Source organism: Falco biarmicus, unplaced genomic scaffold (genome assembly GCF_023638135.1).
Source record: "Falco biarmicus isolate bFalBia1 unplaced genomic scaffold, bFalBia1.pri scaffold_36, whole genome shotgun sequence".
In the NCBI taxonomy this organism is placed as follows: domain Eukaryota; kingdom Metazoa; phylum Chordata; class Aves; order Falconiformes; family Falconidae; genus Falco; species Falco biarmicus.
In genome coordinates this window covers 297,476-441,654 of record NW_026611914.1, presented here as the reverse complement: position 1 = coordinate 441,654, position 144,179 = coordinate 297,476, and the positions used below count along the sequence as shown (strand labels likewise).

The window sequence follows — 144,179 nt, the reverse complement described above, 5'->3', positions numbered from 1 at the left end:
CGAGTAATGCCTTTTTACAGTCTATGTCCCGAACGCTCCGCTTTTGTAAAAAGCATATGAGCGAAACATACGTCGCTTTTCTCTCCATACCTTCGTCAGCGCTGTTGCAGCCTTTGCGAGACTTCGGCGACGCGTGGCCGGCGGGACCCTCTGTAGGTGCTCCCGGGCGCGGGGACTGTGCCCTTCCGCCTCCTGCGCTGCTTTCAGGACCGGTACCCGAATCTCCGTCGAACCGTGGCTCGCAGGTTCAGCCCTCTCTAGGGTCCCTGTTCGGGCGCCATTTGTCGCGACGGAGGGAAGACACAGTCACTCAATATGAGTGATCAGCAGACTTCGTTTATTGAACCTTACAGTCACCTTTTATGCCTTGTTATAATTAGCTCATACACATTACAAAAGTTAAGCTCATTATTGGTTAGTTGCCTAAATACCAAGCCCACCCCTAGTTTCTCTTCTGTAGTTTTCTGTTCCCACCTGCAACATTCTTTTCCCACCCAAATCTTCCTGTTATTGTGTAACAAGGACAGCCAAAGACAGTGTATTTTGCTTTACTTCAGATAGGCTGAGAGTGATGTGCATTTTTGTTCAGCCAGCTGGACTATGTCTATGTGACCCTTTTCAGCTAGCCAGTTATCCACAGGGGGGGTAAGCTAGCATTTGAAAAATAGAAACTTTTTTTACATTTCATATTTATTACTTTGCAATACCCCCCCACCATGTTCTGATCCATCCAGTGGAAAGTTCTTCAAAGACCAATAATTCCTATTGTTGTTAGTCAGTTCTCTAGTATTACAGATTAATGTGGAATAATTTTTTCTGACTCCTGTTTGTGGCCTTGCCCATATGATTTCCTTCACAATATTTTGGGATGTGTCATTTAATCATTCAAGGTCATCACAGACATTTTGCCTCCTGCAGCAGTGAATCCCACAGTTTACTTACACATGTTAAATATATTTCCCAATAATTGTAAAACACGCTGCATCTTTCCTTTTCTTTCCCTCCATTCACACTGCTAAATATTACAGTAAAAGGACCTCTAAAGTTTATTTTTCCTGCTACCATTTCAGCTAGTCCCTTTGTCTTAAAATCTTTGCTTTAGCAAATAATTTCAAATACAACAGTAGCATTGAAGAATATAAAGATGTCATATGTTTGATTTTGCTCTGCTCATTTAAAAAATACGTTATCTGTATTGTTAACTTCTGGTGGAGTCTGGGCAGAAATTGATATTGCTATTTATGTTGCTCCTATGGAAAGGTTCTGCCTACTCAGAGCACAGTAGTTGTGCTCAGTAATTGAAGTATGGGATTATTTTAGGCTAATGTGTGTTTGCTTACTCCAAGTTAAATTTCATCACTGCTACTTCTATTTCCCTCTGAAATATTTCTTAATCCTCCATAATTTTTCACCACCTCTGCTGAAGCACTCTTCTCCAATAGGATTACTGACTGCCCTGTTTGTCTTCTTCCTTCCGCACATCAAATGTCTGGGACTTTTTGGTGTTATATTAGAAGTTTAATTTGTATCTAATGCAGATTTGGACCATTATATCAGATACTGAGCCAGAGTCGTGTGGCTTTTGTGATGAGCAGTCCTGTCTCACCAACCTGCAGGTTCTAGGAGTTGACAAGCATATTGATACGGGCTTGACTGCTGGTTTTCCAGAAGGCTTTTGGCAAGGTCCTTCACCAAATGCTCTTAAGGAAATTCAGACATTATAAGGAGGAAGGCAGTTGCATGGTTAAATAACTGGGTAAAAGACAGGGAACAGAAGATAAGGGTAAACGTTCAGTAAATGGTCAGAAGGCCGTTTTTCGCCTTCACAAGCAACTTAGGAGTAGGTATCAATGACAGATGAGGTATCAATCTTTACAAATAATATGAAGTTATTCAGGATGGAGCAACTGTCAAGAACTGCAGAAGCTGCTAACAAAACTGAGAAACTGTTTAGATGTATTTTGCACCCAGTTATTAAATGTGTTGCTTTATTTGCCTCATCTCATAAAGACAGAGTGGGAAAAAGCTCATAGGAGAACAGCAAAGATCACGGGTATGGAGTATCTTCCATGTGAAGGAAGACTGTGCAGACCAGGACTCTTCAGCCCAGAAAAGCTCCAATATGTGACAGAGGCATATAAAAGCATAAATAGCCAGAGAAGCTTATCGTTTATTTTCTTTCCCTGTGGGACAATTAGGGTTCAGCCAATGAAGCTCGCAGGAGGCAAGTTCACACTGAACAAAACAGGGTGAATCTTTATACAATATGTAGTTAAACTGGTGGAAAGCCTTGCTGTAGGATGCTATGAATGATGGCCATTTACACGATCTCAAGAGGACACTGTGTAAAAGCCTGGACAGGAAATCCTGTTGAGCTATTAAATGCAAAGATTTACCTGAATCCCTCTGGGGAGGTCATGTCTCAGACATGATAAGAATATCTTAAGGGCAAGGGGTAGAGGGGCAGAATGTCTTACTCTCTTCCCTCCCTCTCCCAGCAGACAGCAACATCATTCTTGCTACAGATGTGTTACCAAATCAACTGTGTTACCTTGACACACATTTTCCATTATGGTTAAGACGCTATGCATATGCGCCATTTTATAATATCTCTGTATAACTTACATTCTACAAGCTTAGTGAAAAGTGACAAAAGGAACCCTTGTTTTTTGCATCATCCCACTTTTCATCCAGCCATCATAAAAACTTTTAAGCATTTTGTCCTTGAAGTATCTTCAAAAGCTTAAATGTCCTGATAAATTCACGTGATAGGCGTTTGGCAAATAGGCAAAGAAAACAGAAACACAGAGGCAACTGATGAAAATGCATCAAAAAATAATTGTCTTATATTTTAGGCCAGTACATCCTAGACCTAAATTCTTTTCTTCTCCAAAAGAATAAAGATTGCATTGATATTCAGATACTAAGTTAGAACAGATACGTATTGCCATTTTAGACTTCTAAAGAGTGTGGAGATCTGTGGCTAAATGAATCTCCCCACTAGCAGAACAGTAGCAAAGATGCTGACTATGTGCTATTCATTATATAAACTAATACATTTGACAGCTGAACTGAGACTCTCGCTGTTACCTTCAAACTTGAACTTCGACTTGACCTAATCCCATATCAAATGATAACAGTTTGCCATCTATCCTTGGTCAGCCCAATGGAAGACTTCAAAGGATAGATTTAGTAGCATATAGTTTGGCCTTGACATGCAGACAGTATCTGTTCTTACTTAAAGAACAATAAACCCTTCTATTTCATTTCTCTTTTTTTTCTTGTTTTTTAACAGATGGAGGGCTGGTGTCTTATTCCATTCTGTCTCCCCACCTGGATGCCTTAAATGTGATAATAAGGGAAGCACGGGGTGAGCCCACCAAAAGCTCAGTTCAAGTTGGGATACAGTGAGAAAGGAAAGGAAATAGACTGATACCTGTCTTGTGTCATGGCAAATTAAAGCCTTAAATAGGCTGCCATAGGAGAACGTGAAGCAGAAATCAGCACTGACTTCTGAATTAACGGTGGCAGAACATAACAATGCAGGACTGGAGTGCACTGCACCCTCTCAAAGAAGTACAGATGCTCCATCAGTGACACCTAATTGAAAATAAACATTTTTGTCAGTCAGTTTATGTGGCATATTTCAAACCAGCAAACTGCAAGTCTAAACATCACCGGAATCACTTTCTGGTTACTATTCCTCCTGAGATCTCACCTGGCTGAGTTTACCACAGGAAAACCTTCTTTGGGAAATTCAAAGAACGTGTTTCACTCTCACTGCAAAATTAACTATTTTGCTCTTTTCTGAATGAGCTTTTCATGATAATCCAGAGTTCAAAAGTTCTTTTGTGAAACACCTTAATACAGCCATGGCATTTTTTGTAACTCGGAGTAGTAGATTTGGTTAACATTTTTCAAAGGATGAAGGATTACTAAAACCACTTAGTCTGAGCTACTATCTGTTTAACACAGGGCAAAGGGTTGAATCCCGTCATTCCAAAAGGAGAATATATTTTCATTACTCTGAAAATGTAGTGGAGTAGTAGTATGATTATAATAAGGATCGTACCAGTGCATGCTGACTTCTTTGTCTGCAAATGCTCTGCAGAGACAACTAAGGATGAGGTCTTCTCGTTTCACATCTCTGAAGTAACAAACATATTCAGTAGTGCTATAAAATAATAAATAGCAAACAGGTTTATTTTTAGTGGTCATTCAGAGTTTACTTAGGTCATTTACATATGTGGACTTCAAAGTCCCCTTGAATTGCAGAACAGTGAAGCAAAACCTTATCGATGGTGCTTTTGTGTTAAGGTGATGCAAGAGCTTCAGTCCCCAGTTACCTTTAACTTAAGACTTTCATCCTAGTGAGTCCTGACATTAAGAAACTTGGGGAAAGACATGATGGATGGCAGGATGACACAAAAGCAAAAGATTCATGCATATTAGTAATTTATCCCCATCCCTTCCTGGTGTTTGTACCCCTCAGTAGATATGAAAAAGCAATGTAATTCTCTTCCATCCTAGCAAAGGATGTTGGATGAGTCACCATGGACAAAAATGCATCATAATGTTGTCATGTCAATCAAAGCTTTGACAGACAATTCCAAGTCAATTGAGCAAAGATTTATGAAATTATGAACCAGTTTCTGCTCAATGAATCTCTGCATAACTCCTCTAATCATATTTGAGAATATTATTTACCAGGTGAACCAAAACAAAAGAATAAATAGACAAAAATCAAATGCATCCGAACCAAATATATTTTTGTGTTTTCTGTAGCAAAGATAAAATCACTGCATTTTGTTTGGACTGAAATGAATCATTATGGTAACTTCCCCCCACCCCCTTAAAAAAAAAAAAAAAAAAAAAGAGAGCAGAGAAAATGAAAGTCTAAATTGTTACAAAAGTGCTGATGCCAACCTGCCCCATTGTCACCTCTGACTTCTATTCACAAATTGCAGTGCTTGGGTAGATCACTTGGAATGGAACAGCCCTGTTTTCAGTCTCCCAGGACAGCACCCCAGCCCTGAAGCAATAAGGCTATTTGAGGTATGAATCTCTCCTAGGGACATTGTTCCACTTTGGGAAATAAGCATTTCCTAGACCAAAGGCTGAAACTTGAGTGAGTATCTTAAACACAAGACCGCATAATTATTTTATATAAAACATATCTAGCTTGAAAGCTGCAATGTAATCTCAGCTTCAAAATGCACTCTGGATAGGGAGTTACGTACTCTTCCGACACACAGGAAGGGCTTGATTTAAATCCCTGTCGTTGGTTCCTCTGTAAGAGACTGCACGACAACGCTTCCTTCAAGAGCAGCTCTGAGAAGCCAGTTTTTCAGGAAATAGTGAGTGAGTGTGCATCTGCGTGTGTGCTGCCACTTCTGAGCAGTCAAGAACTGGGAAAGGAGGATCTGAATGTGAAAACATCTGTCCTCTACCAGTACCTTGGGCACTCAGCTTGAGGCAAGCCAGCCAGCACCTAAACGCCCAAATCCCCAACACTCACCTGAACCATGAGGGAATGGCACCTGCCAGTATTGCAAAGTGGAAATCTTCAGAAAAGTGTTTGTTCATGGTAAGGGATGTTTCTACCTCCTTTTCTCTTATGGACATCTCTCCTATTCACTAGCACGCTTTTACTGGTGTTCTTGTGGAAGTAAGCCCGTCTGCTTTGAGATAAAACCTGCAATGACGCTGGGATCAGCACCAAACGGGGGGAAAGGAAGCATCCAAAAGCCCTTTACCGAAGATCTCAGCTGATCTAAAAGACTCAGTCTGCAGCTCTTCCAAAGCAGATCTGTTTTCTTAACGATCTGTCCTTTTTCGTCTGCAGAGAGAAAGTCAAGTGTGTCCTCGTACCCTGTTTTAGTAAAATGGATGTGCAGTACTCACTTCATTATAACCACTGTGAGGATTAAAAGTAACTTGAGCGAATGGCCTTAACTCCTTGTAATTATCTTTTGAAGGCATTTGAAGACAAAAGAAAAAAAACCCCCAAACCCCCCAAACTAGCTCCAGAACAGCAGTGCTTGCCAAGGGACCAGTGAGCAGCTGGCAGGGGCTGTGGGCGCAGCAGTCCCCCCATGAGCCTGGCTCTCCCACACGGTGTCCAGGGCCGATGGCAGGGTGGCGGGACCCATGGCACAGGGAGGGTGCAGAGGGCCTCAGAGAAGGAGCTCTTCCATGGATGTGTGCGGGGTAAGGCTGAAAGGCCTCTGATGCTGCCCGCCTATGGCGTCGCTCAGCCCACGGGCTTCTGCGCTGACACCCCTCAGTCTCCAGTGCTTCAACAGGTCCCTAGCGCCACTGAAAAGGCAAAAGGAGGGGGTACGGGATGAGCAGTCGGTTATTCTTTCTGGCCTGGGGCCTCTGAACCATACTCCCAGATGAGTGACCCAGCTGGCAGAGCCCCACCTCTGCCCAGGCCCTCCTGGGGGGCACAGCCCTTCCCAGCCCTGGGGCCCCCTTCCCTCTGAAGTCTCTCAGCTGTGTAGCTCCTTCCCCTGTTAACCCTTTCAGAGGTAACGCAACAGAGAAGCAAGAAGCTGAGAAGGTTAATTGCGAGCGCAAATATTCTTTCAAAAACACACCTTCAAACCACGACAGGTCCGGGCCTGCAAGAAGCTCCTGACTGCAGCTGTGTGCCCCCTTACTGCGCCGTGCCAGGGGGGCGCAGCCCGGCCTGAGGCCTTGGGCCAACCCGGTACCGAGCCCTCTTCCTTCTGGCGGAAGACTAAGACCTCTTGCTTAAAGCTTGCTTTTCTTTTGAAAACAGTTTGTAGCTCCTTTCTTACCTACTTGCTAGCAAAATTCCTCTTCTTCGTTGCCACAAACTGGCTGCAAGTGGAGTTCTCTGCAGACCCTACTCGTGGCACATCTCTACAGCTTTATGTAGGCTCCCGTCAGTACAACCACTCGGCCCTGACCCCCGCTCTGGGCTCTTCTCAGCTTACTGAAAGGTCTTTCCACTACACCACTGGTCCCCACCGGAGTCAGTCGAGGCCTGTGGTTTATTGGCGGGACCTGGCTTTAAGTCCTGAATACACGTGAAGATTTATTAAATAAGCACACTGCTTTTCTGCAATGTGGCACAGAAGACTACAAGGTCAGCGAGTAGTCCAGCAATGACAGAAATTTCTTTATGCAGGCAAAGGCCCACAGCTACATTTTTGTAAATGCTCCTTGTGGAGAAGGAGGCTCAGACTGCGTACATCTCAAGCTATTTTTACTAGCATTACAAAACACCTTTCATTTAAATCAGACTTGTAAAAACAACGGAAGACCTTTATTGCTTTTTAACCTTATGCTGAGCATTGTTATTTCCCTTTTTGAGAAAACATCCTCTATAAATATATATTTAGAATTCTTCCCACAAACTTATGAACCTATTGCAATCATAGAATTACTAGAAAACTGACAAATTTTAAACAAATATTTCGAAAGGTAAACATACCTGATCTTTTATTAATGATGTACTAGCAGCTTCCTATAAAATAACAGCTATCATTTTGAAAAGACTAGATCCTCAAAATGCCAAGAAAATATATACCAGCTCAATGTCCATACTCATACAAAGAGGAAGGTTTCAAGAATGTAATGAGAGAGATTGCACTTATTGTTGCAAATAATTAAAGAATCAGAATTTGCTTTTGCACTATAAAGTACAAAGTTATTGGAAACAGACTATTGAGTTTTCCCTGTTTCTTAAAGAGAGTTGAGAAAAGCTCCAAACCAAATCCAGTCTCAGCAACAGAGGCAGACACTGAAACCAGCACCATGCTGACTCCCAGCACCCTGCTGTAAGCATTAGGAAGTTCCCTCAGATAAAGAGGCAGAAATGTGCTGATTTCTGCCCTTCATAACGCTAGCGGAGTCCTAGAATTACAGTTAAGGTGATGATACAACCTAGTCAGTCAATCATCTCATGTCTGCCCAGGTAATTATATTTTAACTGTTAAAGGGCTTTTGTAAAGGGAAATTGTCAGCCACGTGAATGCTTGGTTGATGCAGCACATGCATTTACTATCTTAAGGTGATTAATGTCATTCCCAGCCCAGGGGAGGCCACATGATGAGTTCAATGCAACCCCTGGCATTTAAGAGCAACTGACCAAGAGAAATAATGCAGGACATACCCACACTGCTCTTCATTCGTGGCAGATAAAGGAGTTTAGAGAAGAACCTGTATAACTTCCACTACAGATAGCTCCTTAGCTTTGACTGAACAGACTGAGGCTGTTTTACTCCACAAGGCCTCCACAGGGCACTAACTTTGCTCCTAAATAATTTAGCTGGTCAGTGAACAAGGAACAAATGCTTTTCAGGACTTGTATGAAGGACCAGGAGATGAAGTGGCACGTGCTGGGTGGGGATTTCATATGCAGTTTACCACTTGACTTAGCATGTAGTGCTGCGCAATATGAACAGTGTTGCTGGTCCCGTTTCCCTGCCTTTAAAAGGAAGAGGGTACCTGGGACCTAGATATGAGTTCCTCCTCCTAAGGCCATAAGGCTCAATGTTTGAAAAATAGCTTAGGAACGTTGGAAGAAAGGTGTACGAAATCATTATTGATCCCAAATGTTTTGTATACTCTGTTGCTGCACTCAATAAAACACTCAAATATAGAACATGTTTCTGCAAAGCCAGCATGCAGAAAATTCTCTATTGTCTCCTTCTACTCTATCAAGCAGTCCATGGAAATCTTTAGAGTCCCCGGTCAATACTATTTAAAACATCAAGACTGATTTTACACTCCACATTCTTTGTAATTTCTCTTTCTCTCCAACAGGTAGTACACTTGTGGGAAGAATGCCTTCCCTTCATAACTATAACACACAAAGCTTCAGGCATGCACATTTGAGGTGAAGGCCTAAAATTCTGAAGGATCTCATTATCCTTCCAACACAAAAAGACTTTCCTGGGGACCACTGCTTTTCTGTGAAGGGATGTGTATTTTGTTTCCTTTCAATGTTACTGTAAAAGATAATGTCATGACCACCTCATAGACTTACTGGTAATCCATTTCATGAAAAATCAAATCCACCCACTGTATAAGCATACATTTATTATAATACAAGAACCCATACAGGGTAGCCAGGAAGCAAACTGGTTCCAATTTGTCCCTCCCAATCATTCAGCTTCCACTGCATGTCTCTAGGAGTCATGGGGCAAGCCAAGTGCATCTTGACAGCCCTGGAAATTTTTCTAAACCAGTTCATCATATTCCCCAACACTTCTGATTACAAAGTTAATAGCTTGAAATGGACATTCTGGAGTTAACCCTGTGACCTGCTTAGCAGAAGAGCAGCAAAGTGTGGTGCGAGTGCCATGCTGAGAGTGACAACACCTAGTGATGCTTGAGGCTCCAGTACTACAAGCAATGCCAGAAAATGGAGGTAATTGAGGGGATTTCATTTCTTCTTTCGGCCTGCCTAAGTTTGCTTTCCATAATTGACTTTCACATGCAACTTATGATGTGTATTTCTCAATAGGAAAATACCAGTGATGAGGGGCAATGATGCAGCTTGATCAGGTATTTGGCTAATTCTCTACTGTCTGAAGGCAGAAGGGAATTTCTCAGAGAGTGTAGGGCTCTTAGGACAGAACATGTATTCAGAGCTGCCCAACAACTACTTTTGGCCAGTACCAGAATGGTTCACGTCCAGTCCAGTAACAGATGACATTAAAGTATTACGGGCCAGGGAAAAATATTTATTTCTTAGATAAAAAGGGCCTTTAAAATTTCCTTCTGAAAACAAACACCACCACCACCCTGACCCCTGTTTAAAAAAAGGGATGTACACTCAGCAGGTTTAGCCAGCTCACCACAGGCTCGAATGAGCAACACTGGCACGGTAAAGGGGGCAGGAACACGTAACTAGGGAGCAGCAGAAGGAAGCAGGACTGTGCTACTGACCCCATGAACCCATTAGATTAACTTTGTTGTAAAGCAAATCTGCTCTCTGACTGGTATCCAGGCTATCTATAGAAACATGTGAGACAGGAATCAACTGAATGAGTCTCATTCTCCAAGTGTAAGACTTGACAGGTCTGAATGTGGGTTTCAAATGCCTGAACAAGGAAGAAAAGAGATTCTGGTGATGAAAACTTTCTGCAGAACAAAAAGATTCCAACCTGAATCCACACTGTGTAAAGCATTAAGGACACCTTTTTATCTTTGGAAATTATTTTACAGTTAACTGAATAACAACTCTGAAAACAAAGCCTCTTTTTATTCTCTCTCCTTGCATTTGCAATGGGAAGGATTTAAAGAACTGTATTTGATCCACTAGGTTGAGGAACTCACAGCACTGTACATTGGTTTAGTGTACTAAATTTAGTTGACTTCTGTCTCTTTCAATTACCCCTCTAAAAAGGACAGGTGAAAAATGTCTCCCTTTATATCATTTTGTTTGCTGTTAATTCTTCCCTTCTGGTGCTTGCTTGTTTTTTAGGGTAGGCAGAACAGAGCAGCTTAAGGGGGAAAATAGCCCTATAAAAAGCTCTTTTGCTGCATTTGAGCTTGTAGAGTCTTCCATTTCATATTTATATCTCATCAGTAAAGTGTCAGGATTGCTGATAAGAACAGAAAAGTCAGACGGAGAATGGACTGAATCTTAACTTTGGTAAAATAGGCTAACTGTAAGACATCCTGAATGTAAAAATAAATTCCCATGCATGCTATCCTCATCACATTAATGGGAAGCAAAACTAAATACAAGTTTTACATAATTAATCCACTGACTTGTCCATTTCTTCCACAGCAAAGAACTGTAGAGGAAGAGCATGCCCTAATTCTCAGAACTGTGCTCCGCATCAGAGGTGCTCTTAGACATTTCAGAAACAGTTCACATTCCTTTTGGTATCACTTCTGTGTATGCCCTCTGTAGGCTATGTGCTACTCTTAACACCCCTCGACCTCTCAAAAGGAGCTAGAAAGTAGGCATGAATGCTGGGGCAGGTCTTGAACTCTACTTTTTCTTTGCAAACGATACAACAGTGAGAGGCAAAAGGTTTCTGACTGTGAAGTCCTCCAACCATCAAATGGTAATCAAATACTTTGATGAGGAGGAAGCAAAAATATTAATGTATTTTAGTGATCTGTTTAAATTTCCAGAACAGTAATCGTTGAATTTGACTGCTCTCAAAAACCTTGTTCTGAAAACAGAAAGATGCAGCAATGATTTGTTCCGAGTTTCTTCAGAGTCTGAATGATCAAAGACATATCGAAGTTTAATTCCTCCACCTTTTTTCCCCAGTACCTGTGCAGGACTCTTACTTCTGGTCCCAGGGCTCTGAACACTGCAAGCACGGCTCTGATTAGACATCAGTTGTATGATCACAAGTGCATCAACTAGCAGTTAACATTGTCTGCACTTAAAGGGGGAAGAAATCAGATTGAATAGAACTGACAGAGATGAAGGGAAGACCCAAGGTGGATGGCTCTGTCTTGTTTTGTGGTGAAGAGGAAGCAACAAGGCAACCATTGCTGTGGGAAAGGCCCACACCTTGGAACTTCAACCCTAGGCAAGAATCAGAGAGCCTGTCCAGGAAAGCAATTCCATTTCCTCAGCTCTAAGCACAACGCTCTGGTGTGCCCTGGCCTGTTTCAATGCCTGCCAGTGCCTCAGGTCTGCTATGGCTCCTCTCATTTTCAGTGCTCTTCAGGGCAATGCCAATTTCAATAAAGCTAATAATTAGCTTAATGAGGCTAAATAATTAGTCTAATAAAGCTAAACTACTGGTTGGAATAACCAAAAAATTCTCTTGGAAGGCAGAAGGAAGAAGTATATTGACATGAAGTAAGCAAAATACCTGATAAAAGAAAATTCACTTCACCATCAGCACTCAACATCTCACATTCTAGTACCCGAGGTACTATGCACATGGGTAAGAAGACAACCACCTCTTGAAAGAGCTTAAAACAAAGCCGACAGGCAAAAACTGTGAAGAACACAGCACAAACATGACACATTTCAATACATGTGTTTCTCATGCCTGTGGTTCCTCATTGCCTTGCTCACAGTACCTTTAATTTTGGAATGTCAAGTTCAAGCACAAGTTCTGTGGGTTAGCTTAAGAGTTACAGTCTTGCAGCCTGCAATTTCATTAACAAATTGCTCATTCTTTGTTAGGGCCTCTCTTGCAATTTTGCTTCTATCACTGCTCTTAAAGATACATCAGCAGTGTGCTAAACAGCCAAAAATATCATCATCTTTCTTGCAGGCAAGGGGTGTATTTTTAGAGGAACATAAACCTGATTTTCAGTGATACCGGAGAACTGCAGCTCTTACTGGCTTCAAATGATATCTTGGGCGCTACCACCTCAGAAAACTCAAGCTTTCCATAGAAACAATGGAATTCATCCCCAAAACAGAATAGTTTCCACACAGAGAAAAAAGTATTCTGGTCAGATTTCGAGAAAACCTTGTGTTGCACTTACACCAGAAATGGATGACAAGTTTCAAAGCTGTTTTTAGGAGGGCTTGGACTTGAGGAAAGGAAATAAGCAATCAGTGAGGTAACTCACTGCCACACATGGAACCAGCTAATGTATGAAGATAACAGAGGCAAAAAATGTCGTCAGTCTCTAAAGTGGTGTATCAAATAACATTTGGTCTGGGTAAGAGAGAGTTTTAAATTCCACCTCATCCCAGGTTTGACAACACTGATTAAAAAAGCCCCAAATCCTACAAATTACTGATCATCAGCTCCATCGGTGACAAAAGGAACTAGCTGTTAGACCATGTCCAGATATTTTCAGCACCATATTGTCTTCTGAACGTGGTGCCGTTTACTCTATACCTTTCTCTATGGCTATCACCAAGCATTATTAGAAGTGAGTCAGGGACTGCACATGTGCTAGTGCAGATCCACCTTCACCATTCCAAAGGAAACATTTCCATAACGACAGATTAGTGAGAATGCAGGAATAAAGGCATTTTTATAGATATATCTGTTTTCAGAAAGGAATTCAGTTTATTAGTAAGACTATTTTTGTTGAAGTTTAGCAGCAGATAGATAAAATTAGCTGGAGGGTTACTTACTTTCAAGTAGATCCAGTGTTCCACTCCTCTCCTGGCAGAAAAGAAAAGTACCTTCAGGTTTTCAAGGCACAGATTGTGTATTTCTTGTGGTATGAACTAATTTCTTTTAACATTCAGCTGTGCAACTCACCAGTTCCAAGGACTGTGTGTTATACTTTGCATTCTAACAAAGCTAAGTACCTTCCCTTCCAGGGCTCTTTTGTCTTCTAAATGCATCCTCCTTGGTTGTATTTCATGTTACTGTGTTCTCACTGCTTCTCTATAAATGAACATATTAATCCTTAATTTTCTAGGTTTCTTGCTCCATTTGCCAAAGAAGCATTTTCCTTCTCTCAGGAGCTGCAGATGCAGATTACCACTGTGCCAGCTTCTTCCTGTCTGGCGTGGTTCGGCAAAAGGAATTAGTTCCGGAAAGTTCATAAACGTCTATTTTCTTTTCACTTCTACTACACTTCACAGCTGTCTCACTGTGCTCTTGTCACTTTTCTTTCGAGTATACTTATGAAAACCCATCACAGCAGCTAAGGTCTGCAGGGTTGGAAAGCTGACCTGCCAACACAAGGGGCAGAAATACGGGAGGCAATCTTTCTCCCATCAAATAACAGTTCCTCCACAACCCTTTTACTGTTTGGGATATCCCTGAGAAAATGCAAAGCCTCAATTTTGGCTTGTTGCAGCATTCACAATGATGGAGAAAAAGCTGTCAGGATTCACTTGTCAGCAGCTTAGGCAGTTGTGGAACTTGAGGTCCATTTGAAAATGCTTCAGTTATTTGTATGCAGTAGACCTAGATGCAAGGGCATTAAAATCTGGCATGAAAGCCTATATGAGCAGGATATGCTCTAGTCTGAAAGAAGACAGGTTTTGATTGAGATAAGATGAAACACAGACAACTAGAAAGAAGTACAAGTGCAATACAGCTGGTTGACTTCACGTTTAAAAACATGGCACATCAGTGCAGAGAAAAACTAGTCTGTAGCATCCAATTAGAGCTGCTGCATTTTTCTAAGCTGTCCGGCTTACTCTGCATCCAGGCAAAACAGTTCACAGAAATAGTATATTCCCTTTTTTATGTATCGCTTCAGGAGAAAAGGAAAAAAAAAAAAAAACAGACAACAAGACACACAAACCCCCAAAACTGTTGCTATAGAGGTATCATCTACAGAGATAAAGAAGGCCTAAAATGAAGCAAGAATTCATAGAATCACCTTTCTAAATCTTCAGTTGCTCAGTCTTGAAAATATGGGGGAAGAAAACTGAAATGCATGTGAGTTAGCATGCGGTTGCATAAAGCTATCCATGAGATCAACTAGGACTCTAGGAATTTCCAGAGAAGTTGATCCCACCACATCTGCTTTCTCCCTACCTGTGAGAAAGGACATCATGAAAATCAACCGTCAGACAGATGAGATTCCTTCTCCCTTTGAGTACTGCACCACCACAGAGAGCCCAGCACCCCCAGAACAGCAAGAGAGATGAAGGAACCGGCACTTACTGCCACAGAGCATTTCCAGTCGGTTTGATACTGCAGGTCAGCTACAAGCAACAGGATCCAACTCACGTTCAAAGAGCTCCAGCTCTACGTCTTATTGAACAATGGAAGTGGTGCACTCTGGAAACTCTAATTTAGATGTCCCACTATATATGCTGGTAAAAGCATATATATATATATACACACACATATATATACACACACACACACTGATTATTCAGACATAATCTGGGGTTTGCCTCACACCTCCTGCAATGAAGCCACTGATACTTACCTATCGTCACACATACAGGGCATTGCAAACCAAACCATCCTTGAAACAACTCATCAGCAACTAGTAGACTCTGTATTAAAACTGTAGCAGTATTAATATTTGATGTCTTCACAGCAGTAAAGATTTATTTATTTTTTTAAAAGCAGAAAAGTCTGAGAAAGCCATTATTTGTCACGGGATGATCCAAAGGCTGTTAATCTCCTGTCTACACCTTAAAGAAAGAAAAGAGGAGAAAAATCTAATTTAAACAAGTGTTATTAGGGATAAAAAATTCAGACTGATGTTACGTTAAATTATTTGGGAGGCTGAGGTATCCAGCCATGGTCTTCAGTATAAAAGAAAATTATAGGGTCTATCAACTAGAGAAGCGGTGCTCTGAGCCTATGTGCTGGCATGCTTACAGGTTTTTTTAATGTCTGGCAGGTTGTTTTACAAACTAAACTCAGCAAGACGACAATTCCACCAGAAGGTGCTTCAGATGGTTTTGCTAATAATTTTGATCAGCTGAAATGGAGAAAAACATAACTTCGTTTATTTGGCTTTTCCAGAACCTGTCAAGTCTGAGCAGAACCATTAATTTCCCCCTTCTGCATCTCCCCCACCTTCTTCCAGAAATGACGCACTTCAATTTTATTTTTTTTCTACAAGTATTCTGCATAATCAGCCTTTTTTCCCAAAACAAACTTTGGTCATTCTTTGTTCACTTCCTTTGCTAGAAGGAAGTGCCATTTCTTGAGAATGTTCATTGGAGGCTGGTACTGCTACTGCTGCAAACATGGGAGTGCTAACCACATCTATTGGCTTTTGTTTTAAGAGCCTTTGAACCAACTTTGTTAATGGACTGAATGCAATTTAGATAGGGAACTTGGCTAAAACGTAGCTTCAATTGGCTATTAAAATTTAAGAGCCAACTAAGACAGCTAATTGCAAAAAAAGCTCCAGTGATAATGCTAAGCAGAATTAGTAATAGCAAATGACAGTCTGTCTAGTCTTATTCCCAAAGGGAAAGAAACTCTTAACTAAGAAGTCAACCAGACAACGTGCGGAAAACCTAATTGCATTACTGTTATTATGGCATCCCAAATCTGGCAGCTCACCAGGATAAAACAGTGAGTAAAGTCTGTCAAACTACTCAGGAAAGCAACTGACCCCCTTCTTAATGCTAGCTGTAACAGACATAGGGAATTACATTATCATTTTAGATTAACTTATTGGGAAATATTCCTGTAAAAATTAGCAAAGCAGCACCATCTAAAAAATATCTTATACCCATCCTGAATTTGATTCTCTCGCCAGATATTTTAGATTAAGGAAAAAAAATATAGAAACAATGTCTGCAAAGCGTTCAAGCACTGAAAGAAGCATTCCGTGCTTCATTATCAATAGCCTCATTACACCATCAGCTGAAGTGCCGACTAGCTCTCCTGTGAAGATTTATCATGTATAGTGGCCACTCTGAAACATAGGTAGCGGAGTCTTTTACATTCCCTGCTCAAGAGTCTCCCTGCTGTGCTGGAAATGTCAGTCCGTTTTTTTCACGGCTGCGCGCACAGATTGGAAACAGCAGGAGAGCTTGGGAGCATGACTGCAATACCAGTAAGGACACTTGTCTTCACGGCACTGCTCACGTGGCTCTGGGAATGCAGGACCCTGCTGTTCTCTAATATTTACACACACCTGGAGCCATCAGGAGCAGCAGATGCAGTCTAAAGGCAGCTTGCTTCTTTTGTGTTGGGGGCTTCACTTTCAAACAGGGATGGCAACAAAATCCTACTGTTTCCCTATCCCTGTTCTGCAAAACAACACACACGTGTGCAAGCACATACAGCACGCGGTATGTACAGTAGCACTACAGGGATTATCACAGCCTTCCGCTTCGCTTATCCTGACCATCCCACGCTTTAAAACATCATTGCAGTTCACAGTGAGCCAAAGACGTTCTTGCTTGCCAAGACTGTAGTTTTGCAGTCTCTTGTGAGCAACGGCAAGCCCTGAAACAACATTCACCTCGGATGGAAAGCACCCTTTTTCTTTGCAGAACACTTGCCAGTACAAACTTTTTCCAGGACTTTTTTGGGGTGGGAAGAGGCAGGGATGGCTTACGAAATCTGCACCTCAGAACATACATTTCAAATATATGGAAATATCTGTGTTTCCTGCATTTGGCTTTGGCAGTCTCAAAAGAAAACACACTGCTTGTAACCTTCAAAATAAAGAGAAAGTTTACTGGTAAGTAAGTTTCTAAAACAATTAAAATGTCAAACAACTAAAGTACAAAAGGATGACATTAACTTTGAGTATGCAAGACAGCAAGAGAATACCATATGCTTTCCTGACAACAGTTCTTCGGAAGAGTGTAACATACTTTTTGAACAAAATGATTAAACGAAGTCATTAAAATGATAGTTTGGTTTGAGGAGTTTTAAATATGAGAGAGGCTTTAGCAGTCCTGTTTTTGCATCTGAAATGAAAAGAATGCTATGCTTAAAGTCACCAGCCACACTTTGCTGATTGAGTCTGTATAGCAGTCAGAGTAGAAACGAACTTTTAAATATGTTATTCCAGTTTTATTTAGAAAAAATGGATTCCCTTGTTTTCAAAACATAACCTCAGCATTCATTCAACATTTTATGCTACAACATATTTATTTCAGTAACGATTCAGACATAAAATCAAGCTAGCAGAGCACTGGACATCCAGACAAATACACCACCCACTGGCTCACATGCATTCATTTTGGTTTGCCGAACTTCATAAAGCACTCTCCCTGATAAGAATAATGTTCATGCCCTAACTTTTTTTTTTTTTTTTTTGCAGTATCTAAATGTAAAGTAGTGGTATTTCACACCAAAATTAAACACTGCATTTTTTTACTTCCAACTCTGAAAACGACTCAAAGCCAGGCAAGGAAGTACTTTTAAGAAAGTTTTTGGAAGGTTACATGCTTCTCAACTATGAAAAAAAGGTAAACCATAATTTTGTTATGAGAAGCACATGTGAGTCAAGCTTCCACTGGAACTAGACACTTTACAAAATTATTAATAATTACAGCTTTTCACTAACATAAAAAGAAAACCTGAGGGGGCAGTTGAGAATGGACCTTGGGTTTTGGTTTGTACTTTTCTTTGCCCTGGGCCCTATGTCTGAAATGCTGGTCTCCTCCTTTCCAGAGAAAATCTGAGTAATTAGAAAAGTGACACAAACACAAATACTATGAAAAAAATAACTAACATTCCCTACCTGTTCTCCAAATAATTGTTTAAACATATTTTGTAACAAACTGGAATGCAAGGACGTGACTTTTGTCTTACATTCTCTTTTTTTAATTCAAACGCTTGAAAAATATTTAAAAGGTGTCTCTACCATTTCAGACTTCCTCTTGGTGTACATCTAAGTGGCCCTCAATAGGACTCACTCAAAATTAGAAGAAATCAGATGCAACACCACTGTTCTTTATAAAGTACCCACAACAAAAGTAAATAAAGCTTTATTTCTACATTATAAAGCAGAAAAAAGCACTTTAGTTTGCCTTTAAGACATGAATTTGTGTATATAAAGAAAACACATCCTCACTTCAAAGTTGGCAAAACTTTGCATTCGTATTGAAGTATTCATAAATCATGCAAATATTTTAATAAAACAGCTATTTAATAAACATGTATTTTAATAAAACATGTATTCTTCAAAACAGGTACAAACAACATTTCAGGATTCATCACTTTAAAAGGAAAGAAATAGATTCCAGTGCTACAGTAACTGAAAAAAAAAGACAACCCAGAGGTAAGGCAAAGAGCAACTTAATTTGTTGTTCCATCTATAATTTACTTCTGGACTCCCCTTCAGGATGCTGTGCCTTTCTTGGCTTTTGGTGAGGTCATCTTCCGCCTTCTGGTAGCTACTGCATCAGCAATTCAAACAACAACAACAAAAAAAGACAAGACTTTCTAAAAAATAACAGAAACAGATCAGAAGAAAATACGTATAGTCTTAAAGAGGACAGATCGACTCAGATCATGCATTTAGTTTTGACGGGGGGGCAGGCGGACACATGACAGGGACTCAGAAGAATTTACCACAACTTCTGGGCACAACATTTTTTCCTGAAAAACATGTTGTACAATTCAGCTTCTCAAACGGTAGCATTACATACCTTGGAGCCAACTTAATAGCTCAGGTCCACTAAAGAATGAAGAATCAGATCCTCTTCAAAACCTAAACTCCTCCTTCGTCCCCATGCACCAACTTTTAGTTCCGCATTAAGCCATTTTTGGTGCTCTTTAGCCCTTGTGCTAAGCTGATCCAGCTCTACAATCTGGCAAAGAACTTTTCTTTTGTCTAATAGTTTAGTGAGCTGCAGCGTCTTAGAGCATTCTGAACGAAGCTTATACAAGGGGAGGTGGAAGGCACACCGGCAGAAAAGAGGAAGATTTTTGTTTGGCACTGTTGAGCTGTTAAATCAGCTCAGCTATCAGTGCAACTTCACCTACACATTTCAAGCTACTATTTGGCAATATTCTAACAAGTGTAGCAAACAGTGCCATCTAAGTAAGATTCCTAACAAACTTGGCAGGCAGGTTGTTCAAAAAGACCATACTCAAGTGCAGCAATAAAAAACTCCCTGCACTTTGATTCTTTCCTGCCCACTAACAGGGAAAAGGGGAAAAAACCCAACAAAACACCACAGCTCATTTCTGTAAATCACATTCAACTGTAGTCACTTTGAGAAAAAAATATTACTTACCATAAAAATTGCTACCATTTTCGCAAATGCAGTAACAGCAATATGTTTTTCATCTCTTAGCCACAGTATTATTTGGTTTACATTTTTTTTTATCCTGACTTCCCCCTTGCAGTCAGTATGCCTAACTATTTAAGTTCTTGCTTGTAAAGCTATATGTAACTCTACAGTTCCTGTTAACCTTTTAATCTGGAGTACTGACAAAGAAAAAAAGATAAAATTGAGTTTCATGGAAGTCTGTAAGAAAGAAGCTGCTTGCGTAAGACAACAGCCTTTGAGCAGTAGGAGTCACGGATTGTTCAAGCTCAATGAGTATGTCTGGGGGAAAGTAAGAGGTAGAGAACAATACAAAGCAAACCCAAAGAGTTTTGAGGCTGCCCAAAGCCAAAACCACACCAAGAAAAGCAGCAAACTACTGCAAACAGTTTTGCTTTCCCGTTTGCTTAATTTTACACAACTTAATTTGCTCTGAAAATGTTGATTTGAAACTAAAAATACCAAAATTAGCTTTGAAGAATTCTAGTCTTGAAAATAAAATGGAGAATGAAAAAATATTCTTGTTCCTTTTTTGTCCAAAAGCACTTGCTGCAGCCAACACATAACTATAAAAAATTGCCAGACAATACATCTTTGATTAATAAATCACTTTAAAAAACCCAACACAACGGACAGCTCTGGTGATAGTCTCTCATTGAGCAGAGCAGCTTTACCAATGAAAAATATGTTCTGGCAAAACACACCGCTGCCTCCCCCCCGGCTGCTATGTAAAAGTCAAACCCATTCTGGTACCCTTACGTAGCTAAAAGATACACAAGCAGGTATCATAAACGGGAGTAGTAAATTAACTGTGTAAATCTTTCCTTCTCTCAGCTAAAATCTGGTTTATGTTCAAGAATTATTTTATAATTTTCAAAGTCACAGAAGTATTTCAGCTACTATAACTGAGAATTCTAGCAATAGACGGTTCTCCTGAGTTTTCCAATGGAGTATTCAGTGGTATGTAGGTCAAGCTGTCCTACCAGCTGCATGAGCTCAAAGTTTTCCTCTCTCCACCCCTCCCGAGATTTTTTTTTTCGTGGAATCTTTGTATTGCAACAGAAAGCAGAGAACGACCCAAGGTTTCTCTTCAAGAAAATACAATAACCTGATCTTTTCCCCTTTCATTAATCCCCACTGGTTATGACTGAGGTAACCGTGATTTTTCTTCTCATCCAATCATAAGACTGTGTGATCAGACACGGCAAAGACAGGTCAAGTTCATGGTTCTGCTATCACAAAGATGGCCAATATGAAAATGATGAACTTCAGCAGGAAGGTGTCGGTTTATAGAGAAAAAAAGAAATGAGTTACCAGATTTTCACGTTTGTATTTCAAGAATGTAGTGTTTCATGGCTGTCACAGACAATACAAGCAGCTGCAGCTCACCCATCCCTCATTCAGCAAGGGCTTACCCATTTCTAGTGCCTGTGCTGGAACATCAAAAAGGAGAAGACAGCTGCCCTGTCTCCGATTTGTCCTTTATGTTTATTGCATTAATGAATTGTTTTCAAGGCTTTTCTAAACTGTTCCCTCTGCAGAGCATCAGTGGAACGGAGTGGCAGCGATCAGCAATGAATCATAAGCAAATGCCTGGATGTTTCAGGAGTCAGGCCTTGCTGGGTAGACATACTAGTGCTGCAGCAGCACTACTCAACCACTGCTCTGCCAATGAGAAACTGAAAAACTAATGTTTTGTAGCCACAATTCAACGTGGTATTTTGAAGACAGCAAAACCTGGGAAACTCCTGACACATTTGCTCATGAGGAAAAAGCAACTGGCATAATAAGGTTTTCTGAAACAGAGTTGTTTATTCCATACAACTGACTGCAAAGATCTGCAACCTGCTTGCAGCTACTGACCCCAAAGGGTTTCTAATGTACCTGAGCAAAGAAATCAAGAAACACGCTTGCTTTCTCCTTTGGAAAGAGATCAGGAAGTTCCTGAACCTGAACTTGACTGTTAGGGCACAAGCCAGAGAAAGCCTTGCTAAAGCCAAGGTAAGCAGCACGCACTGCTCTTCCTCTGTCCACTCAGTTACTCACACATCGCTAGAAAGGTACCAGGTTAGTGCGGCATGATTTCACCCTGTGCAAACCCATGCTGGCTCCTCCCTACCAACTTCTTGTCCCCAATCTTTGGAAACGGCTTCCAGAGTACGTGCTCCGCCACCTTCCCAGGCAGCACGGTGAGGCTGCAGTTCCCAGCTCCTCGGGCTTGCCCTTCTTGAAGATGGGACAGACATTCCCTGTCTTCCAGGCCTCAGAGCCTCCCCTAAGTGCCATGCCCTCTCCTGCTTCATCAGGAGTGTCCCCACAGTGACACTGGGGATGGACTTTCGAGCGCAGGAATTGCCTGGCCTTCTCTGTACCGCCCTCACGCCTCATCATAACTGCCATCAATGCCGGTTATGGCAGATGCCAACACCGAATTTCTGCTCTGCTGCTCCACCAGCCAAGAGCTCTCCCCTCTCACTAAGAGCTGGCAGCAGAGAGCGGTGAAGAAACTTGAGCACAGGCCACGTCTGAGTTTATCACAGTGACTGACAACACAACGTGAATGTCAAGATGTTCTGTCCCTGCTTCCTCTGTGGAGAGACACTAGAAAGCAGCAAAAGCTGAACTTCTCTTTGACCACTCTGGTGCAGGCTGGAGAAGTTTCTTTACACCTTTTTCCTTTGCAGGGGATCAAAACCTGTGCGATTTCCCAGCGTTTCACGGCCACCAGAAGCTCACCTGCTACCTTCTGCCCAAACCACAAGGAGGACTGCTCTAAAATACAGGGAAAGTCTGGGAACTGATCACGAGTACCCCAACACCAGCCTGTGGTCTTAACACAGTTGTGGAAAAGGACATACACACATGCTGGCCTTTTGCCTGGCCTCCAGGACAGGCTGAAGGTGCAGCGGCGAACAGAGCTGAAAGGAGCAGAGCGCTCTGGAGAGCTGTACGGTTAGGGAAAGGGGTAGAAAGCGATGTCAAGAAGGGGAACGATAAAACAAAGACATATATTAGATGACAAAGTTTATTAAATTTCAAGCTGAAACAGAATACCTGGAATTAAATACAGTATATTAACTTCACAAATATGTATTCATATAAAGAGGAACAGCGTCACAGCAACATTCATTGCTTTCCTCACTGCCTGTTAACTCAGGTCCTTGAATTAGTGGGTAAAACCCCCAGATTTTTCCAGTCTTAATTGATCTCGGGACAACCATTCTTCCTTTCCCAGAACTGGGACTTTGTTCTGTCATCTTCTGATCACTACTGACTTCTGTGCACAGGAAATGACAACGCAGATCTTCAGTAACAGGTAACTCCCTGAAATAAGTAAACCTGCTTCTTTTATTGACACAAATGTCCCAGAACACTGGCTACCATCTGGGCTACCGCCACCGTATCGTCAGCTGCTAGCAGCAACAAAAAGATTGGCTGCCCTATCATACAAGGTTTGGAAAGTACTGAGGAGACTGGAAGTTAGTATTTTAACATTCATTTTTCCCGCACATGAAGTGTTTCAGGTACAGCGCAGCTGCCGATGTAGTAACTGGGAACGTCTACAGCTGCAGCGGCCTTTAACACAAACCCCAAGATGAATACCGTGAGGGGCCACGGGCACAAACGGAAACACAGAGGGTTGGGGCTGAACGTCAGGAATTGCCTCTTTCTGATCAGGGTGGCTGGGCACTGGCACAGGCTGCCCATGGAGGCTCCATCCTGGGAGATACTCAAAAGCCAGCATGGTCCTGGGCAACCAGCTCTGGGCGGCCTTCCCTGAGCAGGGGAGCTAGAACGGATGACCTCCAGAGGTCCCTTCCAACCTCACCCGTTCCGTGGTCCTGTGATCCAAAACAAACATACCAAACCCACCACATAGCTCTCTCTGCACTGCTACACACTCACAGTAATGTTAAACCTACGGCGCATAAGGTGACAGCAACGTAAAGTGCCCCGTCCTCCAGCATGACCACTGGTAAAGATTTCACTTTATCGGCAGAAGCAGTCACGGCATCTGGACTGAAGCAGCAGGCTCAAATCACATCAAATGATGTCCTAAGCATTAAAGTAACACTGGAAACATTAAAAACACATAGGGTGAAAGGATTAAGCAGAACAAAGGGAATGCTTTTGTTAAAACACAGAACATCAGTGGAGAAAAAATAATGCTTCTACGTTAACAAGAAACATTTTGACAATTCTGTCACGCTCAAGAATCAAGGTGAGTCATTCTGCTAGTCCGACAAAAATAGGTGTGCTTCTTGTGGCGAGTGCAAAATAAAACACCTATGCATCAATAAACCAACAGGCAAGTGCAATGTGCTTGACATCCATTTAATAGACTTAGAATTCACATTCGGACTGCAATAAACACATTTTCCCATCTGAACTGTGGGATGAGAAACTATAGACGCACTATGTAAACAAAATGATTTCCAGAGCTTTTTTCCCAGCATTTTGTTCAAATCAGGTAATTTTTGGTTAAAACATCGCGGTGCTCCTGTACTGCCCTGCAAAGGGGATCCTGTCAACGTGGATACTTTCTGAAGATCCGTCAGAAGATACCATGGGAGAAGCTCCAGCAGATCCAGCTTCAAGTTCAGCAGTGGCTAGGGAGAAGAGAAACAACATTCCGGTGTTGCTTTTACACTAGACAGGGCCAAATCAGTCACTATGAAAACATCATGGATAACTGGAGAGACTACAGTCCAGAAAGAGATTTAAAAACTTCCAAGGGGACATAACAATCAAAGGGCTAGGCACAAAGGAAGAAACAATCTTTTTCCACATTTGCCTACCAGCCAACAGTATTTCTAAAGCCAGTGACAGAAATTCTATAGGCTACACACTGAACATCTTCAGGGAATCCACAAATGACTCCTGCTTGCACCAGTGCTAAACTGAGCCCCCCTGCAGACCTCACGAACCTCCAGTATCTGTTTTCCTTGAATGTTCAAAGCAGTGATTTATTGGAACTCTGCTCCTAAAAACCAGCTTCTGCCTTCTCTGTGACAAACTTAAAAAGAATCCGCCGGTGAAAACGCAAACACCTTTGCAATGCAGTCAGGCCAGGACAAGTCTCCTAGCCTGGCACTTTCTTTGAGGGGCGTCTTTGTAACTCACCCTGGCAAAACCCTCTTTCCTCCACAAAAACACATACTCAACGAAAGCAAGCCCACCTTTCCTGTTCTTCTCCAGCCACATTTTTCCGACAAGGTCCTGAAACCAAACGCACTCTATGACACCTAGCAGATGCACAGTCAGGTTCAAAATGCACACGGATGAAATGCAACGGCTTTGTGTCCATTCGGACACACGGAACGAGCTGTGAAGCTACAGCTGAACACTCTCTGTATTACCAAAAGCATGCAGGAACAGAAGGAAATTCTCGCAGGGGCTACCTGCTTTGAAATAGCACCAGTCACTGCAAAGCAAAGCAGTGACTCTGGAGGAACGACTACCCTGAAACAGGTGGAATTCCTCTTTCGACACCTGGCCTCATATTATAGAGCATGTTTCATGCTATGTGTTAAAAGCATTCAACTCATCTGATGTTTGCCTAAGTGCTACTAAATGATCTTTTCCCAAAGAAAGGGTATCTTTCATCACTGATTATATTTTTCTTGCTTATTCAAAAAAGACTGCAACATATAAGCTACAAATACAAGCAATGGACAAGAAACAGCAAAAATCCAGACCCAACAGCAGAGAATGGGCGCGGTATGATGTAGTGCGGAATGCAACCGACGCACATGGAAGAAGCAGCGATGGCTGAAGTCTATAAACGTCTTCTCTCAGGGCTTCTTTTACGTTTGATGTTTGTGCTCAAGGATTCACTCTAGAAAAACGTGACTTCAGCTTAAGCCAAGTGCACCCGTGTAGAGGAAGCGGGTTAGTTTTCTCTGCACTTGTCTTTTTCAGGCAACTGCATAACATTCTACACAATCTTTTGGTAAGCAGGAAATTTTCACATTCAAGTCTAAACTGGAAAGCTAGCAGAAAAACCTCCCTGTGCTTAGCACAGGAACTTGACAGCTTTCAAGCCATTACATTCAGGAGTTAGGAACACTCCTCTTTTTCCTTAAAAATGCCCCTAACAGTGACACATTACCTTGTTTAAGTTCTTTAGCGATTCTTTCATCTAGTTCCTGCCGTACCTAGAATTATACAGAAAATATAGTTAATACTTTAACAGTCACATTTTTCTAATATTAAACTTCTAAAACATTCTTAAAATCCACACATAATGAGAGAAAACCTAAAAATATAATTCCAAGTAGACACACCTTGGTTTGGGGTTTGATTTTTCTCGAAGAGAAACTTTTGGTCAGTCGGGCTGCAGCTGCCTCATTGCTCAGCAACGTTAACAAAACAATTTGTAACTCGCCAGCTGGATTTTTACTGGGCATTTAACAAAATACACAGGAAGAAAGCAAGAAAGCCTAGCGCAGTTATAGCAGTGAAGGTACGGCTGAAGTTTGTCATCAAACACACAAACAGGATGTCAGCTACATGCCGAGATATGTACAAATGCCACCCACAGGGACAAATCAGCCAGTTGAGGCTGGCTTCTGCAACTTCACAGAGAGAAGAGCTGCACCAGCAGCTGCTGCAGGATTGACATACACCATTTGTACAGAAAAAAGCGTGTGCCAATATTCTTCTTTTCTCCACCTTAAGATGGGAAATTGAAAGAGCTCCTACAGATGACGCCAAAACTTCTTTATTGTTATTGCAAATACCACAACACACATTTATAAAAATATAAAAGCACACACAATTTTTTCTTGCAAACTGTGTACTAAGAAAAACAACCGCAGCTACAGCTTCTACGCAGCGAGTGCTGTGGGGTTTATTATGTAGCTGGAATCAGCCTGGATCACTGCAAAGGAGCACTTACGCCTCTTCTCCCCTAGAAAGTGGGTATTGTTACCAATTAAGTTATTCTCACTTATGATTCTGCCTTCAGAAGCCTTCACAAGAAGGAATCACATCTCCTAATTTAAGAGTCACAGTCCAAGCGCTATATGCTGTTGTTTACGTTTGATGGTACTTGCTACTCCTACATTTTTTCCATCAAATTTGTGACACACAGAAGTGAATTTCCAAACACATATCATACAGCTTCCAGGGCTACGATGGCCATGAAGATGCTGCAGGGCTTGGACCTTGTGAGCTATATGCAGAGGCTGAGAGCTGCAACTGTTTCTTTGCTGGAGAACAGGAAAGCTCAGGGGGACCTTATCTATGTGTATAAGTACCTGGTGGGGGGAGTACAGAAGATGGAGCCAGACTCTTCTCAGCGGTGCCAAGCAAAAGAACAAGAGGAATAGGCACAAATCCAGATAGAGGAAACTTTAACACAAGGATTTTTATAATTATTATTTTTTAAAAAATTGTAAGCATGGACAGCCACTGGAACAAGTTGCTCAGAAAAGGTTGTGGAGTGTCCATCCTTGGAGATGTACAACACCTGGCTGGACAGAACAGTGAGAAACCTGCTACGGCTGACCCTGCTTTGAGCAGGGGTGAGGTCGGACTAGATCATCTCTAGAGGCCCCTTTCCACCCTCACTCCTTCTGTGACTCTCTTGATTTTAGTACTGAATTCCTGGGGGAAGGAGCATTTATTTTATGAAATGAGCAGACCCACCTAGCAGCATAACAACAACAACAAGAACGGAAACACTGCACAGGGTACTCAACAGGACAGAGAGAGCAAGAGCCTCAGGAAGGAAACCACTCTGCTTACCCTCACAAGAGCAGCAGTAACAGGCAGTAACTGCAAGGGTCAGAGGAGCGGGGCTGTAAACCAGCGAAGCGGAGGGAAGGGCTCTCTCTCCAGGAACACAGGGAAAGCTGGGACCAAATTCACCGGATCCTGCAGGAGAAGCACCACTCTGTGATACTTCATTGAAATACTCTGTGCCAACAGAGCTGCATGAACAATGGAAAAGGACCCCCCAAATCTGTAATTGTTTTCAAGCAGGTACGAGCAGAAGCAAAATTCCGGGGAGAAAGGACCCCCTAACTCCTGAGACGAGACACAGGTAACAGAGAAAAGCAGGAAAACTAATGCCTAGACCAAAATACGGCCCAAACCCAGGACCAAGCCCAAGCAAAGTCGTAGTACTTAGTGGTGTTAGAAGAAACCACTTTCCCTGGTTTCCTGAGTCTTCACAATGACTAGAAGGTCCACAGGACCCTCCGCAACATGTACAAATCAATCAAGAGAAGAAAAAGGTCTTGTTTTCCTCTTATTCATTCCATCAACGTCTTTGTGATTCTCATCCATGTCTGAGGGAAGAGAAATAGGTGGAAATAAAGCCAACACACTGATTTCTGAAAAGGGAATGAATGAAGAGCCAGGCAAAATACACCTCCGAGGACCTTAACTTGCCTCCACTTTTCTCCTTCCCCCCAAACCCCTGGGAAAGGCATCACAGCTGAGTGTCCCAAACCTCCTGAGCAGGTACTTCTCACCTCACTGCACATCTCTTCAGGCGGTAACACACCAGGTGTTCATTTGCAGCAGGCACCTTCTCAACAGTTCTTTTTCAGAAAGTGGTGTTGACTTACTACTTATCCACACAGGCTGCTTTAGCACAGAGTAAGCTGGATCCTGTAAGACTCCGTGAAATGATGCTCCGAGTCTGGAGTACCAGTACTGTTCTGAAGTTGAGTTCCTAGACACAACTGCTGCGACCACCAAGAACTTTTTGTATATCAGAAGTGGCAAGGAGGGTAAACCAGCCTACTCCTAGAGCTCAAAGTTCCATTATAACAGATTAAATCCATAGACTATCATCTCACAGACGGTTAACTACCACCGAAGCCCTTGCGCTACACCTCACAGACGGTTAACTACCACCGAAGCCCTTGCGCTACACCTCACAGACGGTTAACTACCACCGAAGCCCTTGCGCTACAAATACATAAAGCAGAGAAGTCCCCTGCAGCAGTCATTCTTTCACTTGGACAAACTAAAGTTCAAAATATGCGCAGTGTTAGGAAAATGTGAATACATCAGTAAGTTTTAATCAAAACCTAACAGCGTAAACAGACAACATTTCCAGTATAAAATACCATCCCAACATTAAACAATGCTGGCTGCAAACCTTGCCATGTATCTGGCTGCAGAGAAGAGAGAGGGACAGATTTTTGATGAAGGAGCTGAAGAAGAAAGAAAAATGGCCTTATGTTCACAGGTCTTCAGTGAGAAACAAGAACGTGGCCTACATGTAAATGAAGCAAGTAAAAAAGCTAACAACAAAGACTGCTACAAGAGTGCAGAAAGCCAAATCAGAAATGGAACAGAAATTGAAAGATGAAGAGGAAGCAGACATTTCCCTTCCCACATTAAACTGGTTTCATTTATCCACTGATTCACCCTGGTTGCAGAGTTCACTGTTCTTGTCTGTCAAGACACGCACGTTCATTTTCACCAGCCTTTGGCACAGCTGTTAGGATTTAAGCTTGACATTTGTTAAACCTAACAGCAGGACTCCAGTCCCAAAACCTCCTTGCAGCACTTGCAGGAGACATTCCTTGCCTTAGTCTATGGACTAAGGGAGCAGGTCTGAAATGCTGAATTGCTAGTTGCTACAGTCACTGTCTAATGACATGCACAGAATTTGTCAAGTACTTGTAATTTATTCCACATCACTGAAGCTCTAATACAAATAAAAAACACCAAAAAAACCCGAAGACATTTGCATGGGATTGGGATTCTACTGGTTAATAAGCTTGTGCCAATATGAACTTTTTTCTATTTTTAAAGATCCTTTTGCACTTCAAGGTTATTCATTTCTGTAGCGTATATATTTGATAAAGGGGAAGGGGCTATACTGGAATGGAACACATTTCTTTATGCTCTTTTAAGAATAACACGCTCATTTTTTGCTGAACTTGTGATATTACCATCTTCAACATGTACGGCTCTATGTGTAATCACTGATAGTCATGCCTCATGTTTAGGAAAACGGTGCAATCTTTCAAGCCTTTAAACACCAAATTCCTTAGTTAAGTCTAAAGAAGAAACTGTGTCCACTTGCTAGTGGAGCACTCCTTCCTCTTGTCAGCATCATTTACCAGTGTTTTTTCCAACAGCTGCAGGACCAATGATCACCATCATTTTGAATAAGAGCAGTGTGAACTATTTTCACCTCTTTGCCCCTGAAGCTATTTCAAAGCTTGTGCGCAAACGAAATTTACACAAACATCTTCCTCTTCAGAATGGCTGGCATGTTCCCTACTTCCAATAGCCCTTCTCACCTTGAGGAAGCTACTACAAGGAACACCAAATCTGCAGAGAGCTTTGACTAAAAAAAGTAGTGCAAAAGGACTGCCTGAGGCACACTGCAATTTCAGCTTCTTAACTCCCTGTCATTTAGAGCTTCAGTGGCAGAAACATTTGTCATCTCCAGCCAAGGCAGCACTGCGCATCCTGAATTTAAAGGCAAGGCAAATTCTGTAGAAGGGAACCAGGTTAGTGGGAAAACAAAGCTGAGGCATAACTGAAGTAAACAGTGAAGTGAAGAAAAGGCTTAGAGTCAGAGAAATTCTTCTGCTTTGAAACAGTCTGGTGAACAGACAGAATACCAGGCAGCACAACCAGCAAAGCATTTCAAAATAGACTAACACTATAATCTCTGATTTCTTCCCTCATGCTCCAACTTGCCTCCTGAATGGCACGGGACTCCTGCGGAAATGACAGCACAGACTGTGCATCTGGTGATTTTGCATTTGGAAACTGATTGAGATTTGCCACCCATTATTGTATGCAGAGGGATACATGCAGTTTTTCCCTTTTGTTACTTCCTGACTTCAAAGTCTTACGTTGCAATTCAATCCTCTTTTCTCAGATGCATGTTATGCACATGACATACTGCACCCGACTGAGAACAATTAAGCCCGCAGTTCTAAGCGAAATACTCGCCTAGTCCTCTAGCAACTACTGCACCTCTGAGAACTCAGTTCCTTTCTTCTGAAGGACTCCAGAGAAGATCAGGTTTTAAGACTTCCCTGAATACACTGAACGTCAGGTGACTCGAGGCTACAAGCAGTGACACTACAATTAGTCTCAGTCGTTCCCTAACTGGTGATTACAGGAAGAAATACCATAAAAAGATGTGCAGCTGGATTTAGTAACAGGGAGGTTATTTTTTTTTCCTGTTTCTTCTTCAAAAAAAGAAACCACAACTGTTAAACCCTTTTCTTTTAAACTAGGACAGCTTTTTTCCTAGAAGTGGGATGGTTTCCTCCTTTGCCTTTTTCTTCTTGTAACATCTCGCTCCCATCTCTCTCTCTTTTTTCCCTGCCCTCACTTGCTCCCTGCTCCCTGTCCCTCTTGTTCCCTTGTCCTGGCTTTCTTCTTACTTCAGTTTTGCAGTGGATCCCTGAATTTCGCCTCCTTTCTGCTGCTTGCGTGCAGAATAATCCCTGCAGGTGGTACAGTACTAATTGCCTCCCACGTTCTTTAGGTAGTGTTATGTCCACCCCTCTGACACAAAAACCACATTCACAACGACACAGAAAAGTTCATCTCTTAACTGCCGCTGCTATGCACTACCTACACACTGCTTTGTCTATTTTTGTTTTGTTGTTTGGTTTGGTTTTTTCTTTTTCTTAAACCAGGTGCAGTATGTAGACACGTTATTTTAAATGGATTCTTTCCAGTGTAGGTGGGACCACTGAACCAGGGTAAGGCTTAAAGGTGACCAAATGCTTCTCACATCCATTCAACAACAGAATGTGCGAGGGACAGACACTGACTGAACAGGCAAGCTTGCCCATGCCTCAGTCCTATGCTAGGTGGGAAACCGATTACAACTACTGACATCTGTTTCCAAGTCTCATGATATCACGTTTACCATTCTGTGAGGGATGTGCTATCATGCTGACTGCTAATTACAGGGCATATTTTGACCAGAGGTATTGCAGAGGTTGCAGCTTTTTACCAAATTAGAAAGCTCTGTAGACTTCCTGAGGAGCAGTTACATATAACACCACATAGCAGGACCCACAAAATCAAATGCCTCCGAGGCACAGCATTCGTCCCGCACTCAAGTGAGAAGTAACGTGCCCTGTTCATACCATCCTAGTTTTGAAGCATCCCTTTGTTGGTATTGTACTAAAACCAGTTCCGGTGAAGAAACTGCTAGCATGAACATCAGTGAAGGGGGAAAAGGTGTCTCAAACAAAGAAGTCTGATGGGATTTTGCACTCATCATAAAGATAGCTGTTTTAAAAAAGGTCATCCACAGAATGGCTTGGGTTGGAAGGGACCTTAAAGATCATCCAGTTCCAGCCCCCCTGCCATGGGCAGGGACACCTTCCACTAGACCGGGTTGCTCCAAGCCCCACCCAGCCTGGCCTTGAGCACTGCCAGGGATGGGGCATCCGCATTAAATTTTACTGAAGAGCTTATTTGGGAGCTTCCTATGCCACAGTATTCTTCACCACAGTTTCTCTTGCAAAAGAGAACTTGCAAAAAAAACCTGTTGCGCAGTTCATCATTTAGAACTCAGTATTTTTTGGTCTTTGAGCGCTTCTGGAAATTTTATAACCCTAATGACCAGAAGTCTTCATTTCTACCACCTAGTTGTATACTGGTTTGATGAGCAATTTGGTTTAGCATATTAGAGCATATGGTTTGGAACTAGAAATGGATTCTAACTTTAGACTGAAAAGCACAACCTTGCTTACAGATACTCTTCAACACTAGTTGAGAACAGTATTTAAAAACGCTTACCTTAGCCACATAGGCTTCAACTCTGTTTCTTGATGGTAACGTATTCACGGTCGGGGTTAGGAAGCTTCCTCCTAGATTTAGACTTCTATTCAGTGCCGGATTGTTGCTAATATGTCCCAGTTCAGTTGAATACAGAACTGGACCACTGACAGCGCTGCTTGCAATTAAAGGTTTGCTTCTATGGCACTCCTGAAGGAGCTTAGCGTTGGCTTCTGCTCATCTCTCATTAGCTCTGAAACATTCAGAAGCATACAAAGAATTATCTTTGGTAATAACACTTCCGCAAAGTTACCCTCCAGGTCTTTGACTATTATCTGACTTCGGAAAGTGGAAGGGATTAAGAGAGTTCAAAAAAAAATGTCCATAATTTGATCTGAGGTTTTTTGAAGAGCTTATTTCTAGGTAGCCACACTACCTGCAGGAAGCAGCAAGAGTTAACCAATTCTTTGGACTTCTCAGCATTAAGGCCTCAAAGCAGTCTGTGCACACCGTGTGTTTACATAGCTCTTCCTGAAAGGTACATCACCGGCGTAAGAACTCTGGGCTTCCCTTCCTTTCCCAAAGCAAGCTGAAACCTATGACATGCGGCTAAAATGGAAGCCAAAAGATTTTTGTTGTTCTTCTTCATAGCACCAAATGCCGTTCTCTGAAGGGCCTATCCTTATTCAAGCAGTAAAGGACATGACATTCTCTTTTCTGCCGTACTTAGAATAAGAAGAGGAGATTAGAGACTGGCAAAAAGGCTGCCTGTTAAAACAAACTCAACTTCAAAAATATCCTATTAATGCCCATGATCGGTGGTGTTACTGCTGGAACACTGAAGAGAAACGAAGATAGTTCCAATGAACAGGGGGGAGCCTTAAGGTACTTTCATCACAAATATGCTCTCTTATGCATAATGCTGACCAGATGTAGAAAAGGTATTTAACGAAGAAAACTGCTTGAGGAAAAAGTAGTATCTTATTATCACCCCAAAAATGCATGGACTTACCCTTCCAGTTTATTTCCTAGGCACCTTCCATTTTTAACTTCCTCCAGATACAGGTCTTTGTACTTTTCCGCTTCTGCCTGTACAGATTCTTTTTGAAAAATACTGTCTCGTTGGGTATTTTTTATCCTGTCCAATTCACGTTCGAGGTCTCCAATTCTGTGTTCTAGCTGGCTTGTCAGCAAAGCATGACGACTGGCCCTGATTTGTTCTAATCTGTCCTGGGAGGCTGCCTGCATCTGAAGTAGATACACACTTTCAACCACCGCAAAGAAAAAGAGAACTCCCCTCGCCAGTCAATTGCACGTACCCAATTTCAAGGGCCCAGCTCTATTCAGCGAGGCAACTGTGCCTCCTCACTGCCATCAGCGACCAGGGCAGAACCCTGGAACTACCACACTAAATGATTCTTTTCATTCAGAAAGAACCCCCATCTTAGCACTATTCTTCATCAAAGCTACTGATGGAAGAACACAATCTCTGTAGGACAGGGCATAGCATTCCTCAAAGAAATTATGGAGATGCCGCACCCCCAGCCCCCACCCTGCAGCTTTGGTGACTTCTTTTCTGAGCGTTGCCCCTTGTGCAATGACTAAGGAAGATGTGTATGCCTGGCTGTGACAACTCTAAGTTGCAATACCCATTCAAGGATAAACAATGAGAACAAGACCAGTGGACAGTGACACCCCTCCAAGAACTGCAAAATGAAATTCTACCTTGGCAAGTTTTTGATTCAGGGCCTGCAGGCACACTGCACGCACATGAAAGCGTCTTGCCCAACCATATTCCCTTCTCCCACTGCCCTTCAGGAAAAACAGAAGTACAGCGTAACACATGGAATCAGGCACCACCCCCCGCCCCTAAAAATGACAACCAAAACAGAAGTCTATAACAGACACACATAAGAAATGAACTTACCTGCAAAATCAGATTGACTTCTTGCCGTTTTTGTCTTATTTCTTGTTCAGCTCACTCTTCCACCTCTCTTTTGGATTGTTCTATTTGGCTGCGATCCACCATGTTAGTCTCCATATGGTGTTTGAGATTAGCCACCTCTTCTTTCAGCTGGCTTTTGCTCTTCTCCAGTTTTTCATGGTTCCCACGCATGGTGGACAACTCCTCTCGCAAATCATGATTTTGTGCTTCTAGCTGCATGCCTTTTTTAGGCTCTATCTCCAGCTGCTGGGAAAGTTCATCAACCTGTAGACAGGAAAGGGGAAAAAAACAGGGAACTCAGAGGGATCTAAAATTAGTCAAATCTGTGAAAATTGGTAAAGGAGTTGGCCATCAAGACTATTTATCACAAAAGTGAAACCAGGCTCTTCTTTTAAAACAAGAACAGCTTTCACATAATTTCTGACAGCATTCCTCAGGTTCCCATCCTTCCTCAGTTCTGCAGTGGGTCACGGACCGAGAGGTACCAAACCAGCGGCATGACACCCGCAGGGCTAGGCTGAAAAGCACTAGGGCTATTCTTCTGCGAGATGTTCATACGATCATAGGAAATCAAACACACCCATACCCAGTTACATCACAGCCACATTCTGGTTTCATCAGAAAAAGAACCATGTGTCATGCTTCAGAGGAACTGTCACATGCTGTCACACGGTCAAAGCTTTGTCACAGAACTGACAAGGCAAGAAACGGGTACCCTTCTCTTCCATTACGCTAAAAGATCTGGAAGTAGCAGTTCAGAACACCGCTTTTGCAGCAGTGGTGGCAGAAGACAGTCTCTTTAGGTCAAAGCTGCAGTTTGTTTTCAAAAGATTTCCAGGAAATATCAGACTTCCCATAGGTCCCAATGGTCAACTACAGCTCTATCCCCTTCTTTCCCCCTCCAGAAGCATCCATCGTCTATACCTATTAACCATAAAACATGATATCCCATCATCTTTTATTTTTAAAAAAGTGGGGGAAACCAGCAGAGTCAACACTTGAAAGTCTCTAAAATACGTAGAAACTTTACACTTATTTAAAATTGCCCAAACGTAATTCCATTCCCTGTCATTCAAAATAACTCTTCCAACAGGAACACAAATATGCTGCTAACCTGTGAACTAAAAATGAGCCACTGTCAAGGCAGTTGACTCGTTCTACAATAATATCTTCTAAAAAGGAGCATAACTTTGAAACACAGCTATCTCAGTAATGAGCGGAGAAGCAGCTAAAAGGTCACATGCTACCGAACGGCCAGAGCAATGCAGGAGCGGGCTGGAAACTAGGACCACGCGCGGCAATCGGTTAGCTGAGGGGAATGTGCTCGAGCTTGTCTAGACAACAATTAACATGATGAGGCATGTTTGCAGAGCACAGGGGAGTGGGAGACGGATGGCGCCAAGGAAAGGTAACACCTTGCTGTTAATTGCTGGTAGTTAACCACCAATCAGGGATTGCCTAGTATGCAAGGCTTAGCTTCAAGAACCAATTAGTTTGAAACGCGCAGCTTCTGAAAGTGTATAAAAACGTGTGCTTCTGTACAATAAATTGACATTTGCTTGCATCAAGCTGCGTCCCGTCTCTTCATTCGCCGCAGAGCAACCTCAAAACCATTTGTGGGTCTCTAAGACCAGGAAAGACGGACTGAGTCAGCTACTAGTAAGCAACAAGTTACAGGGTTTCTTCCGCACCACCTCACACTGCATTGTGCCCTGGGAAGCAAAGACACCATTCCGAAAAGCAAACCCCCACCTGCCTCCTGCTCAACTCGTGCCCGAGACAGGCTTCAGGGGGTGACCTTGGGCAAGGCCAACTGCACAGAGCTGTTCCGAGTGATGGTGGCGTTACTCCCCTCTCTTCCGAGAGGGAATGCATCCGTCGGAGCCCGACGATGCTGCCACGGCCTCAAGCTGCAGCCAGGCCTGTGCTGGGCCTTCACTGCTCTCAGCCCTGACCCTCACCCATGGACGTGACGGCCCAGTAGGACTGCAGACCTGCCCATCCCTATGGACCGGCCTGGTGATCTGCACTCTTGGCGCACTCTGCTTACTGTCCCCAGAACTCTTCTGCTCTTCTTGGTGAGGGCCTGTGGGGCTGATCCCTGGCCTGTGTGGTCACAGACCCTGCCAGCCTTGCTGTGGCTCTTGCTTTGCCCTTCCTCTGCAGGACAGCCTACCCCTGATGTGCCCTCGCAGATACTGCTGTGTACGTAACACTTCCGTCTTTACCCCTAAGAGCTACATCAGTATTACAGTCGCCTACTACTGTGACCATAGAAGGAACATCAAAAAACAGCCAAATAATTTCAGAAATACAGCCAAGAAAAAAAGTCAACAATATGAAAAGAAGTATAAAGAAAGAACAAAGGTTTCACAAGAAAAAACACCACAATAACCCAAACAAAGCAAAGCTCACCTTTGTTCTTAATCTGCCAATTTCATTGACCACTTCAGAATACCTGTTCTTCACTTCTCCCTGCAAATTAAGCTGGGACAGTCCCCCTCTCTCCTCATACACCCTTAGTTCCTTCGTAGCTCTGCTCAGCAGCCTCTTCAACCTGCACAGCAAACTAGTCATGAAAACAATGAAGCAAAGGAACAAAACTGGACTTTTTCACATACTCTCATGTAAACAGCACAGACACAGCTTGCTTCATCTTTAACGTGCTTGACACACCAGGAATTACCAGGAAAAACCAGTATTCCTGTGCCACATACACTTGGAGAGTCCAGATTTCACCTGAAAAGAGGAATGAAAGACTCCCTTTTTCCCAGGAGAACTGCAGGGCAACCTGCACCTGCAGTTGTTTTGGCAGCTAGTGAAAACTAGGGGCTGGTGTACAGAAGTACCTTGCAAGAACTAACACGAGGCCGGCATCTGCTCACAGTTAGGTACACCTATTTTTACACTAAAGTTTAATAAAACATGACTTCTACGCAGGGATACCTCTTCACCACGCTAAAAAGCCGTCCCTCTTACAGTCTTTCTGCAGATCGAGGTTTCTTTTCATTTCTTGGGCCAGACGTAGTTCAGCTGGGCGTTTCAACTCTACCAGCTTCTTCACTTCCTTTCTTTCACTCTCACATCTTTCTTTTCTCTTTTGAAAGTGTATCACACAAACAGAGCACAGGAAAAATACCTACGTACAGTCTGTGCATCTAGCGCTCTCCACAGAGAAGCTGCCGGACGTCTCTATCCGTTAGCCACGTTCCACAGAATGCCACGGGACGGAATTCCTGAGGATATTCCATCCCTTCAGGTTTCACATCAAACAGACCAATACGTAACTACAGAAACAGATGCCCTCGCTGAAGCAAAGGCCATCCTCTTCTAGACATAACAGGTGGAAAAGATGCTGGAGAACACTTTTGGCAGTGCCTCTGCTCATAGTAGGGATTACGTAGGTATGCACTTCATGGGAGAACATGGATCCATCCAAAGCTTTCATGGGATCTTCCAGCAACCAGCAGGCAGGGGCTTGTGGAGGAATCTGATCTTTTGGAGTTCTTCAACATTTTATTCCCCTCGGCCATTACCTCCACCTCTTCTGTGTGGGCATTTACTTAGCCACATGCTGGTTTTCCTCCTCTTGGTGTTTTCTCAGCCACACCAGAGGAGAGCTGGCAGCTGTTTTGACTTTGTACTTCCATTTTCCCTCTACAGAAAAGGAGAAAAGGGGAAGGCTGTCCCTTGGCAACTGGCAAGCGCTGCTTGTTTCCCAAGCACTCGTTCATTTACCCAGCATTCCTTCAGTATGTTTTTCGGCAAGGCTTTTAAGCTCCCGCTACGCTGAAAACATACAGCAGCTCCTCCACACACGCACTGGAAACATCAAGCATTTTAAACCTGCCCAGAAACCAAGGGGTCAGAAGATGACCACACAAAATCCAAGGAAGAACTGGGAACTGTGGCCTTGCTCGATGTGCTCAACTGATAGCAAACCACACTGGGAACTCTTCCCAACAGAGCCACTCCAGAACTTACACAAGGATACCCATCTAGCTTTTATTTGCTTCCTCCATGACCCCCAAACGATAAGGTACTCGCAGCCTGAATGGCAGGGATAACAGAAAACAATGATATGTAAGAACCTGACCAGAAGGTGCATGTGGTTCTCCTGGGTATTGGCTCGGTGCCTGGAGAATTTTCTGGGCTCACCTGTTGCAACAGTTCAGCCTTCTCCTCGTCCAGCTGAGCAACGCGCTCTTCAAGGTGGGATCTTGACTTCAAGTGCTCCTCCCACGTGCTGTGCAAGTCCTTGGATGTCAGAGCCAGCATGTTCTGCTTCTGCGTCTGTGAAAGCAACAGTGGCAGAAGAAAAAGTAAGGTGGCCGGAAAAGACAAGAGCGCAGGAGAATGCAGTAACTTACACAGAAACAGGCCTAAGCTCTCCTCCACCCATCCAAGACCTATGGCCAAGGTTGGCGTGGAGTGTAAAACACACCTTAGGAACCATAACCAAGAACAGCAGCTGGAGCTGGTGGGAAGAAGGAATACTCTAGAAGCGACAGGATGAGGTTACAACTTTGGGGGATAAGATGACATGCACACACACACAGAATCACCCTACAGCTTTCCTGCAAAGCTCCTCTGGTTCCCTCTATACTTCAGTTTTCGTAAGAACACTGCAAAAGGTGGTGCAAAAGGACAACATTCGCTCCTGCTTTCAACAGCTACGCTCAGATTTATTCATATAGTTACAGACATTAACTACCTTAGTTTTCACCTTTTTTTCCAACTCCTTTTGCAAGCGCAGCTTGTCTCTCTCCAGGTCACTGTGGTAGCGCGTAGTAACTTCAAGTGAAGCTTCTGGCATAGATTGCTTTTTAAGTGCAGCAGCAAGCTCCTGCTGCAGTTGTCCAAACATGCCCTAACGAAACAGTTAAATTAGCATGAAGAAAGTTCTAAGAACACGAAGTATGCCTTTAACTTATTTTGTTATACGGTTAGACCTGTCTAGATTGAACCCAAAAGTATGAAATTTTGCCTGCCACCAGCAGGCATCTGCACAGATGATGACCTCTCGTCATCTTTCTCAGCTGAGCACCTTTGACTATCAGCAGCTGTTCATGAGGATTTCTGTTTCCTAACACATAAAAAAGGCTCAGGTATTGTTCTTCCTTGAACAATCAGGTATTGTTCTTCCTTGAACAATACACAGGAACACACTGCAATCGGGTATTTTTTGCCTAACAAAACCCAAAGAAATCTGTTGTGATCTAAGAGCCACAGTATGACTGCAAATATTACTCCGGTGACTGAAGGCAGGACTTTGTGTTAGATTGTTCTTTCTTCTGTTTCTTCACTATACAAATACAATTAAATGAATACAAATATCTGAAAGCTCCTTTGAGATACACTTTAAGGGTATGTTGAATCACATCCTCTTGTAGTCTTCTTACTCAGCTCGTTTTAGAAATACTGATAGATTAGGTTTACAAAAATCTGGATAGCTCATTATATATATATAGCTATATACATATAACACACACACACTCTCTCACATGATCTTCAAAAGGAACCCATTATTTTGGTAGTAAGAATACAAAGCAAGTCACAGTTTACAATGATTGACAGTACTGCTGGAGTGTGGCTACACATCATAGAAGAGAAAGCTTAAGGTCACCGTCTGACATGAACTTTGAGGAACAGGCAGGCCCCTCAGAACCCTCAAAACACATACAGAAATCAACAGCTGGACATTACTAATACTCTTCAATCTTGACAGCAGCTTACAGAGAACCTCTTTTTTCCCCTCTATAGAAGCTTCATATAAATCTAGCCCCAACCACTTCACTTCTCTGTATCTTCATTTCTCAGCCCTCGTGTATTGGATGGTTCCTCCTTTTATACCACTCTCATTCAGGTCATCTGTGCAATACTTACATCAAAACCATCAAATACTTTAGACTATTCTATAGGGCATAACATGGACTAAGGAAAATAGATGGAAAAAAGTTCTAGAGAAGAATCACCTTTCTTGATCAAAGCTTAGACTTGGATACCTTTTTTCTGTTCTCTGCTTAGATCTGAGGACTAATATCCCCGTTGCCAAAACCTTCCGCAATTCCGAGGGAAACATAACAAACCAGAACAAATGAGTATTCTTTGGTCCCATGCATGTAACTTACACCGGATACATTGGAGGAACAAACTAATTTCAAGAACGGACAAACTTTAAATTGTTCTTTCTACGCACATACTTTACCTGTCTTTCTACTACGTCAGTCTCGTATTTAAAGACTTGTTCCCTTAAATCAGTATGCTTGGCATTTAAATCCTTGTTTCGCTCTTCTATTAGATAAACTTGCTTTTCTGTATCAGCTCTAAGTTTGTTGAAAATGTCATTAAACCGGTCCTGCCCATAATCCACTATTTTTTCTTTCATGATCCTCTTGTTCTGCATCTCTTCCCATTGCTGATGGAGTAAGAAGGTTTTCACTCTGGAGCTGGGCCAATCGCTCCTGCAGGGACTCCTGTTTTATTACAAGTTTGCTTACTGGATCTTTCTCAAGTTGTCGAGCATGATCACATTCCTTTGCCCGACACTGGCCTTGACTTAATTCTTTTTTGTCATTTCTAAAAGCAAAGCTTTTTCTCCGAGCATTTGCTTCAACTGGTGAAGCTCATTTTCTAGCCTATTAGCTTTGCTTTTAGCTTTACACAGCTGCAGAGACAAGCTCTTGTTGGTTTCTTGCACGTCAGAGAGGTCACGATGGAGCTCGACTTGCAAGCAAAGGCATTCATCACGTTCTCTGGGAAATCTTCGTTCAGCATTGCTTTTTGATGACAAATGAAGTTTAAGTTCTTGAACTGCAGCGTTCAGGGAGGAACGCAATGATTCAATTTCTGTCTCTAGTCTGTCTTTGCTTTTGTTTGTCTGCTCAAGTTTGGAAGTCAGCACTGCAGATTCTCTCTTTACTAAGTCCAGCTCCGCGTTGAACTGAAAAAACATTTGTCTTAATGCTTCCTTGTGCAGTTTAAGTTCCTTTTTGAGAGCTTCATTTTTTTCTTTCAAGGTCTCATTTTCCTTTAAATATTTTCCTTGTTCCTCCTGGTGCCTAAGTCTTACTTGAGTGAGTTCTAGCCTTAGCATAGCAATCTCATCTTGTAGTAACTGATTCTTGTACAACAGATCCTGTTCTCTATCAGTGCGGGATTCCTGAATGACAGGGAAAATGAATAAAGAGCCAATTGGGAAATGAATCTACAAAAAACCTGCAGCAATAAACTGCATTTTAACATTTCTAGTACCGAAGCATGACTTCAAAGATGAAGTTTCAGGCAATAAGCTACTCTGTGAACCCATGCACATGTACAACGTACGTACCCAACGGAAGTGCAACATAGCCTTAAAACCTAAATGAACATCCCAAATATACAGTTACGGTTTTTTCCCCCCTTAAACCAGCAACCAAAGCTTTTAAAATGACAGCGCTTTCTTGTATGTGCATGCCTTTATAATACTGCCTTTAAGGTTGAATTAGTTGTGCTACAGATCTGGTAAAAACAAGGCCAGAAAGGGTATTTTCCTTCTCAAATGTCTTCTGAACACTTATCCTTTTGTATTACTGAAAGTTAGCTATAAGACTCAATCACCCCCGGAATGCAATAGTCCTGTATATTTCCTCTTTATTGTATGTATAACTTTTTCCCACTTAAACACATTCACCCTACATTTATTGGGCAGCACAGCCAAGAACAAAAAGGCTTCAAGGCACTGCACATTCTTTAGGAAATTCAGTAAACTCTTTTCAAGATCTTTTTTAATACAGTGTTTATGATTGCTTTTTCTCCTCCAGTTACTCTAACTCTTACAGAGAGTTGAATTCATTGCTGAGAGTTGATCATAAAATTTTAGTTATGTGGAGGTGGCAAAGAAAGGCATACTTGAAGTAAGTTCAATAAGGGAATAACTAATTAAAAAATAAAAGCAATGGAAACACAAACACTGTCAAACAACTTTCTTCCTGGTCAACCTTGCCATAGGTAGCTAGGTGTTTCACTGCTAGAAAGCCTAAAAAGCGATGACAAAATGTCTATGAAATGGAAAATAACAGATAGGTTAAGAAATGGGGTAAATAGTGTCTTCTATTAGCTTCCGACTTGCACAAGTAATTCAGGTACATACAGGAGTGATGCTGCTTTCCAGAACTTTTAGACATAGGAGAAAACAAGAAAGGTATTTACCCAGATAAGTTACACTGGTAAACAGTAAATAAACATCAAGAAACAGAAAAAGTTATGTAAGATTTATTATGACTTTAAAACAAACATGGTGAAATGTAATTTATTAGAAAAAAAATCTGCTTACCTCTGATTTTTTTCCGATAGATCTTCTTGTCTCTTCTTCTAGTTCCTTTTGTCTCCCAAGGTGGTTGTTCAAAATTCCTTCTTGAAGGGCTCTGGCCCTCTTTTCCTGAGAGCGCTGTCTCTGTGTTTCATCACGTTCCTCTTCAACCTGCAGTAATACAATAAAACTGCTTGCATCTTAAGAAAAAACAGAGCTAGCAATACATCTTCCCATTCTCCCTTGCATACTTGAAAACATTTTTGATTCCCCACCGTTATGATAATCCACCTATAAATAAATAAATTTAAATTTTCTTATGAAAATTTAAGAAGGCGAAATACAGGATGTTTTGTAGTAATTCAAAAAAAGGTCAGGCTTTGCCTGAAATACAAATGAAACCTAAATTTTGAAAAAGGAAAAAGGGAATAATAAACTGCAAAGCAAAAAAAAAAAAAAACAACCACCCAATTGTGAACCAACTGTACTCTACTGTTCTCAAAATTTGACAACTGTTATCCAACGCCTCTTCCGTGAACAAAGCGCCTCCTTCTCTAGGCATACTGGAATACAATTGAAAAGAAGCAGAAAATAAGACAAAGAGTTTAATTCATTATTTAATAGACCTGTTTCAAGAGCCTTCTCAGTGTTCTTAACTCCATTTCTAAATTCCTAGACTGTAACTCAAGTTTCTGTTTCTCCTCCATCTCTTTACAACATTGATCTTCTTTCCTTCGGAGGTCTTCTCTCCTTTTCTCACACAGCACTTCTACTCTGAGCCTCTTTTCTTCTTCTTGTTTCAAAGAAGATCTGGGATTTAACGGAGTATTTGAGAAACAAAAGCACTGATATAAAAGTAGATATTCCACATGATGAACTTGCAGAGACAACTCAAACCATAAAAAATGTTAAACGTTTTCAGAGTTCATATTTTTACTGTACTTTTCAACTTTTTAAAGAATTCTAACTTCATGCCATTGTGCATGGTATCAGTTGTACAAGATACAGAAAAAAAAACTTTGAGTGATTTATCAGTTATTTGTAAGTTTGTATAGGGAAACACACACCAGTGTGCACACTTCTATAATAAAATTTAAAAAATCCATCTTCATATTACAGCCATTTTGCTGAAAAAGGAGTTTGTTGTCTCATCAGATCAAAGCATCGTAAACTTTTACTATGGTTAGTATACATTTTCTTAGTATACTGAGCATTGCCTACACATTACGGATTCAGTGACCAGAAGCAATACTGGTGAATCAGCACGCCACTTACCTATGGCAGACCCAACAATTTTTCAGCAAGCCTTCTGTAAGTCTAAAACAACTGCTGACCACAGGCAGAACAAGCAGCTTCTGTTTACTCCAGAAGGATGTCAGTGTTCAAAACCAGATTCAGAAATGCATGGGGTTTAAGCTGAATACGATTAAAAACAGTTTTAAACCCCAGTCGGATCTACCTCTGGGAGAAACTACAGCAATTTCATTTTGAAGCTGACTTACAAGGAAAGCCTTATGGAAGGTCAGCTTCTTTACCAACTGAAACAATCAGCAATAAGCACTGACATGGTAAAAAACGGTCCATGGTGTGCCCACGGTACCCAAACAAGCAAGCAGCTTTGTGTTTGATCATTATTTTGACTATTTTTTCCCATATACTCGCAACAGTGAACAAAAAAAAAAAATTTAAAAAATCAAGTGTCAGCGTAAGGGAAGAACTGCCAATTGAAAGCCTGCTTTAGAAATTCTGCAAAACAAGAATCAACCACCACTAAAATTACTTGAAAGACTGACAAACGTTTGTATTTGAATGGCGTATATTGCAAGGAAAAAGCTTTACATATAACTTCTAGTGTAATTTCATAAAAAGTGTAACTTTCGAAAGTATAAATTTAACGCTGCTTGGAGAATTCACTTAGAATGAAAATACTACTTCTTTATACTTGACAGATGCTTGAGGATTTTGAACACCTGCTGAAGTCAAACCCAGGCCAAGCTGGGACCGGCCTCGTCTTCCTCGTACTCCCCTCCCCCGCGCTGGGAGGCCCAACTCCCCCAGGCCCAGCTCCCGCAGCCTCCCCTCACAGGGCTGGTGCTCCTGCCCCCGCGCCAGCCCGGCATCTCCCTGCCGACCTCACACGGGCTGGGCAAGATCTCCTGGGCTGGGCGGCCAAAAACCGGACCCCGGGCTCGAGACACAGCTCAGCAAGCCCTGAGGAGGGGTGGGCACTCACTGCCCCCAGTGCCCTGGCACTGCTGCCCCCCAGACAGCCCAGGCCGCTGCGGGCCGCCCCAGCTGCCAGCTCACGGTGGCTCCTGCTGAGCTCGCTCTCTGCCTGGGCCGCCTGGCCCTGCTGGGCCAGCTCCCCAGCCACGCCATCCCACCGGGGATCACCACGAGGAGATCTCCCCTCCCAGGCCAGGGCTCTGCAGTTGTCCTTGCTCAACTGCCTACGGTGCCTGCTGGCCACCCCTGTCGGACGTGATGTCAACAGCGATGAGAAACCTCACACCTCCGGGTCTAGCTCAGGAGTGTGGGGAAAGGGGCAATCCCAAACTTGACCTTTCCAACAAACAAACAGGTAAGCAAACAAATGCTCTAAGCTCTGGTTTGACTTGCACTGGGTGGAGTTACCAGAAATCCTAGTATTATAGGCCAACTGAAGCTGCGAGGACAAAACGAAAAAAAAACCCACACCCAACCATCTCTCAGATCTCTCTTATAAATCTGATTTCCCCGTACACACTCTCTTGCTCTTTTCTTGCTAGAAAACAAAGTTAGAACAACATCCAGAAGACTGTACATGGAGCTGGTATCCGGACGTTTTTCCCCTCTCACATTATGTACTTCATAGCATAACTGGCCCACGGGATTCAAAAAACCCAAACCCAAAAGACTGGAAACTTCTCATCCTGTTGCCTGCACCATCAGTGTCTTTCGGAACAAAACCACTGACAAGATAATACATTATCAGACCACAATTTACATACTTAAGGCTCTGGATACCCCTTTTCCATTCCGCTTCTTGGTGAGCCAACACGGATTTCAAATCTTGAGTCTTCTCCGCTCTGAACTGTGACTCCTCCCTTTCATCTTCCAATTTCCTCACTTCTCTTGAGAGCGCTTTATTCCGATTTTTCTGACGTTCTATTCTCTGTTCATATTCAAGAAGCATGTTTTGCATTTTCAACAAAGTAGCAGAACCTGTTTTGAGACAGAAAAGACACAAAGCTGCACAAATACTGCCCAATGTATAAGCTGTTCAGTGCTTTGCTGTATTAGGTGCAGGTGGCAGGTTAGTGGGAAGGTCCCTGTGAGAAGAAGCCAGGGGTCGCCCCGTGCTGGCCATGGACGGTTTCAATGGACCCACCGCAGGGCACAGCTGAGCCTCTCAGCCGTGCTGGCAGCTCCTCAGGAAAAACAAACGTAGGAAAGGGCGAAACCACCACACGGGCAGAGAAGGGGAAAAGCATGTGAAAACCAGCCCCGCAAACGAACACCCAGGTCAGCGAAGGAGGAGGGAGAGGTGCTGCTCCAGGTGCCAGAGCAGAGATTCCCCTGCAGCCCCGGAGAGAACCATGCTGGAGCAGATACCCACAGCGCAGTGCTGCGGAGGACCCCGTGCCAGAGCAGGCGGATCCTTCCCGAAGGACCTGCGACCCATGGAGGGCCCAGGCTGGAGGAGATTTTCCCCAAAGGACTGCAGCCTGGGGGAGGACTCACACTGGAGCAGGGAAAAGGGACGAGGAAGGAGCAGCAGAGAAACTGCTACGTCCCGACTGCCGACCGCAGCCTCCCCGCGCTGCCTGGGGAGGTGGCAGGGAAGGAGCGCAGCAGAGCTTGAGCAGGGGGGGTGCCGACGTGTCCTTCTCAGGTTTGGGGTCTTTGTTTCTCACTATCCAAATGTATTTTAATCGGTGGAGTCTGTTTTGCCAGTGACAGTCACTGGGAAGTGACAGCCCTGCCTTCACACTGACCCACAAGCTTTTTCGCCCCGTTTTGTCAAGGAGGGGCAGTGGCAGCACTGGGGGGGGAGTTTGGCCTTCGGCCAAGGTTAACACTTGCCTAATGAAATTTTAGCATAGTTTAAGAGCCCTAGTAAGTGATGCTTATGTTTATATAATGCCTTGTGCACATATGCAAGCATCTTATGACAGTTGAAATTTGTTATATATATGTACTTATTATTTTTAAGCAAAGCCATTATTTTGCTGTACTCTTTGTCATTAGCTGTTGAGGCGTGTGCTGGTTGTGGCTGGGATAGTGTTAATTTTCTTCGCAGTCGCTGGTACGGGGCCATGTTTTACAGTTGTGCCGCAAACAGGGTTGGTAGCACGGGGATGTGTTCGTTATGGCCCAGCAGCGCCCACACAGAGCCAAGGCCTTTTCTGCTCCTCACCCCACCCCACCAGCGAGCAGGCTGGGGGTACGCAAGGAGCTGGGCCGGGACACGGCTGGGACAGCTGACCCCAGCTGACCCAAGGGATGTGCCATGCCACGCGGCATCATGCTCAGCATATAAAGCTGGGGGAGGACGAAGGAAGGGAGGGACATCCAGAGTGACGGCACTTTGTCTTCCCAGGTATTTGTTATGCGTGACGGAGCCCTGCTGTCCTGGAGATGGCTGAACACCCGCCTGCCCATGGGACGTGCTGGATGAATTCCTTGCTTTGCTTTGCTTGCGTGCGTGGCTTTTGCTATTAAACTGTTTTCGTGCCGACCCATGAGTTTTCTCACTTTTCCCTTTCCGATGCTCTCCCCCACCCCACTGGGGTGGAACAAGTGAGTGGCTGTGTGGTGCTTAGGTGTTTAGGTGTGGCTGGGCTTAAACCACATCAAGGGGATATAAAGAAGAAAAAGCTCTTGCTGACTTTTGATGACCGCATTAGAAGGAGCTGAACTGTACTTTGCAAGAAACTGCTTCTCCAGCTCTGACTAGACAGAGAACCAATGATAACGTAAGGCACATCGGCTGGTAATGCAGGCAACATCTCAGGTTAGGTGACAGTTTCACAGCTTTTGAGGGGGATCTCTAGTCACAAAGAGATACTATATCAAAATATGAAATTAAAATACTTAGGAGTGCCTACAAAGAAATCATGTTTTAAGGGGAACTTGTAACAGCTGAAGACAGAGACTTGAAAACATACCCGTATGAACCACGCTAAGCTCTTCCAACAGCAGCATAGTCTCCTTGTAGGCTGAAGCTTCTAACCGGACATCCTCTGAAGTTGGGTCAGATGAGTGAGTTAAACCAGGGCCATCAGTTACTTCCATTGGTATGCTGACCTACAAAAAATACAGTACTTTCTGTAATTCCACTGTCTAGTATTACAGACCATTACAAATGCAGGAATGATTCATTCTCTCCTTCACAGCCCACAGATTTGTCTCAAATACAATAAAGCTGCGTACCAGCAGCAATTTGTACATCTGGTTGATCACTACATAAACACTGCTCCCATCGAAGTGATTAAAAGCTGATAGAGACTGTTTACCAAGAAACTAGTTTTACAGTACCTCGTTCCTTTCACTCCTGGTTGTTGCTGCAGGTCTAGAAAACAGAAATATATTTCAGTACTGAAATGCTTACTTTGCATTATGAATAATACCTACCGTAGCTTTGAAAACTTAATTGCAGAACTGAATTAAACTAAAATCTGGTATAGTAACTTTGCTAGATATAGTTCAAGACTGAAACAATTATTGTGTGCTATTAATGTCTACTGGAAGGCTAATTTTTCTGCAAGATATTAAGCAAACAGTTGAAATAACTGTTCCCTAAACTTCACGCAAAGTGACAGAAATCTTACAGCTACAGACATGGAGCTATACGGTTACGTGCATTCCCTGTTTAATACCAGGGGTTCAGCTCCCTTCAGTACTGAGAATCCTTCTCCTACAGGTCAAAGAACTGTAATTTTGGATTCTCTGGTGTCCTGGGTCTGGCTGGGATGCAGTTTATTTTCTTCACAGCAGCCCACACAGGGCTGTGCGTTAGATTTCTGACCAAAACAGTGTTGCTAACACACCAGATTTTTAGCTAGGGCTGAACAGTGTCAACAACTTCTCTTTCGCACTTTGCCACAACCCACACAAGTAAGTTCAGGGTGGGCAAGAAGTCAGGAGGGTACACAGCTGCAAGAGAAAAGGTGGAGCGGGGAGCAGGGCAAAAAAATCCTGAGGTACCTGCAGTGAAAAAAACTGAGATACCTCACCCTTTTTAAACACATGAAATACTTCTATGCCTGTGCACACACTCATGTAATTAATCAGAATTTGTGCACGTGACCTCATTGTTGACTTGGCCAGCATGTTCAAAAGCACTCTAAACAAAAGTGAAGTGTTTGTCAACACAAAGCGCATCAGGTAGTCACAGGAAAGAACAAGAAAGAACAAGAAAGAACATCAGGTGGTCACATGAAAGAACAAGAATCTTCATAGGTGTCAGGTTTACAAAAAACCTAAACACACAACAAAAACCCAAACTAGCCTCTAGCTCTCAGGCCAATTTTTATCATTAAGTAAGTTTTATTTTCAACATTCCTTATAGGCATACCTTCCTTCATCCTCAGATGTTTCACTGGAAGTGCTCTCATCCGGTACTTGACCATGATTGCCACTGGAAGAGCTCATCTGCTGATGAGCCTTCTGCTTTGAAGGCTGTCTTTTACTTTTCTTTGCACCTTTGGCATTCAGGGCAATTTTACTGCATTACACAGAAAGAAAGAAAAAAAATCACCAAGTGAATAGGTTTATAAAAAATATTTCTGTGAAACAGACATACTTAAGATGATGTCCAGAAACAACCGAGACAAAAAATATCTATGATAAAATCACAGACTTGACTGTAAAGATCGTGGAATATGCCCAAGTATTTAAAACCCTTCCCCTAGGAGTGAGGGGGACACGTGGAATCTGAGCTAGATCCAGGTTAAGCTGGACTATATCCAATAGCCACGGTACAGAAAGCACCTAGAGCAGAGATTCCTTTGAAGGACAGACAGAAAAAGCTCCTGCTTAGGTCTGCATAAAAATACGTGTGCCTTCTTTAGACTTTTGAGATTGGTTTGGTAATATCATCTTTTCCCCTCTCCTGACAAAGGGCATATTAACTTAATGAAAAGGAAAACACCAACTGCACGGAGATCACTAAAATCACCTAGAAAAGGGAGGAGTAGCAAACCCCAAGTTCCTACTTTTCTTTTCTAGGTGGCCTTTTCCTACAAAAACAACTGCTTTTTCCAGTCTTCAGTTCTGGTTTTGAAGATGCATTTTACCTCAGTGTTGACATGGAAATCACAGGAATTTAGGTGGGGGTTTTCTTTTGGTTTCCCCTTTTCTTTTTTTAGAGCAGGCAATAAATTTGAACCTCCATCGTGCGCTTCATTTTGTCAAAAAAGAATTTTTCTTCATTTTTTGAGAAGCAGTGGACTACTCACTATGGCTTTCACCACTGAGGAAACTACTTCAACTACCACAGTATCAGAAAACCTAAGACACTTACATAGCACTACAAATAAGAGCTAGAGATTATTTCCTTAGCTTACCCTTTCATTGGCACTTTAATCAAGTTTGAGCTCTCCCCAGATGAAAAACTCCTTTTGTCTTTTTCTTCTATCGTGTTTTCATTCTCCATTTTCAAACAGTCATTCTTCCTTACAGTAATCTTTTGTTTCATTTGCCAATTAGTGATGTTATTTAATTTATCCACACACTCCTGTTTTGCCACCGCCTGCACTTTTGAACATCTTTGTTTGCTTTTTTCCTTCTTAACCTATAAAAACAAAGTTAAGCTTCACGTATTTCTAGAAGACAGAAACACCACATCCAAGATTGATTAATTCAGGGTTTACCCCTGAAATAATATAAAATGATTTTTTGTAATTCATACAGAAGCATTTTCACAAAATTACACTACAAAGTGTATTATGCCATTGAAAGTACTTTGAATTCACTCATCATGCAAGACATAACAAAAATACAGCCCTTAGAAAGAAAACAATAGTGTCTCTTAAAACAGGAACAAGAAAAAAGTGAAAACATTACTGATGGACAAAGCGTTAGGAGGACTGCACAATGTTCGTTGTAACACCACCAGAAAAAAATCAAGTGGATCTGCGAACAAGGAGAGGAAAGAAAAAAAGATCCCAAACCCACGAACACAACTGGTTTCACAGGAAAGAGGAATTTTAGTGAAAGGCAATGAAGACACACCACGCAGATAGCACAGCACATGAATTAGTAGTCAGGACCCTGTTTAGAAGCTATTTTCATTCTTTGATTCAGAATCAGAACTGATGTAATTGTATGGATTTCTTTTTATGGCAATGAAGAGATAACTACTTGCACTGGAACCAAGTGCCTGGAACAATAATGCATTCCGTTTTCCAAAAATGGGGGAAAAGACAACTCTCCACTGCCCTCTTTATTCACCAGTCACCAATTTAATTAGAACAAACCCCAATTTGTAGGAAGCATCTCCCCTTCGTGACGAATAGCTAAAGTGAGCAGCACCGTTGATCCGGAGCGAGATTAAAGAGTAGCAGGTGAACCACCTCTTCTGGCAGCTGTACCTTCTCTTTCTCCAAAGCCAGGAATACTATTTGCAGCATTCCTACCTTACCCTTAAATCTTCCCGTATCTTGGTTTAGTTCTTCATCAAGATTCCTTTTCAGCATGACACATGATTGCTGAGCACTTGCAAAAAGACTTTCCATTTCTGTTTCTCCTATTTTGTTGTCGATAAAGCAGTCCCTGGGAACATCATCACTAAATCCAGAGTCTTTTCCAAGTTCCCTCTCTGTTACAAGAAGTGCATTTTCACCACGTGTAGGAACTGTCTTATTTTAGGAATAATATTAGAAATGTCATCCAAAAGACTTGTTTTAAAGCTGTATCTCGGGGAGTATTCAGGACCCCTGCATTTCTACTACTTCCATTTTCATTCTCTTCCGTTTCCATAGAAGGCATTTTTTTCTCTCTCTCCTTTTGCTAGAGGCATCTTTGTATCACTGATATTGGTTGTGCAATCTTCTTCATCTGTACTCCAGGTATCTTCCATGTTTGCATTTCAGTTATCTTGATCAGAAAGGACACCAAGACTCGGATTACAGTTTCCATTTTGGGTACTTTTCCACCTAGCATAAGTTTAGTATCTCCAAATTCACCTTTACTTTCTAAGTTGTTAATTGATTCTGTTGCATGAGACAAAACAACATGAGAACTCTTCAGCTCAGCACTGAAGCCATCTTCTGACATTTCTTCCACAAGGGAAGGAGTTTTCCCAGTTTCATGAATTTCACCAAGCAGCTGCTTTAGCTCTGCTGTAACATTTTTACAATTTGTTTTCAATTCCCTTTTCTCATTTTCAACTCACATTCTTGCATATCTTTCTTCCCAAGGTTTTGGACTTAACTGCTTGTCAGCACTGTGCAATTCCTCATTTTCTGCTGTGAAATTTCTGATGTAAAATTTCTGCCTTATCAGTGTGATTTTCATGTGCTGGTTTTTCTATCAAGTTGGTAGTTTCTAAAATATATTTATCCTTAAGTAAACAGGTACAGACAGAAAGATTATCAAGAAAAAATATTACAGTTAATCTATGCAATTTCTGTTGCAAACTCATCCTATAATAGAAATAAGGCATTTTGAAAGCCATTTTCACTACAAAAATCAAGGGACACTAAATGAAAGGTTCACTGCACACCATCTTCTTAACAAGAGAAGGACTCAGAGTCAGCAGTTTCTTGGGTTAGGTTTGCCTAGGCATTAGGGTTGCTTTTACCTTTTAGCCTGCTTGCTTTCTGTAACCGCCGGCATTTGTCACAGAGCATGTTTATTTTTCACGGTTTATTGCTTTAATACCATTTTTCATTAAACTGCCAACATTTTCCTCACCCACCCTCCTCCCTCCATCGCGCTCTACCGTCTGGCATTGCACAGTCCCCGGCCACCTAAGCTAACCCAAGGGGAATGAACATGACAAGCTTTTTACCGTTCACCACACAGAGAACTGGCTAAGGGAGGATTATTTCTTCACCCAAGCTTCAGAAATAATAAATTCCACTCCAAGGTGCAAAGGAAAGGATTTATTAGGGAAACCTGCCTGCTCCTGCCCTCATCCCAGGAATCAGGAACCCAAGCTCGCAGGAAAACCGCACCACGCCTTAACCCTACCCAGCCCCCTCAAGCCCCTGTCCCCACGCTCTGTTTCTCAACAGCTCCGACTGCTTCTGCCCCGTGTCACAGTCCTGCCCACACGCCTCCTCGGCTCGTGGTGCCTTCTGAACAGGGCCTGCAGCCTTGGTGTCCCAGCGGGCTGAGACCCTCACGCTCCTCGCGCTCCTCTCGTCAGCCAGGCCCTGTTCCCCCGCGGCAAAGACCCCTCCGCTCACAAGAGGGAAGGAGCACCTCAGCCAGACACCACCTGTCTCACCCTCCCCCTTCCCAAGCTCACTGGCCAACTACTACCGCCTTGCAACAGCCTTAAGTCCTGCGCTTTGCCTGCTAGAATTAGGCACGTCCCTCTCTCGTGATGCCCGGCTGTGGGGTGGAAATCATTTGCTACGCTGTCCCTTCGGGTGTTCCAGAGGACGCCAGACCCCGCTGTGCAGCCCTGCCCCGCACGCCCAACACAAGCAGGACGCCTGCCTTATTCCCCTCTAGGATACCCTCTGAGAAACCCTTTTCAAACACTTCGCGTGGCCAAACAAGAGCGTATTTTGCAGAGGCTGGGGAAGCCTCAGAAAGGTCACCACATCTCAAGGTGTTCTCTTTGATCCTTGTCTTACAAAGAGGAAGACCGGCATGTTTCATCAAACAGATCAGCCTATTACAGACAAATCTCCCTCTTCACTTGAACGTGCATTTTGCACAGGCAATAAAACCCGCATTTGGCTGCACTGTTTCTCAGCAGTGCACAAGAGGAAAAACACCCCTCAAAATTTAAGCAAACCAACTGAAAAAAAATCAGTGTAACAGCAAGCATCCGACATAGTGACAAGGATTTTACCCCACCATAAGAAGACTGTATCCAGCTTTCCTTCAGACTGTAACGCAGCCTTCACCTACAGGACGTCCCATAAGCATTATTCACTGACTGGTAAGTTTTCTTTACCTTAGTGTATAATACAGCCTACTGAATCAGACTGCAATCCAAAATATTTGGGTTTACATACCTGCACACCATAATATTCAATGCCATCCTTCATGTCTTCTTTTTCACCTGATGATGACATATGAAAGGTAGATCCTGAGTTCTCACCTGCAGTGAAAAACCACACATTTTTATAAACAGCATGACTTCATATTACTTACTTACACCTAAAGTGCATCTTGAATCACCCTACTTGTGACAACAATCTTAACACAAAATAAGAAAAAAACTACATGCAGGACTGACCATTTAGTAAAGGAGAAATCCTTCAGATGAGAGTTCTACGCCAACAGCAAAACTTCCCTGCCATTCTACACTCCAGATGCTCAAGAGACAGCGGCACAAACTACAGGCAGAAGCCCTTCACAACAAACCCTGAACTTTCAGTCACATTTTAGCTCCTAGGCAAAGCATAACAGCAAGGTATCAAAAATTAAGACGGGGGGAAAGTGCTTGGCCAGATCATAGCTTTCTCCTGCTACGTTATCATCCAAGAACGTTCAGGTGTTCAGACAGGTCAGCCCTAAACCACATACACTTTCAGCACTATGCCACAAGAACCCGAACCCAAGGAGATACAAACACATCCAAAGGACACACGCAACGCAAACAAGGTAACTTCCCTTACAACTTGCCAGCAAGCGCCGTGAGAGCTGGTGTTAATTAACAAATACTAAGCACTTCACTGCTATAGCGCGCACCCACACCGTAAGCGCATTCCTAAGGCAGACATCGATAAAAGCTCACTTCAGCCTATACGTGTTTACAGACAAACATTTAGTCCACCACGAAGTTACCAGTGTGGCGCTCCCCTGAAACAATCCGCGAGCGTGCTCCGTGTCTGTCTGCAGCTGGAAGCAACACACCAGGTGATCCTTCTTCCGGACTTTCAGAATCCGTCTGTAGAGCATAACACACGGGCGTGAGCATCGGTACAAATTCTCAACTCATTTCTACGCAAAATGTTCCTGCTAAGCCAACTTGCACAGCATGGAATCACAAAAGCCTTTGATCAGCCCCTTGGAAAGGGCATGTCAAGACACAGTATATTGGAAAATCACAGCAGACTTGTGTGTTTTCAGATCTTGGGCAAAAACCTCACAACTCATCTAAACTAGTCTGTCACGCTGGCAAACTGCACAGCCGCAAGAGAGAATTAACACGGTAACTCGAGCTGTGGGTTGCGAACCCGTAACCGCAGGTCTGGGGGGGGCCCAACTTTCGACTGAACTCGTACCCGATACTCAAATTTGTGCTGATGTTCCCCAGGCACACGTCCTGCAGTGGGGAGCGAACACATTGCTACTCCCGGTTGCAAGGGCTGAACAAAGACAAGCAAGACAAAGCTTACAGAAACCAAGGCTCTACAAAAAAAAAAAAAAAAAAAAACCAAAACAACCCAGCAGCATTTGAGCCTTGTATTTTTAAGAAGCGGGTGGGGAAGAGTTCCTTCTTCCTCACAAGAAAAGTCAGAGGGCGTAAGCTACAGACTCTGCTCGCTTTCTTCTAACCCATTACCACAGACAGGAAGAACTAAAAGGGCAAACACAGCCAGCACGTGCGGTATCTCTGTTGAACATTACTCTCAAAAAGGGCCAAAACGGTAGAAAGGCTCTTTCCCAAAGCAGCTCATCGTCTAGGCTGCAGACCCTAAGGGCAACCACTGAACACGTCAGCGGAACAGAGTTGTGTGGTGAAAAAGCAACAATCCCGCCAGCCCCGCTGAGAAGCTCAGACTATTTTAAGCAGCAAGAAACTTCACTGCCGCAATACTGTACTAGAAACCCAACTGCAAGGGCCAGTTGCCACGAGACCCAAATCATTAGCTCGACCTACCTTCACCCCAAGCCTCGCTGAGCAGCTAGCACACAGCACAAGTATTTCAAGGGCCCCCAGTTACAAACATACAGCAGAACCAGGAGAAGGGGAAATAAGCCTCAGCCGCGGCAGGGCCCAAGCTCCGAGTGCTTCTGGATCTCGCTCCCCACCCCCGCCCCACTGGGAACCCCGGTGTCCTTCACAGGGAATACCTCAGAATCCCAGGGAGATTCAGCATCTTCCTCTTCCTCTGCTCCCACTGCAGTCAGGGCACCTACAAATGCAGGAAGAGGGGAGACACTGAGCCCTTCTATTTCACTCTGCTTTTCCCCATCACCCCTGCGCCCAAAAGGTGCACAGCGGTTCTGTTGCTGAGGACAAACTAAGGAGCGAGTGTTGAATTCGAGGGCTTCTTCACACCCAGCACACAACATACCACGGTATTTCCTTTGGATCGCCACCTCTTGCCTCCTCTCCAGCAGGAGATGGCTATGCACAAAGCTTTGCTGCTAGAGAGGGACGCAACATTCTTCGCACAAGAAAAGCGAGCAAGACAGGAAGAAAATCCAGAAGATCATAAAAATACAAAAGGGTCTACTATTGATGAATCACAGGGCCAACCTCGCTTTTGGCATTTTCTCCTGTAGGTGACTCCTTTCACAAACTTTCATTGTCTATGTGCTACTCCTAGAAGCCTCTCCACCCAAGTACAGCAGCGGGTGGTCAGTCGGTCAGACAGATGGGGCTGCTCCTACTCTGCTTCCATGAAGGTACGCTTACCAGACTTCTTCTGTCACTTCACCAGTGTTCACTCAGGTCACAAACAGAAAAATGCAGGCAGCTTCCTACCATACAACTTGATATGCGCCATCACTCCCATCATGTAACATGGGCACCACAATTTTGCTTAGAAGATAGACTTAGATATTTTGTGGATGCAGGAGAGCTGTGACACCTCCCCTGTGCACAGCACAGGCTGAATGACCAGCTTTTCTGGTCAACCGTATCTGCCTGAAAGCTGGATAAAAGCAGACCTGCGAGCACCCAGGGTTTTCTTTTGTACGGGCCTTCTAAGGATGCAAGTCACATTCTCTGTTCAGAGTACGTAGGTGTCTTCGTCTTTCGGATTCTGTTTCAGAGTGCAGTCACTTCAAAATTAGGCGCCATGCTGCTAGAATGAAAAGCAACCCTTAACTCCTCTTCAGCCTTGCCCATCACGGTCAACGGGAAAGTTTTCAGCAGCAGCTATCTGAGCCTGAAGTCTCCCTTTTTCGGTAAGATTTTAACAACGTTGGAGCCCCTAAGAACCCTTTTCCATAGGGTTTAATCAATCTTGACATTTCTGTATGATGGGTACAGAACAAGGAAGAAGCAGGAAAGGTGAAAGGCTACAGTGTTCTTCTACCTGCAAAATTCCAGTTCTCATCGTGTCAGTAACTCCAGTCCGTAATTATTTTCTCCAACCACTGGAAAAATAACTCAAAAACATCAACTAAAAAGATAAGGACTTCTCCCATTAGCTGTTGCAAGTAAAATTTCTTCTTTCCTTGGAGCAGTAATTCACGAGTCTATTTTCTGCCAACACTGGCTTCTATTGGCTTCTGTCAACATTGTGAAAGAGGATGACTCCTCGCTGTCAAGAGTTCTTCGCTTTTAGCACAGGGAGAAATTCTTAGTCAAAACACTGGCAGAACCCTACTCCAAGGCTTCTGAAGAGACCACCATTCAAAAAAACGTATATAAAAAATTCACAGGGTAAACCAGATTCCAGTATTGTTGCCTGTCATCTATTGCTACCATGCATTTTTATTAACGGATGCCTGCAGTGCAGCGCACACAAAAAGATGCGAATCCCCCACCTTTTACTCTGTCTGCTCTTCTAGCTAGCATTGAAAAATGACTTCTGGTCATCTGAGTTCTTTCCAATTAGTCCTCACCTCTCCACTCTATTCTGAGGCTTCCCTCCTCATAAACTCTCTTACATAATGACTTTTTGCAGATTGCAGTGGACAGCAGCTACTCTTCTATACAGAAAACACGAGAACACCACTACTTTGCCTCAAAAAGAGATTTTAAGAATGTATTACTATGCGACAGTAACAAAGTAAATAGAATGGGAAATTCCAGCCCTCACTGAACATTTACTTGTGAAAGATACTGTACCTGTTCTCCAGATTTATGAAATCAAGTTGTCAAGGATGGCATTTCAACCCTTTTAGAGTCAGAAATATTTGTGCTGCAGGAATCATGATGCTTTGCCGAAGCAACCTAAATTCCTTAAACCCAAATCCAAACATAAAATGTTTGAAAGAAAGAAATTTTTACATCTACACCTACTTCTTGGCACCTGACCTTCAAGGTAACATATGGCTAAAAACCAGCATGACGCAGCTGAATAAAGCCACGCAGGAAGAACAGCCGACATGAAATGAGCCACGAAAAGGCAACCTTTCTGTGTCGGGAATATCGTAACATACTGGTCCGTTGTGGGGCTACGCTTCACATTACTGTGGAATACACGCATAACCAAAACTCAAGTTTTAACTGAACAACCTCTAACAAGTATTTGTGTGTCTTACCAGAACACCGTCACTGCAAAATAAAGGGCAAGAGAGGACCTGTTGCTTACCCATTGCAAATACAGGGGAGGGAGAAGAGCGAGAGGAGAAGGAGGAAGATACATCTCCTAGAGAGAAGTTTCATCTCTATTATTGTCAAAAGAACAACAATACTGGTTTTTTTCTTCGCCTAAAGCACAGATGCCAAAGAACTTGTAACTTCTAAGTAGAGAATACAAAGAGTTCCAAGTCCGCTTACTTTTCTGCATATCTGTTCACCTCTCTCTGGTTTATATTGTCAATAGCCAATTGCAGAAACTCTAAAACCTGAATGGCAAATTGTTTCTCATCCGATTAACAAGCGTGATTAATACAAAATACAACACAAGTTATCAACTATACAAATCAATAAACCTCAGAACAAAGAAACAAAAAACCCCCATTAAGGTTACATACCCTCTCCCCAATACATAGCCGACCAGCTAGCCGCCTCAACTTTAGCCTTGTTTCCAAAGAAAAAAGAATTCCTGACAACACGCTGACACTCATTTCCTCCCATCTTGCCTCTCTTCCTCACCTCCCTCCCCTGCCTCTGAGCCTGCTGGTCATTTTCCATGAAACAAGAGAGGGAAGCCTCAGAGGAACGTGTTTGTACATGTTTCAAAACGACTGCCAGACAGGTAGAGATAAAGCCAGGCAAGTAATAATTCCTGCAAACTACAGCTACGGCACGAGCCCAAGAATTCCCCTTTGTGGCTCACCTGCAGCTCCTGGACAGCCTAGCCTACAGCCCCCTAGCCTGGAATCAGCCACAGCACATGCTCAAAGGACCAAGACAATCAGGAATGGGGGGGGGGGGGGGTGTTGAGCCCCTGAAAGAAAAGCAGACTTTCAGGACTGCCTGAAAAGGGGAGATGACAGCAAGTACGGTGTAGGAAGCGTACCTCATGGAAGGGTATGGACAGTGCTGAACAGCAGGCTAGAGGAGGGAGCAAACGCATACACCGAGGTATATTTCAGCACACCACCTGCTCCCGGGATGCCTTGCTAGAGCCATTAATTTCATATTAGAAAGAAAATTGCAAGTACAATGGGTCTGTTCATAAAAGAACACTACAAAGAGATTGTTATGAACACCTTCAACATCTTCTGCGTGTCCTAAACCAAATTCCTCCAACAGATCCGCAAAACAAATCAATCAGATGCTTTATTAAATACTCCCGTCTAGAAAGATTACGAAGCTAAACCCAGAACTACATGCCGTGAACATTACCTGATTTCTGCTGCATTTTTTTAGGAGAGGTTTCATTCATTTCCAAAACAGATGCAGGGGTCTTCAGCTATGAAAGACAACCCAATGACGACAAAAAAAAAAAAAAAAAAAAAAAAAAAAAATCAAACTTAAAGTAACTACATAATATTTAACGAGCAGGACAAGTAGTCAGTCTGACACAAACAAATACTTACCTGGGAATTGTCGGGGTTCTCCAAAATGCCTGGAGGTAAAAAAACGTTTTGGGAAGTGTTACTTCATTTAGTTGAAGGTACCTTTCACTCCATTCAACATCAGCAGTTTCTACAACTAAGTATTACTCGCAAGCTTTATTCCATCGAGACTGCGATACTTAACATTCAATCCACTTCAACATCCAGCATTTGTATCGGTATACAAGAAATGGACAACGCACGCTTCCCATCGTGCGCCTTGGATTTAAGAAATAATACTCACAGAACTAGGACAATCCATAGGAAGCAGGAAGGACATGCTTGTTAACACAACAACAAGATCAAAATACTTATTTTGAGGAGCTGAATCCTGCCTTCTACAAAGATTATTTCAAAAGCCAAAGCTGGTCTGCTGTAACGAATTACCATAAAACAGGCCAGCAGCACTACGACTGCGATTATCCTACAAGTGTTTAATGTCGAGGAGTATTTTCCTTTCCATTGATGGGACAGAGGAAACGTGGGTGCGGACACAGACACCTCATACACATCATTCAATGAGGTAGAAGCAAACTAGTTCTTATCAGGTTGTTCGGGTCTAGCTTGTGTGGAAAGGAAAAAAACCAACACCTTACAATTGGTTGTAATCTGCATTTATAGCACAGTTCCAAATATGTAATTTTTTAAAAAATTTTTGGCCAACATGGAAATCATTTACAAACCCACACAATCTACTGGCCCACCTATATTTCTCAAGTCCTCTGCTTTAGTCATCTTACAGTTTGAGTCCTCTCATGAAAGAAGTGCACGAAATGTTACTAAGAAGGGCTCCACAGCAAAATTTTCATGTTTACAAAAGCGGTTAAAAAGCAAACAGCATTTGATTTCAGTAAACTTGGTGGTCTAGCAGTACAGAAAAACCTTAGAAAGATTAGCGTAATCACCTTTTACCTCCTTTTTACGCTGACTTTAAACTTCTCTTAGTAGAATCATACAAAGCATGACAACTACTCAGCAAGGGGATTTACAAGCTCCCAGGAGCTTTTCAAGTTTTGCTTCCAGCTTACTAAACTAAAACTGGATACGCTTCTTCAGCTATTCTATCATACTTACACTACAAGCAGGACTGACCGTTTAGTAAAGGAGAAATCCTTCAGATGAGAGTTCTACGCCAACAGCAAAACTTCCCTGCCATTCTACACTCCAGATGCTCAAGAGACAGCGGCACAAACTACAGGCAGAAGCCCTTCACAACAAACCCTGAACTTTCAGTCACATTTTAGCTCCTAGGCAAAGCATAACAGCAAGGTATCAAAAATTAAGACGGGGGGAAAGTGCTTGGCCAGATCATAGCTTTCTCCTGCTACGTTATCATCCAAGAACGTTCAGGTGTTCAGACAGGTCAGCCCTAAACCACATACACTTTCAGCACTATGCCACAAGAACCCGAACCCAAGGAGATACAAACACATCCAAAGGACACACGCAACGCAAACAAGGTAACTTCCCTTACAACTTGCCAGCAAGCGCCGTGAGAGCTGGTGTTAATTAACAAATACTAAGCACTTCACTGCTATAGCGCGCACCCACACCGTAAGCGCATTCCTAAGGCAGACATCGATAAAAGCTCACTTCAGCCTATACGTGTTTACAGACAAACATTTAGTCCACCACGAAGTTACCAGTGTGGCGCTCCCCTGAAACAATCCGCGAGCGTGCTCCGTGTCTGTCTGCAGCTGGAAGCAACACACCAGGTGATCCTTCTTCCGGACTTTCAGAATCCGTCTGTAGAGCATAACACACGGGCGTGAGCATCGGTACAAATTCTCAACTCATTTCTACGCAAAATGTTCCTGCTAAGCCAACTTGCACAGCATGGAATCACAAAAGCCTTTGATCAGCCCCTTGGAAAGGGCACGTCAAGACACAGTATATTGGAAAATCACAGCAGACTTGTGTGTTTTCAGATCTTGGGCAAAAACCTCACAACTCATCTAAACTAGTCTGTCACGCTGGCAAACTGCACAGCCGCAAGAGAGAATTAACACGGTAACTCGAGCTGTGGGTTGCGAACCCGTAACCGCAGGTCTGGGGGGGGCCCAACTTTCGACTGAACTCGTACCCGATACTCAAATTTGTGCTGATGTTCCCCAGGCACACGTCCTGCAGTGGGGAGCGAACACATTGCTACTCCCGGTTGCAAGGGCTGAACAAAGACAAGCAAGACAAAGCTTACAGAAACCAAGGCTCTACAAAAAAAAAAAAAAAAAAAAAACCAAAACAACCCAGCAGCATTTGAGCCTTGTATTTTTAAGAAGCGGGTGGGGAAGAGTTCCTTCTTCCTCACAAGAAAAGTCAGAGGGCGTAAGCTACAGACTCTGCTCGCTTTCTTCTAACCCATTACCACAGACAGGAAGAACTAAAAGGGCAAACACAGCCAGCACGTGCGGTATCTCTGTTGAACATTACTCTCAAAAAGGGCCAAAACGGTAGAAAGGCTCTTTCCCAAAGCAGCTCATCGTCTAGGCTGCAGACCCTAAGGGCAACCACTGAACACGTCAGCGGAACAGAGTTGTGTGGTGAAAAAGCAACAATCCCGCCAGCCCCGCTGAGAAGCTCAGACTATTTTAAGCAGCAAGAAACTTCACTGCCGCAATACTGTACTAGAAACCCAACTGCAAGGGCCAGTTGCCACGAGACCCAAATCATTAGCTCGACCTACCTTCACCCCAAGCCTCGCTGAGCAGCTAGCACACAGCACAAGTATTTCAAGGGCCCCCAGTTACAAACATACAGCAGAACCAGGAGAAGGGGAAATAAGCCTCAGCCGCGGCAGGGCCCAAGCTCCGAGTGCTTCTGGATCTCGCTCCCCACCCCCGCCCCACTGGGAACCCCGGTGTCCTTCACAGGGAATACCTCAGAATCCCAGGGAGATTCAGCATCTTCCTCTTCCTCTGCTCCCACTGCAGTCAGGGCACCTACAAATGCAGGAAGAGGGGAGACACTGAGCCCTTCTATTTCACTCTGCTTTTCCCCATCACCCCTGCGCCCAAAAGGTGCACAGCGGTTCTGTTGCTGAGGACAAACTAAGGAGCGAGTGTTGAATTCGAGGGCTTCTTCACACCCAGCACACAACATACCACGGTATTTCCTTTGGATCGCCACCTCTTGCCTCCTCTCCAGCAGGAGATGGCTATGCACAAAGCTTTGCTGCTAGAGAGGGACGCAACATTCTTCGCACAAGAAAAGCGAGCAAGACAGGAAGAAAATCCAGAAGATCATAAAAATACAAAAGGGTCTACTATTGATGAATCACAGGGCCAACCTCGCTTTTGGCATTTTCTCCTGTAGGTGACTCCTTTCACAAACTTTCATTGTCTATGTGCTACTCCTAGAAGCCTCTCCACCCAAGTACAGCAGCGGGTGGTCAGTCGGTCAGACAGATGGGGCTGCTCCTACTCTGCTTCCATGAAGGTACGCTTACCAGACTTCTTCTGTCACTTCACCAGTGTTCACTCAGGTCACAAACAGAAAAATGCAGGCAGCTTCCTACCATACAACTTGATATGCGCCATCACTCCCATCATGTAACATGGGCACCACAATTTTGCTTAGAAGATAGACTTAGATATTTTGTGGATGCAGGAGAGCTGTGACACCTCCCCTGTGCACAGCACAGGCTGAATGACCAGCTTTTCTGGTCAACCGTATCTGCCTGAAAGCTGGATAAAAGCAGACCTGCGAGCACCCAGGGTTTTCTTTTGTACGGGCCTTCTAAGGATGCAAGTCACATTCTCTGTTCAGAGTACGTAGGTGTCTTCGTCTTTCGGATTCTGTTTCAGAGTGCAGTCACTTCAAAATTAGGCGCCATGCTGCTAGAATGAAAAGCAACCCTTAACTCCTCTTCAGCCTTGCCCATCACGGTCAACGGGAAAGTTTTCAGCAGCAGCTATCTGAGCCTGAAGTCTCCCTTTTTAGGTAAGATTTTAACAACGTTGGAGCCCCTAAGAACCCTTTTCCATAGGGTTTAATCAATCTTGACATTTCTGTATGATGGGTACAGAACAAGGAAGAAGCAGGAAAGGTGAAAGGCTACAGTGTTCTTCTACCTGCAAAATTCCAGTTCTCATCGTGTCAGTAACTCCAGTCCGTAATTATTTTCTCCAACCACTGGAAAAATAACTCAAAAACATCAACTAAAAAGATAAGGACTTCTCCCATTAGCTGTTGCAAGTAAAATTTCTTCTTTCCTTGGAGCAGTAATTCACGAGTCTATTTTCTGCCAACACTGGCTTCTATTGGCTTCTGTCAACATTGTGAAAGAGGATGACTCCTCGCTGTCAAGAGTTCTTCGCTTTTAGCACAGGGAGAAATTCTTAGTCAAAACACTGGCAGAACCCTACTCCAAGGCTTCTGAAGAGACCACCATTCAAAAAAACGTATATAAAAAATTCACAGGGTAAACCAGATTCCAGTATTGTTGCCTGTCATCTATTGCTACCATGCATTTTTATTAACGGATGCCTGCAGTGCAGCGCACACAAAAAGATGCGAATCCCCCACCTTTTACTCTGTCTGCTCTTCTAGCTAGCATTGAAAAATGACTTCTGGTCATCTGAGTTCTTTCCAATTAGTCCTCACCTCTCCACTCTATTCTGAGGCTTCCCTCCTCATAAACTCTCTTACATAATGACTTTTTGCAGATTGCAGTGGACAGCAGCTACTCTTCTATACAGAAAACACGAGAACACCACTACTTTGCCTCAAAAAGAGATTTTAAGAATGTATTACTATGCGACAGTAACAAAGTAAATAGAATGGGAAATTCCAGCCCTCACTGAACATTTACTTGTGAAAGATACTGTACCTGTTCTCCAGATTTATGAAATCAAGTTGTCAAGGATGGCATTTCAACCCTTTTAGAGTCAGAAATATTTGTGCTGCAGGAATCATGATGCTTTGCCGAAGCAACCTAAATTCCTTAAACCCAAATCCAAACATAAAATGTTTGAAAGAAAGAAATTTTTACATCTACACCTACTTCTTGGCACCTGACCTTCAAGGTAACATATGGCTAAAAACCAGCATGACGCAGCTGAATAAAGCCACGCAGGAAGAACAGCCGACATGAAATGAGCCACGAAAAGGCAACCTTTCTGTGTCGGGAATATCGTAACATACTGGTCCGTTGTGGGGCTACGCTTCACATTACTGTGGAATACACGCATAACCAAAACTCAAGTTTTAACTGAACAACCTCTAACAAGTATTTGTGTGTCTTACCAGAACACCGTCACTGCAAAATAAAGGGCAAGAGAGGACCTGTTGCTTACCCATTGCAAATACAGGGGAGGGAGAAGAGCGAGAGGAGAAGGAGGAAGATACATCTCCTAGAGAGAAGTTTCATCTCTATTATTGTCAAAAGAACAACAATACTGGTTTTTTTCTTCGCCTAAAGCACAGATGCCAAAGAACTTGTAACTTCTAAGTAGAGAATACAAAGAGTTCCAAGTCCGCTTACTTTTCTGCATATCTGTTCACCTCTCTCTGGTTTATATTGTCAATAGCCAATTGCAGAAACTCTAAAACCTGAATGGCAAATTGTTTCTCATCCGATTAACAAGCGTGATTAATACAAAATACAACACAAGTTATCAACTATACAAATCAATAAACCTCAGAACAAAGAAACAAAAAAACCCCATTAAGGTTACATACCCTCTCCCCAATACATAGCCGACCAGCTAGCCGCCTCAACTTTAGCCTTGTTTCCAAAGAAAAAAGAATTCCTGACAACACGCTGACACTCATTTCCTCCCATCTTGCCTCTCTTCCTCACCTCCCTCCCCTGCCTCTGAGCCTGTTGGTCATTTTCCATGAAACAAGAGAGGGAAGCCTCAGAGGAACGTGTTTGTACATGTTTCAAAACGACTGCCAGACAGGTAGAGATAAAGCCAGGCAAGTAATAATTCCTGCAAACTACAGCTACGGCACGAGCCCAAGAATTCCCCTTTGTGGCTCACCTGCAGCTCCTGGACAGCCTAGCCTACAGCCCCCTAGCCTGGAATCAGCCACAGCACATGCTCAAAGGACCAAGACAATCAGGAATGGGGGGGGGGGGGGTGTTGAGCCCCTGAAAGAAAAGCAGACTTTCAGGACTGCCTGAAAAGGGGAGATGACAGCAAGTACGGTGTAGGAAGCGTACCTCATGGAAGGGTATGGACAGTGCTGAACAGCAGGCTAGAGGAGGGAGCAAACGCATACACCGAGGTATATTTCAGCACACCACCTGCTCCCGGGATGCCTTGCTAGAGCCATTAATTTCGTATTAGAAAGAAAATTGCAAGTACAATGGGTCTGTTCATAAAAGAACACTACAAAGAGATTGTTATGAACACCTTCAACATCTTCTGCGTGTCCTAAACCAAATTCCTCCAACAGATCCGCAAAACAAATCAATCAGATGCTTTATTAAATACTCCCGTCTAGAAAGATTACGAAGCTAAACCCAGAACTACATGCCGTGAACATTACCTGATTTCTGCTGCATTTTTTTAGGAGAGGTTTCATTCATTTCCAAAACAGATGCAGGGGTCTTCAGCTATGAAAGACAACCCAATGACGACAAAAAAAAAAAAAAAAAAAAAAAAAAAAAATCAAACTTAAAGTAACTACATAATATTTAACGAGCAGGACAAGTAGGCAGTCTGACACAAACAAATACTTACCTGGGAATTGTCGGGGTTCTCCAAAATGCCTGGAGGTAAAAAAACGTTTTGGGAAGTGTTACTTCATTTAGTTGAAGGTACCTTTCACTCCATTCAACATCAGCAGTTTCTACAACTAAGTATTACTCGCAAGCTTTATTCCATCGAGACTGCGATACTTAACATTCAATCCACTTCAACATCCAGCATTTGTATCGGTATACAAGAAATGGACAACGCACGCTTCCCATCGTGCGCCTTGGATTTAAGAAAAATACTCACAGAACTAGGACAATCCATAGGAAGCAGGAAGGACATGCTTGTTAACACAACAACAAGATCAAAATACTTATTTTGAGGAGCTGAATCCTGCCTTCTACAAAGATTATTTCAAAAGCCAAAGCTGGTCTGCTGTAACGAATTACCATAAAACAGGCCAGCAGCACTACGACTGCGATTATCCTACAAGTGTTTAATGTCGAGGAGTATTTTCCTTTCCATTGATGGGACAGAGGAAACGTGGGTGCGGACACAGACACCTCATACACATCATTCAATGAGGTAGAAGCAAACTAGTTCTTATCAGGTTGTTCGGGTCTAGCTTGTGTGGAAAGGAAAAAAACCAACACCTTACAATTGGTTGTAATCTGCATTTATAGCACAGTTCCAAATATGTAATTTTTTAAAAAATTTTTGGCCAACAGGGAAATCATTTACAAACCCACACAATCTACTGGCCCACCTATATTTCTCAAGTCCTCTGCTTTAGTCATCTTACAGTTTGAGTCCTCTCATGAAAGAAGTGCACGAAATGTTACTAAGAAGGGCTCCACAGCAAAATTTTCATGTTTACAAAAGCGGTTAAAAAGCAAACAGCATTTGATTTCAGTAAACTTGGTGGTCTAGCAGTACAGAAAAACCTTAGAAAGATTAGCGTAATCACCTTTTACCTCCTTTTTACGCTGACTTTAAACTTCTCTTAGTAGAATCATACAAAGCATGACAACTACTCAGCAAGGGGATTTACAAGCTCCCAGGAGCTTTTCAAGTTTTGCTTCCAGCTTACTAAACTAAAACTGGATACGCTTCTTCAGCTATTCTATCATACTTACACTACAAGCAGGACTGACCGTTTAGTAAAGGAGAAATCCTTCAGATGAGAGTTCTACGCCAACAGCAAAACTTCCCTGCCATTCTACACTCCAGATGCTCAAGAGACAGCGGCACAAACTACAGGCAGAAGCCCTTCACAACAAACCCTGAACTTTCAGTCACATTTTAGCTCCTAGGCAAAGCATAACAGCAAGGTATCAAAAATTAAGACGGGGGGAAAGTGCTTGGCCAGATCATAGCTTTCTCCTGCTACGTTATCATCCAAGAACGTTCAGGTGTTCAGACAGGTCAGCCCTAAACCACATACACTTTCAGCACTATGCCACAAGAACCCGAACCCAAGGAGATACAAACACATCCAAAGGACACACGCAACGCAAACAAGGTAACTTCCCTTACAACTTGCCAGCAAGCGCCGTGAGAGCTGGTGTTAATTAACAAATACTAAGCACTTCACTGCTATAGCGCGCACCCACACCGTAAGCGCATTCCTAAGGCAGACATCGATAAAAGCTCACTTCAGCCTATACGTGTTTACAGACAAACATTTAGTCCACCACGAAGTTACCAGTGTGGCGCTCCCCTGAAACAATCCGCGAGCGTGCTCCGTGTCTGTCTGCAGCTGGAAGCAACACACCAGGTGATCCTTCTTCCGGACTTTCAGAATCCGTCTGTAGAGCATAACACACGGGCGTGAGCATCGGTACAAATTCTCAACTCATTTCTACGCAAAATGTTCCTGCTAAGCCAACTTGCACAGCATGGAATCACAAAAGCCTTTGATCAGCCCCTTGGAAAGGGCACGTCAAGACACAGTATATTGGAAAATCACAGCAGACTTGTGTGTTTTCAGATCTTGGGCAAAAACCTCACAACTCATCTAAACTAGTCTGTCACGCTGGCAAACTGCACAGCCGCAAGAGAGAATTAACACGGTAACTCGAGCTGTGGGTTGCGAACCCGTAACCGCAGGTCTGGGGGGGGCCCAACTTTCGACTGAACTCGTACCCGATACTCAAATTTGTGCTGATGTTCCCCAGGCACACGTCCTGCAGTGGGGAGCGAACACATTGCTACTCCCGGTTGCAAGGGCTGAACAAAGACAAGCAAGACAAAGCTTACAGAAACCAAGGCTCTACAAAAAAAAAAAAAAAAAAAAACCAAAACAACCCAGCAGCATTTGAGCCTTGTATTTTTAAGAAGCGGGTGGGGAAGAGTTCCTTCTTCCTCACAAGAAAAGTCAGAGGGCGTAAGCTACAGACTCTGCTCGCTTTCTTCTAACCCATTACCACAGACAGGAAGAACTAAAAGGGCAAACACAGCCAGCACGTGCGGTATCTCTGTTGAACATTACTCTCAAAAAGGGCCAAAAAGGTAGAAAGGCTCTTTCCCAAAGCAGCTCATCGTCTAGGCTGCAGACCCTAAGGGCAACCACTGAACACGTCAGCGGAACAGAGTTGTGTGGTGAAAAAGCAACAATCCCGCCAGCCCCGCTGAGAAGCTCAGACTATTTTAAGCAGCAAGAAACTTCACTGCCGCAATACTGTACTAGAAACCCAACTGCAAGGGCCAGTTGCCACGAGACCCAAATCATTAGCTCGACCTACCTTCACCCCAAGCCTCGCTGAGCAGCTAGCACACAGCACAAGTATTTCAAGGGCCCCCAGTTACAAACATACAGCAGAACCAGGAGAAGGGGAAATAAGCCTCAGCCGCGGCAGGGCCCAAGCTCCGAGTGCTTCTGGATCTCGCTCCCCACCCCCGCCCCACTGGGAACCCCGGTGTCCTTCACAGGGAATACCTCAGAATCCCAGGGAGATTCAGCATCTTCCTCTTCCTCTGCTCCCACTGCAGTCAGGGCACCTACAAATGCAGGAAGAGGGGAGACACTGAGCCCTTCTATTTCACTCTGCTTTTCCCCATCACCCCTGCGCCCAAAAGGTGCACAGCGGTTCTGTTGCTGAGGACAAACTAAGGAGCGAGTGTTGAATTCGAGGGCTTCTTCACACCCAGCACACAACATACCACGGTATTTCCTTTGGATCGCCACCTCTTGCCTCCTCTCCAGCAGGAGATGGCTATGCACAAAGCTTTGCTGCTAGAGAGGGACGCAACATTCTTCGCACAAGAAAAGCGAGCAAGACAGGAAGAAAATCCAGAAGATCATAAAAATACAAAAGGGTCTACTATTGATGAATCACAGGGCCAACCTCGCTTTTGGCATTTTCTCCTGTAGGTGACTCCTTTCACAAACTTTCATTGTCTATGTGCTACTCCTAGAAGCCTCTCCACCCAAGTACAGCAGCGGGTGGTCAGTCGGTCAGACAGATGGGGCTGCTCCTACTCTGCTTCCATGAAGGTACGCTTACCAGACTTCTTCTGTCACTTCACCAGTGTTCACTCAGGTCACAAACAGAAAAATGCAGGCAGCTTCCTACCATACAACTTGATATGCGCCATCACTCCCATCATGTAACACGGGCACCACAATTTTGCTTAGAAGATAGACTTAGATATTTTGTGGATGCAGGAGAGCTGTGACACCTCCCCTGTGCACAGCACAGGCTGAATGACCAGCTTTTCTGGTCAACCGTATCTGCCTGAAAGCTGGATAAAAGCAGACCTGCGAGCACCCAGGGTTTTCTTTTGTACGGGCCTTCTAAGGATGCAAGTCACATTCTCTGTTCAGAGTACGTAGGTGTCTTCGTCTTTCAGATTCTGTTTCAGAGTGCAGTCACTTCAAAACTAGGCGCCATGCTGCTAGAATGAAAAGCAACCCTTAACTCCTCTTCAGCCTTGCCCATCACGGTCAACGGGAAAGTTTTCAGCAGCAGCTATCTGAGCCTGAAGTCTCCCTTTTTCGGTAAGATTTTAACAACGTTGGAGCCCCTAAGAACCCTTTTCCATAGGGTTTAATCAATCTTGACATTTCTGTATGATGGGTACAGAACAAGGAAGAAGCAGGAAAGGTGAAAGGCTACAGTGTTCTTCTACCTGCAAAATTCCAGTTCTCATCGTGTCAGTAACTCCAGTCCGTAATTATTTTCTCCAACCACTGGAAAAATAACTCAAAAACATCAACTAAAAAGATAAGGACTTCTCCCATTAGCTGTTGCAAGTAAAATTTCTTCTTTCCTTGGAGCAGTAATTCACGAGTCTATTTTCTGCCAACACTGGCTTCTATTGGCTTCTGTCAACATTGTGAAAGAGGATGACTCCTCGCTGTCAAGAGTTCTTCGCTTTTAGCACAGGGAGAAATTCTTAGTCAAAACACTGGCAGAACCCTACTCCAAGGCTTCTGAAGAGACCACCATTCAAAAAAACGTATATAAAAAATTCACAGGGTAAACCAGATTCCAGTATTGTTGCCTGTCATCTATTGCTACCATGCATTTTTATTAACGGATGCCTGCAGTGCAGCGCACACAAAAAGATGCGAATCCCCCACCTTTTACTCTGTCTGCTCTTCTAGCTAGCATTGAAAAATGACTTCTGGTCATCTGAGTTCTTTCCAATTAGTCCTCACCTCTCCACTCTATTCTGAGGCTTCCCTCCTCATAAACTCTCTTACATAATGACTTTTTGCAGATTGCAGTGGACAGCAGCTACTCTTCTATACAGAAAACACGAGAACACCACTACTTTGCCTCAAAAAGAGATTTTAAGAATGTATTACTATGCGACAGTAACAAAGTAAATAGAATGGGAAATTCCAGCCCTCACTGAATATTTACTTGTGAAAGATACTGTACCTGTTCTCCAGATTTATGAAATCAAGTTGTCAAGGATGGCATTTCAACCCTTTTAGAGTCAGAAATATTTGTGCTGCAGGAATCATGATGCTTTGCTGAAGCAACCTAAATTCCTTAAACCCAAATCCAAACATAAAATGTTTGAAAGAAAGAAATTTTTACATCTACACCTACTTCTTGGCACCTGACCTTCAAGGTAACATATGGCTAAAAACCAGCATGACGCAGCTGAATAAAGCCACGCAGGAAGAACAGCCGACATGAAATGAGCCACGAAAAGGCAACCTTTCTGTGTCGGGAATATCGTAACATACTGGTCCGTTGTGGGGCTACGCTTCACATTACTGTGGAATACACGCATAACCAAAACTCAAGTTTTAACTGAACAACCTCTAACAAGTATTTGTGTGTCTTACCAGAACACCGTCACTGCAAAATAAAGGGCAAGAGAGGACCTGTTGCTTACCCATTGCAAATACAGGGGAGGGAGAAGAGCGAGAGGAGAAGGAGGAAGATACATCTCCTAGAGAGAAGTTTCATCTCTATTATTGTCAAAAGAACAACAATACTGGTTTTTTTCTTCGCCTAAAGCACAGATGCCAAAGAACTTGTAACTTCTAAGTAGAGAATACAAAGAGTTCCAAGTCCGCTTACTTTTCTGCATATCTGTTCACCTCTCTCTGGTTTATATTGTCAATAGCCAATTGCAGAAACTCTAAAACCTGAATGGCAAATTGTTTCTCATCCGATTAACAAGCGTGATTAATACAAAATACAACACAAGTTATCAACTATACAAATCAATAAACCTCAGAACAAAGAAACAAAAAACCCCCATTAAGGTTACATACCCTCTCCCCAATACATAGCCGACCAGCTAGCCGCCTCAACTTTAGCCTTGTTTCCAAAGAAAAAAGAATTCCTGACAACACGCTGACACTCATTTCCTCCCATCTTGCCTCTCTTCCTCACCTCCCTCCCCTGCCTCTGAGCCTGTTGGTCATTTTCCATGAAACAAGAGAGGGAAGCCTCAGAGGAACGTGTTTGTACATGTTTCAAAACGACTGCCAGACAGGTAGAGATAAAGCCAGGCAAGTAATAATTCCTGCAAACTACAGCTACGGCACGAGCCCAAGAATTCCCCTTTGTGGCTCACCTGCAGCTCCTGGACAGCCTAGCCTACAGCCCCCTAGCCTGGAATCAGCCACAGCACATGCTCAAAGGACCAAGACAATCAGGAATGGGGGGGGGGGGGGTGTTGAGCCCCTGAAAGAAAAGCAGACTTTCAGGACTGCCTGAAAAGGGGAGATGACAGCAAGTACGGTGTAGGAAGCGTACCTCATGGAAGGGTATGGACAGTGCTGAACAGCAGGCTAGAGGAGGGAGCAAACGCATACACCGAGGTATATTTCAGCACACCACCTGCTCCCGGGATGCCTTGCTAGAGCCATTAATTTCGTATTAGAAAGAAAATTGCAAGTACAATGGGTCTGTTCATAAAAGAACACTACAAAGAGATTGTTATGAACACCTTCAACATCTTCTGCGTGTCCTAAACCAAATTCCTCCAACAGATCCGCAAAACAAATCAATCAGATGCTTTATTAAATACTCCCGTCTAGAAAGATTACGAAGCTAAACCCAGAACTACATGCCGTGAACATTACCTGATTTCTGCTGCATTTTTTTAGGAGAGGTTTCATTCATTTCCAAAACAGATGCAGGGGTCTTCAGCTATGAAAGACAACCCAATGACGACAAAAAAAAAAAAAAAAAAAAAAAAAAAAATCAAACTTAAAGTAACTACATAATATTTAACGAGCAGGACAAGTAGGCAGTCTGACACAAACAAATACTTACCTGGGAATTGTCGGGGTTCTCCAAAATGCCTGGAGGTAAAAAAACGTTTTGGGAAGTGTTACTTCATTTAGTTGAAGGTACCTTTCACTCCATTCAACATCAGCAGTTTCTACAACTAAGTATTACTCGCAAGCTTTATTCCATCGAGACTGCGATACTTAACATTCAATCCACTTCAACATCCAGCATTTGTATCGGTATACAAGAAATGGACAACGCACGCTTCCCATCGTGCGCCTTGGATTTAAGAAATAATACTCACAGAACTAGGACAATCCATAGGAAGCAGGAAGGACATGCTTGTTAACACAACAACAAGATCAAAATACTTATTTTGAGGAGCTGAATCCTGCCTTCTACAAAGATTATTTCAAAAGCCAAAGCTGGTCTGCTGTAACGAATTACCATAAAACAGGCCAGCAGCACTACGACTGCGATTATCCTACAAGTGTTTAATGTCGAGGAGTATTTTCCTTTCCATTGATGGGACAGAGGAAACGTGGGTGCGGACACAGACACCTCATACACATCATTCAATGAGGTAGAAGCAAACTAGTTCTTATCAGGTTGTTCGGGTCTAGCTTGTGTGGAAAGGAAAAAAACCAACACCTTACAATTGGTTGTAATCTGCATTTATAGCACAGTTCCAAATATGTAATTTTTTAAAAAATTTTTGGCCAACAGGGAAATCATTTACAAACCCACACAATCTACTGGCCCACCTATATTTCTCAAGTCCTCTGCTTTAGTCATCTTACAGTTTGAGTCCTCTCATGAAAGAAGTGCACGAAATGTTACTAAGAAGGGCTCCACAGCAAAATTTTCATGTTTACAAAAGCGGTTAAAAAGCAAACAGCATTTGATTTCAGTAAACTTGGTGGTCTAGCAGTACAGAAAAACCTTAGAAAGATTAGCGTAATCACCTTTTACCTCCTTTTTACGCTGACTTTAAACTTCTCTTAGTAGAATCATACAAAGCATGACAACTACTCAGCAAGGGGATTTACAAGCTCCCAGGAGCTTTTCAAGTTTTGCTTCCAGCTTACTAAACTAAAACTGGATACGCTTCTTCAGCTATTCTATCATACTTACACTACAAGCAGGACTGACCGTTTAGTAAAGGAGAAATCCTTCAGATGAGAGTTCTACGCCAACAGCAAAACTTCCCTGCCATTCTACACTCCAGATGCTCAAGAGACAGCGGCACAAACTACAGGCAGAAGCCCTTCACAACAAACCCTGAACTTTCAGTCACATTTTAGCTCCTAGGCAAAGCATCACAGCAAGGTATCAAAAATTAAGACGGGGGGAAAGTGCTTGGCCAGATCATAGCTTTCTCCTGCTACGTTATCATCCAAGAACGTTCAGGTGTTCAGACAGGTCAGCCCTAAACCACATACACTTTCAGCACTATGCCACAAGAACCCGAACCCAAGGAGATACAAACACATCCAAAGGACACACGCAACGCAAACAAGGTAACTTCCCTTACAACTTGCCAGCAAGCGCCGTGAGAGCTGGTGTTAATTAACAAATACTAAGCACTTCACTGCTATAGCGCGCACCCACACCGTAAGCGCATTCCTAAGGCAGACATCGATAAAAGCTCACTTCAGCCTATACGTGTTTACAGACAAACATTTAGTCCACCACGAAGTTACCAGTGTGGCGCTCCCCTGAAACAATCCGCGAGCGTGCTCCGTGTCTGTCTGCAGCTGGAAGCAACACACCAGGTGATCCTTCTTCCGGACTTTCAGAATCCGTCTGTAGAGCATAACACACGGGCGTGAGCATCGGTACAAATTCTCAACTCATTTCTACGCAAAATGTTCCTGCTAAGCCAACTTGCACAGCATGGAATCACAAAAGCCTTTGATCAGCCCCTTGGAAAGGGCACGTCAAGACACAGTATATTGGAAAATCACAGCAGACTTGTGTGTTTTCAGATCTTGGGCAAAAACCTCACAACTCATCTAAACTAGTCTGTCACGCTGGCAAACTGCACAGCCGCAAGAGAGAATTAACACGGTAACTCGAGCTGTGGGTTGCGAACCCGTAACCGCAGGTCTGGGGGGGGCCCAACTTTCGACTGAACTCGTACCCGATACTCAAATTTGTGCTGATGTTCCCCAGGCACACGTCCTGCAGTGGGGAGCGAACACATTGCTACTCCCGGTTGCAAGGGCTGAACAAAGACAAGCAAGACAAAGCTTACAGAAACCAAGGCTCTACCAAAAAAAAAAAAAAAAAAAAACCAAAACAACCCAGCAGCATTTGAGCCTTGTATTTTTAAGAAGCGGGTGGGGAAGAGTTCCTTCTTCCTCACAAGAAAAGTCAGAGGGCGTAAGCTACAGACTCTGCTCGCTTTCTTCTAACCCATTACCACAGACAGGAAGAACTAAAAGGGCAAACACAGCCAGCACGTGCGGTATCTCTGTTGAACATTACTCTCAAAAAGGGCCAAAAAGGTAGAAAGGCTCTTTCCCAAAGCAGCTCATCGTCTAGGCTGCAGACCCTAAGGGCAACCACTGAACACGTCAGCGGAACAGAGTTGTGTGGTGAAAAAGCAACAATCCCGCCAGCCCCGCTGAGAAGCTCAGACTATTTTAAGCAGCAAGAAACTTCACTGCCGCAATACTGTACTAGAAACCCAACTGCAAGGGCCAGTTGCCACGAGACCCAAATCATTAGCTCGACCTACCTTCACCCCAAGCCTCGCTGAGCAGCTAGCACACAGCACAAGTATTTCAAGGGCCCCCAGTTACAAACATACAGCAGAACCAGGAGAAGGGGAAATAAGCCTCAGCCGCGGCAGGGCCCAAGCTCCGAGTGCTTCTGGATCTCGCTCCCCACCCCCGCCCCACTGGGAACCCCGGTGTCCTTCACAGGGAATACCTCAGAATCCCAGGGAGATTCAGCATCTTCCTCTTCCTCTGCTCCCACTGCAGTCAGGGCACCTACAAATGCAGGAAGAGGGGAGACACTGAGCCCTTCTATTTCACTCTGCTTTTCCCCATCACCCCTGCGCCCAAAAGGTGCACAGCGGTTCTGTTGCTGAGGACAAACTAAGGAGCGAGTGTTGAATTCGAGGGCTTCTTCACACCCAGCACACAACATACCACGGTATTTCCTTTGGATCGCCACCTCTTGCCTCCTCTCCAGCAGGAGATGGCTATGCACAACAGCTGACACAGCTACAAGCAGCAGTGAACACGGGCTTGTGTCACGCTCAGGAAGAGGCTCCCCCACGCTGCAGCCCTGTGGCATAGTGTTCTAGGTCACCTGCTCTCCAGTCTACAGCTCCAGAATTTTCCACTGACTACCACTATCCACTGTACAAGAAGTACCATAGAAACACCACCCGACACATCTTCACGCTAAGATCAGCAAGAAACAATGCTCCTTTTGTAGCGCTACCAGAAAAGATCTTCCTTGACTAGCAGTTTTTACCCTGCACCTTCCCAGAAGGTAGACACCTAAGCATTGCCATTTAAAAAGAGGAGAGGCTCACAGCCCAAAATCTCACCCCAAACACACAACTTGTCTCTATCTCAGGGGCCAACATCCCAATCTCTTCTCTACTAGGCACACGCAAGGCTCAGTCTCAGTAGGTTCCTGGCCAGATTAAACTATCTTCATTTCTCTGTTTTAAGCTAGTCCGTTAGGTAAAACTGATTCAGGATTCGCTCTCGTGGAGACACGCACACAAAAACGGGAAAGGAGCTAGAGACCAGTGAGGGCACCCGTCCTAGCAGAGGGGAACTGCTGGTTCCAGCCTCAGCTAGGACTACTTACACTGTGCCAAATGCAGGCTTATGCTAAAATGCACCGACAGAAGAGCACGTATAGGCACAACACCTGGAATACAGCAGGTTCTGCCAGGCCCGCTCTGTAGCATTTGATCAGCAGCTACACACGCTCTGGTAACATCTACCACACCACTCTACTCTCTGCAGACAGACAATGCAAAGTGTGCCTTCTCCTCCTGCTCCAAGACCCGAGGTGAGTACCGGAGTGCTCAGCCCTGACTGACGGGGCAATGCTTTCGAGCACACACAAGCGTGGCACTGGAGAGACTTTCTACGTTTTAAAACTGGACAAGGTGAGGCACTGGAACAGAAGAGCTTTCTCTCAGATTGACTCAAATCTTTCCCAGGCTTCAGCCAAGAGCAATCACAACTTTTCAGTCTGACAGCACGGGCCAGAAAGGGGAATACTACTGTCACACCAAGACTCTCTAATCCTCCTCTTTTTCAACCGTGCGTTTTGTTCTGATCGCTTCAGGGAGAACACAGCAACAAAACCAAGAATGACACCTGCTCCATTTAGCATCGTTTGGAATCCAAGGCCACAATTTGTTCTTCAGGAACGAACGAAAAGGAACAAAAGCTACTTTCCTCCTTGCCAATGCCCACTAGGGTTCACAGGCAAGGGAAAAACTTACTGTTTCAGAAGTCAAGCACCATTTCAGTTCATTTACTGTGCATTAATATTTATAGAGGAAGAACTGGGATCAGTATTTACTAACTCACTTCTCTCACCAGTGTCGTCTTTGGAAGCACTGTGGACTTGATGGCTATCATTACAAATAGAATTTTTCACACCCTCAACAACTGCAGTTCGTAGCTCTTCACCAGTGTTTTCCTTTTCCTGCTCCTTCTCCTCTTCTTCCCGTTCAGGTGATTTTTCCTAGAAGAGATTGACCAAACAGCTGGAAATAGCAGAAACAAGCACCTTCTTAGCCACCCATCGACAACTTTAAAAATGCTTTTCCTGTGTAAGACAACAGGGAAACTTTGTCGAGCTTTGTTTTACAACACCTTCAGTTTTTCCATGGGAATCTCTGAGGAGACAGCAATGACATTAGCCCTAAGTCATTAGCCCTGGCTCTGCAAAGCTCCTGAGAAGCAATTCTTCCTGTCAGCCTAACTCTAGCTTTCATTTCAGTTACATTGTTTTGGAACACGCTCCTTTTCCTCTACTTTGCTCCAGGAAAATCACTAACTTCCTGCTCTCAATCTGACTCAAACTTGTTGGTTCCTCACTTTCAGCCATCACACCAGGTATTTTACTAAATGGCAATAAATCTTGACAGATAAAAAACTGTACATACAGCTGAGAAAAACTGAATTTATTTCAGAAAAATTATACTGCCTATTTGTTTTCCTGCAAAACCACTGCAACCAATTAAAAAAATATTGAAAATACTGCCCAACGCTGTTCTTATACCTAAGAAACTGCTTTGGCTAGGAGTAAAGGCATTTTCTAATATAAAAAAAGGAAGATCAAAAGATGGATATACGTGAAGTATTAACAGAAATCCAGTTTACCTTTTGGTTCTTACCTTTATTACCCTTAGAAAATACCTTTGTGATTGAATCATCCTTATATAACTTACTTTGGTGCTCGAGTGAAATGCTGCTCTTACGTTTTCTTCATGCCTATTCAAGCACAAGTGTTCACTTCCTTGTTTCAGCGCTTCACACACTTTATTATCTACTTCACATTGCTCTTCTTCTGTATCTTCATCATCCACATGTTCAAGAAAGACAGAGTTTGGTCTTTGACTTTCAAGCATTGGTTTTTTTCCTGCTGACAAAGAACTGTTATCACTTTCAAAGCCATTACTGAAGCTTGACTTTTTCTCCTTAAGACCACAACTATCCGAGAGAAGCTGAGGTGTCTCTTTTTTCCAGTTTGTCATCTCAGAGTCATCATTTCTGTGAAACTTCACCCGAATCATGCTTTTCTTGTTCCAACTTTCTTGTTTATCTTGCAAATTACTTAGATTTTGAAAGACAGTTTGCTTTGGTACCGACTTGCAAGATACTTCATTATTCACCGTCTTTGGAGACATGGCAGTTATGTCAAAACAACAAAAGGAGTTATGGAAATGGCAACAGGCATGTTACCAGATTAATGGAGTAATCTGGGAATGTCTGGAAAAGGAACCAAGTCAAGGATGGGCAGGATGGAGGAAGGACTTGGCCAGGGACAAAGGCTTAGGAGGGGATTAATAGCTTCATTTTAACAACATGACTTATGTTTTCTGAAGTGACTAAGTGCTGTGTTTTCAAAATGCTACTTTTCTCATTTACCATAGGAAAAGAAATGTTTAAAAAACGACTTAGCAAATCTACTTTTATATATTAGCATACTATGCAATCTTTTCCAAATAGCTTACTGTTTTTCCTGAACTGCTGGGAAACATTCATTAAGAATGTCAAGTTTGGCTTCTGCAGCTTCTGTAAATAAAGAAGCCAAAAAACAATTATTTTTTTAAAAAAAACCACTAACGACAACAACAAATCTTTTGTTCACATCAAATCTTGAACACTAAATGTCATCAGGCTGTCCTTTTGATAATGGTCAGGTGCTGGCTCCATCCTGTACTTCTAAGTACAAAAACACTCCTCACGTATGCAATTCAGTGAGTATTTCACCCCCCAAAATACCGTGCAGGCACCCTTCTGAAAATTGTGCCCAAAACTATGGTTACATGCATAGCAGTTCTAAAAAATCTGGGTTTAATATTTGTAGTACTTCAGTAAAATTCAGTTATATTTAAGATCGCAGCTTCTGGATGCTTACTTGCAAGTGTGCACAAGGGAAGTAACTGTTAAGAACCCTAGACTTACTGCGTTAATTAGTCCCTGCAAGTACACTCACCACAATATCCTGAAATTTCAAAAACATGCCCAAAAAATGCATAATTTATATTTAAATCAGTGCAAGAAAATGAAATCATGTTAAAACTAAACATGCTTGCATCTCCAGTATTGCAGAGTAGGTTGAATTAGAACACCGGTTCCTCATCGCTGCAGAATCCCAGAGCAACAGAACTGATGCTCCAGACATCACTGCAGAAGTTAATAACTCTTCAGAACACTAGCAAAAAAAAAAATAGGCCTGAGAGCTTGTAGCTGACAAAAAGAATACTGCCTAAGCATATTCAAAAAAAAAAAAAAAAAAAAAAAGAGGGAAAACATGCAGTGTGAGATTACATGCAAGCACAGAATGCCATCTCAATAGAAGAAAAAAAGATGACCCGTTTGAGTAACTCATCCGCTGAGCACTCTTGAGTAACCTGAGGAGGAGGAGAGGAGAACTAGGTGATGAAGAATTTCAGTACATCTTCATTAAAAAGTGCCCTTTATCAGTTAGGATTCTATCACGAAATCTACAGGAAACATTAACAGTGTTTGAGGAAGAACAGAGCAGGTTATATTAGTAACTTATAAACTTAAAATCTGACTCAAATGACCAAGAACAAACAAAACTGTGGGGGTTTATCTCGTCGCCTATGGCTCTTTTGCCTCAAACCACAAATCTGCTGCATGCTCTGCCACAGCTACAGGTCTTTTAGGAAAAACTCACAGCAGAAAAAAGGCTGGCAGGTCAGAGACTGCTTCTAAGGAGAAAACAATATTGGCTAGAACTGTAGTTTCTTTCAATCCCCCAGAAAACTTGCCTTCAGATCACTTATTTTTACAGGACATGTACTGTAAATACACCATACCTTGGGAGAAAAATCGAGCTCTTCCTCAGAAGCACGCCAACTGACATCGCTCCCCTCTTTCTCCAAGCTTCTTAAAAAGTAAAGCAAAATGAGTACCGCGTCTCTCCAATCATTCCTCAGGTATGTGCTGGGTATGTTTAAAGTCTTACCCGATTGAGTCTCCTTGCGACAAGTCGTCTGTTGCTGTTCAAACATTAATTGACATGTTGAAATTAGATTTGGCATGCTAAAAACCAACCAGCACATACAAACATTTAACCTGGACAACTCTACATGTCATAGCAGAATGAAACTTTGGGGAGTCAACTTTACGTAAGACAGCATGAATGAATGAATGCATTTCCAAACAACTGCTTTTTCAAGTCACACTGAATTGACAAAACAAAAAAGACTAGAGTTATATCTCCTTTGAACTTTTATACCTAAAAGTTTAAGAACTACCTCTAAACTAAAAAAAGCCCAGCATAGCATGAATAGGCTACGTTAATAAACAGTTAACAAAATACTGGTGCTTTAGCAAGACAGTAAATAAATGAACTGCTGAAGTACTCATACTGCACACACAAGCACACCCTGTTGACAGAGATTTTACTGGTTTATATACTCTACTAGCTGGTGCTCTACCCACTTACAGGTTATCCTGAAAAGGTAAAAAACATCAAAAAGCATAACCAAGATCTAATGCCTATCCTCAGGTAGAAAAATCCCCAGCAGGTCTCTATGCTGCACCAAAAAGGATAGTCAACAGGCAAGACAGGCGTAACCAGGGCAATCTATACTACGCTCCAAGCTTTCATCAATTAAGAAAGCAACTGGCACACAGGACCACAGGATAAATCAGGTCACAAGGGACCTCGGCAAGTCTCTCAGCCAACCGCCTCCTCAAAGCGGACTCAGCTCTGAGGTCAGATTAGGCTCACAGGAATTTTCCAGTCTGATCTTGAACCATTCAAGGAGGGAGACTGCACAACCTCTCTGTTTTACTGTTCTCACCATGGTGAAGCTGCCCACATTCCATTAGAAATTCTCTTGTTTCCATTTATGCCTCTTGTACCTTTGCTTCCTGTCACGCACCACTGGGAGGCACCTGTCTCCGGCTTCTCCTTACACGTGCTGCAAGCTGCTGCTGGGTCCCCTTCAAAGTCATCTCCTCTCTACACTGAACAAGCCCAGTTCCCCCAGTCTCTCCCCAAAAGGCAAGTAGTCCTGCTCCTGGCAAAGTTTGATGGCCCTCCACCGAACTCGCTCACGGATGAAAGACCACTCTCTCTTGCACTGGGGGCTCAAAATTATACCCAGGGAGCTGGACACAAGCCAGGGACTGCCAGGTAGCAGCGTACAATCCCCTCCCTCAGTCTCCTGGCTACGCTGCTCTTCATACCGCCCAGGACACCGTTAACCCTCTCAGCCGGCAGGGCACCCTGCTGGCTCATTCTCAGCTCACTTTCTGCCAAGACCCTCTGGCTATTCCCAGCAAAGCAGCTCTCCAGCCAGGCAGCTCCAGCACGTGCTGTAGCAAATGGTTGTTCCTTTCCATGTGCAGGACTTGGCATCTGCCCTTGCTGAATTCTGTTAAGACAGGCCTGACAGCCCATTTACCCAGCTTGTCAAGATCCCTCTGAACGGCAGCGTGGCCCAGATGCACATGTTGCAAACTCAACCATAGCGCACTCTAGCACACCACTGATGCACTAAAGAAACCTGAACTCTAGGAATCCAGCCTGAAGAGTGCGAAAACCTCTCAATTATCAACAACTAAGATGAAATAAAAGGCCTCTTCAATTCCCAGGACAGAAAGGAAAAAAACAAATAGAGCCTCCACATCGTATCTATTTCAGCACTCCTCAAGTCCTCGATAATTAGTTCTCGTTAACTATCATCACAAAACGAAGTTGCTTATAAATAGGAGATTGGTAGCCTTCTATAAAGTTGTATGATGACAGCCAAACCGAGGTCTTAGACAAAATCATTAAAAGGAAAAGAAAACAAAGGGCATATCATGTTGAGTAAGTTATCTGAACTTTTGCTTTCCATGCATAGTAACTTCAAGCAATGATCAAAACCAGTTCCCATTCTCCTTTAAAAAGCAAGAGAGAAAGTTTATGAGATAGTTTTCAGACAGATCTTGATGCCCTACCGTAGAAGTGGGATCTAGAAAAGTAGTATCTAGGGATCACTTGTTTCTACTTTAATTGAAGTCCATTTTCATTTTGGAGTAACAGAAGAGCTTTTTTTTTAAATAATATTATTTACTATCACTAATGACACAAAGCAATCACTCAATTCAGTAATAAAGGACCTGTGCAAAACATGCCAACAAAAAGCACCCCAAGCCTGCTCTCAAACCTAATTTATAAAACCAAAACCATCAGAATAGAGACCTCCAAGATAATAAACATCACAGGTGTGTTAGTATTTGTACATCACGCAACATGTTTCACAGTTGAAATGCTACTGTATAGAATACCTTTCTTTGGTTTTCCTGTTCTTGATGTCTGGCTAGGAGATTGTGGCATTCCTATATCCATTTAGGGAAAGCCATGTCAAGGACAGACCAAACAAGGACACCAGAATAAATGTGAATTCCCAGAAATGCAGAAAACCTAACCAGTACATTAACAAAGCTGTAGCAATGGGAGAATGTACTGTGACCATCAGCCTACTCTACAGTTACAAGAAGTAGAAGCCAAACCTATCACAACCTACAGAACTCTACTCTTAAGGGACAGTGTCAAACAGTGTAACTTCATTTACTTGCTCCATTGTAGAATACCTATATTCCAATATTTTGAAACACCGAAACAGATTCGTAGCAGTTTACTGTCCTGCCAACTTTGCATTTCTCTCAGCTTGACTAGTCCTTGCCCAGCACTGACTACCAATGCAATTCCTTCGTATTTGTAGAGTGTTTTATACATACAGCACACTTAAAATCCCTCCGTCTAAGCATCCCAAAAATCTGTAGGTGCCAACAAACTTTGGAGATATGCTAGCCAGTTGTGTCAGCTGGCGCCTGATGCAGACACAGCCCCCTCCTACCTCAGTTTGAGGTAAAAGCCCTGCATATATTGATTTGACCATGCTGAACTGTTCACAGAGAGAAGCTACGCCACCAGCCAGAACGCAGGCATGACAAGCAGTCAGAGTGAATACCCTGTTCCCCCAGGGCTATAGGGCAGGCCACAACTGGACCAGAACGGGTGCACTGACTGCTGTGAGTGTCATGCATGTGTGCTTGTGTGTGTACGCGTGTCTATGTTGTGGAACAGAAGCTTTAGAATACAAATCACCATCTGCCTGCTCTACCCATCCTACTTAGTAAGAATGGTGTGGTTCTGTTATTGCAGCTACCCAACACCAAACGTCTGTGTGACAAGGCCATAACATTTGCCTCAGAGCAACAGGGAGTCCTGCTTATATTGATGTTACCACAAATACATGGAATGGACGTGGCAAGAGGACTCCTATCAAAAACACACACGTAAGAGTGAAAAAAAGGACCTCAAGATTGTTTCTCATTCCTTCTCCATTTCTCAATTTTCTTAAAAGGTGATACAGCAGATATAAAGCACACTGAAGCACTCGTTTCTTTTCCAAGAGCTCTATGACGAAAAACCAATGGTTTCTGTAGGAACAATACACCAATACGCAGTGCAGCAGCTAAAAAAAGCTGCCACTGAAGACATACTAGAAATCTGAACCCTCGCTTTTAGAAAAAATGCATAATTACTTTTTGCCAAAGAAATTTCAACTTCAAATCTGAAAAGTCTGTCATTCGATATGCTAGAGGTGGAAGCCATTCATTTGGAGGTTTTTGCAAGTCTGTCTGTAATCAACAAAAAGGTTCGTGTTCTGACAAAAAGTATACACTCAAATAAGCATGAGCCAACTTCTTAAATATACCGACTTGCTCACTAGAGGCGAGTATTTTGAACAATGTTCAACAAGTGCAAAAGTAGCAAAAGGAGGAAGGACTACATTGAAGATCCCAGAAAAATAGGAATGAAGAGCAAGATTAAAACAAAGAATTCAAAGTGGGTATTCCTCCGTTGTCTCAAGATCAGTCTAGCTTCTCCTCTAACAGGGGCTTCAAAGCTTTTACTGCAGCCTGTCAAAGGGACTCAGGATGCAGGACCTGTGCTTTGTGGGTGCAAGCAAGAGACCGCAGAATCAATGCCACCAAGTGTTCCCTGCATGCTACTAATCCCTCTCACTCAACAGGCCGGGGTCATTTTCCAGGAGACTGAGCACAAGGAGAAAAAGATTCGTACTACTCAAGAAAAACAAGCCCTACTATGAACAGTTTGAGAACACACCACACTTTCTCTTCCCAAGTCCTTAACCCACATAAATATGCTCTTCACACTTACTATGCCTCTTCAAGTGAGGATTTCCCATAACATTGTGGACTTATGCTAGTAGTATTACTGTCTTCAAGGAACCAAGCAAATCACTTGGTTCAAGAACCCCTATTTCCCTGAGGGCATATCAATTTTGGAATCACACAACAGTATTATTCTTCAAGCCACATATTTTAAAATAACCCGGGCCTGTCAGTCATCACAATGCGGTACCACAGCAATTATCTATGTGCACAGGAGGCAGCCACAGAGTGCTGTTTGGGTAAAAGCAACATTTTGTTGATTAAACTACCTGTACCAAGCCCTTTCCAAAAATAAAATAAAATATAAAAACCTCCGCATCTTCCTTCAGTCTATCAAGAAACTTTACACATCGCTGACTAGATCAAAATAACTAGTCCTAAGTCAAAGGAACAAAGTTTGGCTCTAAATTAAATTCCCCTATCTGGGAAAAGTGAACTCGGAAAAATAGCCCATGTTTTGCTCATATTTCACGACATATTTAAAAAAGGAGTAATAAACTGTGTTTGAACGCTGTCTGCTGCCCATTTGCCACAAAGTTCTGATGTAACACCCTTAAAAAAACCAGAAAGGATAGAACTTCCCACTGTAGGGCCTGAGATGTAAAGTACAAGAAGTTCGATCTATATTAAAAGATTAGTTTTCTAAGATTCCTCTAGGGCTATATGAGCTCATAAGCATAGACTGGATCTTAAAAATTAAGGAGTTGTTTGTTTGGTTTTTTTAATTTAAAATGAACTCACTGAAGGAGCTAATTTTTTGATAACAAGGCAATTCAATTTTTTTTCTGGATCACAAGTTAATATGGACTTTTTAACGTTTATTTCATAAAATTACTGGAAGTAGAAGTGTTATTTATTTTTACTGGAATCAAACTATGTCCATGAAGATACAGTACACACAGAAGTTGCATTATTGTTTCTAACCAAGTGACTTTTCCAAGACGATTTTTCCTAAGTATGTCTCTACAGCACCTACACAGAAACAACCGTAACTGATGCTGAGAAATAAGACAACTCACTAAAAGCAGCTTAGTGCAGGTGAAACTATTAATATTAAAACACCACTGCACAAACTCAGTGGAAATCAACAAGACATGTACAGTCCTGCTAACTCATCTGTTGCTTCCCAACCACAGGAAGATGAACAACTACTCAGGATGAACCTTTTGCAATTTGTTTTCACAATCTGAATGGCCATCTACAGGTACAAGTACACACCCCAAACCCAAAACCACTCACCTAGTTCCTTCCCTGTCCCCCTTCTCTCTCGGTATGAAAACCTAGACAGATGGGCAATCTGGCAGGCAGAACGCAACAACCCCGTACGTGGGCCCGTAGCACACAAACCGCAGCTGTCCTCACCCCTGACAAGAAGCACCTCCAACCAGCAACAAGTCAGCATATTCACAAAGCTTCTTGTGCTACTCCACCTGATGCCTCCCCTAAAGTCAACGGCGAACACAGCGAGCGCTGACAACACAAACCCCCTAAAGAAAAGGCCACAGTGATTTTCCTCGTGAGCTCCTGCGTGATTAAAGATCCTACCTCCTCTGTCCACAGCAGGTGCACCCAACGTCAAGCCAGCAGCTCTGGCCCGGTGAGGAATGCCAGGTACTGTGTCGCCTTGTGCACCACCTTCGTCTCTGTCTCCCCGGAATGCGTATGCCACCAGTTGTGTACAAAGACTATATAGGGAAAGAGAAGAAACGTATTTGGTAAAAACAACCACATACTTGCTTATACAGTTTAATAGAACAGTTAACAGCCACTTATCCACCCTACACGTATTCATAGCCGTAGGAATTCATATACTTGTATGCATTCACTGAGAGTAATACACACAGAACTTACTGCACGGCTACTACCTACTTCAATATTCACTACAGTCACGTTCACTCTAGAGGTGCATATCCACACCTATGAAGCTATTAGCTCCAGCTCGGCACAGTATTTTCAGCCTAGCTGTTAAGCACACATAACCACCTTAGAGAAGGGATACGCACAGGTACAAAGCTATCCATAAGAGGGGTGAAACTGCTTAAGATTTTAACAAAAGGGATATGTTAGATCTCTGAAAGAAAAGGCTGGTAGTTCCTGCTCATTGTAGTGGAAGTCAGTAAGGACAATGGTGCTGGTCTGAGGAGAGGACTGACATGCATTTCAGTTTGCCACATTCTACCTCTGGGTAACTGTAGGATGCAGACATGTTTTAGAGTTTGTATTGGGCAGGTGCAAGTTTAGCATCAAAACTTGACATCTAACAGACAATTCGGGGCGGAAATTTTCTTCAACATCCAGATTAATAGTAGACACAGGGAACAATACGTATCAGAAGACGTCACCGAGCACTGTCTGTCCTGAAGCTTTCAACACACCATTAAACCTTGCTGCTATTACCAAAAACATTCAAAAGCCACACTGACAACTGACAACCTATTCTAACAATAAAGTCAAAAATTTACCTAGAATATCCATGAGTAACAGCATAATCCTCAGCTGTCCATCCGTTACTGTCTTTATGGAAAAGATCAGCACCATATCGAAGAAGAGCTTTTATTAAATTAAGCTGTCCACCAGATGCTGCAGTCATAAGTGGGGTTCTGAAACACCAAAAATATGTTATGAAGTAGATCATTTGACACAGACACTGTAATTATTTTTATTCCTGTTTGCTCTCAAAAACTACTTTCCTCATTACTGAATGAGCAAAAGAAAAAGCAGTTTTCATTAAATATTAAGAGCAACCATAAAATGCAAGAGGGAGTCAAAACAAGCAAACGTTCAATCTTCAGACAAAGCTTCCACATAGACAACACTCACGTACAAACTACGCCACTATGCAGGAGATGTTTTTTCAAATTGAGGCAGTGCTGCTGAGCTAACAGCATGTTTCCTGCCAGAAGGGCCACCACAGACAATGCCTTCTTGTAACCCTCAACGAGGAAAGCACCCACTGAGGTATGACAACAGCCAAGCGCAGATGTGCTTTCACAAGTCACACAGAAATAGCTGCTATGTGGCTCCCCGGGTTTTTTCAGAGCTCACTCTCATGCCTCTGATTAATCCAACCTAAAGAATACTAAAGAGACCCATGCAGAGTTTTGACAAACCACTCACCTTTCACAGTGATCTCGAGCATGCACATCAGCTCCTCTCTGCAGAAGAAACTCTGCTATATCTTCATGACGTTCAGAGATAGCAAGAATAAGCGGAGTGTTTCCCTCCTGAGAGGACAGATAAATACATTTAAAAATAAAAGAAAAAAAACCCTACAAGAGAAATACTAGTACAACTTTTTGAAAGAACTTCTTCAACAAATACAAAAATTTACCTTATTCCGAGCATCAATATTGGCATTATGCTCAAGTAACAGCCCCGCTACGGTTGTATTAGGAGATCGGACAGCAAGGTGAAGGGCAGTGTTGCCGTCAGCATCCGCCAGATGGGGGTTGGCACCGTGCTCTAGCAGAATAGCTACACATTCTTCTTGCTGGCACTGTACAGCCTGGGAACAACACGCAAAAAAGGAAGAACTGCCAGCACTCTGTTACAATTGCCCCAGCTTCCCAATGCTGGAAAATAAGAGCACCTTCAAAGCTGAGCTAACATATGCCTATTCCACGCTGATTACAACATGCATGCTTCTACACAGAGCTGTGTAAAGAATCCTTCCAGCCACCTCTCATCTAATGCACAGTTGACAAGCATAACATATTCCACATACCTTCATCAGTGGTGATCTGTTGTCACTGTCAGTAAGGTTTAGTTTACACTTGTTTTCTATGAGATATGTAACAACATTCACATGGCCATTCGCAGAAGCGAGATGCAGAGGTGTCCTAAAAGTTAAACATATTAAATTAGCACAAACAGACAACTAGAGAAATAATTTCAGGCTGTGGTAAATTGTTATGACCACAAGTTTCACTTTGCACAAAGCAAGCTTAAGAAAAGATTTCTCATTCCGTTACCAGTAACAGCAGTTGCGCACCAAACACCCGAGACTGGCCAGCAAAACCCCTCCGCAGCATCTGCTTAGTAAGCTGCCATTTCCTTCACTCTAGAACTTAATCTGCACAGATTCCTGTGCCCAGGTGGTGGTCACTGCCTCCAGCAGGACTACACCTGTGGCACAGCAAAAAAGACCAAAGCTTGGGAATCTGAGAACTATGGCAAGCAACCCTCTAAGTTCTAGGATTATTCACGTGCCAGAAGTGTCTCAGAGATGTAGATGGGCTTTATATAAAGAGTATTAGCGTTTCCCTGCACTTCGAGGATTTCTGCTTTTTCTCTAGCTTGCTTACTACTGCAACAAAACCAAGTACTCACTTGCACCAAAGTGCCCCCCATTACATGCAGCAAACCAGACAGCAGAACACTGTAAGCCTGAGTACAGGAAAGTAATACCCGACCCTTCAGATACGTGTAACTACGATAGTCATAATAAGCCTACTACAGAGGAAGTCCTCTCCAGGGAGGGAATACTGTGTTTCCATAATACATGACCAGCATAAGAAAATGAAACTCTTTTCTTCAAGTTAAAGCCTTGCCAGAGGAAAAAAAAAACAAACAAAAAACCCCTCCTTCAAACCACAGAACATCTTAGGTCTGATGTCAATTAACCAGCCTACTTATACTGAAAGAAATTGCCCAGAAAGTCCTTGCATGTGTTTCCCCCTAAATCAGAGGCACAAATCAGCACAAGCTTCACTCTGTGCAAAAGCAAAGCACCTGCTGCTCTGCAGGACACCTGTCCCAACAGAGCAGAAGACAAGCTAGAAAACAGCTGGGACCTTCCTCCCTTGAAGGCGATGCAGTAACAATCCCACAGTTCCTCAAGAACTGAGGGGAACACCAGCACTGGTTCTGAACCACATCGCTGCAGGCAGGTCCTTCTCTGTATTTAGGAAAGCTCAACTAGCCTTGCAATTGTTTGGGTACCTTGCTGAGACAGGAGCACAACAGCTCCCTGGCTAAGGGGGAATGGAAAGGGAGAGGTACACAAATGCAGTGGCAGGTGATGCAGAAACACAGTAATCTGTAACTCAGATACTTGCTACAGGGCAGCTGACATCCTCCTCCACTGCAACAAAGATGAGGATGAGAGAAATACAGAAAACTTCAAAGAATTTGTAATGTCTTGCTACAGACAGGGAACAGACTGGAGCACTGACAGAGGAGTAGCTCAAGAGCAACTACCACCACTTTTTGAGAAATTCCCATGGAAACATGCGGGATTCTTCATCTCTGAAGAAACGACTGACTGAGATTATCTGAAAGCTAACCAGAACTGGTTATGAAGGAGTCCACAATCATCTGAAAGCTGCTACTACCAACCACTAGGAAGCATGACAGACGTCAAGTAGTCACTATCAGTTCTGCAAACAGAAAAGCCTTCAGAAAACTTGGACTTGTTGCTGTCCTCCTCAACCAAGCCTCTCAGTCTGTCAACAGGAGACGGCTCTGCTTGGAGCGAGGCCTGCTGTGCTCCACAGAAGATCCGCTTCAGGGAACAGGCTGGCAGAGAACACCAGTGCTCAGGGTTGCCTGTCCCTGCAAGAGGCCTCCAGTAACACCGAAGTTCTTCTGCCACCCAGCCCTGGGGACACTGCCCAGATTCTGTTCCTGCTCCTGCTGCTGCTACGCTGATCACCTACAGAGTAGAAGAGAACTGCTGATGCCTGAGCAGCCACGAAACAACCCCACTGGGAAACAGCAGGCTGGCAGTACACACTTTGAATGGCCCTTGAGCCGACAACCCAGCAGCTACAAGCCAAGCAATGAAAGCGCTGGAGTTCAGTCTGACAGGCAGCTGACAGGGTCAATCTCCCTTAGCGATGAGCTCTGACCCAGGATCCATGACTAGCTGGCATTGTGCCCACAGTGCTTCCAACTACAGAGTTGTGCCCGTCTCTGTCAGTGAGGCTGAAGGTTTTGCTAGACCACCTCTGAAAGCTGCCTGCTCCTAACTGATGCTGTATCAAGCGTACTTTCGGGAGGTCTTATGGGCTACAGGACCCACTTTATGGAAGGAACCTGTTGGTGTGATCCTTGCCATGCTCCTGGTGCAGGATTTTGCTTTTGGAAATCCTGAGCAGCAAACCTGAGATATTCATACAACCAATGCACACATTGTTGCCGTTACTTTGCATTATTTCCTATTCTTCACCTCTATTTCCAATGATACCAAGTCTTCCAACACGAAGCCCTGAAACGCAACTGCATCTGGTGGTCACTCACAACACACATCACACCCACAAGCACTAAGAGGGCACAGGTGGCCTTGCAACCCTCATGGCTGGTACAGAGGGCAGTGGCTGCAGCAAGTAGGCAGGCTCTGGCCACCAAATTGCTCTCAGCCTCGCTTTTCAGCACTGGGCATTATCACGGCAAAACCACCACCGTGCTCATCATAGTATGCTGCCTTTTCTTTCTTCCCTCCCTCTCCCCTCCCCGCCCCCGGCTTGGTTTTTTACAGTTTGTGACTTTATTTGTCCTGTTATAACACTGATAATTGCCTGGCACACAGAAGGAAACCCTTCAGAGGAAAAGAAGCTTTCTAGACAAGATGAACTTGAAACGCAAAAACTAGCGAAATTTCGTACCAGGGTCTGCTAAGAGCTGGTGACTGACTGCTGACTGAATCAGGAAGCAGTAAGAAGAAAAAGAGAGAAACTTTCCGAACTATTTCCATAAATGCCATCGGGCACCTTGACTCTGGCAGCTGAATTATGCACAGAAGTGCACTCAAGCCACCTTAAATGGCATCCCCCACCTGCAGCTGCATAAACAAATACTGGCTGGCAACACTCAGGCACACAGCCCACGTGCTGACTGGCTGCACTCTTCATCGCCTTCCTACAAATCTAGACAGTTTCAGGTGTTTTCAGGGCAATAAGCTAGCTGGCTGGCAAAAGTCCAGTCTTCAGAAAAAGACAGCCCAGGATGCTGAAGTACTCCGATTAAACCAGCATCTCCTCTGAATGTCATGGATGTTTTGACTCAGAGTCTTTTCAGAAAAGGCATTAACAGCTCGACACATCCAAGACCCAAAAACTTCAGCTGATTCCCTTATGCTTACGGTGGATCATGAGGAGCTATGCTGCAGCCCAGGGCTTCTCCCTAAAATATAACTGCCAAGTACTTGCTGTGCTTGACTCAAAAGCACACATCACACCACCTGCCAGAAGCAGCAGCTCCCTCTGCATGGCACTGCCCAGATTTTCCAATCCAAGGCACTAATTAGCTGTACCAAGGCCACAGAGCAAACAGCAAAGTAACTGCCACCTAAGATCAGACTGATGTTGCTTTGGCTGCAACATCACAGTCACAAAAGGCACATCAGGCAACCGTCCACACAGCACCAATACACAGCACATTTACCCTTTCCTAAACGCAGTGCTTACCCTCTTTTACTCCAGCTGAGGCAGTGCAGCTTGCTCAGCTCAACTACTAACCCCGCACGCCGAGGCCTCGGAGGTGCATGCACTCTGCCTTCCAAGCGAGCCTGGAGAATGGCCCTGAGGCTCCTTCTGCAACCCCCCCGGCCAGGCTGCTGCCGGCCCCCTGCCGCTCCTGCGCCCCCAGGCAAGGCAGCACCCCCGGGAACGAGGGCACGGAGGGGGCCGGGGCAAGACGGGGGATGCTCGGCCGACTCCAAGGGCTCCTGGCAGCACAGGCCTGGCTCCCCGCCCAGGCTGAGGCTCCCCGCAGCGATGCTGCCGTTCGCTCCCAGCGCCCTTGAGCTGCCGGCGGCTGCAGCTGCACCTGCGGGTCCCGGCGCTGCCCGCAACCCCCCGCACCCCGCCCCAGCACCGCCCGGCGCTGCTGCCCCCCGCCGCTTACCGCTCCGCCGTGTCCCGCTCGTCGATGCCGCATTTCTTCAGTCTCTGCCGCACCTGACCCAGGTCGCCACGGGCGGCCGCACGGTGCAGCTTGCCCAGCTCCTTCAGCCGGAGCTCGTAGGCACCGGTGGGGAAGGGCTTGGCGGCGCTGCCGGACGCTGCCGGCTGCCCCTTCTTCTTCCTCCAGAACCCGAAAAACCTCTTCATCCCGCGGCAGGGGCGCGGGCACGGTCCCGCCTCAGGGAAGGGACGGCGGGAGGCAGCCGGTGGGCCGGGGCAGGGACGGGGGATCGGGGGGGGCCCCCGGGGCAGGGACGGGGGATCGGGGGGGCCCCCCGGGGCAGGGACGGGGGATCGGGGGGGCCCCCCGGGGCAGGGACGGGGGATCGGGGGGGCCCCCCGGGGCAGGGACGGGGGATCGGGGGGGGCCCCCGGGGCAGGGACGGGGGATCGGGGGGGCCCCCCGGGGCAGGGACGGGGGATCGGGGGGTCGGGGCCCCCGGGGCAGGGACGGGGGGTCGGGGCCCCGGGCAGCGGCCCGGTACGGCTGTCTACGGAGCGAACCACCAGAGGGCGGGAAGCCGAGCGCACAGGCTGCTCCTCAGCGCGGCAGCGGCGGACAGCGCCTCCCTCAGCGGCGAGCGCGGCGGTTAAACGGCCGGCGGGCTCTGCTGGCGGGGGCGGGGTCTGCTCCGGCGCGTGTCCAGCGCGAGTGACGTCACTTCCTGCCCCGCGGTGCCCGGCGGCTCCTGCGCGGTGCCCGGCCGCGGCGCTGCCGAGCGGGGCCGGGGGCAGCGAGAGGCGCGGCGGGTGGCGGCGGCGCTGCGCCCCCCGCAGAGCACTCGGGCCGCTGCCGGGAAGCCCGGGGGGTGCCGGCGTACCGGGCAGCAGCAGCTCCCCGCTGGCCCCGGCGGGGCCCGCGCTGCGAGCACGCTGGGGGGCTCGGGCGAGTCGGTTTTAAAAGCAAATGGCTCAAACTGGGAAGCGCTTGTCGTTCAGGGCAAGGGCATCTCGTCAGGGAGTTATGGCCAAAACAGCTCTGCGAGCAGTTTGCCTCCTAGCTTGTTGAGCAGTCCTGCTTGTGTGCCATCGTTAGCCCTGGGCAAATGGATGCCAAAGGATCAAACAGCAAGGGTTAATATAGCGGGAGGGGGGCTGGGGGGGGCTGTAGGCACCATCTAGTTACCTGCCTTGCCATGACAGGGTCAGAAAGTTACTTTCCAGTAAATGTGGCCGAGCTGGCACTGCCACAAAAGAACACAAACGCGCACTGAGGGTATGGAAACGTGGTCCAGAAATCAAAAGACAGGTCACGCCTTTGGTGTAGATAAGTTGGGAACCATCCTCCTATTCTACTGCTGCGGTGATGCCGCTAGGTAGTTCAGCGTGGTGAAACCTTATTATAAGTACCATAAGGTTTTGGGGTGATGTCACAGTCCAGTATACCCTAGATGGTTTGACTCATGGAACACCTTGGCAGCACACTTCTTCCTATTAGAAACTGTCTCTTGCCAATGAGTTTGTGAAAAACGGAGAGATGGGAAAGAAATCCTCAATCAGAGAGAGGGACACACTTCACTGTGATTAGCAGTGAAAATATTGATGACAACAGGACAGGAATCTGGTACCACTTTTTAGGGAGAAGATTCAGCCCTTTGAAATACCTTCTTTTTCTTCATCGCTAATAATGGTACAGCTCCTAAAACCTTCATTTTGCTTTCTGGAATGAGCCTTCACAGCTTTATCAAGCCTGTTCGCTCTGGCAGTGTTCTCGCCAACCAAAGTGGCTGATGTACAGTCACTTTCCTTAGCTGATCCTCAGTGTATTAGCAGCGTTCTGTTATTGTAGACGTGATCCCTAGAAGGAAAAGCTATAATAAATAATAATTTTAAAAAGACAGAAAAAAGACTTTTGTTGAAAACACAGCCAAGTAAATTCAGGTTGCAAAACCTGAATTCTATGAGTTTTGGGAAATGGCTATGAGCAGCAGCCATTTCAAGAGCACCTCTGTAATCAGTCTGACCATTTAATGGGGGAATGGAGAGCAAAATGCATTTTTTAATTGGGTGCATTTGTTTTCTTCCAAACATTAGAAGAAAGGCAGGAATTTATTTACAAGGTGGCAATACAGAGTAAACACAATCCATCTCTGTGCTCTTTCCAGGAGGAAGTATTTCTTCTCTAGTCCTTTTTCAAGTGCACGCATGCTCAGCCACAAAAACTTGGGTTTTTTACAGGTCATTCCCCAGCCAAGACCAGGAGACCCTACAGTTCCTGTGCAATGTCAAATGTTTCAGAATGGTATTAAACCCCCCCGTGATTACCCAGTTTTAGTTGGTAGGGACTTTGGTAGCTGCCTGGGCTGAAATTCAGTTTCAGGCTTGGAAGATAAGGGAGTGCTGATGGGTCCTGTGGATATAGTGTTAAGGGCACAACAGGAACTGTTTGTTTATTATTAGACAGAAAGGATGCAAAATTAAAAACCAGAATCTATCACCCAGAGCAACCTCAGAAGCACTTCTGGGAACTCTACTTCTGGGCCTCCATGACAAGGGAAAGACGGACTGAGTCAGCTACTAGTAAGCAACAAGTTACAGGGTTTCTTCCGCACCACCTCACACTGCATTGTGCCCTGGGAAGCAAAGACACCATTCCGAAAAGCAAACCCCCACCTGCCTCCTGCTCAACTCGTGCCCGAGACAGCCTTCAGGGGGTGACCTTGGGCAAGGCCAACTGCACAGAGCTGTTCCGAGTGATGGTGGCGTTACTCCCCTCTCTTCCGAGAGGGAATGCATCCGTCGGAGCCCGACGATGCTGCCACGGCCTCAAGCTGCAGCCAGGCCTGTGCTGGGCCTTCACTGCTCTCAGCCCTGACCCTCACCCATGGACGTGACGGCCCAGTAGGACTGCAGACCTGCCCATCCCTATGGACCGGCCTGGTGATCTGCACTCTTGGAGGACTCTGCTTACTGTCCCCAGAACTCTTCTGCTCTTCTTGGTGAGGGCCTGTGGGGCTGATCCCTGGCCTGTGTGGTCACAGACCCTGCCAGCCTTGCTGTGGCTCTTGCTTTGCCCTTCCTCTGCAGGACAGCCTACCCCTGATGTGCCCTCGCAGATACTGCTGTGTACGTAACACTTCCGTCTTTACCCCTAAGAGCTACATCAGTATTACAGTCGCCGACTACTGTGACCATAGAACGAACATCAAAAAACAGCCAAATAATTTCAGAAATACAGCCAAGAAAAAAAGTCAACAATATGAAAAGAAGTATAAAGAAAGAACAAAGGTTTCACAAGAAAAAACACCACAATAACCCAAACAAAGCAAAGCTCACCTTTGTTCTTAATCTGCCAATTTCATTGACCACTTCAGAATACCTGTTCTTCACTTCTCCCTGCAAATTAAGCTGGGACAGTCCCCCTCTCTCCTCATACACCCTTAGTTCCTTCGTAGCTCTGCTCAGCAGCCTCTTCAACCTGCACAGCAAACTAGTCATGAAAACAATGAAGCAAAGGAACAAAACTGGACTTTTTCACATACTCTCATGTAAACAGCACAGACACAGCTTGCTTCATCTTTAACGTGCTTGACACACTAGGAATTACCAGGAAAAACCAGTATTCCTGTGCCACATACACTTGGAGAGTCCAGATTTCACCTGAAAAGAGGAATGAAAGACTCCCTTTTTCCCAGGAGAACTGCAGGGCAACCTGCACCTGCAGTTGTTTTGGCAGCTAGTGAAAACTAGGGGCTGGTGTACAGAAGTACCTTGCAAGAACTAACACGAGGCCGGCATCTGCTCACAGTTAGGTACACCTATTTTTACACTAAAGTTTAATAAAACATGACTTCTACGCAGGGATACCTCTTCACCACGCTAAAAAGCCGTCCCTCTTACAGTCTTTCTGCAGATCGAGGTTTCTTTTCATTTCTTGGGCCAGACATAGTTCAGCTGGGCGTTTCAACTCTACCAGCTTCTTCACTTCCTTTCTTTCACTCTCGCACTTTCAAAAGAGAAAAGAAAGATTTATCACACACACAGAGCACAGGAAAAATACCTACGTACAGTCTGTGCATCTAGCGCTCTCCACAGAGAAGCTGCCGGACGTCTCTATCCGTTAGCCATGTTCCACAGAATGCCACGGGACGGAATTCCTGAGGATATTCCATCCCTTCAGGTTTCACATCAAACAGACTAATACGTAACTACAGAAACAGATGCCCTCGCTGAAGCAAAGGCCATCCTCTTCTAGACATAACAGGTGGAAAAGATGCTGGAGAACACTTTTGGCAGTGCCTCTGCTCATAGTAGGGATTACGTAGGTATGCACTTCATGGGAGAACATGGATCCATCCAAAGCTTTCATGGGATCTTCCAGCAACCAGCAGGCAGGGGGGGCTTGTGGAGGAATCTGATCTTTTGGAGTTCTTCAACATTTTATTCCCCTCGGCCATTACCTCCACCTCTTCTGTGTGGGCATTTACTTAGCCACATGCTGGTTTTCCTCCTCTTGGTGTTTTCTCAGCCACACCAGAGGAGAGCTGGCAGCTGTTTTGACTTTGTACTTCCATTTTCCCTCTACAGAAAAGGAGAAAAGGGGAAGGCTGTCCCTTGGCAACTGGCAGGCGCTGCTTGTTTCCCAAGCACTCGTTCATTTACCCAGCATTCCTTCAGTATGTTTTTCGGCAAGGCTTTTAAGCTCCCGCTACGCTGAAAACATACAGCAGCTCCTCCACACACGCACTGGAAACATCAAGCATTTTAAACCTGCCCAGAAACCAAGGGGTCAGAAGATGACCACACAAAATCCAAGGAAGAACTGGGAACTGTGGCCTTGCTCGATGTGCTCAACTGATAGCAAACCACACTGGGAACTCTTCCCAACAGAGCCACTCCAGAACTTACACAAGGATACCCATCTAGCTTTTATTTGCTTCCTCCATGACCCCCAAACGATAAGGTACTCGCAGCCTGAATGGCAGGGATAACAGAAAACAATGATATGTAAGAACCTGACCAGAAGGTGCATGTGGTTCTCCTGGGTATTGGCTCGGTGCCCGGAGAATTTTCTGGGCTCACCTGTTGCAACAGTTCAGCCTTCTCCTCGTCCAGCTGAGCAACGCGCTCTTCAAGGTGGGATCTTGACTTCAAGTGCTCCTCCCACGTGCTGTGCAAGTCCTTGGATGTCAGAGCCAGCATGTTCTGCTTCTGCGTCTGTGAAAGCAACAGTGGCAGAAGAAAAAGTAAGGTGGCCGGAAAAGACAAGAGCGCAGGAGAATGCAGTAACTTACACAGAAACAGGCCTAAGCTCTCCTCCACCCATCCAAGACCTATGGCCAAGGTTGGTGTGGAGTGTAAAACACACCTTAGGAACCATAACCAAGAACAGCAGCTGGAGCTGGTGGGAAGAAGGAATACTCTAGAAGCGACAGGATGAGGTTACAACTTTGGGGGATAAGATGACATGCACACACACACAGAATCACCCTACAGCTTTCCTGCAAAGCTCCTCTGGTTCCCTCTATACTTCAGTTTTCGTAAGAACACTGCAAAAGGTGGTGCAAAAGGACAACATTCGCTCCTGCTTTCAACAGCTACGCTCAGATTTATTCATATAGTTACAGACATTAACTACCTTAGTTTTCACCTTTTTTTCCAACTCCTTTTGCAAGCGCAGCTTGTCTCTCTCCAGGTCACTGTGGTAGCGCGTAGTAACTTCAAGTGAAGCTTCTGGCATAGATTGCTTTTTAAGTGCAGCAGCAAGCTCCTGCTGCAGTTGTCCAAACATGCCCTAACGAAACAGTTAAATTAGCATGAAGAAAGTTCTAAGAACATGAAATACGCCTTTAACTTATTTTGTTATACGGTTAGACCTGTCTAGATTGAACCCAAAAGTATGAAATTTTGCCTGCCACCAGCAGGCATCTGCACAGATGATGACCTCTCGTCATCTTTCTCAGCTGAGCACCTTTGACTATCAGCAGCTGTTCATGAGGATTCCTGTTTCCTAACACATAAAAAAGGCTCAGGTATTGTTCTTCCTTGAACAATACACAGGAACACACTGCAATCGGGTATTTTTTTCTAACAAAACCCAAAGAAATCTGTTGTGATCTAAGAGCCACAGTTTGACTGCAAATATTACTCCGGTGACTGAAGGCAGGACTTTGTGTTAGATTGTTCTTTCTTCTGTTTCTTCACTATACAAATACAATTAAATGAATACAAATATCTGAAAGCTCCTTTGAGATACACTTTAAGGGTATGTTGAATCACATCCTCTTGTAGTCTTCTTACTCAGCTCGTTTTAGAAATACTGATAGATTAGGTTTACAAAAATCTGGATAGCTCATTATATATATATAGCTATATACATATAACACACACACACTCTCTCACATGATCTTCAAAAGGAACCCATTATTTTGGTAGTAAGAATACAAAGCAAGTCACAGTTTACAATGATTGACAGTACTGCTGGAGTGTGGCTACACATCATAGAAGAGAAAGCTTAAGGTCACCGTCTGACATGAACTTTGAGGAACAGGCAGGCCCCTCAGAACCCTCAAAACACATACAGAAATCAACAGCTGGACATTACTAATACTCTTCAATCTTGATAGCAGCTTACAGAGAACCTCTTTTTTCCCCTCTATAGAAGCTTCATATAAATCTATCCCCAACCACTTCACTTCTCTGTATCTTCATTTCTCAGCTCTCGTGTATTGGATGGTTCCTCCTTTTATACCACTCTCATTCATGTCATCAGTGCAATACTTACATCAAAACCATCAAATACTTTAGACTATTCTATAGGGCATAACATGGACTAAGGAAAATAGATGGAAAAAAGTTCTAGAGAAGAATCACCTTTCTTGATCAAAGCTTAGACTTGGATACCTTTTTTCTGTTCTCTGCTTAGATCTGAGGACTAATATCCCCGTTGCCAAAACTTTCCGCAATTCCGAGGGAAACATAACAAACCAGAACAAATGAGTATTCTTTGGTCCCATGCATGTAACTTACACCGGATACATTGGAGGAACAAACTAATTTCAAGAACGGACAAACTTTAAATTGTCTTTCTACGCATATACTTTACCTGTCTTTCTACTACGTCAGTCTCGTATTTAAAGACTTGTTCCCTTAAATCAGTACGCTTGGCATTTAAATCCTTGTTTCGCTCTTCTATTAGATAAACTTGCTTTTCTGTATCAGCTCTAAGTTTGTTGAAAATGTCATTAAAACGCTCCTGCCCATAATCCGCTATTTTTTCTTTCATGATCCTCTTGTTCTGCATCTCTTCCCATTGCTGATGGAGTAAGAAGGTTTTCACTCTGGAGCTGGGCCAATCGCTCCTGCAGGGACTCCTGTTTTATTACAAGTTTGCTTACTGGATCTTTCTCAAGTTGTTGAGCATGATCACATTCCTTTGCCCGACACTGGCCTTGACTTAATTCTTTTTTGTCATTTCTAAAAGCAAAGCTTTTTCTCTGAGCATTTGCTTCAACTGGTGAAGCTCATTTTCTAGCCTATTAGCTTTGCTTTTAGCTTTACACAGCTGCAGAGACAAGCTCTTGTTGGTTTCTTGCACGTCAGAGAGGTCACGATGGAGCTCGACTTGCAAGTAAAGGCATTCATCACGTTCTCTGGGAAATCTTCGTTCAGCATTGCTTTCTGATGACAAATGAAGTTCAAGTTCTTGAACTGCAGCGTTCAGGGAGGAACGCAATGATTCAATTTCTGTCTCTAGTCTGTCTTTGCTTTTGTTTGTCTGCTCAAGTTTGGAAGTCAGCACTGCAGATTCTCTCTTTACTAAGTCCAGCTCCGCGTTGAACTGAAAAAACATTTGTCTTAATGCTTCCTTGTGCAGTTTAAGTTCCTTTTTGAGAGCTTCATTTTTTTCTTTCAAGGTCTCATTTTCCTTGAAATATTTTCCTTGTTCCTCCTGGTGCCTAAGTCTTACTTGAGTGAGTTCTAGCCTTAGCATAGCAATCTCATCTTGTAGTAACTGATTCTTGTACAACAGATCCTGTTCTCTATCAGTGCTGGATTCCTGAATGACAGGGAAAATGAATAAAGAGCCAATTGGGAAATGAATCTACAAAAAACCTGCAGCAGTAAACTGCATTTTAACATTTCTAGTACCGAAGCATGACTTCGAAGATGAAGTTTCAGGCAATAAGCTACTCTGTGAACCCATGCACATGTACAACGTACGTACCCAACGGAAGTGCAACATAGCCTTAAAACCTAAATGAACATCCCAAATATACAGTTACGGTTTTTTCCCCCCTTAAACCAGCAACCAAAGCTTTTAAAATGACAGCGCTTTCTTGTATGTGCATGCCTTTATAATACTGCCTTTAAGGTTGAATTAGTTGTGCTACAGATCTAGTAAAAACAAGGCCAGAAAGGGTATTTTCCTTCTCAAATGTCTTCTGAACACTTATCCTTTTGTATTACTGAAAGTTAGCTATAAGACTCAATCACCCCCGGAATGCAATAGTCCTGTATATTTCCTCTTTATTGTATGTATAACTTTTTCCCACTTAAACACATTCACCCTACATTTATTGGGCAGCACAGCCAAGAACAAAAAGGCTTCAAGGCACTGCACATTCTTTAGGAAATTCAGTAAACTCTTTTCAAGATCTTTTTTAATACAGTGTTTATGATTGCTTTTTCTCCTCCAGTTACTCTAACTCTTACAGAGAGTTGAATTCATTGCTGAGAGTTGATCATAAAATTTTAGTTATGTGGAGGTGGCAAAGAAAGGCATACTTGAAGTAAGTTCAATAAGGGAATAACTAATTAAAAAATAAAAGCAATGGAAACACAAACACTGTCAAACAACTTTCTTCCTGGTCAACCTTGCCATAGGTAGCTAGGTGTTTCACTGCTAGAAAGCCTAAAAAGCGATGACAAAATGTCTATGAAATGGAAAATAACAGATAGGTTAAGAAACGGTGTAAATAGTGTCTTCTATTCGCTTCCGACTTGCACAAGTAATTCAGGTACATACAGGAGTGATGCTGCTTTCCAGAACTTTTAGACATAAGAGAAAACAAGAAAGGTATTTACCCAGATAAGTTACACTGGTAAACAGTAAATAAACATCAAGAAACAGAAAAAGTTATGTAAGATTTATTATGACTTTAAAACAAACATGGTGAAATGTAATTTATTAGAAAAAAAATCTGCTTACCTCTGATTTTTTTCCGATAGATCTTCTTGTCTCTTCTTCTAGTTCCTTTTGTCTCCCAAGGTGGTTGTTCAAAATTCCTTCTTGAAGGGCTCTGGCCCTCTTTTCCTGAGAGAGCTGTCTCTGTGTTTCATCACGTTCCTCTTCAACCTGCAGTAATACAATAAAACTGCTTGCATCTTAAGAAAAAACAGAGCTAGCAATACATCTTCCCATTCTCCCTTGCATACTTGAAAACATTTTTGATTCCCCACCGTTATGATAATCCACCTATAAATAAATAAATTTAAATTTTCTTATGAAAATTTAAGAAGGCGAAATACAGGATGTTTTGTAGTAATTCAAAAAAAGGTCAGGCTTTGCCTGAAATACAAATGAAACCTAAATTTTGAAAAAGGAAAAAGGGAATAATAAACTGCAAAGCAAAAAAAAAAAAAACAACCACCCAATTGTGAACCAACTGTACTCTACTGTTCTCAAAATTTGACAACTGTTATCCAACGCCTCTTCCGTGAACAAAGCGCCTCCTTCTCTAGGCATACTGGAATACAATTGAAAAGAAGCAGAAAATAAGACAAAGAGTTTAATTCATTATTTAATAGACCTGTTTCAAGAGCCTTCTCAGTGTTCTTAACTCCATTTCTAAATTCCTAGACTGTAACTCAAGTTTCTGTTTCTCCTCCATCTCTTTACAACATTGATCTTCTTTCCTTCGGAGGTCTTCTCTCCTTTTCTCACACAGCACTTCTACTCTGAGCCTCTTTTCTTCTTGTTTCAAAGAAGATCTGGGATTTAACGGAGTTTGAGAAACAAAAGCACTGATATAAAAGTAGATATTCCACATGATGAACTTGCAGAGACAACTCAAACCATAAAAAATGTTAAACGTTTTCAGAGTTCATATTTTTACTGTACTTTTCAACTTTTTAAAGAATTCTAACTTCATGCCATTGTGCATGGTATCAGTTGTACAAGATACAGAAAAAAAAACTTTGAGTGATTTATCAGTTATTTGTAAGTTTGTATAGGGAAACACACACCAGTGTGCACACTTCTATAATAAAATTTAAAAAATCCATCTTCATATTACAGCCATTTTGCTGAAAAAGGAGTTTGTTGTCTCATCAGATCAAAGCATCGTAAACTTTTACTATGGTTAGTATACATTTTCTTAGTATACTGAGCATTGCCTACACATTACGGATTCAGTGACCAGAAGCAATACTGGTGAATCAGCACGCCACTTACCTATGGCAGACCCAACAATTTTTCAGCAAGCCTTCTGTAAGTCTAAAACAACTGCTGACCACAGGCAGAACAAGCAGCTTCTGTTTACTCCAGAAGGATGTCAGTGTTCAAAACCAGATTCAGAAATGCATGGGGTTTAAGCTGAATACGATTAAAAACAGTTTTAAACCCCAGTCGGATCTACCTCTGGGAGAAACTACAGCAATTTCATTTTGAAGCTGACTTACAAGGAAAGCCTTATGGAAGGTCAGCTTCTTTACCAACTGAAACAATCAGCAATAAGCACTGACATGGTAAAAAACGGTCCATGGTGTGCCCACGGTACCCAAACAAGCAAGCAGCTTTGTGTTTGATCATTATTTTGACTATTTTTTCCCATATACTCGCAACAGTGAACAAAAAAAAAAATTTAAAAAATCAAGTGTCAGCGTAAGGGAAGAACTGCCAATTGAAAGCCTGCTTTAGAAATTCTGCAAAACAAGAATCAACCACCACTAAAATTACTTGAAAGACTGACAAACGTTTGTATTTGAATGGCGTATATTGCAAGGAAAAAGCTTTACATATAACTTCTAGTGTAATTTCATAAAAAGTGTAACTTTCGAAAGTATAAATTTAACGCTGCTTGGAGAATTCACTTAGAATGAAAATACTACTTCTTTATACTTGACAGATGCTTGAGGATTTTGAACACCTGCTGAAGTCAAACCCAGGCCAAGCTGGGACCGGCCTCGTCTTCCTCGTACTCCCCTCCCCCGCGCTGGGAGGCCCAACTCCCCCAGGCCCAGCTCCCGCAGCCTCCCCTCACAGGGCTGGTGCTCCTGCCCCCGCGCCAGCCCGGCATCTCCCTGCCGACCTCACACGGGCTGGGCAAGATCTCCTGGGCTGGGCGGCCAAAAACCGGACCCCGGGCTCGAGACACAGCTCAGCAAGCCCTGAGGAGGGGTGGGCACTCACTGCCCCCAGTGCCCTGGCACTGCTGCCCCCCAGACAGCCCAGGCCGCTGCGGGCCGCCCCAGCTGCCAGCTCACCGTGGCTCCTGCTGAGCTCGCTCTCTGCCTGGGCCGCCTGGCCCTGCTGGGCCAGCTCCCCAGCCACGCCATCCCACCGGGGATCACCACGAGGAGATCTCCCCTCCCAGGCCAGGGCTCTGCAGTTGTCCTTGCTCAACTGCCTACGGTGCCTGCTGGCCACCCCTGTCGGACGTGATGTCAACAGCGATGAGAAACCTCACACCTCCGGGTCTAGCTCAGGAGTGTGGGGAAAGGGGCAATCCCAAACTTGACCTTTCCAACAAACAAACAGGTAAGCAAACAAATGCTCTAAGCTCTGGTTTGACTTGCACTGGGTGGAGTTACCAGAAATCCTAGTATTATAGGCCAACTGAAGCTGCGAGGACAAAACGAAAAAAAAACCCACACCCAACCATCTCTCAGATCTCTCTTATAAATCTGATTTCCCCGTACACACTCTCTTGCTCTTTTCTTGCTAGAAAACAAAGTTAGAACAACATCCAGAAGACTGTACATGGAGCTGGTATCCAGACGTTTTTCCCCTCTCACATTATGTACTTCATAGCATAACTGGCCCACGGGATTCAAAAAACCCAAACCCAAAAGACTGGAAACTTCTCATCCTGTTGCCTGCACCATCGGTGTCTTTCGGAACAAAACCACTGACAAGATAATACGTTATCAGACCACAATTTACATACTTAAGGCTCTGGATACCCCTTTTCCATTCCGCTTCTTGGTGAGCCAACACGGATTTCAAATCTTGAGTCTTCTCCGCTCTGAACTGTGACTCCTCCCTTTCATCTTCCAATTTCCTCACTTCTCTTGAGAGCGCTTTATTCCGATTTTTCTGACGTTCTATTCTCTGTTCATATTCAAGAAGCATGTTTTGCATTTTCAACAAAGTAGCAGAACCTGTTTTGAGACAGAAAAGACACAAAGCTGCACAAATACTGCCCAATGTATAAGCTGTTCAGTGCTTTGCTGTATTAGGTGCAGGTGGCAGGTTAGTGGGAAGGTCCCTGTGAGAAGAAGCCAGGGGTCGCCCCGTGCTGGCCATGGACGGTTTCAATGGACCCACCGCAGGGCACAGCTGAGCCTCTCAGCCGTGCTGGCAGCTCCTCAGGAAAAACAAATGTAGGAAAGGGCGAAACCACCACACGGGCAGAGAAGGGGAAAAGCATGTGAAAACCAGCCCCGCAAACGAACACCCAGGTCAGCGAAGGAGGAGGGAGAGGTGCTGCTCCAGGTGCCAGAGCAGAGATTCCCCTGCAGCCCCGGAGAGAACCATGCTGGAGCAGATACCCACAGCGCAGTGCTGCGGAGGACCCCGTGCCAGAGCAGGCGGATCCTTCCCGAAGGACCTGCGACCCATGGAGGGCCCAGGCTGGAGGAGATTTTCCCCAAAGGACTGCAGCCTGGGGGAGGACTCACACTGGAGCAGGGAAAAGGGACGAGGAAGGAGCAGCAGAGAAACTGCTACGTCCCGACTGCCGACCGCAGCCTCCCCGCGCTGCCTGGGGAGGTGGCAGGGAAGGAGCGCAGCAGAGCTTGAGCAGGGGGGGTGCCGACGTGTCCTTCTCAGGTTTGGGGTCTTTGTTTCTCACTATCCAAATGTATTTTAATCGGTGGAGTCTGTTTTGCCAGTGACAGTCACTGGGAAGTGACAGCCCTGCCTTCACACTGACCCACCAGCTTTTTCGCCCCGTTTTGTCAAGGAGGGGCAGTGGCAGCACTGGGGGGGGAGTTTGGCCTTCGGCCAAGGTTAACACTTGCCTAATGAAATTTTAGCATAGTTTAAGAGCCCTAGTAAGTGATGCTTATGTTTATATAATGCCTTGTGCACATATGCAAGCATCTTATGACAGTTGAAATTTGTTATATACATGTACTTATTATTTTTAAGCAAAGCCATTATTTTGCTGTACTCTTTGTCATTAGCTGTTGAGGGGTGTGCTGGTTGTGGCTGGGATAGTGTTAATTTTCTTCGCAGTCGCTGGTACGGGGCCATGTTTTACAGTTGTGCCGCAAACAGGGTTGGTAGCACGGGGGTGTGTTCGTTATGGCCCAGCAGCGCCCACACAGAGCCAAGGCCTTTTCTGCTCCTCACCCCACCCCACCAGCGAGCAGGCTGGGGGTACGCAAGGAGCCGGGCCGGGACACGGCTGGGACAGCTGACCCCAGCTGACCCAAGGGATGTGCCATGCCACGCGGCATCATGCTCAGCATATAAAGCTGGGGGAGGACGAAGGAAGGGAGGGACATCCAGAGTGATGGCACTTTGTCTTCCCAAGTATTTGTTATGCGTGACGGAGCCCTGCTGTCCTGGAGATGGCTGAACACCCGCCTGCCCATGGGACGTGCTGGATGAATTCCTTGCTTTGCTTTGCTTGCGTGCGTGGCTTTTGCTATTAAACTGTTTTCGTGCCGACCCATGAGTTTTCTCACTTTTCCCTTTCCGATGCTCTCCCCCACCCCACTGGGGTGGAACAAGTGAGTGGCTGTGTGGTGCTTAGGTGTTTAGGTGTGGCTGGGCTTAAACCACATCAAGGGGATATAAAGAAGAAAAAGCTCTTGCTGACTTTTGATGACCGCATTAGAAGGAGCTGAACTGTACTTTGCAAGAAACTGCTTCTCCAGCTCTGACTAGACAGAGAACCAATGATAACGTAAGGCACATCGGCTGGTAATGCAGGCAACATCTCAGGTTAGGTGACAGTTTCACAGCTTTTGAGGGGGATCTCTAGTCACAAAGAGATACTATATCAAAATATGAAATTAAAATACTTAGGAGTGCCTACAAAGAAATCATGTTTTAAGGGGAACTTGTAACAGCTGAAGACAGAGACTTGAAAACATACCCGTATGAACCACGCTAAGCTCTTCCAACAGCAGCATAGTCTCCTTGTAGGCTGAAGCTTCTAACCGGACATCCTCTGAAGTTGGGTCAGATGAGTGAGTTAAACCAGGGCCATCAGTTACTTCCATTGGTATGCTGACCTACAAAAAATACAGTACTTTCTGTAATTCCACTGTCTAGTATTACAGACCATTACAAATGCAGGAATGATTCATTCTCTCCTTCACAGCCCACAGATTTGTCTCAAATACAATAAAGCTGCGTACCAGCAGCAATTTGTACATCTGGTTGATCACTACATAAACACTGCTCCCATCGAAGTGATTAAAAGCTGATAGAGACTGTTTACCAAGAAACTAGTTTTACAGTACCTCGTTCCTTTCACTCCTGGTTGTTGCTGCAGGTCTAGAAAACAGAAATATATTTCAGTACTGAAATGCTTACTTTGCATTATGAATAATACCTACCGTAGCTTTGAAAACTTAACTGCAGAACTGAATTAAACTAAAATCTGGTATAGTAACTTTGCTAGATATAGTTCAAGACTGAAACAATTATTGTGTGCTATTAATGTCTACTGGAAGGCTAATTTTTCCGCAAGATATTAAGCAAACAGTTGAAATAACTGTTCCCTAAACTTCACGCAAAGTGACAGAAATCTTACAGCTACAGACACGGAGCTATACGGTTACGTGCATTCCCTGTTTAATACCAGGGGTTCAGCTCCCTTCAGTACTGAGAATCCTTCTCCTACAGGTCAAAGAACTGTAATTTTGGATTCTCTGGTGTCCTGGGTCTGGCTGGGATGCAGTTTATTTTCTTCACAGCAGCCCACACAGGGCTGTGCGTTAGATTTCTGACCAAAACAGTGTTGCTAACACACCAGATTTTTAGCTAGGGCTGAACAGTGTCAACAACTTCTCTTTCGCACTTTGCCACAACCCACACAAGTAAGTTCAGGGTGGGCAAGAAGTCAGGAGGGAACAGCTGCAAGAGAAAAGGTGGAGCGGGGAGCAGGGCAAAAAATCCTGAGGTACCTGCAGTGAAAAAAACTGAGATACCTCACCCTTTTTAAACACATGAAATACTTCTATGCCTGTGCACACACTCATGTAATTAATCAGAATTTGTGCACGTGACCTCATTGTTGACTTGGCCAGCATGTTCAAAAGCACTCTAAACAAAAGTGAAGTGTTTGTCAACACAAAGCGCATCAGGTAGTCACAGGAAAGAACAAGAAAGAACAAGAAAGAACATCAGGTGGTCACATGAAAGAACAAGAATCTTCATAGGCGTCAGGTTTACAAAAAACCTAAACACACAACAAAAACCCAAACTAGCCTCTAGCTCTCAGGCCAATTTTTATCATTAAGTAAGTTTTATTTTCAACATTCCTTATAGGCATACCTTCCTTCATCCTCAGATGTTTCACTGGAAGTGCTCTCATCCGGTACTTGACCATGATTGCCACTGGAAGAGCTCATCTGCTGATGAGCCTTCTGCTTTGAAGGCTGTCTTTTACTTTTCTTTGCACCTTTGGCATTCAGGGCAATTTTACTGCATTACACAGAAAGAAAGAAAAAAAATCACCAAGTGAATAGGTTTATAAAAAATATTTCTGTGAAACAGACATACTTAAGATGATGTCCAGAAACAACCGAGACAAAAAATATCTATGATAAAATCACAGACTTGACTGTAAAGATCGTGGAATATGCCCAAGTATTTAAAACCCTTCCCCTAGGAGTGAGGGGGACACGTGGAATCTGAGCTAGATCCAGGTTAAGCTGGACTATATCCAATAGCCACGGTACAGAAAGCACCTAGAGCAGAGATTCCTTTGAAGGACAGACAGAAAAAGCTCCTGCTTAGGTCTGCATAAAAATACGTGTGCCTTCTTTAGACTTTTGAGATTGGTTTGGTAATATCATCTTTTCCCCTCTCCTGACAAAGGGCATATTAACTTAATGAAAAGGAAAACACCAACTGCACGGAGATCACTAAAATCACCTAGAAAAGGGAGGAGTAGCAAACCCCAAGTTCCTACTTTTCTTTTCTAGGTGGCCTTTTCCTACAAAAATAACTGCTTTCTCCAGTCTTCAGTTCTGGTTTTGAAGATGCATTTTACCTCAGTGTTGACATGGAAATCACAGGAATTTAGGTGGGGGTTTTCTTTTGGTTTCCCCTTTTCTTTTTTTAGAGCAGGCAATAAATTTGAACCTCCATCGTGCGCTTCATTTTGTCAAAAAAGAATTTTTCTTCATTTTTTGAGAAGCAGTGGACTACTCACTATGGCTTTCACCACTGAGGAAACTACTTCAACTACCACAGTATCAGAAAACCTAAGACACTTACATAGCACTACAAATAAGAGCTAGAGATTATTTCCTTAGCTTACCCTTTCATTGGCACTTTAATCAAGTTTGAGCTCTCCCCAGATGAAAAACTCCTTTTGTCTTTTTCTTCTATTGTGTTTTCACTCTCCATTTTCAAACAGTCATTCTTCCTTACAGTAATCTTTTGTTTCATTTGCCAATTAGTGATGTTAATTAATTTATCCACACACTCCTGTTTTGCCACCGCCTGCACTTTTGAACATCTTTGTTTGCTTTTTTCCTTCTTAACCTATAAAAACAAAGTTAAGCTTCACGTATTTCTAGAAGACAGAAACACCACATCCAAGATTGATTAATTCAGGGTTTACCCCTGAAATAACATAAAATGATCTTTTTTGTAATTCATACAGAAGCATTTTCACAAAATTACACTACAAAGTGTATTATGCCATTGAAAGTACTTTGAATTCACTCATCATGCAAGACATAACAAAAATACAGCCCTTAGAAAACAATAGTGTCTCTTAAAACAGGAACAAGAAAAAAGTGAAAACATTACTGATGGACAAAGCGTTAGGAGGACTGCACAATGTTCGTTGTAACACCACCAGAAAAAAATCAAGTGGATCTGCGAACAAGGAGAGGAAAGAAAAAAAGATCCCAAACCCACAAACACAACTGGTTTCACAGGAAAGAGGAATTTTAGTGAAAGGCAATGAAGACACACCACGCAGATAGCACAGCACATGAATTAGTAGTCAAGACCCTGTCCAGAAGCTATTTTCATTCTTTGATTCAGAATCAGAACTGATGTAATTGTATGGATTTCTTTTTATGGCAATGAAGAGATAACTACTTGCACTGGAACCAAGTGCCACCTATTGTTAAACTGGAACAATAATGCATTCCGTTTTCCAAAAATGGGGAAAAAAGACAACCCTCCACTGCCCTCTTTATTCACCAGTCACCTATTCCCATTAGAACAAACCCCAGTTTGTAGGAAGCATCTTCCCGTCATGACCAATAGCTCAAGTGAACAGGAAATACTCTGCCTGGCTCCAGAAGGCTGCGGGTCTCCCCAGGCTCTTTTACACACGCTCCGTCGCTGCTATCGCTTCAGCAGCGGTTTTACCTCCCAACAGAGACTTCCTTAAAAACATGTTCTGACTTTCCTGAACAGCGGATTGTATCTCACAGTTTCATTGATTTGCACAGCAGAATCCTGCAGTTTCCGTTGAAGCTAACGAAGACCGTGTGCTTTCAAACCCAAGCACATTCAGCACCTCCACCATAACTCTGAGTTAGAGCTATTGCCTAAACCACTACAGGCTGCACACGCTGCCCGTGCCAGCCCTGGCTAGCCCAGCCCTGTTTTACCGATTCATCCAGGCACTTGCATCAGTGCCTCTGACTTGGTGAATTTACACATGAGAAACCAGGCCTTTCTGACCAACACCCATGCTCTTTAACTGCACCGGTTATTTTTAAATTAATGACACATTACTAATTAAAGTGACCAAGACAAGTCAGAACTACAGCTCGGTTGTAGTCAAAATCACATGCGCCGCAGATTTTCCCTGAATTTCTTCACAGCATCACCTATGATTGCTGTTGTCAAATACATGACTGCTGCTTTCTTTTCTTTACCTGCAGAAAGCTTGGCACAACACGTACAATATTGTACAACATACAGCTCCAGCTGACAGTCAGACCAGAATGACCTTCCTGCAGTGCAGGCGGGCTGCATATCTCCAGTAGCACCCACAGCCCCAGCCTGCACTGCTTTAGAGACAGCAAAGATCCGCGCTGATGAGAAACGCTCTCATGCACATGGCATTTCACCTTGTCCATGGATGTGAAACACGGGTTGCTTCGCGAAATTTAATTGTATGGTTTCGTTCCAAGGCAAAACAGACTGTCCAACAACTTTCCACTTACACTAAAAACCATAAATCTTCACCTTCCATATGAACGGGTACATGCCAGGATATGTACTGCTGATGAATTTTTTCGCATGTTGCTGGGGAGCAATACCTGCACGTGTTCATCTTTTTGTCCACCTCTACTGGGATTCCCTCTAGCTGGGTACGTTGCATCTCAGGGTTGTATGGAGGGGATTACCTCCAAGCAGCGGGACAGATCACCCCTGTCGCTCCTAAACTGCCTCTGCTGAGCATCTCGGTGCCTCCCACAGTGGTGGCTTGCTCAGGAAGAGGTGGCCTGTGATGGCTCCTCTCCAGTGCACATGCCCACAGGACCACCGAGCAAAGGACTATCCCACACCATCCTCCCCCTCTCTGAGAAAGAAAGCACGTACCTATCTATGGCTAATCTCCCTTCTGAAGCAGTACAGCTCAGCTGAGACCTCAGACTGCTTTTCTGCAGCACCTGGGATTCTTACCAACACTGTCTCCATGGACTCTACCCGGACTCAGTTTTGTGCAGAGGAGGTGTTTACTGCCGCATGCGCAACAGCAACGGCAAGGGCAGGCAGCGCAGCGATCTCCTGTTACCGAACGTGCTGCTCTGGGACTCCCAAACAGGTGGTCAGTTATATCCCTGGCAGAGTTCTCCAGCAAAGCCACCCCCGATTTGTACCCACCTCAGCTGTACAAACACGGTGTAACCAGACGCGCAGCGGCTCTTTACCTCCAGCACTGTATGTCCCTTTCCTTCCCGTGTCACCACCACCTGCAAAAGCGCTCACGGAAATGAGCAAACCCCACCCGCCAGAAAGAGGCAGGGCTTTCAAAGGGAAGGAGGGTATTCAATGGAAGCTGCAGATGTGCCCTGCCTGGAGAAGGCACCACTGGCAACCCCTCCTCTGTGAGAGCTGGGGACATGCAGAGGGGGAGGAAGGCAGGCGTCGGGGAGGAACTAGAAGCCCTGGTTTGCTACTGCTGCAGTAGCCCTGGCTGTGGGGACAATAGAGCTCGCCATGAAATGACGATCAACCAAAATATTTCAGAGGGGCACAGCAGGGAGCACAAGCTGCTGGGCGTCAGCAAAGGGCTGTGCTCAGCTTCTCTGCGGCAGGTTGCCATAGGCAAGGTGAACACGAAGCACAGGGAGGATCTGCAGTTCTACCTGCCTTGCAGGGGCTTGGCCTGAGCTCCCCCTTTGCAAACCAAGTCACCCTCCCACCACACCGCACAATCTCTGCTTCATGTACGTCCCAGCAACTGGGGTACCACATGCAGAGAAATCTGAGAGGTCCCCCCTGGTCACAGCTCTAGTCATCACTGGTTCCAACAACTTCTGATGCTCAGGGTATCCCCTGCGCCCTGGGTCCTCCCTCCAGGCGCCCCTCCTCCTCTCCATTTGCCCTGGAGTAGACAACATCACACCCATCCTGGGGAGATTTAAGCCCCAAAGAGCTCAGAACTGGCTGAAGCCAGCACAAAAGCCTACCTTCTCTCTGAGAGTTGCAATGTCCTTACACCCTCCCTGTCCTTCCCGTCTCGATCAGAAACCAAACAGGGGAAGCGGTGCACGCAGATACACAGAGAATACTGAATGGGACACACTGGCTCCTCTTCCAACTCCTTTATTGTCTCAAAGGTGTTTTCATTCTGTTGTAGGAAAAAGAGAGAAATATGTAGAGTCCCCAGGTTTATCCCTGGTAAGCACTTTCACATGTTCATTTAGTAAGGCAGATTAGATTGATTCCTCAGAGATTTTTTTTTTTTTGGGGGGGGGGGGGGGAGGGCGGGGGAGGAGGGGATTATAATGAACTCATTCAGTTTTTAAATCAGGCTTAGGAGCCACAACTCACTGGCTACGAATACATGTACACACATGCGTGTACAGGACAGCACAGAATACTCTATTTACTCATATGCCTCTGAAAAGACATTTTTTTTTCTATTATTTGTTGTTCTCTGCATCATTTATGGCTGGACTGCATGGACAAGATGGTTTTCTTAATTCTGTGAAAACACTTGCATCTCTTGATGCCTGCACCTCTAAACATAGTGATATGGTCATACAGCCAAATCTGCAAAGCGGATTACTGTTCTTACACCATTCTGGGCATAGCAGGCATACCCATAGAAACACCCCTGATGGCCTAATGGTCATGCCTATTTACACATTTATTTCTGCTGTTTCATCCTCTGTAAAGAACAAGTGCTCCTTTCCTCGACCTGTCTCAGAACAAATCTGAATACTTAAGGAATTAAAACAGATGAGTCGGCCAAAGGAAAATTTAAACATACTTACTTTAACAACGCCAAGGAGTTATTACTAAAATGCAGGCACTTTGACAGCAGGTATCTTACCAGTGCTGTGCAAAGTGACACAGAAAAGCCTCAAGAAAAATCTACTAGAGTTTGGGTCAATCCACTAAATCCCAGCACAATGGCTCAAGGGTAAGGGCACTTCAAAACAGAATGCGTCCTGAATCAAGTTAGGAAGAAGACAAAGAACATATCCTGCCGGGAAGATCATTAACGATTAGGAAAACTCGACCAGGCTACTATAAATTTGTCCCAGGTTAGAAAAGGCCAAGAATCTTTCAAAGGACACTACAAAAAAATAACATTTAAGACAAAAGGCAGTGTAGGAGCAAATGGAATTAAAAGGAGTCCTAGAAAGTAAATCTTTCAGTAATAAGCAAGCAAGGCTAATAACAATCTAGGGCATAGAAAAGATTAGCTCAGCACCAGGATGCACAGCAGATAGGAGAGCAAATTAGTTCTGTCTTACCAAAAGGTAAATGGGGGGGGGGGGGGGGGGGGGTGGAAATGCAGTACTTAGTGTTTCTCTTTATTTTTCCTGCATCTAATTTTTAACTGTTAAGAGAAATAACACAAAAGCTTTATTTTTGCTAATGCCAGGCAACCAGAATCTGGAATTTAAATTAATCCTTTACACACTGCCATTTGGGGATCATTTCTACCAGATCCAACAAGGATACAAGGCATAGGACAAGAGGAAACGGCCTCAGGTTGCCCCAGGGGAGGTTTAGATTGGACATTAGGAAAAAATTCTTCACTGAAAGGGTTGTCAAGGACTGGAACCAGCTGCCCAGGGAAGTTTCAGGGTGGCCTCACCACCCCTGGAGGCATTTCAAAGAGGTGTAGATGTGGTGCTCAGGGACACAGTTTAGTGATGGACTTGGCAGTGTTGGGTTAATGGCTGGACTCAATGATCTTAAAGGACTTTTCCAACCTAAATGATTCTATGATTCTATGCTGTTCAAAGTGACCTACAGTCTTCCTTCAAAAAAGAGGGTTTATACTGCTGTTTCAATTGTTCTGGTTATCGGGTAATCCAGCCTCATAGCACTCTTTAAATTAAAGTTTACAAGCACCGAGATATTCCCCAGTGACTGCACTTTAGCTAGTTTGATATTAAGCTAGACATTTTTCTTAACGTGATTAGCAGCATACCTCAAGCTATGTTTGAACATATATTCTTAGGTGAATGGGAGATACTACCAGCTTTTCATTAGACAGAACATATGAGTATTTTAAAAAGCCAAACTCTAACAGAATACACAGCACAAGCATGTCTTTCTGCCAAGATATTTTCTATTAAGTAAATCAAATGCATATGTTCGTTCTCTCCCTCTTCTGTCCATACTTAAAATCCAGGCAAATTTGCAGAACAGCGCAAAGAGCAAGGTGTTAGAACTTAGAAGACCCACAACTTCTCTCGCACATGCTCTTCTGCTACCGGTAGCTACGTGCTTCCCTTTGCACTCACATTTGTTACACAGCACACTTTGGTGCCCGGGAATTTGCTTGATTTAGATTCGCCCTGACAGAAGGAAACCTTTTTTCTTAACCGTTTGACCTTGTTTCACTTCTAACTGGAAGATCAGTCCTGCCAGGAAGGAGAGGTGAAACCTCACGACAGCTGGAGGGTGAATAATCTCTCTTCAAACTCTAAAACTCTGCGTATCAAGTTTCCTTTACAATTTGTACTCCACCGGGCTATTAAAAATCTATGAAAAGCACAGCAAGAAATCAAGCCGCCCGTCAGTACAGAAGGTGCCAGCAGCTCCTCCTCGTTTCGCGAAAATCCAGCCCTCACCCTGAGGCTGCGGGACCAAATCCTGTGCAGCTGGAAGCGGCAGCGAGCCCTGGCCCCGGGGAAGGGCAGCTCAGCACCCTGCAAGGACGAGGCGCATCGCTCCGCTCCCCGCCACCCCGGGATGCCACACAGCCCCGGCGCCGGGCAGCGGCGGCAGCACGGGCTCGCTGACGGTAACGGCGACCCTCCTGCCTCCCCCGAACGCGTAACGAGAGGCGAAAGCACCGTCCGGGCCGGCGGCCAAAGCACCTGGAGCCGCATCTCCCACCCCGGCAGGCCCGCCACCCGCCGGGCCGCCACCCCCCTCGCACCCAGACGGGGGGCGAGCCCCGGGAAGGGCCGCTGCCGCACCGGGACGTCGCGCAGCCCCTCCGAGCGCCGAGCCCGGCCGGGGCTGGCAGCGACCGTCTCCTCGGGACCTGATGCTGCCGGCCAACGGCCGGATCCCATCGCCCGCCGCGCAACGGATCGAGCGCCCGCACGGCCGAGGGACCAGCTACGCGTGTCTGCGGGGACGGGAGCTGGGGGGCAAACCCACAAAGCTAGCACAGCTCTTCGCGACAGGAAAATACTTTATACCCCTGGAAAAACCGTTTACGATGACCTTTAGTCACACTTAATCCTCACTGGGTCTTACGAGCCTCGTCCCCATTTAAAGGCACAGCGGTCTTTACTTTCACTCAAGTGTTCATGCACAGTTCAAGTAATTTCTGTTTGGTCCCATTAACCAACTGGTTCTCCTTGAGCTTACCTTGTGCCCCAGCTTGCCCCATGGCGTCTGTTCCCCCTCCCGAGGCCGTGTGCTGCCAAGCGCCTGCGACACGCGCTGTCCTCCGGACCCGCTCCGCTGCTTCGCTGCAGACACATCTTTCCTCTACGCTGCCACTTAAGGCGCAGAGCTGCCTTCTGCTGACCACCGACGTGCAAGCCGTCGGTCCGCAACGCTTCCCGGGGCGCCGGGGGCTGCCTGCGGCGCGGCGCGGTGCGGGGCCGGGGGCGGCTCTGCGGGGGCTGCCGGCGGCTGAGGCGGAGCCGCGAGTGCGGAGCCGCGGCGCAGCCCCCGGGTTCGCCCCCTGCGCCGGGCTGCCCGCTCCCTTCCCTGCGCGCTCCCCGGCGCTCGCCGCCTCGCTCCGGCCTCTCCCGGAGAAGGGGTCCGCTCTCCGGCTGGCCAACGCCTGCCCCGAGCCGGGCACGGCCAGCGCCGCCGTCGCAGGAGCGTGTCGGGCCGAGGGGCGGCGGCGAAACGTCTCGAACCTCGGCAGCGACAGCCCCGACCGCGCGGAGACCCGGCAGCGAGCCCGGGCCCCCCGCGGGAGGCGGCTCCGGCTGACCGGCACCTTCACGCCGCACTCGCGGCCTCTGCCGCGGTCGTGCCCGTCCTCCGCAGCCGCTCGGGGGGCGCCCGTCACCCGCAGCTCCCCCGGCTCGCCCGCGCCGCTCCCGCAGCCGCCCCCGGGCAGGGCGGGGGGGGACGGCGGAGCCCTCCCCGGCTGCCGTGCGGGCTCTGCGGCCCGGGCACAGCGGCCCCGCCGGCGCACCCCGCAGCGAGCGCACCGCGGCGCGGGGGGGGCGGGGGGCGGCCACCGGCTTCCAGCCGCCGGCTGGCCCCGACGGAGGGGCGGGCGGGGTCGCTCCAGCCCGCGGCACCGGTGCCGGACCGCCCGCCGGCCGGGAGGGGTGTCCCCCCGCCCCGGGTGGCCCCGCGCCCCCCGAGCCGCCCCCCTCTCGCAGCCCGGGCTGCTGCCGAGCTCCGCTGCCGAGAGCCCGAGCGAGATCGCTGCCCCCCGGGCCCCGGTGCCCACCCGGCGCTGGAAAAGCGCAGCCCCCTGCGGCGGGCTTACAGGCACCAGGGGCTGGGGGCTGCCTCTGCCTGCCTGTGCGGGTGTGTACACCGCATAACCCAGCGCTGACCCTACCTGCATGCACACCTGTGTGTGGCGGGCATGCCCGCTCGGCACGCGTGTGCCCACTGGAACACACTTCCTTGGCCGGAGCCGGGGGGGGCTGCAGCAGCCTCCCCTCTCTCCTGGGCTGGTACTGTAATAAGTAACTAAAGGTAATTTGCTGATCGACCAAGGTAAGCAAGAGGAAGGAACCCATCGTGGTGGCCTTAAGAACGTCCTGTTTAACAAGAAGAGACGTTTCCACAATGTTATCTTGCTGCACCAAACATGGGAACGTCCTGTCTGACGAGAAACCAGGATAACAGAAGCAGCAGAGGGGCTACTGAAGGTGTCAGAAGCGACCTCGGGGAAGAGAAAACGAGCTGCTCAGCTTGCTTGAATTTGCGCGCCGCTGGTGGAGCAGGAGACTCCCCGGCCGCCCAGCGCTGTTTTGCTTACTTGTTGCTTGCTTTAATAAATCACATTTTCTAATTGGCCAGTCTCTGTCATTTCATTGGACAGGTGAACTCTAACAATTTTGGTGCCGTGACTCGGATAAGGGCAGTCTGGCCTGAGGTCCGTGGCAGGGGAGGCGCCCCGCTGGATAAGCGGCCCTTGTCAGGGTGCTTCTACGCCAAACCCTTTACCGACGAACCTCAAATGTGACAGTAGGCAAATAAAACCGGTTACCCCATAACCTTTGTGCACGAAGCCCGAATGAAGACGCAGGATGCGTGAGTATAGGCCGGTTCACCGTTCGGTTGGGGTTGGGCATCCTGAAGCGTGCTTGTGTGCGACGCCCAGGGAGGGCGAAGTGAGTGCGGACCCTCAGTAGTGCGGTTTCCAGACCCCGCGAGGGGCTGCGCCACGAACCAGGGGAAGCGAGTGCGTGAGTGAAAGAAGGCGCCTCGGAAGACGGGACAGAGGAAAAGCAAGCCCTCTGATCCCATGGGTGGTTCTGGGGTCCAGATTAGGCTCCCACAGATACCACCGGAGAGTCCGCTAGGACTCATGATAAAATTTTGGGATGCGTACCCTTCTAGGCAGGGTAAGAGTAAAGTAAGATTGATACACTACTGTATGGAAGTTTGGGGTGGGAAACAAATCAGGGGCGACCACCTCTACCGACCAGTCTTCGGGGCACCTGAAGACTGGATATGCCGGGCTTTGAATAGATATGTGAATTCAAAAGACCCCTTTAGCCCGGAGGAAAGTGAGTATGCTTCCTTATGGGTAGGGTCTGAAACTAGGGCCCTTTTGTTCCCGTTAAAAGAAAACAACGGGGGGAAAAGAAGAAGAATAGAAGTGAGGATGAGATCCCTACCTCTCCCCCTGCGTATATACCTCCACCGCCCCCCCACCCCCGCAGCAGCCCTTACCACCTCCCTCCCTCCCCTCCCGCCGCTATCTAGACCCTGTGAAAGTGTTAAAGTATCGGGGTGAGTTTGTACAAAGCCCCGTCGCCCCTCGAAGGTGCGGCTGAGCCCTGCGGGACGCATGGCAGGGTGTTTGCTGTTTGCCTGCGCAGGCATGGTATGTAAGAACGCAGACTTAAAGCAACAAGGAGCAGATTTGCATTCAGGGTCAGAAAGAGTTAAAACAGAAGTGCTGTAGCAGAGGCAGGCTTGTGCAACCTGCAGAGCAGGAAGAGCATCTCCTGCCCCGAACCCTTCTGCTGGTGGGGAGGAGGGGGTTGCTCTTGCTGACAATTGAGCAGAAGGACCTGACAATGTCACCCCGATTGCTGCAGCATTTGCAGCACAACAGGACCGGTAACGGCCCCTCTAGGGCAGGCAGCGGGTCTGAGGAGAGTAGAGGTGAATCTCGGATGGGGAAATTTAGATGTTGGAAAGTTGGTTGTGAATAGGCCTGGATAGAGGTTTGAGTTGATTTTCACTAAGGTAATCGTGATGTAGAAAAGTTGATAGAAGGAACAGGGAACACGTACAGAAGGTGAGAGAAGAAGAGCTGGGCAGAAGTGAAAGAGTGAATCCCTCTCCTATGGGATCGGATCACTGTGCATATTGTAGGGAAAGTGGACACTGGAAGCGAGATTGCCCTGAGCTAAAGAACCAGCAAGGCGTTCTGGCGAACTAGGGACTAGGAAAAATGAGGTGGAATTTTTAGTGAATGCAAAACCAACTTATTTGATGTTAAACTTCAGTGAAAAGTATTTGTTACAGTTGTGGGGGAGCTGCTGGCCACCAGGAAAACATTCTGAAACCTTTAAAATACAAACTAAGAAAACAATAAGAATGCTAAATTCACCAAAATCTTTGTTGGGATGAGATTTATTAGAAGATCTGGACGTTTAAAGAAGGAGAAATGAAACTAAAGGCTAAAAATAATCAATTAATTGAAATCTTGAGCTTATCTTTAATTCAACAGAAAAGTGGAAAAGAAGACCTCCCTGAAGTAAAAGAAATCTATAACCAGGTATATCTGGAAATAAATTCCAGGTAAGGCAAAAAAAATGCTTTACCTGCTACAGTAAAAATGATAAGGGGAAGGCCTGTCTAGTTCAGGTAAAACAATATCCCTTGGTCAGCAGGGCTGTAGGGGATATTGGCATGAAAACTGAAATAAAATACACTCTGTAGTAGTTCTACTAATGTAAATCTGTGTGTTTTGCCATGACAGTGACTTGTTATGGGATGTGCAGATGAAACTCTGCATTGACAACGAAGTACAAGGAATAAGGTTGGTCAGGTGCCTCCTACCATAGTCAAGGGCAAGACTGGGTTGGCCTCTGTGTTTGCCACCAAGAAGAATCTTGAGCTCCGCTGTTGGCTGCAACCCAGTAGGCGTTGAGCGGTGGGAACATGTGCCATGCCAGACCCTGATGTGAGGAATGGCCCCCGCTGTTATAAGAGGGTCATCCAGGAAGGAAGAACGTAAGATGACCCATTGAGGCACTGATTTGGAGATTGGAAACTGCCTGGCTGACCACGAGGCCAGACGAGCAGCAGAGAAAGTAGGAAAAGAGGAATTATCCTTAATGCCAGACGGTAAAATCCAAACTGTAAGTGCAGATCAGGAACCAAACTATTCTAAAGAAGACCTAAAGCTAATTCAGGACATGAATCGTAAAATAAAATTAAATAAGTGGGCTTATTTGGCAGATGGCCGTATAGTGGTACCATCCAATTTAATATGGACCACAGCCCTAACAGAATATAATAAGACTCATTGGGGAGCTGATACTTTATATAAAAGGCTAAATCAAAAATTGATAGGGCAAAACTTATACAGTACAGTAAAGCAGGTGACTCAGCAATGCGAAGTGTGTTTACATAATAATCCCAATGTAACAAATAGAATAAAACTAGTGAACATTAGTAGACGAAATTATCCAGGATAACAGTGGCAAGTTGATTTTTCTGAACTCCCAAGAAAAAGGGGGTGCCAATATTTATTAGTTATGACTGATACATTTTCAGGTTGGCCAGAAGCTTTTCCTTGTCAAACAAAGCAAGAGAGGTAATGAAGGGATTGTTGAATGAGATTATTCCCCGTTTTGGGGTACTGGCAACAATCTCTTCTGACAGAGGCTCACACTTTTGTGACAAAACAATACAAGTGAGTACAGTGTTAGGAATAGATTGGCAATTACACACTCCTTATAGGCCTCAAGCAAGTGGACAAGTGGAAAAAATGAACCGTTTAATTAAAAACAAATAGCAAAAATAAGGCAAGAAACAAATGTAACTTGGCTACAATCTCTCCCTTTAGCATTATTAAGAATCCGAACTAAGCCAAGGACAAAGGAAAATTTAAGCCCTTTCGAAATAGTATACAGGAGACCATATCAGTTACAATTTGCTGAACAAGATCTGAGACAGCTGGGAGAGGGATATTTGTGTGAATATGTGAAGGCCCTCCAGGGACAATTAAAGGTTATAAATAAACAGATATTGGGAGCAAGGGCCAGGGGGTTAGATCAACCAATCCACTCCTTTAAAACTGGTGACTATATGTATATAAAGACTTCTTCAGGGAAACCTTTAGAAGAAAAGTGGGAAGGACCCTATCAGGTGCTGCTGACAACCTTCACCGCCGTCAAGATAAGAGAACAACCAGCCTGGATTCACTACTCTTGGACAAAGAAGGCTTCTGAGAAATCACGGGCTGCCACCTCAGCAGGACCCATGAAACTACGATTTATTAGATCATAATTGTAATAGTAATAAATTTTTAAATTTTAATAACTTCTAGAAACACAATGGACTGTCAAAAGGATCAGGGATATTTGTGTAGAGTTATTCTGATCTTAATTGTAATAGCTGTAGAGATGTTAGAAACTGAAACATGGATAAACAATACCCGTCTTCAACACTCCAAAGAATTGTTAATGCCACGAAAGCTAAGGAATGCTGGATACGTACCTCTCTTCCTAAGGGAGGCCTGATAACACCCCTGTATGGGGTGGCCTCCCAAAACTGGAATTATCTAGATGGCAAATGGCCTACATGGCCAGACTTTTGGAAAAAAACAACCTATGGTGGAGGATATTACCTATTTGATAATAAAACTTATAAGTTGGGTCCCAGGTTTGATTTACAAATATTAAACCTAACCACCACAGTAGTTATGAAAAGTGATAATAACTGTCATTAGAAAGCTAAAACAAGACAGGAGGAACATGTCCTGGAAAGCCAGGACAAAATACTTGTTCCCAATCTGATGGATGGAATGATTAAACAGACATCCATAAGATATGGAACACGGTGCAGATCCTGCATGAAATTACTAAAGACAATTTCTCATGGAGTTTTGAAACTATATGGAACAAACTGACTTCGTGGTTACCTAATTTGGAATGGTTAAAGCATGCTTTTGTTATAATACTTATTGTAATAGTTTTAGGAATAATATGTATATTACTTCAATGTTTTGTTTGGTGCTGTCAAAGAATGATCATAAGGCATAATGATTTTTGTAGTTGCAAAAGAATTTGCAGAAGTTGTTAGAAAAGGGGGGAATGAATAGCGAATGCCGTACCACTTATCTAAAGGATGACGCACCTACGTTTAGTTAAAAGTCGGGAGATGTCCGAGGACCCTTACTGCCACATGACGGATGCACAGACTGCTAAGTCCTTGGGTTGGTTATCTTCAGAAGGGACATTCTGTCTTAGATTCCTGTTGTACATGCAACGTGGCGAAGACAAAGACTTTAAACATGGCCCCTGAGGAATAGACTCTGCAGGCACGAGATACGTAAATGAATTCCCAGAATTGGAATGAATATGTAAACAATTTCTTGGAAAACTAATGAATAGGTCTGAGTAGCTTGTATAAAGGGGGGACTGAAAAGTCACCTCGGGGTGCATGACTTTGGCGGAGCGATCCCCCATGCACCCAGCGCTGCCGAATAAAGATAACCTCCGCTCGCCTGCGTATTGCTGACTGATTCTTCAAATCAGTAGCAAGTCTGGTACTGCCTCTGTCTTAAATAGAGGACACCATGGTCAACTCAATGTCTTTAATCAGCATTATGTAAAACAAATCCAGGAAAATATAAATTATTTACTAAATTTTTCCATTTCCTGTGTTTTCTGGTTTTTTTAATGATGAAAGCTAGATTTAGATACACCATTTACTTTCCTTTATAAAGGTTGCTTCCAGTTTGTTAGGCTAAACCACAAGCAGCCAGAATATGAGAGAATGGGGACTTCCCGATGATGACAGCTAAAAATTTAGTTAACAGAAAATTAGTTAAGTGAACTGTCACTCAGTCTGTCTCTTCATTTGTTAAGCTAAGACAGAACATACTGATAAGCAGCTTTTTTTCCTCTTATTAACTCATAGGATAGTGGTACATTATTTAACTTTTCATTAGCCCACTACTGTACTTTTGTGATAGAGTCCACAGTATAAACCAAATTTTCCACTCTGCGTGTTTAAGGGGTTAAATTCTATGGTGGAAAGATTCTAGACAGCAACCTTAATCCTAGAAAAAAAAAATCTAAGCTTAAATTAAGCTCTGAAATTCACAGTTAAGGTACCTAAACAACATTTGAGCTTCGTAATAATGAGTATTAAGTCTACTATAGCAGCAGCTACTAAGAAGTTTCAAATGCTATGCCAGGTACTTACCTGTCCAAAAAAAGGTTGTTAGACAATTATTTTTTAAAATCTTTGTTTACATTGAATGCCATTAATTACCACCTTCTTCTGCAGATATACTTCATGAAACTAAAAAATGGATTAACCATTCCTGCTCAGCATTAGTCACTTGTCCAAAGGAAGATGAATACAAATTCCATGTTATAATCTTAATGAAGAAAAAAATTATATGGATTTATGGTCAACTGTCAATTCCCATCTTTATTAAAAGATATGAGAAGGAACAAACAGATAACATTTAAGATCTTATCAGTTGTAATCCCATACACTCCATACAGCCCCTTGGGGTGGGGGATGGATGTGTGGGAACAAATGTTTTCCTCTAAGGTGCAATTTCAAAGAGGGAACAGCCCTCATTAACCATTAATCAGATGGCGTAAAACCAGCCTAGATAAAACAAACATTACATCACCAGCCTAAAAATCAAGTTATAGAATCATAATATCTAAGGGATATTAATTTTTATTAATGAGAATGTTCTGATAACAGGCCAGACTGACAGAAACCAACGCCTAGGCTGGCAGACACATGGTGATTCAGACATGCGCCCAGGCACCAAGCTACTCAAGGGGCTGTTCTTTTGTCTCAGTATTTTGACATGCTGTTGGAACGGAAAGTAGTCTTAAATGGCGGTAATGGCCAATTTTTTAAGAATTTTTCTTTCATTATTACATCTCAGCATTTCCACCCTACCAGAATTAAAATGTACGATACGAGGCTGTTTCTGCAGGTACATACTTGTTCCATATCAAAAAAGTACTGCACAGATCATGTTTTTAAGGCATTACGATTATTGGAATGAAACTATCTTAAAGCCTTGTCCTCTCCCATATTTACTTTCCAATCCAGGCCTAACTCTTCTTGCCTTATCTCCAAGACACCATCAATATGCATTGCTATGCGTTTGGCATATTCCAGGCACAACACTCTCCAAGCTGCTTGTACCTCTCTACTGCACCGCCAGCAAGGGGATATATTATTACATGAGCTCCTATCCTCACCACTGCCAGGTGAAGCCAAACCACCCCATAATTCTGCCATAAACACCAACACATTTTACTTTCCTGAAAATGCAAAATATTTATCTATATCTTGTCACCTGTAACTTGCAAGGTACTTCTAAATGCCGCACTGCGTATTTACTTATATATTGTACCTATGAACATGTCTACCTTTACATGTAGCACTTCCAATTTATATTCACAAGGTTTTGTATTAGGTCTTTCGTGTTAGGTCATTTCTCCCTGTAAATACCAAGAAAATGTTACATTCCAATACTACCTTCCTAAGCCTCCAATATTTCTCCCAAGATAATACCATGTACATCGTTATTTCTTCACACACATTATTAATGAAATTACAAAATCAAAAGAAGGTGAAACTTTTCTGCTTCTTTAATTACCAATAACATATTTTTCATCACCATGTTGACTAGGCACAAAGAACGTGCCTCACTATGCTAAACACTATGCAACAAACAGGTAATCCCTGGAATAAAGCAATCCGTATACACCAAAATAACAAATGGATACAGACCAACACATACACACACACACACACACACATCTTTGAAAAGTGTACTTTATATTTTTTTGTATATCCGCACATCACTAGTCTGAGATACCAAAATTCACACATACAGAAACAGAGACCCAAGAGCAACTAGTATGTGAACTTGCAGCTTATCTGTTGCCTCACTGCATTGGCCTACCTACATACACTCACTTTTTTTTGAAGAACAACTAAGGAAATCTGCCTCATATTTGTAAATGAAGAATTCAGCAATCAGACACCTTTGTTATGGCACTTGCCAACTATACAGGTGAAATAACTTCCCATCCACCTTCACACAAACTGTTTAACATTGACTTTCGTCTGATGTTAAAACCCAAAAGAAGCAAACAACCCTTACAGGCACTTACTGTGTTTACAGATGGATCAGGCAAATCACATAAATCTGTTCTCCTACGGTGGGATGATCAACGGAGACGATGGGACTCGGACATAGAGACAGTCTCCGGTTCACCTCAAATAGTAGAACTGAATGCAGTTGTTCGTGTTTTCCGAAGATGGAACGTACCACTCAACCTTGTTACTGATTCCGCTTATGTTGCAGGTATTGTTACACGAGCCGAAGCTTCTGTGCTGTGGAGTGTTTCACATTCACAACTTTTTACCCTGTTACAGGAACTTATTTTCCTTTTGGATTCTCGATCTGCGCCTTATTTTGTTATGCATATTAGATCGATCTCACACCTTACTACCTGGTTTTCTTGCAGAAGGCAATCGACGAGCTGATCTATTGACGTTACCAGTTCAAGTACTGCCAGACCGCATTGCACAAGCTAAACTAAGTCACTCTTTTTTCCATCGAAATGCTGGAGCTCTTAAACGACAGTTTGACCTTCCTTCTCAACAAGCGTCAAATATTATTGCTGTCTGTCCTGATTGTCAAAAACATTCTTTCCCATCAGTTGCTGCAGGAGTTAACCCTAGAGGATTACAAAGCCTACAATTATGGCAAACAGATGTCACACATTATTCTGAATTTGGTAACCTTAAATATATCCACTCTTCCACTGATACATTTTCAGGTGCCTTGTTTGCCTCTTGTCACACAGGAGAAAAGGCACGAGATGTTTGTAGACATTTAATGCGTGCTTTTGCTACTTTGGGTATTCCCTCAAAGATGAAGACAGATAATGGTCCAGCTTATGTTTCAACAACTATAAAAACCTTTTTTGCCCTATGGGGTATAACTCATATTACTGGCATTCCTCATTCCCCCACTGGTCAATCTCTCATTGAACGGTCTCATCAGTCTCTAAAACGTCTATTGCAACAACAAAAAGGGGGAATGGGAATGGCTATTCTGGAGGAACGGTTACAGAAAGCATTGTATGTTTTTAATTTTTTAAATTGTTCTTTAATAGATAACAACCCACCGATAGTTCGACATTTCACTGCAAATACCTCTTTCGAGGCACGGGTTAAAGCCCCAGTATTGGTCCGAGATCCAGAAACAGGTAAAATTATGGGACCACATCCTCTTGTTACATGGGGAAAAGGTTATGCTTGCGTCTCCACAGAAAAAGGACCCAGATGGATCCCAGCAAAGAATGTACGACCTTTCCGTGAACCTTTACCGCAGACAACTGATACCGACACCGACCCTACAGAATGAAATAAAAACTGCGTGAGGATTTCTGTTTTGCATTAATGTCAGGTAAACAAATTCAGGATATAGCATCTAGATTTCGCTTTTTACAGCGCTTGGAACGGACAATATCGCCCTGGATTAAACCACTTAACAAAGGTAATACGATTGGACCAGACCAGATCCCCAACGCGCTGACGGCACCACTAGCAGATATTATCTTCCCTTACATCGACTTTCAACGACACTGTCATGAGCCAGATTGGACAGCGTCTCGATTTCTACAGTTATGTTGCTATGAACACGGACCATTCTGTCGACCGTGGATCAAGATTCATTGTGAACTCTGTGATCGCGATCACTGGCGAGTTGTAAGACTAAAGGACAGATGGGGTCATCGGATGTGTTCTGAGTGTAATAATCAAATATTAAGGTTTAATCAGATTACAGTGGGCTGAACGTTTTATGGGAAAACCTCTTTTGGAATTAGAGGGAGTTATAGGGTTAGGTTCTGAGATTTTGTCAAACTTAGTGTTTGCAAATTTTTTATCATTGATTGAAAGCCTAGAAGTACGGGCTATTGCACGGTTGTTGTTTCAATATATTGCATTAGCAAGCAGAATTTATATTATTAACAAGAACATTATTGTAGAATTAGAGTGTGGACAATCAATTGCAGTGCCTTGGTCGTGGACAGTACGACCAGAAGAATGGCTGGTTGTAAAACGGCAATGGAAAAAGAAAAGGAGAAACAAGCATTGTCAGTAATATGGATAATGATGTTCACATCTGGACCTTGGCCTATTGAAGGTAGCTCTTATCCCCCTTTTCTACCAAAGGTAAATGTTTGGGTCACGTTGGCGAACTTGACTGGACAGGATACTCTGTGTCTTGCTATGGCCACTCCGGATCAGCCTTTTTCCACCTGTCTTGTGGGCTTACCATTAGATGAATGGCCTGTATTAGGGACCTTCAAAGTCTTTTTCCACCCAAAAACGTATCAAAAAATGTGACAGACAATTAGGATGTATGGATACCCCATCTCCCACTGGCCACTTTGGAACCACAAGAAATTGAACTCCTTGGTTCAGTAAAAATGGATTTTTGCATAAAATTTAACTACATGGAAAAGAATCAATCTAGGGCATGGGACGTTTCCCCTATTCATCCTGTTTTTAGAAGTGCAAGTATCTGGTGTAATTACACTGCTAACAACTTGTCTAAATCTAGCAATGCTCCGCTCTCACTACCTGCTGGAGTATTTTTTATTTGTGGTGATTGAGCATGGCCTGTCATTACTTCTCATATAAAAGGAGGTCCGCGTAGTTTAGGGCGACTTTCCATCCTGACTCCTAACACATCTATGATTTTACAACATCGCTACTCTCGAAGGGCAAAGCGCGGCGTTCATGCATTTGCCTCCGATTGTGATGATAACATGCAATTTTGGTCTTTTGGCCAACGCTTTATTGCATCTCTTCTGTTGCCTGGAGCTGCTGCAGGAAAGGCTCTAGTGACATTAGATAAGCTTGGCTGTTGGCTTGCCAAACAAACTAATGCCACAAGCAGTGCCCTGTCTGGTCTTTTATTAGATGTTGATAGTGTTCGCCACGCGACATTACAAAATAGAGCTGCAATAGATTTTTTGCTTCTGGCACAAGGTCACGGTTGTGAAGAGTTTGAAGGGATGTGTTGCATGAACCTTTCAGATCATTCGGAATCAATTCATGCTAGCATCCAAAGATTGAAGGATGGAGTTTCTCATCTTCAACAAAGTGATACTTGGGATTGGTTAGATAAACTGTTTAGTGGTTGGGGCATTTCAGGATGGTTAAGAAGTTTAGTGAAGATGATTATATATGCTTTAGTTGCTTTGTTGTTTGTTTTATTACTTATACCTTGTCTTTTACAATGCTTACAAAAATTAATAACTCATTCGATTTCAGGGGTTCTTTTTGTGCAACAGGAAGGGGGAGATGGAGGACAAGGCCTCAAGGACAAGAGTCCAAGTACTGATAGCCTGATGAATAGAGACTTGTTAGAACTTGCAGGGCACAAGCCCTGGGAACAAAGGAGCAAGCTAACTGCAGACCCCTGAGCCGTCACAGTTGAGGAGGCAACCAGACAGACAAAGAGGAACAAGTAGCCAGATAAGGGAATGGATAGTGCCGATAAGGAACTTTATTAATTAAGAAAGTCACGTAGGAAGAAACCCCCTAATCTTAGAATAGGAATTGTTGCTATGACAAGGTAAACTAATCAGTTCCTATTGTTCTAACGGTGTGCCTTAAATGTCAACCAATCAGTGTTTTTTACGCTTAAGATTTAACCAATCAGTGTGTAATATGTAGAAGGTAGAAACGTATATAATTGTAAGAAAATCACTAATAAATGGACAACTTGCTTGCATCAAGCTGTGTCCCGTCTCTTCATTCGCCGCAGTGTTGATTTTTTTTTTTTTTTCAGTTCAATAACTGAAGAATCGACGACTAATTCTACCTTCTGAGGACTAGACTAATCTATAACCTGGTATTATACAACTGGAAAAATGAAATGCGTGCGTCTGCCTTAAAGTGTCTTTCAGTTCATTTTATCGTATCATGGCAGCATATGAACTTAAAACAGTTAGTGCCTAATTTTTTTTCTTTTACAAAACATAGCACAATTCTTTAGCTATGATTCTAAACAACGCTTCCTAGAATCACTGAAAAAAGGTACCACAGTTTAAAAAAAAATATCTGAAAGGCTATCTTGAAGTAAAGGGGTCTTCAAAGCTTTCACTGCATTAGCTTGAACCTTAAGAAACCGTTTCCTGAACTATCTTGACTAAAAAATTAGATCAGTTTTAATTTCTATTCTCCTGAAGGGGCAGAAAGAAGACTAATGCAGTTACCTGTTACCACTGCTGTTACCACTAGACAAACTTCACCTTTTTTTTCTTTCATCAGCTTTTGAGTGCTTGAATCCTCGACATAGTCTTCACTGATCCAACTTAATTCTCTCAAGAACAATGTCCTCCACTCTCACATCTTGCTAACTCCTCTCCTTGGAGAGACAGGAAAAGGAATATAGTGCACTGAGGTCGCCTTTCGAATTATTTCATAATAAAAAAAAATAATATTGGTGTGAGGCATTAAAAAACCCACATGTTTTCATTAAGTACCCTGCTTCATTTACAAGAACGTAGCTTCCTTTTGATACTGGCTTTTTGGCCATTTGCAACTGAACACTTAGAAAGAGAAATCTGGACAATTGCATTCCTAACCAATATTCTTTTTCATTTTGCTTTCAAAAGGTGTCTCCGGATTGGAGAAGTTACAGTTCAAAGTTATAATGAACACTCCTGATAGTTTGTAAAAATTTCATCATTATCCCAAATCACATCGGCCACACTTACATTTAGGAATCCCATTTGAAGTCTGCCATGTAAACCTAAGCATGTTTTCCTGAGGCATTGCCTAACTACATAGCAAACACCGCTATCATATGCAGTTCAGTGTAACACCATGTTTCTTGTGGTTTTGACATTTCAGCACTTGTTCATTAGGAAATTCAAACCCCACTGCCATTAGATGCTACAAGATAGAAGAATGCAGTTTAGTTACACTGTGAGTGACAGACAATTTTTGATGTCTTGATTCTCTGTTACTAATCTCTCAAATGAAGCATAACGTAGAACTCCACAGTACATCACAGTACTTCAGTGATTTCATTTATCATAAAAACCCCGTTCATTGTTTTAAAACACATTCTATACATAGCTTTTTAGCAAACCTGTGGTTTGAAACATGACATTATGAGAAAAGGAAAAGCTAATTAGACTTCATGTTAAAGTAAGCATCTTTAATGAAGCCAGTTTAAAAGTTTTCCCTTGTGTGGATGTTGTGATCTGGTTCTATCTCAGTCAGCTCATAAGGTAGAAGAGAGAAATCATAATTTATTATGCCAAATTACAGAAAAAGGCATAGCTTGGTCCTAAGACAAAAGTCCCACATATGAATAGTAAAGGTCACAAGTTTAATTCTTTTAATGAAAAAAATTAAAATTACGATAAAAGGAATAAAGATCATGCTAGACTGACAAGAAACTTTCAACCTCCAGAGATTTTTGAATGTTTTAAAATTTTCACTTCCACATAACCAAACAATGTGACCTCTTTCCCTCTCATCTCAGGAGCTACACAACCATCATTAAACACACCCTAACTCATTGCAGGGGACACTACTTCCACCTGAAGGGACAGAGTGCTTTTATACAAGTGGTTCTGTTAAGGAAACACAAATCAGCATTCTCAGAAACTCCAACTACCCTTGCAGTCTGCATCCTGTGAAAGTGCTACCTGGAGTGTCACGTACCTCCAACAGTGCTGTGCAGAAACAGCACTCCAGGAAACCTCAGTGTTGTACCAGCTGCCTCGTGGCTTCCTGCTAGCAGATATCCAACAGATTCTTTCTAGCATCAGCAGGCATAGGATTCATGGGAAGAAAAGCAGAGAAAGGTGTATTTCCATAAACCTGTTTCTCCTGCATACTCTTTTTATGCATTCATAAAGAAGTCAGATCAAGCACAGAAACGACCACAGAATTCGGAGAAGAGGGTGGAATACATGAAAATAAAGATGCCTTACTATGTCTAATATTGCTTTCCTTTTCATTGAAGGCTTATAAATACTGTCCCATCTACTCCAATAATACTCAGAACTAAAACACTACCTATTAATATATTCAACATACATTTCATTATGCAGAGATGATATATTCTAAATTAGTATTTCTGAGAAGCCAAAACAATTGTGACTGTGCATAGTTGGACTTCGTAGCTTGGCTCCATGAGGACTGAATGGCTAAGTGGTTTTGTTCCATCCTTATCAGGGACAAGATTCATTACACCATCTCTGCTCCTACTGAGGTTTCAAGTAGGAAATACAGAAGCCATCCATGACAACAGCTAACTGCTTTCCAGAGCAACGAGAAATTTTATTTGCAATGAAACACCGCAATTCACAAGAGATAGCCTGATATTTAGGGATCATAGAGAATACTATGCTGGATCAGGCAAGGTCCCACATGTGATCAAGTGGATTACTGCAAAAGCTTCCCCAAATGCTCCAGCATATTCGGTCTGGGCCTGCACTTTGGCCTCCCTCCATGACTCTTCTTTACACATACATCATCTTTTCTCTAGGCACGTACACTCGCATTTCATGCAGCTTTGCTGGACGTTTAGCTGTTTGACTACATTTTACATAGCACTTTAAAGGATTTCTCCATCATAATATAAAAAGATGACATCTGGAATAAAATAGATAAGTCTCAAGTGGAAGTACTGACTGTAACGGAAACCGTCTAAATATTAGCAAGTTTCCTATTTATTTTATTAGCTTTCCCCATATTTAACAAATAGAAAGTTGACTTCCTTGAGCAAGAGAAACAGATGATACCATCTTTTATAATCAGGCAACCTTCTGATTTCTAGAGTTCTCTGTAAACACAGGAACATTAAATTATCTATGGATCAAATTAAACTAATGACATCCAAGAGGTCTCTGAAGTTTTTCTTGCCCAACAGACATGTATTTATTTACACTTCAACATTCAGTTTTAGAATTTCCTACACTATGACAAATTATCCTCATTGTTTACCTTCAAATATTACCCACTACAGAAGATGAAATCCATTAACCAAACACTGAAACTTTATGAAGACTACTGACTTCATTGCATACTGTGTAGCTACAGAAATCCATCTGCTTGCAGACTTCCAAATGCAGCTCTGAAACTTGCATGACAACGTGTATTTATTTCTTCTATACTATCTAAACAATTCCAAACATGCACACATAAAAATTACGTGCAGAAAGAAACCAGTGAACACACAAAAGATTCCCCAATTAATTCAATGGGCCAAAGGTTTCATTGTACTTCTTCAATAGACTTGTCCACTAGTTAAGAAGCACAATAAAAAGACAGAAGACAAGGAAAGGGAATGGAGGGGAGGAGAGGAGGAGGAGGAGGAGGAGGAAAAGAAAAAAGGAAGAAGAAAGAGAAAAAAAGCACGAAAACCCTCAACAACAAGGTACACAGCGCATGGGGTGAAAGGCTGGATGAATGGCTCAAGGAGTTAGTAGTGCACGGGGCAATACCTGACTGGTGACCAGTCCCCAGCGGTGTTTCTCGGGGCTCAGTTCTGGGGCCAGTTCTCTTCAATAGTTGTGTCAGTGACGTGGATGCAGGATTTGCAGAGCGCTCTGGATAGACCGGGGCAATGGGCAATCATCAGTGGCATGACATATAACAAGACCAAATGCCGGATCCTGCACCTGGGAGGGAGTAAAGCCGGCCACAAGTACAGCTTGGGAGAGGAGTGGCGGGAGAGCAGCCCTGCGGGAAGGGCTCTGGGGGTGCTGGCTGACAGGAGGCTCAGCAGCAGTCAGCAGTGTGCCCGGGCAGCCACGGGGGCAAACCCCACCTGGGGTGCACCAAGCACAGCGTCACCGGCCCGTCCAAAGGGTGATCATCCCGCTGCGTTTAGTGCTGGGGCGGCCTCACCTTGAGCATTGTGTGCAGGGCCCCCCCATTTAGGAAGGCTGTTAAGGTCCTTGGTTGTGCCCAAAGTAGGGCTCGAAGGCATGTCCCACATCCTTTGTGGCGTGGCTGAGGGCTCTGCGTTTGCCTAGTTTGGAGAGAAGGCAGCTGTGGGGTGACCTCGGTGATCTCTACGGCTGCCCGAGGAAGGGACATGGAGAAGGAGGTGCTGAGCTGTTCCCCCCGGTGCCCAGTGCCAGGATGCCTGGGAATGGCTCAAAGCTACGTTGACAACACAAAGAGGGTGGTTAAACCCTTGAACAGGCTTCCTGGCCAAGTGGGCATTACCCCATTCCTTTCAGTGATTAGGAGATATTTGGATAATGCCCATTAATATATAATACCATTATATAACACCGTGCTTTGCTTTTACTCATCCCTGAAGTCATCAGGCAGTTCAAGGAGATGGCTGCTGTAGGTACCCTGCAACACAACTAGTCTACTCCCATTCCATTCCATTCCTTGTTCTCACCATGAGTTCAATAACAACGAGACTGTTAGTTCCCTAAAATGCCAGGGGTGGCTCCGTAAACACTTTCAAGGACACAAATCAGAAAGGTTACAAGTAGAAGCAGGACTTTTTTCTTTTGAAGCTGCTTTGAAGCACGTGTTCACAAGCATGAAGACAACGCACATGTGTAGCCAGGAGCAGGCTGGTGCATCGCTCGGTTCAGCTGGAAAAGCCATCCCTTGCAGCCTGGCACAGGAAAGGCACAGAGCCACGGAGAGGAGCAGCAGGGACACAGGCCAAGAGGGATGCCAAAGATGGAATCCGGTTTTAGAAGCTCTTTTAATACGCACCCAGTACTTCTTCTATGCTCTAATTGTGTATGATAGCATTTGATGTTATATAAATCCTTAATGGTACTGAACAAAGACTGGGTTATAAGTGGAAACACACAACACATTTTCATGGATGGGAAATGAGTTCATTGTGATGGGAGCGATTAAAATGCATTTCAGATGAAACTAATGGCTGGATGCTTACAGTCTTATATTTTAAACTGCTTTCCCTCATGAATTTATTTTGGTATATTTTCTTACGGTGCTATAGATAAGGATTCATTTGGCATGCATGTGCACCTTATCCCTATTTCCATAAGCATTCCGTTAGTTAATAGATACTGTAATGCTTGTTACGCCTCTCCCTCCTCCCTGCTGTTTGTGGGCTATTTCTAACGCATGGTTTGTCTCTGTTGCTATTATTTTGCTTAATTTAGCGTAGCACAGAGACTCTGCAAGTGGAAAATGATTTCTTCTTTCTTGGGCCTTAACATATAGGATCCTGAATCATGTTAATAAACTAGAAGTATTGTGATTAGATTCTGCGGATGGATACAAGCTCCCCTCCTGCATATGTTTCAAAAAAGTAGTATATGGATGTATCTTTGGCAGGTGTTTAGAAGTTGAATTCACCTGGGGACAGAGCTGGAGATGATTTTCACAGAAAGCTCGTCGTTTGCACGGAGTACAGGGTTAGATTCTAGATTCTCCTCTAAATGTATAAGACTATTATTTCAGGACCAAATTGTACTTGTTAGTATGTATTTATATTATAATAAAAGAAATATATACTGTAATTGCAGGTGTTTGCCCTAGCTTCTAGATTTAAAAGACCAATTAAGCAGCACACCAAATAATAACTCTACTGAAGATTTCTTTAAGGAATAGTCAGTTCCAGATATTTGCATTTTTAAGCTTCTTAGAAATGGTTGGGTGTATTTTGCAGATACCTTGCCACACTTTCACCTTTTATATGGAAAGATAAATTGTCTTAGAAACTCCTTCTAAGCCAGCTTTTTGGGCTGGAAAGTAGGTTTCTGGAGACATTCTGAGATGGGTTGTTTGTGGGGTTTTTTTTGTTTTTTCTTTTTTTTTTCTTTAAGTGAGAGAAAGAAACAACAAAGCATTTTAAGCTAGACAGTAACAAAAAATTGCACCGCAGTGTTTGCGTAACACCTGTAATAGTTTGTACATATAGTACAGCAATGACTTGTGTGTTCATAGGGAAGAGGCCAATACATTTTCTTTCTAAGCTACGTATTCTTGGTTTCAGTCTATAGCTTCTAAGCTAAGGAACTAATTTTTCATACCTGTTTCTTTTTTTTTTTTTTTTTTTTTCCCACCCCGGAGGATTGCCTTATTTGCTAAATATGACACCTTATTCATCTCACAGCACCGCTCCGAGTGCTCATATGGCTTCTTCCACCACAGAGCTTTTTATATAAATTTTTCCATTATGGTGCCCACACAAGCAAATGGAAAAAAAAAAAAATCTACATTTTTGTATTCCTCAGGAAGCAGAATCCTGGTTGGATTGAAGCCAGTGGTAAAACCTCTATAGATTTCCTGGGGTCAGGATAGCATTTGTGGCCTTGACCACCGGTGCTTTTCTAGGTTGAACCATTTCTGTTACAACTTTCAGATGTTCAACCAACCACTTAGAATAGACTAGCCCTTTTGTATAAAATTGCATCAGAGAGAACAGAAAATTCAGAAAATAGTGCAGCAACTCAACTTTTTGCACCTTTTTGTCTCTTGGGGATCATAGCATTTTGCAAAATCACTCCTGCTCAGGGATAAATTGCTCAATTAACATATTCAAACAAATCAGAATCAAAGCTGTTTATGGATCTATTCATAGCAAGTAATTAAGTAGCCATCTGAACTATAGCTTTTGCTGCTTTTAGTTATGCATTTCCTGATAAGGTAAAGTCATATACAATTGCACTAATATATGTTCTGCTGCTAATAATAGCTTAAATAACTTTTTTGTATACAGTGTAAACTGCATCAAAATGCAGTGTTTGAGGGAAGTCTGCATATTAATAAACCTGTTTTGTTGTGGGGGTTTTTTGGCTTCGGGCACAGTGGTTAAAGAATTCTCATTGCCATATCCTTTGAGAACCACACTTGAAGATTAGTCTGTACAGGCTAAGAATTCTCATTCTTCTATTATGAGTTTTAGACTTTGAGTCTTGATTCCTCCAGGTCCATGTCTTTTTTTTTTTTTTTTCCTAATCATGGGCTTTCATCCAAGAAAAATAAGATGTACATCCCAGAGAACTGATTAAAATCATTTCCAACAATACATTGAGAGTGATTTTACAGGTCACAAAGCCATTGACTTTCCACTCAGTCTGAAGGAAGCCAGTAATAAGATATTCCATGTAAATTAAATCATAAGGGACTTCTGAAAACATACCCAAACCCAAGAATCTTGTAAGACTATAGGGTAATTCAGGTCTGAAGGAACTGCAGTAGGCCATCTACTCCACTATTCTGCTCAAAGCTGGATGAACAGTCCTTGTCTAGTAGTAAGTAAAGACTATCTGAAATTCAATTTTCCTTCCTTGCAGTTTTGGGGTTTTTTGGGGGGTTTTGGTTGTTTGGGGTTTTTTTTATTATGATTATTTTGAACTTGCAGCCCAATATATTTAAATTATGTTTGGAGCTAGGGATCTGTTTACAAGTCGTAACAAAGGATGATTAGAAAAACAAAATTAGTCGAAATAGTTTGGAGACTTTCTTAAGAAAGTGCAAAACCAGACACCTCTGTGAAAATACACTATGTTATCACAATAAACAATAAAGATCAGATCCCAGCCCCTATATGATACCTTTTTTTCATAGTGAGTTCATCAGGTAAACCTCCAAAACACAGCAGAACGCATATGAACTTGAGAATGCATATGTAATTACTAACGTATGTGTGGCTGTTTGAGGTATGAAAGTCCAAAATGCATCTTCTTCCAGGAGTATGTTTGAGTATGTTTTTTTAGTGTGCTTTTTATGTGTGTATGCTTGATGTTATTTATCAAAGCAGACTGTTAAAATATTTCTCTGAATTGTCTCTGAAACAGAGTGCCTGAAATAGCTTCCCCTTTTCACCCTGTGAATAATTCTGCATGTTTCCCCTACTTCTCCACATTTTCTGCATAGTGTAGCCCATTCTTTCCTTGAATCCCCTTCAATAATTTCATACTCTGCCTGCATACGTTTGCTAATGTTAAACTATGTCACTTAGAGCAGCCAACATTGCCTAAGCGTGTACGAGGATGGAGTTTTACAAAAAGTTAGAGTATGCAGGAAGTATAACATATTTAGAATCAGGTTCGCTACCATCATTGCTATTGTAATCTGAGGGAGTGCCTTGTCCCCTTGAACTTTTGTGCCTATAAGTGCTTGTGATATAAGCCGTGTGTACCTGTAGATTTCTTTGCAGAAATATATATGTGTGTGTGTGTAATATATATGTATATATTCCACATATATATATATGTGGAAATCTATATAGGTATTTCTATAAAGGGGGTGGCCTCCAGGTAATGATCACTTCCTCCTGGAAGGGATTACTTCAACAAGATCCTTTTCCAATGTACCTCTTTAAATATTTCACGTGAGATTTGCTCAATGTGAGAAGATGAAAAAGATTCATTTCCTGTGTTCTGTAAGGTAGACATATTTTACTGCAAACGCATATGGGCAGTAACTTCTGTTGTCAAGGAATGTGTGTTGCCAGCATAAATTATTCATGATCACTTCCTTAAATTGTTGGAATAAGGAGTGGGAAAAATATTTCACTTGATTGATAGGATTAGGAATAAAAAATCAAGAACCATATTTTCTGGAAAAATGGATCTGCAGATTTAGAAAAGAAAAAGAAAGGATGCTTCCCGTACCTACTAGTGGAGATTTAACTTTGTATCTGGGCATTTGTTGGCCTGTACCACGATGAAGATGGAGCTGCTAACAAGGTGCAAAAGACTGAAATGCAGTTCAGCATTTCAGAAGCAGCAGCTAAAGATTTGGAATCAGTTACCAACGTAGCTGTTAAACTATAATGAGTTTCAGAAAGTGGCGGCTGATTAGCACACGCCGCTCTCTCTGTTACCCTAGAAAATACCCATTAGGCTGGTTTCTGTTGGAAGCGTACCCCAACACTGCTTTGCAGAAATAGCTGGGATGTTTGGGTAGTCAGCATGGACTCTGTAAAGCAAACACAAACTCCACAACTCATCCTGGGGTTTCACCTGCAGCTCGTTAAGGTCCTGTGCATTGCCCCAACAGCAATGATGAGGCTTGGTTTAAACTACGCGTATGCAATTAGGTACACGTGACTTATAGGATAGATCTTACTAACTCATAGGTTCAAGATATATTTGATATCTATCAAGCTTTTTTTAAAATTACGTGGCTCACAAAGCACTTACATAGATGAACAAATAGCTCTAATGAATCTATTTTACCGAGTTTAACTTGTAGCCACAAAAATATTTCTATTTTGGAACATGCTATACTACTAAACAGAATCTTTTCTCCCACCACCTTAAGAACTACTAATCTGCTTTGTGCTAACATTAGTCTATCTCAAAAGTTCTTTTTACATTTATCAATTTCCCTTTTTCTCATTGCTCTTTGATGCTTTATTGTGTCTCTACCTCTGATATTTGTAGCATATTCTGATTTCATATACGCTTTTGTAACATCTTCGTAGTATTTACAGTGGTATTACTCTTGAATGACACAGAAGTAACAGATCAAAGCTTCTTTTCTTTTTAATCATCTGCCCCCTATGGCATAGACTGTGTTTTCATCATTCTTTGCAAAGCACTGTGTCAAGTAGCAAGAATGTTTGGAAGAGATACTGAACCAATTTCCTTTCTGGAAAATCTGAAATTGCAAGCAGACCAAAAAAAAAAAAAAAAAAAAAAATCAGACATATAAGATAACTCATCTGTGATGACGCTCTGCGCCACTGTGCCAATTTTTCACCCACAGATCTAAAAATATCTTAACACAATCTCCAAACGTTAGGGAGTTGGAAGTGATGAAAGTTTTGTTTTGTTTGGATTGGAGGTTTTGGGTTGGTTTGTTTGAAGATTCCTGCACAAAGTCTGTTTGAATGTAGCGGTCCTGAGGAATTGAGAGGATTGCTGAACACAACTTGATGATCGATGCAGATCAACATTTACCATGCTAAGCAAAGAGCAAGCTTAATCTGACTGAACCAACATCAACTTGACTCTTGCTCTCATTAGTACTGCCTATTGATCTGTGGCCTGATGGCCAACTCTTGTTCACAATCATGTTCAAGTGCCAAAAATCTGTAACATCAGCAAGGCTTTGGGAACACAGAAAAAAACAAAGGATGAGTGGTAACTAAAAGTCTGCCAAATTAGGTCCCTCCTCTGGTAAATTTAAGGTTTTATCTGGAGAAATTCTTCCTGACATCGACTTAGCTCATTATTGAAGTGGAACAATTGAATATGCAGCATCCCAACACCAATGTCTGCTGTTCTTTGGACTCACATGCAAATTTTGTATTGTACAGTAACACCTGGACAAAGACAGCTAAAGCAGTTACTCATTATGTCAAATCACTTGGCATCCTCTGTGGTCTGACTGTTAGTGTTTTGTATTATATACGGGTTCCAGTGAGCACAAGAAAAATAATAAGCATTTCCAGTGTTTATAGTATTACTATTGTCAAGATTCATTTTTATTCAAAGTAGTGCAACTATATGAACTAATGCTTAGAGAAAGAGAAAAGAGTTTGATTGTTTTTTGAATGTGATGCTAACTTTAGTAATCCTTTTATTATATGCCTTTTCATCAGGCCTTCACTGTATATCTATATTTTAAGAGAAAACATAAAAAAAATTCCTGTCAATTCAGTCTATTAAAGGATTTTTTCTCTCCCGAACTTTGTAATCCTTGCTTGGAGTTCTGACGGAGGAATGGTAATAGGAGAGCTCCGCTTTGTCAAGGACTGAAAAACAGCAATGCTTGCTTGCTGACAAAATCTTGAATAAATAAGCTGAGCACAATCAAAACAAATTTTAAAATAATTTCTCTCCTACTGCAGGATATTATTTGAGATTTCTCTCAAATTCTCTCAGATTAATTGCAGTGCAACACTGTTGGCAGTAGCATGGAACTTACTGAAGTCCTATCTCCTGTATTAAGAGAAATGTTGATACCGTGAAAACTTACTGTGTGACACCCTTGCCCTCATGAAAGAGGAGGCAGAGACTCGCCGGGCCGACCCTGTCTGTGATGCGGTGGATGTCTCTGTCCTGCAGGGCAGTGGGTGGGAGTGAGCCATCACCCCCCATCCCCCCCGGGCAGCAGGCAGGGAGCAGCAGGAGCAAAGGCATCTGGAGGGGCAGGAGAGGAGCAGCAGCGAACTGCTCTCCCTGCCTGAAATCCTGAGGCTGCAGAGCAGGCAGAGAGGCTCTGCAGGAGAGTTTTACTGCAGGTCGATGTTTGAGCGCATTCAGGTGAGAGAGTGGCTGGGGAAATGGTAGGTGAAGAACTAATTGCTTAGTGAAAAGGCTGCTTATTCCGTCTGACGTGCGGAATTAAACTGCGTAACTCGGGGTAAGTTATAAAGCGGGGTGTTTATTGCGGTGCCGGGTGCAAGGGGGGTCGCTCCTCCTGACTTGCACACGTAGTTTTACTCACAATACATGTTTACACAGTGAAGTTGGTTAGTTCCGCCCAAAGCCTACACCTACGAGCTAATTATTGGTTAGTTGCCTTCTCGCTGCAGTTTAAAGGTAGAGTTCATTTTAAATTTACTCCCCGTGCTCCCCGGGCGGGGGGATTCGCTCTCTTCGGGGGCCCATTTGAGCAGGAGGTCGGGATCTCCCCCACCACAGTGATTGTACCCCGGTGTCCTTGAGCCTTACCCCTTCAGCAGCCCGTTTCTTCCAGCGGCTCGCAGGCCCCTGCAGCAGGCTCCGTATTCCCACGCCGGTGGGCTCAGCTCCCCCTGCCCTGGCTGCCCCCCGAGGCGCTGAGCGGGCCGAGCCCCAGCCCTTCTCTGCAGGCAGGGAGGCTCCTGCCCGCCTGCCGACGGCTGCTGGCCCCGGGGCGGCTCCTGCCTGCAGCCCGGCTTTCGGGGGGCACCGCGCGGTCTGGGGTCGGGGGGGCACAGCCCTGAGCGCGACAGCTTGCCTGCCGGAAGGCAGAGCCGCTCGGCGTTAAGGTCAGCGTCGGTTTTGCGTGTGTTTGGTCGCGATTTGGCTTCAGGAAAATGATGCTTTTGAGGTGTGATGGCATGAAATCATGACTGAAACAGAGTAGGCGTTTGCAGGAGAAATACCAGCTTGGGTGTAAGTCGGTGAGCTGTTTTGCCTCTCCCCAGCATTACCTTTAATGTTCGTTGTTGGAGGGAAATCGGTCGTGCCAGAGGTATTGTTAGAGTTTACCTGTCCAATGAAATGGCAGAGACTGGCCAATTAGAAAATGTGATTTATTAAAGCAAGCGACAAGTAAGCAAAACAGCGCTGGGCGGCCGGGGAGTCTCCTGCTCCACCAGCGGCGCGCAAATTCAAGCAAGCTGAGCAGCTCTTTTTCTCTTCCCCGAGGTCGCTTCTGACACCTTCAGTAGCCCCTCTGCTGCTTCTGTTATCCTGGTTTCTCGTCAGACAGGACGTTCCCATGTTTGGTGCAGCAAGATAACATTGTGGAAACGTCTCTTCTTGTTAAACAGGACGTTCTTAAGGCCACCACGATGGGTTCCTTCCTCTTGCTTACCTTGGTCGGTCAGCAAATTACCTTTAGTTACTTATTACAATTCCCCCCTTCTTTTATTTATAAGTAATTTGCTGATCAAACCTAGACAATACCTCACAAGCTGCATCTAATTCAGGATTTTCATTTGGTATGATTTTCATCTCTAGTTCCGATTGCTTCATCACCATTAGCTGCACTTTTTCCAACCTGTTTTTCACAACAGTTACAAATTTATTAATGATACAGGGTCCGAAAGTCAGAACCAATAACAACATTATGAGGGGTCCCACCAAAGTAGAAATTAAAGTAGTCAGCCAGGGTGACTGTGGTTGTAAAAGTCTTTACCTTGAGCTTTTCCTTTTTACCTTTTTGTTCTTTAATAACTCTGTTGGGTCCCACTGCTTGTGGCGTTTTTAGTTCATGTTTCTGAATAAATATTAAGACCCCTCTATCAGCTCCAGGTTCCCAATATCTTATTCCCCAGGTTCGTCCTAATAGCCATCCGTGGTCATTAGGCTGCAGGATTTCTAGTACATAACGTGCTTACAGCTGCCAAGATGGGGGTCCTCTGTGTGTCTATCCCAGCTAGGAGCTGGCAGATTGCATCCTCTGGGTCCCCATGTGATATTTAAGAATCTATTTTTAATGGCTACGTCCCAGTTTGAAGCTATGGTTTCACATCCCCGATATGCACAGTAATAGTGATTAGGGAAATTGCAATAGCTTTTCCCTGGATTCGAACTGGGGCAGAGATAAAAAGGTTTTATTGTTCTTTCTTGTTGACTGGGTGGGTCTAGTTCATAAAAGACTAAATCTTCCAATTTAACTTGGAATTTTGGGGATCCGGCTGTCACGTTATACCGAACTTCTATTGAATCTTCCCATCAACCTATGGTCCAATTGAAGGGTAATGCTCATTTTCTTTTTTTTTTTTTAAAGTCATGGTAACCAATACCATTAATAGGATACTAGCTTTCATTTCCCCACTGTTCAGTACCTCTCTGCCTTCCTCGTCTACTCTTTTGCAGAGAGCAACGGGATATCAATATCTTCTCGGCAGCAGCAGGTAGTCTTGCGGGGAATTTTGCTGTTATCCTGTCAATAATTTCCAAGGTCTAAAGAGTTAGTTATCTCTTAAATATATTTCCACCTGTTTGCTTGTTGTGCCCATTTCCAGGCGAATCTTATAGTACACTGTCTTAAAACTCTGCACCAGTCTGTTTCATGTACTTCCCAAAGTTCAGGTACTGACAGTTCCCATCCACAAAATAATTTACGAATTTCCACTTGATCCTCTGGTCCCCTGGTACGTATCGAATCATTGTGACATTTCATACAGTAAGGTTGTCTCTTAAATGAAACACAGGACCAATCCCTCTCACAATTTAGACATCGGCAAACAACCCAACATGAATGTCCGGAAGTGGGGTGTTTTAAGCAGGGCATTCCCCGGAGATCTCCTCTTCTGGGTGATTCGGGTATCTCCGTCTCTGTGTTGTTTTGCGGTCAGCCAGCAATGGTGAGACAGATAGCGATGTCCCAATAAGGTCCTTCACACCGCCCCGTGGCTCAACATTGCTGCTCCGTGGGTGGCATAGATAGAGATAGAGAAAAGATTCTGCCAACTATACAAAGGAGGTTAACAATCTTTATCTAAGCATTAAACCCATTTGCCATTATCAATAAACAATAACAGGCAATAACTACAAATGACTAACAAGAACTACAAATCCCTAACAAACGTTAGCTAACAATTCAAAACTCAAACATGTCATAAGCTAGTTTCAAAACATTATCATAACAGGATGACATAACAAAACACAATACAACATTTCTTAGCATATATAAGGTTTGTTTGTGGGGGTTAAGAATCAAGAGCCAAGAGGTGGGCATTTAAAGGGGTAAATTTTCATGCCCCTTTAAGGTTAGGCTGCGCATGCGTTTTCATTGTGCAGTTTTGGTCAGGGCATTAGCCTGAATCTTGACCAGGAGGGTCACAGACCAATTTGTTTGTCTCGCCACAAACAATCCTTATCATTTTGGAAAGGATGGGAGCAGGAGACGACACGCTCTGTACGGTTTTGCTGTTCAGCCTTGGTCTCATCGTGACTACAGTAACCATCAGCATGTGCTTTTGTGAGTGTTTTTGGTCACGCCGGTACAGAAGAGTGGGATCTCTTCCTCGCAATCCGCCCCGAGTAGTGGAACCCATGGGATACCAAAGCAGAGTGCGAGAGACTGTTACATAAACAAAAGAAAACTGTTGATCTCCAGCAGTTACCACGTGACTTGTTATTTGTTTCTGTTCATCTTCGTTACCTCGTGAAGAAGAATACCAAGGACCAGACAGACTATCGTGGAGGGAACAGAGGGAGTTACCACCCCGACATTATTCAGGACCGTGCTGGACTCACGAGTGAAGAAGCCTGTTTTCCACCTCACATGAGACTTTGCTGGACTGTTATTCCGTTATTCAA

General features: G+C 43.8%; 1 protein-coding gene and 1 pseudogene across 1 annotated transcript; both read right to left on the bottom strand.

The window, feature by feature from the left end:
* Positions 1 to 23,743: 23,743 nt before the first annotated feature.
* On the bottom strand, positions 23,744 to 93,026 carry LOC130143509 (ankyrin repeat domain-containing protein 26-like; annotated as a pseudogene).
* A 3,226-nt stretch (positions 93,027 to 96,252) lies between these two features.
* On the bottom strand, positions 96,253 to 98,511 carry LOC130143522 (ankyrin repeat domain-containing protein 26-like). The gene is made up of 3 exons (XM_056326217.1): positions 98,362 to 98,511; positions 97,806 to 97,940; positions 96,253 to 96,729 (listed from the first exon to the last, which is right to left on the bottom strand). Exons 1-3 carry the CDS (start codon positions 98,461 to 98,463, stop codon positions 96,595 to 96,597), a joined length of 372 nt encoding a protein of 123 aa, XP_056182192.1. The 5' UTR covers positions 98,464 to 98,511; the 3' UTR covers positions 96,253 to 96,594.
* Positions 98,512 to 144,179: the final 45,668 nt, after the last annotated feature.

Bases quoted from the DNA above. Each gene is read 5' to 3' on its own strand.
- LOC130143522 (XM_056326217.1), bottom strand. From the start codon at position 98,463: ATGCCAGAAGCTTCACTTGAAGTTACTACGCGCTACCACAGTGACCTG. The intron at 97,941-98,361 runs GTAGTTAATGTC...TTGCTTTCACAG, and splicing joins AAAAAAAGGTGAAAACTAAG to ACGCAGAAGCAGAACATGCT. The intron at 96,730-97,805 runs GTGAGCCCAGAA...CTCTTTTGAAAG, and splicing joins AGGCTGAACTGTTGCAACAG to TGCGAGAGTGAAAGAAAGGA.